This window comes from Dermacentor andersoni, chromosome 8 (assembly GCF_023375885.2).
Source record: "Dermacentor andersoni chromosome 8, qqDerAnde1_hic_scaffold, whole genome shotgun sequence".
Lineage (NCBI taxonomy): Eukaryota > Metazoa > Arthropoda > Arachnida > Ixodida > Ixodidae > Dermacentor > Dermacentor andersoni.
In genome coordinates this window covers 137,403,647-137,525,900 of record NC_092821.1, presented here as the reverse complement: position 1 = coordinate 137,525,900, position 122,254 = coordinate 137,403,647, and the positions used below count along the sequence as shown (strand labels likewise).

General features: G+C 47.1%; 2 protein-coding genes and 1 long non-coding RNA gene across 8 annotated transcripts; 1 reads left to right on the top strand and 2 right to left on the bottom strand.

The window, feature by feature from the left end:
• Positions 1-37,830: 37,830 nt before the first annotated feature.
• LOC126525803 (uncharacterized) lies at positions 37,831-40,990 on the bottom strand. Of its 3 annotated transcripts, none has more exons than XR_008611165.1 (5): positions 40,177-40,990; positions 39,812-40,040; positions 39,582-39,738; positions 38,866-39,025; positions 37,831-38,047 (listed from the first exon to the last, which is right to left on the bottom strand). It is a non-coding gene; the product is annotated as an uncharacterized lncRNA (long non-coding RNA). The 3 variants fall into 3 exon arrangements; XR_008611166.1 differs by having other exon boundaries at positions 38,866-39,084; positions 39,582-39,687; XR_007598335.3 differs by having other exon boundaries at positions 39,582-39,687.
• An 11,482-nt stretch (positions 40,991-52,472) lies between these two features.
• LOC126525784 (transmembrane protein 130) lies at positions 52,473-100,859 on the top strand. Of its 3 annotated transcripts, none has more exons than XM_050173695.2 (9): positions 52,473-52,780; positions 61,221-61,508; positions 64,966-65,120; positions 72,460-72,622; positions 76,956-77,040; positions 78,091-78,308; positions 90,316-90,437; positions 92,544-92,738; positions 94,399-100,859. In XM_050173695.2, exons 1-9 carry the CDS (start codon positions 52,672-52,674, stop codon positions 94,399-94,401), a joined length of 1,338 nt encoding a protein of 445 aa, XP_050029652.1. In that variant the 5' UTR covers positions 52,473-52,671; the 3' UTR covers positions 94,402-100,859. The 3 variants fall into 3 exon arrangements, with proteins under 3 accessions (XP_050029652.1, XP_050029651.1, XP_050029650.1); XM_050173694.2 differs by having other exon boundaries at positions 92,544-92,773; XM_050173693.2 differs by lacking the exons at positions 90,316-90,437; positions 92,544-92,738; positions 94,399-100,859 and adding an exon at positions 81,197-87,571.
• A 2,531-nt stretch (positions 100,860-103,390) lies between these two features.
• Positions 103,391-117,400, bottom strand: LOC126525781 (uncharacterized). Of its 2 annotated transcripts, none has more exons than XM_050173685.3 (10): positions 115,153-116,184; positions 113,802-114,119; positions 112,876-113,029; positions 112,252-112,341; positions 111,678-111,925; positions 110,757-110,835; positions 109,652-109,896; positions 107,548-107,775; positions 106,632-106,775; positions 103,391-103,773 (listed from the first exon to the last, which is right to left on the bottom strand). In XM_050173685.3, the coding sequence occupies exons 2-10, from the start codon at positions 114,027-114,029 to the stop codon at positions 103,420-103,422; spliced, it is 1,770 nt and encodes a 589-aa protein (XP_050029642.1). In that variant the 5' UTR covers positions 114,030-114,119; positions 115,153-116,184; the 3' UTR covers positions 103,391-103,419. The 2 variants fall into 2 exon arrangements, 1 of the variants encoding a protein (XP_050029642.1); XR_008611227.2 differs by having other exon boundaries at positions 103,685-103,773; positions 107,548-107,860; positions 115,153-117,400.
• Between the last annotated feature and the right edge of the window lie 4,854 nt (positions 117,401-122,254).

Genomic DNA, 122,254 nt, shown 5'->3' with positions numbered 1-122,254 from the left:
CGATGGCGTCGGCGCTTTGTAGCATGCCGATTTTATCGTGGCTTCGAGACACGCGATGACAGTGGAACTGTCTAGTACCGTTCTTCCTCCTTACAGCTGCTGCAAACACTTCCCAAAATGGTTCCTCAAGCGGACAACTGTTAAGCGTGTACCACCTCATACTAACATTTTCTGAGGCAGAGCCATGACAAAGACACATCGCTCCGTTATTTGCATAGACGTGCCGAGGTTTATTAGGGTCGTCGAGTGATAGTCGGAAACGCAGCGGCAGCACCGATAGCTCACCTGGACGGGCGAGCTGGCCGCGCGACATGCGATGGCGACGGCTCTGTAGTATGCCGATCTTCTTCCGGCTTCGAGACATGCGACGGTGATGGAGCTGTCTAGTACCGTTCTTCTTCCTTACAGCTGCAGCAAACACATCCGCAAAGTTTCCTCGAGCTGACCTCTGTAAAGCGTGCACCGCCGCATACTAACATTTGTCGAGGCAGAGCCATCTTTAATATACGTGCCGAGGTTTATTAGGGTCGTCGAGTGATAGCCGGAAACACAGTGGCAGCACCGATGCTTCAGCTGGACGGGCGAACTGGCCGCGCGACATGCGATAGCGACGGCTCTTTGTAGCATGCCGATCTTATCCTGGCTTCGAGACACGCGATGATGATGGAATTGTCTAGTACCGTTCTTCTTCCTTACAGCTGCTGCAAACACCACGCAAACAAGATTCCTCGAGCTGGCCTCTGTAAAGCGTGCACCACCGCATACTAACATTTGCCGAGGCAGAGCCATCTTTACTAGACGTGCCAAGGTTTATTAGGGTCGTCGAGTGACAGCCGGAAACACAGCGGCAGCACCGATAGCTCAGCTGGACGGGCGAACTGGCCGCGCGACATGTGATGGCGAGGGCTCTCTGTAGTATGCCGATCTTCCTGTGGCTTCGAGACACGCGACGGTGATGGAACTGTCTAGTACCGTTCTTCTTCCTTACAGCTGCTGCAAACACCTCCCCAAAAAGGTTCCTCGAGCGAACCTCTGTAAAGCGTGCACCACCGCATACTAACGTTTTCTGAGGCAGAGCCATGACGAGACACATCGCTCCGTTAGTTGCATAGACGTGCCGAGGTTTATTAGGGTCGTCAAGTGATAGCCAGAAACACAGCGGCAGCGCCGATAGCTCAGCTGGACGGGCGAACTGGCCGCGCGACATGCGATGGCGAGGGCTCTCTGTAGTATGCCGATCTTCCTGTGGCTTCGAGACACGCGACGGTGATGGAACTGTCTAGTACCGTTCTTCTTCCTTACAGCTGCTGCAAACATCTCCGCAAAGTTTCCTCGAGCTGACTTCTGTAAAGCGTGCACCGCCGCATACTAACATTTGTCGAGGGAGAGCCATCTTTACTAGACGCGCCGAGGTTTATTAGGGTCGTCGAGTGATAGCCGGAAACACAGCGGCAGCACCGATAGCTCACCTGGACGGGCGAGTTGGCCGCGCGACATGCGATGGCGAGGGCTCTCTGTAGTATGGCGATCTTGCGGTGGCTTCGTGACACGCTACGGTGATGGAACTGTCTAGTACTGTTCTTCTCCTTTACAGCTGCTGCAAACACCTCCGCAAGGTTTCCTCGAGCTGACCTCTGTAAAGCGTGCACCGCCGCATACTAACATTTGTCGAGGGAGAGCCATCTTTACTAGACGTGCCGAGGTTTGTTAGGGTCATCGAGTAATAGCCGGAAACACAGCGGCCGCACCGATAGCTCACCTGGACGGGCGAGCTGGCCGCGCGACATGCGATGGCGAGGGCTCTTTGTAGTATGCCGATCTTCTTCCGGCTTCGAGACACGCGACGGTGATGGAACTATCTAGTACCGTTCTTCTTTCTTATAGCTACTGCAAACACATCGCAAAGTTTCCTCGAGCTGACTTCTGTAAAGCGTGCACCGTCGCATACTAACATTTGTCGAGGCAGAGCCATCTTTACTAGACGTGCCGATGTTTATTAGGGTCGTCGAGTGATAGCCGGAAAGACATTGGCAGCACCGATAGCTCAGCTGGACGGGCGAACTGGCCGCACGACATGCGATGGCGACAGCTCTCTGTAGCATGCCGATCTACTTCTGGAATCGAGACACGCGATGACAATGGAACTGTCTAGTACCGTTCTTCCTCCTTACAGCTGCTGCAAACACCTCCGCAATGTTTCCTCGAGCTGACCTCTGTGAAGCGTGCACCACCGCATACTGACATTTGCCGAGGCAGAGCCATCTTTACTAGACGTGCCGAGGTTTATTAGGGTCGTCGAGTGATAGCCGGAAACAGAGCGGCAGCACCGATAGATCAACATGACGGGCTAACTGGCCGCGCGACATGCGATGGCGGCGGCGCTATGTAGCATGCCGATCTTCTTCTGGATTCGAGACGCGCGATGACAGTGCAACTGTCTAGTAGCGTTCTTCCTCCTTACAGCTGCTGGAGCCAGATCGCCTCCGCAAAGTTTCCTCGAGCTGACCTCTGTAAAGCGTGCACCGCCGCATACTACCTTTTGCCGAGGCAGAGCCATCTTTACTAGACGTGCCGAGGTTTATTAGGGTCGTCGAGTCATAGCCGGAAACACAGTGGCAGCACCGATAGATCAACTGGACGGGCGAACTGGCCGCACGACATTCGATGGCGACGGCTCTTTGTAGCATGCCTATTTACTTCTGGCTCCGAGACACGCGATGAAGATGGAATCGTCTAGTACCGTCCTCTTCCTTACAGCTGCTGCAAACACATCCGCAACGTTTCCTCGAGCTGACCTCTGTAAAGCGTGCACCGCCGCATACTAACATTTGTCGAGGCAGAGCCATCTTTACCAGACGTGCCGAAGTTTATTAGGGTTGTCGAGTGATAGCCGGAAACACAGCGGCAGCACCAATAGCTCAGCTGGACCGGCGAACTGGCCGCGCGACATGCGATGGCGGCGGCTCTTTGTAGCATGCCTATTTACTTCTGGCTCCGGGACACGCGATGAAGATGGAATCGTCTAGAGCCGTTCTTCTTCCTTACAGCTGCTGCAAACACCACGCAAACAAGTTTCCTCGAGCTGGCCTCTGTAAAGCGTGCACCACCGCATACTAACATTTGTCGAGGCAGAGCCATCTTTACCAGACGTGCCGAAGTTTATTAGGGTTGTCGAGTGACAGCCGGAAACACAGCGGCAGCACCAATAGCTCAGCTGGACGGGCGAACTGGCCGCACGACATGCGATGGCGACAGCTTTCTGTAGCATGCCGATCTTCTTCTGGAATCGAGACACGCGATGACAATGGAACTGTCTAGTACCGTTCTTCCTCCTTGCAGCTGCTGCAAACACCTCCGCAACGTTTCCTCGAGCAGACCTCTGTAAAGCGTGCACCACCGCATACTAACATTTGTCGAGGCAGAGCCATCTTTACCAGACGTGCCGAGGTTTATTAGCGTCGTGGAGTGACAGCCGGAAACACAGCAGCAGCACCGATAGCTCAGCTGGACGGTCGAACTGGCCGTGCGACATGCGATGGCGAGGGCTCTCTGTAGTATGCCGATCTTCTTGTGGCTTCGAGACATGCGATGGTGATGGAACTGTCTAGTACCGTTCTTCTTCCTTACAGCTGCAGCAAACACCTCCGCAAAGTTTCCTCGAGCTGACCTCTGTAAAGCGTGCACCACCGCATACTAACATTTGCCGAAGCAGAGCCATCTTTACTAGACGTGCTGAGGTTTATTAGGGTCGTCGAGTGATAGCCGGAAACACAGCGGCAGCACCGATAGGTCACCTGGACGGGCGAGCTGGCCGCGCGACATGTGATGGCGATGGCTCTCTGTAGTATGCCGATCTTCTTCCGGCTTCGAGACACGCGACGGTGATGGAACTGTCTAGTACCGTTCTTCTTCCTTACAGCAGCAGCAAACACATCCGCAAAGTTTCCTCGAGCTGACCTCTGTAAAGTGTGCACCGCCGCATACTAACATTTGTCGAGGGAGAGCCATCTTTACCAGACGTGCCGAGGTTTATTAGGGTCGTCGAGTGATAGCCGGAAACACAGCGGCAGCAACGATAGCTCAGCTGGACGGGCGAACTGGCCGCGCGACATGTGATGGCGAGGGCTCTCTGTAGTATGCCGATCTTCCTGTGGCTTCGAGACACGCGACGGTGATGGAACTGTCTAGTACCGTTCTTCTTCCTTACAGCTGCTGCAAACACCTCCCCAAAAAGGTTCCTCGAGCGAACCTCTGTAAAGCGTGCACCACCGCATACTAACGTTTTCTGAGGCAGAGCCATGACGAGACACATCGCTCCGTTAGTTGCATAGACGTGCCGAGGTTTATTAGGGTCGTCAAGTGATAGCCAGAAACACAGCGGCAGCGCCGATAGCTCAGCTGGACGGGCGAACTGGCCGCGCGACATGCGATGGCGAGGGCTCTCTGTAGTATGCCGATCTTCCTGTGGCTTCGAGACACGCGACGGTGATGGAACTGTCTAGTACCGTTCTTCTTCCTTACAGCTGCTGCAAACACCTCCGCAAAGTTTCCTCGAGCTGACTTCTGTAAAGCGTGCACCGCCGCATACTAACATTTGTCGAGGGAGAGCCATCTTTACTAGACGCGCCGAGGTTTATTAGGGTCGTCGAGTGATAGCCGGAAACACAGCGGCAGCACCGATAGCTCACCTGGACGGGCGAGTTGGCCGCGCGACATGCGATGGCGAGGGCTCTCTGTAGTATGGCGATCTTGCTGTGGCTTCGAGACACGCTACGGTGATGGAACTGTCTAGTACTGTTCTTCTCCTTTACAGCTGCTGCAAACACCTCCGCAAGGTTTCCTCGAGCTGACCTCTGTAAAGCGTGCGCCACCGCATACTAACATTTGCCGAAGCAGAGCCATGTTTACTAGACGTGACGAGGTTTATTAGGGTCGGCGAGTAATAGCCGGAAACACAGCGGGAGCACCGATAGCTCACCTGGACGGGCGAGCAGGCCGCGCGACATGCAATGGTGAGGGCTCTCTGTAGTATGCCGATCTTCTTCCGGCTTCGAGACATGCGATGGAGATGGAATCGTCTAGAGCCGTTCTTCTTCCTTACGGCTGCAGCAAACACATCCGCAGTTTCCTCGAACTGACCTCTGTAAAGCGTGCACCGCCGCATACTAACATTTGTCGAGGGAGAGCCATCTTTACTAGACGTGCCGAGGTTTGTTAGGGTCATCGAGTAATAGCCGGAAACACAGCGGCCGCACCGATAGCTCACCTGGACGGGCGAGCTGGCCGCGCGACATGCGATGGCGAGGGCTCTTTGTAGTATGCCGATCTTCTTCCGGCTTCGAGACACGCGACGGTGATGGAACTATCTAGTACCGTTCTTCTTTCTTATAGCTACTGCAAACACATCGCAAAGTTTCCTCGAGCTGACTTCTGTAAACCGTGCACCGTCGCATACTAACATTTGTCGAGGCAGAGCCATCTTTACTAGACGTGCCGATGTTTATTAGGGTCGTCGAGTGATAGCCGGAAAGACATTGGCAGCACCGATAGCTCAGCTGGACGGGCGAACTGGCCGCACGACATGCGATGGCGACAGCTCTCTGTAGCATGCCGATCTACTTCTGGAATCGAGACACGCGATGACAATGGAACTGTCTAGTACCGTTCTTCCTCCTTACAGCTGCTGCAAACACCTCCGCAATGTTTCCTCGAGCTGACCTCTGTGAAGCGTGCACCACCGCATACTGACATTTGCCGAGGCAGAGCCATCTTTACTAGACGTGCCGAGGTTTATTAGGGTCGTCGAGTGATAGCCGGAAACAGAGCGGCAGCACCGATAGATCAACTGGACGGGCTAACTGGCCGCGCGACATGCGATGGCGGCGGCGCTATGTAGCATGCCGATCTTCTTCTGGATTCGAGACGCGCGATGACAGTGCAACTGTCTAGTAGCGTTCTTCCTCCTTACAGCTGCTGGAGCCAGATCACCTCCGCAAAGTTTCCTCGAGCTGACCTCTGTAAAGCGTGCACCGCCGCATACTACCATTTGCCGAGGCAGAGCCATCTTTACTAGACGTGCCGAGGTTTATTAGGGTCGTCGAGTCATAGCCGGAAACACAGTGGCAGCACCGATAGATCAACTGGACGGGCGAACTGGCCGCACGACATTCGATGGCGACGGCGCTTTGTAGGATGTCGATCTTCTTCTTGATTCGAGACACGCAATGACAGTTGAACTGTCTGGTACCGTTCTTCCTCCTTATAGCTGGTGCAAACACCTCCCCTGAAAGGTTCCTCGAGCGAACGTCTGTAAAGCGTGCACAAGCGCATACTAACGTTTGCCGAGGCAGAGCCATCTTTACTAGACGCGCCGAGGTTTATTAGGTTCGTCGAGTGATAGCCAGAAACACAGCGACATCAATTGTAGCTCAGCTGGATGGGCGAACTGGCCGCACGACATGCGATGGCGACAGCTTTCTGTAGCATGCCGATCTTCTTCTGGAATCGAGACACGCGATGACAATGGAACTGTCTAGTACCGTTCTTCCTCCTTACAGCTGCTGCAAAAACCTCCGCAAGGTTTCCTCGAGTTGACCTCTGTAAAGCGTGCACCACCGCATACTAACGTTTGCCGAGGCAGAGCCATCTTTACTAGACGCGCCGAGGTTTATTAGGTTCGTCGAGTGATAGCCTGAAACACAGCGACATCAATTGTAGCTCAGCTGGATGGGCGAACTGGCCGCACGACATGCGATGGCGACAGCTCTCTGTAACATGCCGATCTTTTTTTGGAATCGAGACACGCGATCACAATGGAACTGTCTAGTACCGTTCTTCCTCCTTACAGCTGCTGCAAACACCTCCGCAATTTCCTCGAACTGACTTCTGTAAAGCGTGCACCGCCGCGTACTAACATTTGTCGAGGCAGAGCCGTCTTTACTAGACGTGCCGAGGTTTATTAGGTCGTCGAGTGGCAGCCGGAAACACAGCGGCAGCACCGATAGCTCAGCTGGACGGTCGAACTGGCCGTGCGACATGCGATGGCGAGGGCTCTCTGTAGTATGCCGATCTTCTTGTGGCTTCGAGACATGCGACGGTGATGGAACTGTCAAGTACCGTTCTTCTTCCTTACAGCTGCAGCAAACACATCCGCAAAGTTTCCTCGAGCTGACCTCTGTAAAGCGTGCACCGCCGCATACTAACATTTGTCGAGGCAGAGCCATCTTTACCAGACGTGCCGGGGTTTATTAGGGTCGTCGAGTGATAGCCGGAAACACAGCGGCAGCACCGATAGCTCAGCTGGACGGGCGAACTGGCCGCGCGACATGCGATGGCGACGGCTCTTTGTAGCATGCCGATCTTATCCTAGCTTCGAGACACGCGATGAAAGTGGAACTGTCTAGTACCGGTCTTCCTCCTTACAGCTGCTGGAGCCAGAACACTTCCGCAGTTTCCTCGAGCTGACCTCTGTAAAGCGTGCACCGCCGCATACTAACATTTGTCGAGGCAGAGCCATCTTTACCAGACGTGCCGAGGTTTATTAGGGTCGTCGAGTGATAGCCGGAAACACAGCGGCAGCACCGATAGCTCAGCTGGACGGGCGAACTGGCCGCGCGACATCCGATGGCGACGGCTCTTTGTAGCATGCCGATCTTATCCTAGCTTCGAGACACGCGATGACAGTGGAACTGTCTAGTACCGGTCTTCCTCCTTACAGCTGCTGGAGCCAGAACACTTCCGCAGTTTCCTCGAGCTGACCTCTGTAAAGCGTGCACCGCCGCATACTAACATTTGCCGAGGCAGAGCCATCTTTACTAGACGTGCCGAGGTTTATTATGGTTGTCGAGTGATAGCCGGAAACACAGCGGCAGCACCGATAGCTCAGCTGGACGGGCGAGCTGGCCGCGCGACATGCGATGACGACGGCTGTTTGTAGCATGCCGATCTTATCCTGGCTTCGAGACACGTGACGGTGATGGAACGGTCTAGTACCTTTCTTCTTCCTTACAGCTGCTGCAAACACCTCCGCAAAGTTTCCTCGAGCTGACCTCTGTAAAGCGTGCACCACTGCATACTAACATTTGTCGAGGCAGAGCCATCTTTACCAGACGTGCCGAGGTTTATTAGGGTCGTCGAGTGATAGCCGGAAACACAGCGGCAGCAACGATAGCTCAGCTGGACGGGCGAACTGGCCGCGCGACATGCGATGGCGTCGGCGCTTTGTAGCATGCCGATTTTATCGTGGCTTCGAGACACGCGATGACAGTGGAACTGTCTAGTACCGTTCTTCCTCCTTACAGCTGCTGCAAACACTTCCCAAAATGGTTCCTCAAGCGGACAACTGTTAAGCGTGTACCACCTCATACTAACATTTTCTGAGGCAGAGCCATGACAAAGACACATCGCTCCGTTATTTGCATAGACGTGCCGAGGTTTATTAGGGTCGTCGAGTGATAGTCGGAAACGCAGCGGCAGCACCGATAGCTCACCTGGACGGGCGAGCTGGCCGCGCGACATGCGATGGCGACGGCTCTGTAGTATGCCGATCTTCTTCCGGCTTCGAGACATGCGACGGTGATGGAACTATCTAGTACCGTTCTTCTTTCTTATAGCTACTGCAAACACATCGCAAAGTTTCCTCGAGCTGACTTCTGTAAACCGTGCACCGTCGCATACTAACATTTGTCGAGGCAGAGCCATCTTTACTAGACGTGCCGATGTTTATTAGGGTCGTCGAGTGATAGCCGGAAAGACATTGGCAGCACCGATAGCTCAGCTGGACGGGCGAACTGGCCGCACGACATGCGATGGCGACAGCTCTCTGTAGCATGCCGATCTACTTCTGGAATCGAGACACGCGATGACAATGGAACTGTCTAGTACCGTTCTTCCTCCTTACAGCTGCTGCAAACACCTCCGCAATGTTTCCTCGAGCTGACCTCTGTGAAGCGTGCACCACCGCATACTGACATTTGCCGAGGCAGAGCCATCTTTACTAGACGTGCCGAGGTTTATTAGGGTCGTCGAGTGATAGCCGGAAACAGAGCGGCAGCACCGATAGATCAACTGGACGGGCTAACTGGCCGCGCGACATGCGATGGCGGCGGCGCTATGTAGCATGCCGATCTTCTTCTGGATTCGAGACGCGCGATGACAGTGCAACTGTCTAGTAGCGTTCTTCCTCCTTACAGCTGCTGGAGCCAGATCACCTCCGCAAAGTTTCCTCGAGCTGACCTCTGTAAAGCGTGCACCGCCGCATACTACCATTTGCCGAGGCAGAGCCATCTTTAGTAGACGTGCCGAGGTTTATTAGGGTCGTCGAGTCATAGCCGGAAACACAGTGGCAGCACCGATAGATCAACTGGACGGGCGAACTGGCCGCACGAGATTCGATGGCGACGGCGCTTTGTAGGATGTCGATCTTCTTCTTGATTCGAGACACGCAATGACAGTTGAACTGTCTGGTACCGTTCTTCCTCCTTATAGCTGGTGCAAACACCTCCCCTGAAAGGTTCCTCGAGCGAACGTCTGTAAAGCGTGCACAAGCGCATACTAACGTTTGCCGAGGCAGAGCCATCTTTACTAGACGCGCCGAGGTTTATTAGGTTCGTCGAGTGATAGCCAGAAACACAGCGACATCAATTGTAGCTCAGCTGGATGGGCGAACTGGCCGCACGACATGCGATGGCGACAGCTTTCTGTAGCATGCCGATCTTCTTCTGGAATCGAGACACGCGATGACAATGGAACTGTCTAGTACCGTTCTTCCTCCTTACAGCTGCTGCAAAAACCTCCGCAAGGTTTCCTCGAGTTGACCTCTGTAAAGCGTGCACCACCGCATACTAACGTTTGCCGAGGCAGAGCCATCTTTACTAGACGCGCCGAGGTTTATTAGGTTCGTCGAGTGATAGCCTGAAACACAGCGACATCAATTGTAGCTCAGCTGGATGGGCGAACTGGCCGCACGACATGCGATGGCGACAGCTCTCTGTAACATGCCGATCTTTTTTTGGAATCGAGACACGCGATCACAATGGAACTGTCTAGTACCGTTCTTCCTCCTTACAGCTGCTGCAAACACCTCCGCAATTTCCTCGAACTGACTTCTGTAAAGCGTGCACCGCCGCATACTAACATTTGTCGAGGCAGAGCCATCTTTAATATACGTGCCGAGGTTTATTAGGGTCGTCGAGTGATAGCCGGAAACACAGTGGCAGCACCGATGCTTCAGCTGGACGGGCGAACTGGCCGCGCGACATGCGATAGCGACGGCTCTTTGTAGCATGCCGATCTTATCCTGGCTTCGAGACACGCGATGATGATGGAATTGTCTAGTACCGTTCTTCTTCCTTACAGCTGCTGCAAACACCACGCAAACAAGATTCCTCGAGCTGGCCTCTGTAAAGCGTGCACCACCGCATACTAACATTTGCCGAGGCAGAGCCATCTTTACTAGACGTGCCAAGGTTTATTAGGGTCGTCGAGTGACAGCCGGAAACACAGCGGCAGCACCGATAGCTCAGCTGGACGGGCGAACTGGCCGCGCGACATGTGATGGCGAGGGCTCTCTGTAGTATGCCGATCTTCCTGTGGCTTCGAGACACGCGACGGTGATGGAACTGTCTAGTACCGTTCTTCTTCCTTACAGCTGCTGCAAACACCTCCCCAAAAAGGTTCCTCGAGCGAACCTCTGTAAAGCGTGCACCACCGCATACTAACGTTTTCTGAGGCAGAGCCATGACGAGACACATCGCTCCGTTAGTTGCATAGACGTGCCGAGGTTTATTAGGGTCGTCAAGTGATAGCCAGAAACACAGCGGCAGCGCCGATAGCTCAGCTGGACGGGCGAACTGGCCGCGCGACATGCGATGGCGAGGGCTCTCTGTAGTATGCCGATCTTCCTGTGGCTTCGAGACAGGCGACGGTGATGGAACTGTCTAGTACCGTTCTTCTTCCTTACAGCTGCTGCAAACACCTCCGCAAAGTTTCCTCGAGCTGACTTTTGTAAAGCGTGCACCGCCGCATACTAACATTTGTCGAGGCAGAGCCATCTTTACCAGACGTGCCGAAGTTTATTAGGGCCGTCGAGTGATAGCCGGAAACACAGCGGCAGCACCAATAGCTCAGCTGGACGGGCGAACTGGCCGCGTGACATGCGATGGCAACGGCTCTTTGTAGCATGCCTATTTGCTTCTGGCTCCGAGACACGCGATGAAGATGGAATCGTCTAGTACCGTCTTCTTCCTTACAGCTGCTGCAAACACATCCGCAACGTTTCCTCGAGCTGACCTCTGTAAAGCGTGCACCGCCGCATACTAACATTTGTCGAGGCAGAGCCATCTTTACCAGACGTGCCGAAGTTTATTAGGGTTGTCGAGTGATAGCCGGAAACACAGCGGCAGCACCAATAGCTCAGCTGGACGGGCGAACTGGCCGCACGACATGCGATGGCGACAGCTTTCTGTAGCATGCCGATCTTCTTCTGGAATCGAGACACGCGATGACAATGGAACTGTCTAGTACCGTTCTTCCTCCTTGCAGCTGCTGCAAACACCTCCGCAAAGTTTCCTCGAGCAGACCTCTGTAAAGCGTGCACCACCGCATACTAACATTTGTCGAGGCAGAGCCATCTTTACCAGACGTGCCGAGGTTTATTAGCGTCGTCGAGTGACAGCCGGAAACACAGCAGCAGCACCGATAGCTCAGCTGGACGGTCGAACTGGCCGTGCGACATGCGATGGCGAGGGCTCTCTGTAGTATGCCGATCTTCTTGTGGCTTCGAGACATGCGAAGGTGATGGAACTGTCTAGTACCGTTCTTCTTCCTTACAGCTGCAGCAAACACCTCCGCAAAGTTTCCTCGAGCTGACCTCTGTAAAGCGTGCACCACCGCATACTAACATTTGCCGAAGCAGAGCCATCTTTACTAGGCGTGCTGAGGTTTATTAGGGTCGTCGAGTGATAGCCGGAAACACAGCGGCAGCACCGATAGGTCACCTGAACGGGCGAGCTGGCCGCGCGACATGTGATGGCGATGGCTCTCTGTAGTATGCCGATCTTCTTCCGGCTTCGAGACACGCGACGGTGATGGAACTGTCTAGTACCGTTCTTCTTCCTTACAGCAGCAGCAAACACATCCGCAAAGTTTCCTCGAGCTGACCTCTGTAAAGTGTGCACCGCCGCATACTAACATTTGTCGAGGGAGAGCCATCTTTACCAGACGTGCCGAGGTTTATTAGGGTCGTCGAGTGATAGCCGGAAACACAGCGGCAGCAACGATAGCTCAGCTGGACGGGCGAACTGGCCGCGCGACATGCGATGGCGTCGGCGCTTTGTAGCATGCCGATTTTATCGTGGCTTCGAGACACGCGATGACAGTGGAACTGTCTAGTACCGTTCTTCCTCCTTACAGCTGCTGCAAACACTTCCCAAAATGGTTCCTCAAGCGGACAACTGTTAAGCGTGTACCACCTCATACTAACATTTTCTGAGGCAGAGCCATGACAAAGACACATCGCTCCGTTATTTGCATAGACGTGCCGAGGTTTATTAGGGTCGTCGAGTGATAGTCGGAAACGCAGCGGCAGCACCGATAGCTCACCTGGACGGGCGAGCTGGCCGCGCGACATGCGATGGCGACGGCTCTGTAGTATGCCGATCTTCTTCCGGCTTCGAGACATGCGACGGTAATGGAGCTGTCTACTACCGTTCTTCTTCCTTACAGCTGCAGCAAACACATCCGCAAAGTTTCCTCGAGCTGACCTCTGTAAAGCGTGCACCGCCGCATACTAACATTTGTCGAGGCAGAGCCATCTTTAATATACGTGCCGAGGTTTATTAGGGTCGTCGAGTGATAGCCGGAAACACAGTGGGAGCACCGATGCTTCAGCTGGACGGGCGAACTGGCCGCGCGACATGCGATAGCGACGGCTCTTTGTAGCATGCCGATCTTATCCTGGCTTCGAGACACGCGATGATGATGGAATTGTCTTGTACCGTTCTTCTTCCTTACAGCTGCTGCAAACACCACGCAAACAAGATTCCTCGAGCTGGCCTCTGTAAAGCGTGCACCACCGCATACTAACATTTGCCGAGGCAGAGCCATCTTTACTAGACGTGCCAAGGTTTATTAGGGTCGTCGAGTGACAGCCGGAAACACAGCGGCAGCACCGATAGCTCAGCTGGACGGGTGAACTGGCCGCGCGACATGTGATGGCGAGGGCTCTCTGTAGTATGCCGATCTTCCTGTGGCTTCGAGACACGCGACGGTGATGGAACTGTCTAGTACCGTTCTTCTTCCTTACAGCTGCTGCAAACACCTCCCCAAAAAGGTTCCTCGAGCGAACCTCTGTAAAGCGTGCACCACCGCATACTAACGTTTTCTGAGGCAGAGCCATGACGAGACACATCGCTCCGTTAGTTGCATAGACGTGCCGAGGTTTATTAGGGTCGTCAAGTGATAGCCAGAAACACAGCGGCAGCGCCGATAGCTCAGCTGGACGGGCGAACTGGCCGCGCGACATGCGATGGCGAGGGCTCTCTGTAGTATGCCGATCTTCCTGTGGCTTCGAGACACGCGACGGTGATGGAACTGTCTAGTACCGTTCTTCTTCCTTACAGCTGCTGCAAACACCTCCGCAAAGTTTCCTCGAGCTGACTTCTGTAAAGCGTGCACCGCCGCATACTAACATTTGTCGAGGGAGAGCCATCTTTACTAGACGCGCCGAGGTTTATTAGGGTCGTCGAGTGATAGCCGGAAACACAGCGGCAGCACCGATAGCTCACCTGGACGGGCGAGTTGGCCGCGCGACATGCGATGGCGAGGGCTCTCTGTAGTATGGCGATCTTGCGGTGGCTTCGAGACACGCTACGGTGATGGAACTGTCTAGTACTATTCTTCTCCTTTACAGCTGCTGCAAACACCTCCGCAAGGTTTCCTCGAGCTGACCTCTGTAAAGCGTGCACCGCCGCATACTAACATTTGTCGAGGGAGAGCCATCTTTACTAGACGTGCCGAGGTTTGTTAGGGTCATCGAGTAATAGCCGGAAACACAGCGGCCGCACCGATAGCTCACCTGGACGGGCGAGCTGGCCGCGCGACATGCGATGGCGAGGGCTCTTTGTAGTATGCCGATCTTCTTCCGGCTTCGAGACACGCGACGGTGATGGAACTATCTAGTACCGTTCTTCTTTCTTATAGCTACTGCAAACACATCGCAAAGTTTCCTCGAGCTGACTTCTGTAAAGCGTGCACCGTCGCATACTAACATTTGTCGAGGCAGAGCCATCTTTACTAGACGTGCCGATGTTTATTAGGGTCGTCGAGTGATAGCCGGAAAGACATTGGCAGCACCGATAGCTCAGCTGGACGGGCGAACTGGCCGCACGACATGCGATGGCGACAGCTCTCTGTAGCATGCCGATCTACTTCTGGAATCGAGACACGCGATGACAATGGAACTGTCTAGTACCGTTCTTCCTCCTTACAGCTGCTGCAAACACCTCCGCAATGTTTCCTCGAGCTGACCTCTGTGAAGCGTGCACCACCGCATACTGACATTTGCCGAGGCAGAGCCATCTTTACTAGACGTGCCGAGGTTTATTAGGGTCGTCGAGTGATAGCCGGAAACAGAGCGGCAGCACCGATAGATCAACTGGACGGGCTAACTGGCCGCGCGACATGCGATGGCGGCGGCGCTATGTAGCATGCCGATCTTCTTCTGGATTCGAGACGCGCGATGACAGTGCAACTGTCTAGTAGCGTTCTTCCTCCTTACAGCTGCTGGAGCCAGATCGCCTCCGCAAAGTTTCCTCGAGCTGACCTCTGTAAAGCGTGCACCGCCGCATACTACCTTTTGCCGAGGCAGAGCCATCTTTACTAGACGTGCCGAGGTTTATTAGGGTCGTCGAGTCATAGCCGGAAACACAGTGGCAGCACCGATAGATCAACTGGACGGGCGAACTGGCCGCACGACATTCGATGGCGACGGCTCTTTGTAGCATGCCTATTTACTTCTGGCTCCGAGACACGCGATGAAGATGGAATCGTCTAGTACCGTCCTCTTCCTTACAGCTGCTGCAAACACATCCGCAACGTTTCCTCGAGCTGACCTCTGTAAAGCGTGCACCGCCGCATACTAACATTTGTCGAGGCAGAGCCATCTTTACCAGACATGCCGAAGTTTATTAGGGTTGTCGAGTGATAGCCGGAAACACAGCGGCAGCACCAATAGCTCAGCTGGACCGGCGAACTGGCCGCGCGACATGCGATGGCGGCGGCTCTTTGTAGCATGCCTATTTACTTCTGGCTCCGAGACACGCGATGAAGATGGAATCGTCTAGAGCCGTTCTTCTTCCTTACAGCTGCTGCAAACACCACGCAAACAAGTTTCCTCGAGCTGGCCTCTGTAAAGCGTGCACCACCGCATACTAACATTTGTCGAGGCAGAGCCATCTTTACCAGACGTGCCGAAGTTTATTAGGGTTGTCGAGTGACAGCCGGAAACACAGCGGCAGCACCAATAGCTCAGCTGGACGGGCGAGCTGGCCGCACGACATGCGATGGCGACAGCTTTCTGTAGCATGCCGATCTTCTTCTGGAATCGAGACACGCGATGACAATGGAACTGTCTAGTACCGTTCTTCCTCCTTGCAGCTGCTGCAAACACCTCCGCAAAGTTTCCTCGAGCAGACCTCTGTAAAGCGTGCACCACCGCATACTAACATTTGTCGAGGCAGAGCCATCTTTACCAGACGTGCCGAGGTTTATTAGCGTCGTCGAGTGACAGCCGGAAACACAGCAGCAGCACCGATAGCTCAGCTGGACGGTCGAACTGGCCGTGCGACATGCGATGGCGAGGGCTCTCTGTAGTATGCCGATCTTCTTGTGGCTTCGAGACATGCGACGGTGATGGAACTGTCTAGTACCGTTCTTCTTCCTTACAGCTGCAGCAAACACCTCCGCAAAGTTTCCTCGAGCTGACCTCTGTAAAGCGTGCACCACCGCATACTAACATTTGCCGAAGCAGAGCCATCTTTACTAGACGTGCTGAGGTTTATTAGGGTCGTCGAGTGATAGCCGGAAACACAGCGGCAGCACCGATAGGTCACCTGGACGGGCGAGCTGGCCGCGCGACATGTGATGGCGATGGCTCTCTGTAGTATGCCGATCTTCTTCCGGCTTCGAGACACGCGACGGTGATGGAACTGTCTAGTACCGTTCTTCTTCCTTACAGCAGCAGCAAACACATCCGCAAAGTTTCCTCGAGCTGACCTCTGTAAAGTGTGCACCGCCGCATACTAACATTTGTCGAGGGAGAGCCATCTTTACCAGACGTGCCGAGGTTTATTAGGGTCGTCGAGTGATAGCCGGAAACACAGCGGCAGCAACGATAGCTCAGCTGGACGGGCGAACTGGCCGCGCGACATGCGATGGCGTCGGCGCTTTGTAGCATGCCGATTTTATCGTGGCTTCGAGACACGCGATGACAGTGGAACTGTCTAGTACCGTTCTTCCTCCTTACAGCTGCTGCAAACACTTCCCAAAAAGGTTCCTCAAGCGGACAACTGTTAAGCGTGTACCACCTCATACTAACATTTTCTGAGGCAGAGCCATGACAAAGACACATCGCTCCGTTATTTGCATAGACGTGCCGAGGTTTATTAGGGTCGTCGAGTGATAGTCGGAAACGCAGCGGCAGCACCGATAGCTCACCTGGACGGGCGAGCTGGCCGCGCGACATGCGATGGCGACGGCTCTGTAGTATGCCGATCTTCTTCCGGCTTCGAGACATGCGACGGTGATGGAGCTGTCTAGTACCGTTCTTCTTCCTTACAGCTGCAGCAAACACATCCGCAAAGTTTCCTCGAGCTGACCTCTGTAAAGCGTGCACCGCCGCATACTAACATTTGTCGAGGCAGAGCCATCTTTAATATACGTGCCGAGGTTTATTAGGGTCGTCGAGTGATAGCCGGAAACACAGTGGCAGCACCGATGCTTCAGCTGGACGGGCGAACTGGCCGCGCGACATGCGATAGCGACGGCTCTTAGTAGCATGCCGATCTTATCCTGGCTTCGAGACACGCGATGATGATGGAATTGTCTAGTACCGTTCTTCTTCCTTACAGCTGCTGCAAACACCACGCAAACAAGATTCCTCGAGCTGGCCTCTGTAAAGCGTGCACCACCGCATACTAACATTTGCCGAGGCAGAGCCATCTTTACTAGACGTGCCAAGGTTTATTAGGGTCGTCGAGTGACAGCCGGAAACACAGCGGCAGCACCGATAGCTCAGCTGGACGGGCGAACTGGCCGCGCGACATGTGATGGCGAGGGCTCTCTGTAGTATGCCGATCTTCCTGTGGCTTCGAGACACGCGACGGTGATGGAACTGTCTAGTACCGTTCTTCTTCCTTACAGCTGCTGCAAACACCTCCCCAAAAAGGTTCCTCGAGCGAACCTCTGTAAAGCGTGCACCACCGCATACTAACGTTTTCTGAGGCAGAGCCATGACGAGACACATCGCTCCGTTAGTTGCATAGACGTGCCGAGGTTTATTAGGGTCGTCAAGTGATAGCCAGAAACACAGCGGCAGCGCCGATAGCTCAGCTGGACGGGCGAACTGGCCGCGCGACATGCGATGGCGAGGGCTCTCTGTAGTATGCCGATCTTCCTGTGGCTTCGAGACACGCGACGGTGATGGAACTGTCTAGTACCGTTCTTCTTCCTTACAGCTGCTGCAAACACCTCCGCAAAGTTTCCTCGAGCTGACTTCTGTAAAGCGTGCACCGCCGCATACTAACATTTGTCGAGGGAGAGCCATCTTTACTAGACGCGCCGAGGTTTATTAGGGTCGTCGAGTGATAGCCGGAAACACAGCGGCAGCACCGATAGCTCACCTGGACGGGCGAGTTGGCCGCGCGACATGCGATGGCGAGGGCTCTCTGTAGTATGGCGATCTTGCTGTGGCTTCGAGACACGCTACGGTGATGGAACTGTCTAGTACTGTTCTTCTCCTTTACAGCTGCTGCAAACACCTCCGCAAGGTTTCCTCGAGCTGACCTCTGTAAAGCGTGCGCCACCGCATACTAACATTTGCCGAAGCAGAGCCATCTTTACTAGACGTGACGAGGTTTATTAGGGTCGGCGAGTAATAGCCGGAAACACAGCGGGAGCACCGATAGCTCACCTGGACGGGCGAGCAGGCCGCGCGACATGCAATGGTGAGGGCTCTCTGTAGTATGCCGATCTTCTTCCGGCTTCGAGACATGCGATGGAGATGGAATCGTCTAGAGCCGTTCTTCTTCCTTACGGCTGCAGCAAACACATCCGCAGTTTCCTCGAACTGACCTCTGTAAAGCGTGCACCGCCGCATACTAACATTTGTCGAGGGAGAGCCATCTTTACTAGACGTGCCGAGGTTTGTTAGGGTCATCGAGTAATAGCCGGAAACACAGCGGCCGCACCGATAGCTCACCTGGACGGGCGAGCTGGCCGCGCGACATGCGATGGCGAGGGCTCTTTGTAGTATGCCGATCTTCTTCCGGCTTCGAGACACGCGACGGTGATGGAACTATCTAGTACCGTTCTTCTTTCTTATAGCTACTGCAAACACATCGCAAAGTTTCCTCGAGCTGACTTCTGTAAACCGTGCACCGTCGCATACTAACATTTGTCGAGGCAGAGCCATCTTTACTAGACGTGCCGATGTTTATTAGGGTCGTCGAGTGATAGCCGGAAAGACATTGGCAGCACCGATAGCTCAGCTGGACGGGCGAACTGGCCGTACGACATGCGATGGCGACAGCTCTCTGTAGCATGCCGATCTACTTCTGGAATCGAGACACGCGATGACAATGGAACTGTCTAGTACCGTTCTTCCTCCTTACAGCTGCTGCAAACACCTCCGCAATGTTTCCTCGAGCTGACCTCTGTGAAGCGTGCACCACCGCATACTGACATTTGCCGAGGCAGAGCCATCTTTACTAGACGTGCCGAGGTTTATTAGGGTCGTCGAGTGATAGCCGGAAACAGAGCGGCAGCACCGATAGATCAACTGGACGGGCTAACTGGCCGCGCGACATGCGATGGCGGCGGCGCTATGTAGCATGCCGATCTTCTTCTGGATTCGAGACGCGCGATGACAGTGCAACTGTCTAGTAGCGTTCTTCCTCCTTACAGCTGCTGGAGCCAGATCACCTCCGCAAAGTTTCCTCGAGCTGACCTCTGTAAAGCGTGCACCGCCGCATACTACCATTTGCCGAGGCAGAGCCATCTTTACTAGACGTGCCGAGGTTTATTAGGGTCGTCGAGTCATAGCCGGAAACACAGTGGCAGCACCGATAGATCAACTGGACGGGCGAACTGGCCGCACGACATTCGATGGCGACGGCGCTTTGTAGGATGTCGATCTTCTTCTTGATTCGAGACACGCAATGACAGTTGAACTGTCTGGTACCGTTCTTCCTCCTTATAGCTGGTGCAAACACTTCCCCTGAAAGGTTCCTCGAGCGAACGTCTGTAAAGCGTGCACAAGCGCATACTAACGTTTGCCGAGGCAGAGCCATCTTTACTAGACGCGCCGAGGTTTATTAGGTTCGTCGAGTGATAGCCAGAAACACAGCGACATCAATTGTAGCTCAGCTGGATGGGCGAACTGGCCGCACGACATGCGATGGCGACAGCTTTCTGTAGCATGCCGATCTTCTTCTGGAATCGAGACACGCGATGACAATGGAACTGTCTAGTACCGTTCTTCCTCCTTACAGCTGCTGCAAAAACCTCCGCAAGGTTTCCTCGAGTTGACCTCTGTAAAGCGTGCACCACCGCATACTAACGTTTGCCGAGGCAGAGCCATCTTTACTAGACGCGCCGAGGTTTATTAGGTTCGTCGAGTGATAGCCTGAAACACAGCGACATCAATTGTAGCTCAGCTGGATGGGCGAACTGGCCGCACGACATGCGATGGCGACAGCTCTCTGTAACATGCCGATCTTTTTTTGGAATCGAGACACGCGATCACAATGGAACTGTCTAGTACCGTTCTTCCTCCTTACAGCTGCTGCAAACACCTCCGCAATTTCCTCGAACTGACTTCTGTAAAGCGTGCACCGCCGCGTACTAACATTTGTCGAGGCAGAGCCGTCTTTACTAGACGTGCCGAGGTTTATTAGGTCGTCGAGTGGCAGCCGGAAACACAGCGGCAGCACCGATAGCTCAGCTGGACGGTCGAACTGGCCGTGCGACATGCGATGGCGAGGGCTCTCTGTAGTATGCCGATCTTCTTGTGGCTTCGAGACATGCGACGGTGATGGAACTGTCAAGTACCGTTCTTCTTCCTTACAGCTGCAGCAAACACATCCGCAAAATTTCCTCGAGCTGACCTCTGTAAAGCGTGCACCGCCGCATACTAACATTTGTCGAGGCAGAGCCATCTTTACCAGACGTGCCGGGGTTTATTAGGGTCGTCGAGTGATAGCCGGAAACACAGCGGCAGCACCGATAGCTCAGCTGGACGGGCGAACTGGCCGCGCGACATGCGATGGCGACGGCTCTTTGTAGCATGCCGATCTTATCCTAGCTTCGAGACACGCGATGAAAGTGGAACTGTCTAGTACCGGTCTTCCTCCTTACAGCTGCTGGAGCCAGAACACTTCCGCAGTTTCCTCGAGCTGACCTCTGTAAAGCGTGCACCGCCGCATACTAACATTTGTCGAGGCAGAGCCATCTTTACCAGACGTGCCGAGGTTTATTAGGGTCGTCGAGTGATAGCCGGAAACACAGCGGCAGCACCGATAGCTCAGCTGGACGGGCGAACTGGCCGCGCGACATCCGATGGCGACGGCTCTTTGTAGCATGCCGATCTTATCCTAGCTTCGAGACACGCGATGACAGTGGAACTGTCTAGTACCGGTCTTCCTCCTTACAGCTGCTGGAGCCAGAACACTTCCGCAGTTTCCTCGAGCTGACCTCTGTAAAGCGTGCACCGCCGCATACTAACATTTGCCGAGGCAGAGCCATCTTTACTAGACGTGCCGAGGTTTATTATGGTTGTCGAGTGATAGCCGGAAACACAGCGGCAGCACCGATAGCTCAGCAGGACGGGCGAGCTGGCCGCGCGACATGCGATGACGACGGCTGTTTGTAGCATGCCGATCTTATCCTGGCTTCGAGACACGTGACGGTGATGGAACGGTCTAGTACCTTTCTTCTTCCTTACAGCTGCTGCAAACACCTCCGCAAAGTTTCCTCGAGCTGACCTCTGTAAAGCGTGCACCACTGCATACTAACATTTGTCGAGGCAGAGCCATCTTTACCAGACGTGCCGAGGTTTATTAGGGTCGTCGAGTGATAGCCGGAAACAGAGCGGCAGCACCGATAGCTCAGCTGGACGGGCGAACTGGCCGCGCGACATGCGATGGCGACGGCTCTTTGTAGCATGCCGATCTTATCCTAGCTTCGAGACACGCCATGACAGTGGAACTGTCTAGTACCGGTCTTCCTCCTTACAGCTGCTGGAGCCAGAACACTTCCGCAGTTTCCTCGAGCTGAACTCTGTAAAGCGTGCACCGCCGCATACTAACGTTTGTCGAGGCAGAGCCATCTTTACAAGACGTGCCGAGGTTTATTAGGGTCGTCGAGTGATAGCCGGAAACACAGCGGCAGCACCGATAGCTCAGCTGGACGGGCGAACTGGCCGCGCGACATGCGATGGCGACGGCTCTTTGTAGCATGCCGATCTTATCCTAGCTTCGAGACACGCGATGACAGTGGAACTGTCTAGTACCGGTCTTCCTCCTTACAGCTGCTGGAGCCAGAACACTTCCGCAGTTTCCTCGAGCTGACCTCTGTAAAGCGTGCACCGCCGCATACTAACATTTGCCGAAGCAGAGCCATCTTTACTAGACGTGCCGAGGTTTATTAGGGTCGTCGAGTGATAGCCGGAAACACAGCGGCAGCACCGATAGCTCAGCAGGACGGGCGAGCTGGCCGCGCGACATGTGATAGCGACGGTCTTTGTAGCATGCCGATCTTATCCTGGCTTCGAGACAGCGATGATGATGGAACTGTCTAGTCCCGTTCTTCTTCCTTACAGCTGCTGCAAACACCTCCCCAAAAAGGTTCCTCGAGCGAACCTCTGTAAAGCGTGCACCATCGCATACTAACGTTTGCCGAGGCAGAGCCATCTTTACTAGACGTGCCGAGGTTTATTAGGTTCGTCGAGTGATAGCCGGAAACAGCGGCAGCACCGATAGCTCAGCTGGACGGGCGAACTGGCCGCCCGACATACGATTGCGAGGGCTCTCTGTAGTATGCCGATCTTCTTCTGGCTTCGAGACACGCGACGGTGATGGAACTGTCTAGTACCGTTCTTCTTCCTTACAGCTGCTGCAAACACCTCCCCAAAAAGGTTCCTCGAGCGGTTCTCTGTAATGCGTGCACCAACGCATACTAAGGTTTGCTGAGGCAGAGCCATGACGAGAAACAGCGCTTCGTTAGTTGCATACACGTGCCGAGGTTTATTAGGGTCGACAAGTGATAGCCAGAAACACAGTGGCATCAACGATAGCTCAGCTGGATGGGCGAACTGGCCGCACGACATGCGATGGCGACGGCTCTTTGTAGCTTGCCGATCTTCTCCTGGCTCCGAGACACGCGATGGTGATGGAACTGTCTAGCACTGTTCTTCCTTACAATATGAATGACATTTGTTGCACTTGAGAGGAGCTTAAATTCTAGTGACTCTAGTAACAGACTTTTGATCTAAGGCCTCGAATGTTTTTTACAAATTCCTGGAATCTAGTAAGTTACAAAACGGTTGTTGCACTAAGTTTAGAAATTCGTAACTGTGCACCAAAAACATTTATCGCGGTTTCGTGAACTCCATTGATTAGAACATCTAAAGGGAACAAAAGAGTTGCTATGCAAGTTTAGAACTTACGTAAAGTTGCTACAGTGTTCACGAGGGTTTAGCAAAACTACTGATCACGGTTTAGTGGCATATTCCAGAACGGTGAATGATACATGTATGTTATCTGCTTTAAATGCATTATAAGGTGTAGTTTACAGAATAGTGGTATCGCGTCTTATTGGGGACTTATAGTGTATACAACTTGACACGCGAGCGTTTGTTTTTAGTTTTGCAATTTTCAACATGTTTTAAAAACCATTTATAGCGTAAATTAAAAGTGCGCAGTTGTTGATGAGTGAAACGATTTGTTTCTTCTAGTGTGTTTAGATAGGAGCCCCCGATCTAAGCTTAAGGGGACCGACACCCAACTGATGTCGTGCCCGTTTTTTGTAGCGCAACGTAAACATACCCATTACAGTGGCGAATCCTACAGTTCTAACGCAGTGAACGCTTTCGAACAATTCTTTACCGAGAATTTTTATCTGTGGTCCCTTTCGTGTTCATAAAGTCGTAAGTTGGAAACATACCACAAACAGTGATAGGTGTGCACGATAGCGGTTGTACGCCGGCGTTGGTGGGAAATGGTGGGATATCGCAGTAGTGCGTTTTACGCAGTGCTGGCACCCATTTACGGCGCAAGAAGTCGATGGCACTTTATATCTCACAATAAGAGCCAAAGCCGCTTATTTGCGTGGACTTACTTTCTTTTAGCTCGCGACATGCATAGAATAAAGCGCAAATGCTTGTGTAAAAGAATAAATATGCTGTACTTAATAACAGTGGACGCAAAGTAATCTTATTTCCTTCATCTCTGGCGCCGTAGCTCCACCGGCAGTTCGTGCCACGTGCATCGTTCTTCACGACTTTCTGTGCCAATTTAACATTTCTACTTATATCGCAAACAGCATGCTCGATCCTTTCACTGTAAACCACGGTCTTTTCATTCCCATGAGCTCCTCACGAAGCTTTCTAGGCGGCAGTCGGTTCCTCTACGAGTGCACGTTTACCTTCTTTCTTTTCTTATGCCACAGAGAATCTTTGACAGAGTGCCGTCTAAAATGGTGCACAATCGCACCAGTTATATGGTCATCGGCGTAAGGTCCAGCAGCTGTGCTGGCCCTGTGTGTATGTTCGACAAGTACGTACAATGAATCGTGTGAGTAGCTGCTCTCAATTCCCCTGCGGCTTCTCTCGAAAAGCAACACTAGCACTTTTCAGTGTATTCGGAGGGCTATCAATTTGAAGCCTACGTCAGACATGAAATATATTGCTTCTTCTCGACGTTAGAAAACGCTCGCGCACTATGGCGTCGCGAAAATATCTTGTTTTGTTTAAATGAATCTTGTACCGACAGAAAGGGGTCATAGAAACACGCATTTCAGAAGGCCTCAATTTACAAGCATATAAGGATAACGGGCAATGAATCCGCAGAAAGAATGGTATAAATTAGTGGCTACCTTTATTTTAAATAGAGAAATTGGAAGAAAGAAAAAAGGGAACCGAATGTATACGAAAATGACTTGCCGCAGGTGGGAACCGAACACATAACCTCCACATTACGCGTGCGTTTCTCAGCATCGTAGGTCTCGGGACACAAGATTCATTCTGAAGCTCGGTTAACGTATATTAGCGCCACAGATGCCACTTAGTGGAACACACGAGATTCACGGCGTGCGTACGCATAGCCGCCGTCAAGCGTCGTTCAAAGGGTTTTACTTTACCACGGTTTGAGTTCGTTTCCCATACGCTGCCATATACAATAGCGTCACACTTAGCTTTGCCCGTCGCCGTACGTCTCTTGCGAACACTGCTTGCGATGGCAGCACGCGAACCTCGTGACTTTCTCGTACCTATGCACAGAAAGCAATTGGCAGTTAAACGCAATTACTTACGACTAGACCACCTATGCTGACGCGTTAATGCATGGCAATGACTTGAGAAGAGTATGTCACGCAGAAACATCTTCAAGCCATCACTCTACGTTGACGTGTCGCACGTACTGTTCAACGACTGGCAGGCAAGACCCTGCCACATTCTGCCGCAGACGATACTAGAGTTCCCGGGCACAGTCAACAGGAGCTACACAATGGAGCAACTGTCACTCGTAAGTGTTCGTCTGTTAACTTTGGCTCAGTCAACGATACTGCAGTGGTACCATGGTTCTGCGGTTCTTTAGGGTTAAGTATGTCCTGGTGTCCTTTTTCCTTCGTGTTTGTCTATGGCGCTGTTCCTAGATGTCATGAAATGTCGTCATGTCGTGTTTCCCTTGGCGCCATCGTCTCTGGCGGATACCTATTAGGCGGGACAATACTGACGCTTTTGAATGTTGAATTGCTATCATTAAAAAGCGATAGGCCTATCACGTACTTTGATGGAACGGTGGTAGCACAAATTAAAGATGAAAGGAATGCCGTTTTGCCGGCCAAGTGTTGTGGAATAGCGCGTAACTGGTGGTCCATCAAATAACCAAAATGTTTGCTAAATCTGTAAGAGAACGGCATGCAGGCGAAGGCGGCGGGAGTTTAGATGTAACTGTAAATAAATCAGGGAATCAGCAGGCATGTAGGTTTCCTTGATGCTGAATAGCGCTTAAGTGAAGATGTCGACAGCAAGGCCTTCGCCCAATCAGGGGTCTTGTAGTATGTTATTGAAGATGACTGCAATGGTCGTTCCATCTCTGTAAAAAAGAAAATACGCGCTGTCTACCTCCATCATAAGGCGGGCTGCTAAGGGAGCAAGGACGTATTCGCTGTGAGTGTCCATGGCGGACGCTAGGATTCCTCACAAACGTATAGGTCATCCTCATAACCCCACTCTTTCGAGAGCAGCCATGAGCATGAATGCGTCCTAGAACAAAGCTTCTAGCACGTGGGATGACGGGCTATAAAATTCAATAAAAAAATGCCCTCGTCTTCGAGTGTGCACGTTTTGATTGATATTTACACGCATGAATTCGTGGTTGATTTCCTTCATCACCTGACGTAACGCTCTGTACTCTTTACGGAGTCTAGATGGACGTGATGTACCACCTGGAATTATCAGTCAGAAACAACATCTCCCTACCAATGGCCGTGGATATTTCTCTCTCTCTCTCTCGCTCCCTAGTCAATACTTGTACAGAGCCACAGGTGTTCCGCCGCTGCGCAGCGTCGCGCCTCTCCGCCGCCGCCGTTTGGTATGACGTCACATCGCGTTCCTCGTCGTTGCGCTCGCCTCCGCTCGCTTCGCCAGCTGCGTCGCATGCCTGATAACATGCAGGAGTATTGAAAAGGAGAGCTCGCGTGCGCCGCTACCACAGTTGAGGCGGCGGTATGGACGGGGACAATTCTGATAAGCAGGAGGAGGCCTGGAATCGACATCGCAACGAGATGAAGAGGAAACGAATCGCACAAGAAACAGACGAACAGCGCGCCGAAAGACTGGCTAAACGCCGCAACATAGCTAGACAACCAGACTAACCTGGACTTGCAATCAAGATTAACCAAGGCTAACCATGGTATGCCTTAGCTTTCGCTACGTATATTCTGGCATAGCCGAGCTAAGCCACTGCCATCTTTTTTTGTTTTCGGTGCCCGTGTTGTCTACACAGCTATGTCATTACCATCTTCGACCAGACGAGTTTTCATCAAAGTACAAGTTTTATTGTCAAATTTTGTTAAGAGACAAGCGTATATGTTTTGGATGTTGTTAAGGAACCGTCTTAGAAGGTACAAGCCTTAGCCGGGCCATAGCGACATGTTCAACTGTAAGTTTATGCCACAGGACTAGCCAGGTGCATGCCCCACTAAAGTCTCCGCTAGTGTATATCTTTCACTGCCTGGTGTGACGTAGTGTTGCTGATATTGGTTTCGTGAAACACGGTACACTACCCACAAGGGGGATAATTGTTGTCTTTGTTGCTCTTGTTTGTCAGGGTCGTCGCCGTCAACAAGCTGAGTCAACGGTTACGATCGACGTTGTCATCTATAACGTCGAAAATGTGAGAGCGACAGAAAAAACAATTTAGTGGACGCTTAAGCTTCGCCTTTAAGAGTGGAACGCGATATCGTTCAAAGACCCCTGGCTGCCTCTCACGGTTCCCGACAACTGCAGCTTATGTAACCGTAATGATGTTTACTCGGAAGCCTTGGCGGCGAACGCCATGCAAAAAACCGAGCTGTCTGTTAGAAAGGCGACCACATGCGTGGGCCGATCCTGGGCACTGTGCCCAGCTGCGCCAAAAACATTACGTCATTTTCAGGTTTCTGTTATTGTTTCGCACATTTAATATTTCAGTCTGAGAAAAGTTAACATAAAAGCCATGCGCTTCCAGTGTTTTGTTTCATGATCGACGTTTCTTTGTGGGCTATCATACTCAAAATTCCGATAAATAACTTTGTCAAGAATGAACGGCAAGGTATGAGCAACTTTAGTTACAGAATGGTGTGGCAATATAACCCGCATATACCGCATGTCACATAGCAAGGCGTGGCATATACATATACCTAACTACATAGGGCAGTTCTCCTTCATGGGACGCCGACACCCACAGGCGACACCGTGCGCCGACACCGGATGCCGACGCCGGATTTTATGCGGCACGGGGCCCTTAACCTTATCGCGTTAAAGTGCAAATTCAAAAAGAAAGCAAGCAAGCATGATACACGTTAGCAGGGCAATGAATTGGTTTCAATAGTGTAGTCGCCACAGCCGTGACCTAGTTGTAGTAGAGCAGCCGCCTCGACTGCCGGAGGTCATGTATTCGATTGGAACTGCCGCCGGGCACCCACGGGTTCGTATGGCCACAAGCGTACTCCAGCCTGGCGTTCGGCTTCCTTCAGGGATCACGCGCCTAAGAGAGGAAGGAGCCTGCGCCCCGATTTCCCGTCGAAACTGTCGTGAGCCCCCAAAAAATTGATCCACCATCTAGACCCCGCGAAAGTGTATGGCCAGCGAAGCTGTTAGAAAACCACTCAAATGCCGTGCGTGCGCATATGAATTGTTTTATCGTTCTGCCTAGTCTTAGCCCGAAACCGTTGTTGAGCATTACAATTTTGCACTCTTCGACGCTCATCGTATTCACGCTGCTCTTCTGGAGTTATCTTAACATTGCGTGGTCTTTCCATAGCTGTTTTGCAATAACTGAATGAGTTCCTAGTCAGGCCTCCCTTTCATATGTGAAGTTTGGTGACGTCACTCACTGGCTCGTATGCTGCTATTGCGCCTTTCTCCTCGGAGCAGCTTATGCAACCATAATCTTTATCGAGAAGCACACGCGCGGAGAAGGAACGTGCCTCGCCTTGTTCGCAAGCGCCTTATCATCCATCATGCTGTTTTGACGCTTGTTTTGTGCTTTTCATTATTGAAATCAATACTGAGCTGTAGGTTGTATGCCTGATTCGAAAGGAGATATGCACTTTTTTTCCTTATTTTTTTGCTGACGGACACGAAAAATTCCGACAAGCTAGAGGCTAACAGCAACAAAATCCGAGGACACGTAAGCACGTTTTACGAGCTGTGAATACCAAAGCATGATGATGATGATCTAATGGCGTCCCCTTTTAAACGTGGCAGGGACAAATAGTCACCTAGCCTGCTTGATTTAATCAAGTATGCTATACGTGTTTTTTACCTAGCATTTTTGTATGCATCTTCTTAATGTTCCTTTCTTTTCCTTCAATATATATCTTGTACCGCCAGCTATGACTGTAAGAGATTCGGTCGTATCAATATCTCCCCTGCTTTCTTTACCACTGAATGTCTCTTGCTTGTCTCAACTGCTGAGCGATTGACGCTTCCGTGCACTTTAAACTCAAGCGCTTCTGGAAGGTGTGCGTTACTTACGGTTCTCACTGTATTAGGATGGGCTAAGTGGTCTCCGGATCTTTGCTGCAGCATACACATGCCTCATCTAGCTCCAAATATTTGGTTCGGCATGTTTTTATCCCTAGGCGACCGGCTCGAGCCTCAAATATCAAGGCTCTGCCCTTTGTGTTATCGTACAGATTTTCCCTTCTAATTTCTTTCTTTTCATTTTTGTACATCTCAATGGTCCTTTTTGTTTCCATTCTTTGCATCCAAATAAATGTCTCTGTTTGTGTCATTTTCTTTCTGGTGAATCCACGTTGTCTATTTATAGTTTAAATTACCCTCTACTTGGTCGCCAACTTTCTTGACCTCTTCCTCTATTCTGTGTCCGCTCTTTTCAAGTACAGATACATGCGGACTTTAGCTGCGCATTTATTTTCATCCATGTTTCTGAGTCTTTTGTCAGAAATAATTTTGCTCAGTGCTTCTCTGACTTAAAAACAGGCCCAACCGATGTCACCCTTCACTGCCTCATTGGTGGTTTTACCATGGGCTACCAAAGCCAACCGTCCTACCAATCTTTGATTAAGTTCCAACCCCACAAGATATCCCATTTCAAGCATAGTATGGCATTTTTGAACGTTAGCGCTGGTATCATTACTCCTTTCCAGGTTCCACGCACCACCTCATATTTATTGTGGCCCCAAGGTGTTCTGTGTTTCATTATAGCAGCATTCCACATCCCCTTTATTTTCAGATTCTCTTGGTGGGTGCGTGAGTGTCTTTCCTTCTTTTATATATACACCGAAGTATTTATATTGCTTGACTATGGGTACGGCTTGCTGACGAATCGACGCCACGTAATTATTCCTCTATTCATTAAACATCATAATTCCCGATTTCTCAGTGATAATCTCGTGGCCTAGTTTTGTAGCCGCGTTTCCGCAGATGTTTGCAATTGTCTGTAAATCACTTTTATTGTCCGCTAGTAGCACTGTGTCGGCCGCGTACGTCAGTCCAGGAAGCTTCTGTTGCACCATTTGTCCATTACGCTGTAGGATAAATCAAACCCTTATTCGCTGTTTCCAATTCGTCTTTCTATGTCTTTAACATAAAGCGCGAACAACAATGGAGACAGAGAACATCCTTGCTTCAGTACTTGGTGAATTCCCACCACTTCATTACCTTTTCGACCTTCCCGTACAACTTGTACTCGGTTGTCTCTATATATCTCCCTCAGCAGCTCCACGGAATCGTCCTTCATGCTTTCGTGTTTAAGAATATCCCATAACAATATCCTGTCTACGTTGTCATAGGTTCCCTTAATATCGAGAAATGCTATCGATAAAGGTCTATTCTGAGCTACTGAAATCTCTACATTGAGTTAGTACAAACATATTATCCTCTAAGCGCCTGCCTGGCTTGAACCCCATTCAGCAGTTCCCCCAGTGCATAATTTTTCTCCACCCGCTTCGACAGTTCAGCTTTCATTGCTTGCATTACCATTCTGTATATCGCCGACGTCACTGTAACTGGCCTGTACGAGCTCGCCTTATCCTTACCACCTTTGCCATTAATGTCCAACTGAACGCCGCTGAGCGGTCCTTCGAGTTATGAACTCCTCGCGGGCAAGCGAGCGCGTTGAGACGCTTGACGCGTTTTTATTTGGCCTTAGGCACTGTTGGAAAGCAGGCGACATCTTTCGCGGCCGAGGAACGCTCGGATAACACGGGCTTGCAAAAGCTAGAGCGACGTGGCGTCGCGCCGATGCCCTCTCCCCTCACGCTACACGTGGCGCGTAAACCCGGTAGCAGCTGTACCCTTTCACCCTCTCTCTTTTCCGTCGAGACCCGAGCCAGCAAGCGCGAGCCAGCGTCACAAGGCGTGCTTGTGACGTGACGTCGCAGCCAATGGGAAGTTGGGTGCCGTTTCGCTGTTACATACAACGCCGGCTTTTTCGCTCAATGGGCATTTTGACGCATTCGCATGAAAATTTAGCTGCCACATTGCAGAGAAAGTACTTCTCTGAGATGAACGCAAGAAAACAGGTTGCAAAAGACTGCACTGCAGCAACAGTTGAACGCATGCGAAGTTTTCCTGCGTGGATAGCACGCGTGCCGACAGCCTGTCGGGAACGTGGCGAATTTACAGTCTTACGTAACACTTATTTAACACGCGTAAGCTCAATACGCTTTTGAGGTAGGTGTATTGAGTGATATTAATAGAGAAATCACGTGATTCAATTTATTGAGCGATATTAACAGAGAAATCACGTGATTCAAATGAGGTACCATGAGGTACCATTAATAAACTGAGAGGTTTGTTGCAACCACGATTATCACTGTGGTTGAGAAATAAGCTACAGTTTGGTTTAAATTACCAGCCATAAGGACATTGAGACCAGCGTAGAGGATCAAGAAAGACGAAGTTTCTCAAGAAGTGGATACGAAATGATCAGCTGGGGTCGAATAAGGGATCTGTCTAGCTCCAAAGACAACCGTCATTCGAAACTGTTGATCAGTGTAGAGCACAGCATTCTTCGAAACCCACAGCTCCAATCAAATTGTGCTTTCTTTGTTTTTACTCTGCAGCACAGGGCTCTTACGTTCCAGGTTGGAGTGACAGAGGCGGTGCTGCAAAAGATAAACACATACAAATCGCGTATAAAATACGTTTTATAGACATTTTTGTTGGTATTAGTTGTGTAAGAGGCGACGCGGTGTGCCTTTGCTGGGAATTTGTTCGGTGAAGTTCACACCCACAAGCAAGGTAACAGCCGTGTAGTAGAAATGCTCAGGTCTTTCAGGAAAATGAAATTGCGCGCCCTTTTATAACGCCATAATACTTAACGTCAATGTCTGACACCCTCTCCCGTCCACTCGTCCCCCCCCCCCCCCCCGAAAAAATATTCTGCCTTTTCTTTTTTGAATCTTAGGAGTGGCGCGTTTTGTTTGCGAAGGCTAAAGTATTCTTCCTTTTTTTTAGCTGGTTGTGTTTCAATCGTCGGACTAGACTAGGGTGATTGGAGCAAGCTTCAAACGCGCCGCAAAAGAGTCGCCTCTCATCTCACTTTGACGCCTGTGCTAACACCCTTTTAGTTCGGGGTACCCAGAGCAGAATAAATGTGGCGCTTATGCGCCAAACATTACATTCTATGCATATCGACTAGAACGCTCGGTGAGTAGCAGTTGTGCTCACCATAGGCTTACCATATTTCTGAATTATTTTCGGAAATAAACACCGAGATTGAGTGCATTGACGTCCTAGTGGAAAGCTGGCGCCTGAACCATACACGTCTCGAATTCGTCAAACACAGAGAGACAACGTCTGCAGTCTGAACAGCGCACTTGTTGTTGGACCTAAATTATTGTACTTACCCACTACCGATAAATCGGGAACGCCAAATGAAGATAACTGAATATAAATTGTCAAATTACCATAACATAGTATTAAGTTTTACTTGCCAAAACCACGATCTGATTATGAGGCCCGCCGTAGTGAGGGGCTCCGGAATAATTTGGACCACATGGGGTTACCTGGGGTTCTAACGTGCTCCTCAATCTAAGTACACGTGTGTGTTTCGCATTTCGCCCCCATCGAAATGTAGCCGCCGTGGCCGGGACTTAAAGAAAAAGAAGTTTGGAAGGCATCAGATCACTTACTGTTAAAATATTTATAAATAAAGCGCATTTGCGTTCGCAAATTGAAGAGATGCGTAAAGTAACATTTTTTTTTTTTACATTAGCAGTCGCTCCTAGCGCCATCGTCCTTTTCGCGTGTTCCACGTGTCACTCGCAGTTCGTGGAGCGTTTAGCGCAGACATTCTTTTTGTTTTTCTCCTCCGCCACGCACTCACGCCGATCGAAGGCTTCGTGAAGATAATCGAGCATTCATTTCTGCCTCAACCAACAACACCTCTCGTCGACGCGAACACAGCCGAAGAGGGGTCCTCTAAACATGACCGGAAAGGGCGACACTCCACAGGCGACAGCGGCCGACGCCTTCACGAAGCTCCACAGATACCTAGAGCCGGTGCGCTGCCAGCCCACGCTAGGCGAGAACGACCTCATCGAGCCCAGCCCACGCCAGGCGGAGCTGGCAAGTCGCGTCTGCGTCCAAGACTGCGTCGTGGCGCTTGGTGCTCCGGAAATGCGAAGTCAGCTCTGCGTTACGTTCCTGCTGTCCCTGAAGCCGTCTCGCGCCGCCATCGTCGGCGAGAAGATTTGCGAGGACGGAGACTTTCTCGACTACCTGCGACTCTTCCTGCCTCTCCAAGTCCGCGTGGTGTCTTCCGCGACGGCCTGGTCCCGGGAGGACTTCCGAGACGCGTATCTCATCCTGGAACCGGACGTCCTCTGGACTCTGCTGAAAGACGGCGCCCTCCGGGCGTCCGACTTCGACGCCCTGGTTCTCAGAGACTTCGAGCACTACCTTGACGCGGGCCACGCCTACCGCAAGGTCCTGTCTCGTTTCCAGCAGCCCACGGAAGTCGCTTCGACGCGGCTTCTAGCGCTCGCTGACGGTCTGTGCGCCGGGAACCTCGAAGGTCTCGAATCGGACCTGCGGTGCCTGAGGACGCCACTGGGACTGACCTGTCGCCTCGGCACTCCCGCCGTGCCCTACGCCAAGGAGGTCGCGGTAGAACTGTGTCCCCTCGAGGTTGACTGGCGATCGGGCGACGACGACTGGAAATGGGCCATGGACGCCGTGTCCTACTCGGAGTGTCCCGAAGTCCGGAACGTCGGTAGGACCCTGGACGAGTGGGGCATCTCCGTGGCGTATGGCGAGGCCCTGAAGACTTACGCGGCCGCGCCAAGCAGCGAGTTGCGAGAATTTCTGCTGCTGAGCCGGATGGCGCTGACGCCCCTGAAGGGCTGCGCCGTCCTCAACTACGTCCAGGGCAGAACGCTAGCCCTGACGAACACGGCGACCTCGATGCGCGACCTGGATAAGTGGCTGCGCGAAGAGGGCTCCGTGACGGTCATCGAGGAGCCCGACGAGGTCGCCTTGGCATGGGTGGTGGTTCTGGTGGCGACGACGGCCGACATGCCGACGCTGAGGCGCTACTGCTGGGACGCCGTCGTCCTGTGCGACTTGCCCTTCGGCGTCTCGTGCGACGCGCTCTTCGCGAACGCGGACCGCAAGGTGGCACTCGCCACGGAACGCGAGTGGAAGCGCTGGACGGAGCTGCTCGACCTACACGACGAGCTGGATAAGCTACTGCTTCGCGTGAACGAGTGATCCGTGCTCCAATAGGAAAATATATTTAACGTTCGCAGTTTTTGAACCGTGCTGATGTTTTGAGTTATCTGTTATTCCTACAGTCGCTGGCACTTGTCACGTCCAGTGCCGAAGTCATAGCAACGAGGTTACAGCATGCTATTCTTTTTTTGTTCTGTAGCACAGTCTATTGGTGCTAATCTTCTTGCAAACCACACTCACAGAATTGTTCCTCTCAATGTGCAAGTAAAAAGGGGGTCCATATAGGTACCAATGATGCTGTCAGGGCACTGTTTTTTTGCATCCGCGATTTACGCCGCCATCTCAGGTGATGAGGTAATTTCCATTGTATCCGTAAGTATGCGGCAAACTCCGAGAAAACCTCTCCTGCCGTAAAATGGCTGATAGGGTCCATAGGCTGATAGCTATGCAATAAAATCTATTGCGCGTGCCTACACCATCTTTCATTTGTACATATAATCTGTAGCCAAATACTAACGGGACGCGTTCCCTTCAAAAGTACGTTACACTACAGACGCTCATCCACTATAACAAAAAGCACCACGTGAGAGAACTCTGTGCAGCCTGCATGCAGGAGCATGATGACGCTAATAGAGTTCAGATAAAGTTTGTATAAGACGAAAAATTCGCTTCAGTGATCATGCGTCGATGATTATCGTACCAAGGCTGGTGTGGCGCATGAGCTTCTCGGTTCTGCTGCTCCCCCCCTCGGAAGTGGAACGCTAATAAAACCGGCCGGCCGGTTTGGGGTTGTGTCAAACTCTGCAGCCAGTTCACCTACGTGTGGCGATGGGCCCAGAACGATTCAGCGAGGCCCGAATGTTGGGAGGTCTTCGCACGGCTAGCTTGCGGCGCATCAGAAGATAATTGCCAGCCTGGTTCACTGTATTTTCTTATCACTTTAGATGTGGCAATGTAGCCTTCGTTATGCAAGATGCTCTCTCAAAGTTCATTTTTCGTTACTCGGGGCTAGAGTAACGAATGGAAATGCAAGGAGAATATATAGCAACAAGCGCTTTACATGCACGGACACGCCATGTCAGGTGATGGAGCATAGAGTATATATACGGGCACCAGCACTGAAAGTACAGTCCAGCACCTGAGGTGGTCGCGCGTCACACATCACTGAACTGGTCCACAGAAGTGCTGTTATCTAGAAATATATAAAGCATCCATATTTGTCGATCACCCTGATTGCCAAAAGGACAATGCGGCCGCGACATCAATGTACGTCGAAAAATGTGGTGATGGTGTTTATATACTTCCGTAATCAATATAAATAATTACATGCACCTGACCGGTTCTTCGATAATCATAGTATTATAGACACATGCATAACAAAATTAATACTATCCGGGCGCCCCCACCTCCGAAGTGTGAATGACCCTGTACAGTTTTAAAAGACAGGATCCTCTTGGTGGCTAGCGACAACAGTTACACTAGTGACGTCGGAACGATATGCGACACTGCGAGTGCCTCCTCAAGAGACAGGAGAGCGATAACGATGATATAGTAAGGCGGTAATCGAAAGCGAGGAAAGCGGTTCAATTCGCTTCCGACGCGCCTTTCATTTTTAACTTCTTCACTCAAGTTACGTGGGACACCCTGTACATTCCTTTAAAAGGCGTCGTACTTAATGAACCCTTGAGTAGCCTTAGATCTTCCATGCATTGAACTTTCAGCATACTCTCTGCCTGAGCAACCGTACATTTCGGCGCAAATCTACACAGAGGTTCAATGATCTCATTGGGGCTACTGATGGCCTGCTTGCTCGATCGCTTTTCACGTCTTCCACAATGTCTGCGGACTCGCAACGTTCAGTGTTATTTCGTGTGCGCAGTACGGCTCGTTAAGACGAACTCGGTAAACCGAGTTCTTGGATATAACGAATAACATCTGAACGTATTTTTTTTCGTTTTCCATAGATTCAGCGAAAAAAAAAAAATCCGCTTGAGACGAACTGCTCTTCGGCAAACATTCGGAGTGACCGCGCCACCAATCTCGAAGGCTACGGTGCCTCGACGCACCTGCGCCCAGGGGCGCGCGCATCAAGGCACCTTGCTGGAGTCCTGCAGCGCACATCGCCCGTGGACAGAGGTGAAAACAAGAGGAGGAAACAAAAAGATGGTGATATTTCGCTTCGTGAACGTGGGTGACGCGCAAGCGTGTGGGTGCTATAGCGCATACGAAGCTGTCGGCACTCGGTGCGCCTAAACTGTCCGCATTGCAGATCGTATTCAAGATAGGGCTCTCACGGCCACGCCATACGCAGCATCCACTGGAGTAGAACGCACCCTTGTAAACATTCGCTTACTAACTCAATTAACAAGCATGGTGTCAGCGCGCTCAGGCAAACATGAACACATCACACTTAATGACAGCGGACGCTCGCTGTCAAAACGATGGCGTGAGAAATCGCGGCAGCAGCAGCGAGCGCTGCCTATCGCTTCAGTGCAAGCTGTGCAGCGAGAGCACAGCGCACGCAAAGCCACGAGCCATCGGCCCACTTAGACTGTCCTCAAAGCAGATCGCGCTCAAAGCCCGCGCGCGTGCGGTCGATGTACTACGCTCCTCTCCTTCCCCTCCCAGTGCCTTGCGCGACCGCAGACGGCGCGCTTCGCCAGACACCCCCCTTTCCTACTTTGCGCACGCGACATTGAGCCGTCGTCGTGGGCTCACCGTCGCACGCTTTCACTCGCGCACGCAGCGTACGGCACGCGAGGACGATGTCAGCACGAGACGAAACTGGTACGTCCGTATCGCAAACGTAACCTGCAGCAGCTGCCAGAGGAGGTCAACCCAGCGCGCCTCCGCCTACTTTCCTCCTCCGCGACGCTTCACCTCGTTTCTTCTTCCCCACTTCGCTCAGCGTCAGCTAGACTTTCGCCTAGGTTGCGTTGCTTTGCCGCGCGCTCAGCCAGCTCCTTCGTACATTCGCTAGCTCGGAGACCGCAACGATGACCTGTGAGGTGGCAGATGCCTGCTTTAACTGCCTAGTGAACTTTTTGCAGCAGCACGAAGGCACAGAAGGATTTTTAGGGTCATTTGGTGAGATCACATCGTTTGTGGCGGCTCGCCGATTTGCACAGAAGCGCCAAACGTCCATCACGGAGTGGATGAAAGCAAGCAAGAGTACCACTTGAAAACAGTTTTCTGTTAAGTTCAGCCAAATACACGCTTTTTATGTCATTTTCCCCCGTTTTATGTCTACTTCATTTAACGTTTTGGAGTGAGATATTTGGATGCACCTGGTCATATTGCCCATTATTCTCTGATAAGACGACCAAATTTTCATGGTCGCTTCGAGTTCGTCTTAAAGTTAGTCTGCTGTACTTTCAATTACTTCTACGTTAGAACAACCCTTCTTTCCAAAGACTGACAACCGTATGCCCAAGCAACAAAAAGACCGTGGCAAAAAGTCGGCCCGACGTCTCCGGCCGACTGCAAAACGGTTGGCCCGACCTCGGCAACCGAGGGCGGCCCAGCTTTGGGGATTGACATTGGCCTAACGTCGGCCGATCGTCGGCAATCGATGTAGGCCCGACCACTGTGGCCGACTTGGCCGACGGCGTCCCATGCGAGGGCCTACCAAGGCTTTAGGTACGTAGTCAGTCGGCCAGCCGTAGGGCCATTCTATTTGGCCAACGCAGCCGAGCGCATGCCACACGCGGGCCAGCCATGGCCCTGACGACAATAATGGTCGGCATTGCACCGGCCCGGTGCTGAAAGCCGACGTTGCTTTTGACGCCCCGAATAATCGTAGCTTTTGCATCATGCATTTACAACAGCATGCGCATCATGCATCATGCTTGTGTGGTGGCCGGCATAGAAGTACCACACGAAAGCGAACGCTTTTTTGTACTTTTCATGCCACATAAATGCCAGGCAAAAGATTCTGATACAGGTCTTTATTTCTTGTAATTGTATATGTACACCGACACGTTCACAAGTTTCAAACACTAGTTCATATTTGGTGGGCTTGAAGCAGGGTCACGGCGCCTTCTTTCATTCCGGCCTCCATCCCTGTCAGCTGCTCCAACCAACCAGCGTTTTGCGACTCCAGCCACTGATGCTATAGTGAAGCGTCAGGGAACGTGCTCCTCACAGATGCTGCAAGAAAGCGGCACATATAAGAAAGCTGCCCCCGCTTTATAGTTCAGTTGGTGAGTCGCATTCCATTTGAAGAAGTGAAACAATCAAAAAGATCATAAGTCAGATATTCACGAAACATTAAAGAAACGACAACAAAGCAATATTAGGGACGTGCAAATCAGTATCGAAGCTGTCAGGAAGAGTGGCTGGACGACACAAATCGTGTAAGTACCGGATAGTTAGTAATTTATATGTCGTTAGCAATAGGGGGAACTGAACACGGAACCATAGCAAAACACGCATACACAGTGGCTACTGTGTCTATAGGTAGCGCGGCTATTTACACCACGATAGGTCTTGTTGCTTCCCGTGAGCACTGTATGAAACAGCCGAGTTGAAACGCTGAGACAAAGAACGCGCCGGAGCCCGGAGCGCGCCAAGCGGCACAAGGAGGTGAATAGGTAAATGTCTGGAGAGGCAAGAGGGGAAGCTTATGGCATGATACATATATACTTGCTGACATGATGGCAACGATGATAGGTCTATGTTTTGCAGAAAACAGTTAGCATACATGGGTTAAAGCAGAAACAGCATATACAGCATATATTATATGGTGAAGCAAAACAAACTCCTCAAAAGCAGTGGCAAAATATGGACGCCGCAAGTAGAACTCACTTATTACGGCATTATTTTATTAAAGAAAATGCTAATACTGGACGCAGCAAGATGCAATAAGCAGCAGCTTGTTTGAATGAAGAAAAAAAAACTAAGCATGCAGTTGGTACCGATGTTCGCAACGTGCACTAGAAAGCTGATTGTTATGCCATATTTCTTACTTATATTCGTGATGGCCATGAGCTTCACGAAGGCGTGCTTCCTCCCCTGCGACCCTTTCCAGCTGAACTGCAGTGCAGCTTCATTTGTAAGTATGCCCTGCAGAATAGTGCTCACGACACGACCGGTGTCCGTTCCTCCGTATCTGGAAAAAAAGTTCACCTGCACGAACCAGCGCACGTAGAGTTAAACCAGACATCCAAATACGTGGTTATCGTGGTCTGTAAAAAATAATGGCCAGGATAAGAAACGCTCTCGTTTTAAATGTTTTACCCAATAAAACAAATATATCTAGAAACAACGTTCTATGACAGAATGGCATATGGCTGCGGTATTGTATGAATGACAAAATGAAAATCAACCAAATATTAAACATGAATACATAGTTTCTCTAAAAAGAAAACACAGCATGTCATTCACCATCTGTTCCATGCGGGAATCTGAAGCTAAATATTCCTCTAAGATACGCTTTAGAGCCGCCCAAGGAAACATGAGGACAGGAAGGATAGGTTTACCGACTTTGGTCGGAATATCAGTGAAAAAAAAAACCATCCAGGCAGCGCGATAAATGAATACAACACATAGTTGCACAAACAAAATAGCACGCAGACTGCCACGAGACAAATGTATAGGTATACATAACGTCGAGACCGCGGTGACAAAGTATTACACGTAAACTACGAAAATGCAACAAAAGAAAAATTGAGGAAGAACTTACATATGGGCTATCCGCAGGGTTTCACATACGTGTCTTCTTGTCTGATGTTCCTAGATCTACTCTAGTCCACATGCGGTGAAGCGCGCCACACACAATCCATTCTTACCTGCAATGCACCAGACGTATATCATACAGGTATTTACAGTTGTTTTTTCATCTGTGGGAAGGAACGAAAGCAACTTCTAATTAATTATGACTTTTCCGCAATAATAACCAGACAAGCGTCTTACCCAATTTCTTCCCGAATGGTGATAACAGTTCCGAGCGTAGCAGGTCATTCGCACACTGTGCTTCAATTTAAGCAGTGTCGTTCCAGTGTTTCCTAGAGAAAAATTAACGAGAATACAAGACGAAAAAATAATATTAGAAATATATACATGAAAGTACGTCTCACATTTCCCTGTCCCAACTCTCGAACGCTTGATCCGTTCTCATGTAAAGCCTCTTTTTTTTTTCTTCCTGTCAGAAAAAATAAGCCCGAAAGACAAGGAGTTTATCATACGTTGCAAAACCATTTACACAATACAAAGCGACCTTTGTTCACTTGAAAAAGACAGTCATGCATTACACAACGTGAAATTAAAATGCCACTTACGAGTACGCATATCTTGAACGGCGAGATACGGCGGCTCCACTGCATGTAAAGGGCTTGCGCTGTTCTTGTCCAAGTCACTTTTGTGTAGCTTGCGTTTATATGCGCCGTCCATGATAACAGAAATGCACCAACTAGTCTACCATGAGACGCGGAACGAGCTGGCATCCAGAGCTAGCATTTGGCGGCAACTCACGCACCCGCGCCATTTGGCGGGAACTCGCCTGCGCCCCTGCAAGCAAGCGGCGTTGGCCTGACGAAGAAAAAATAGACAGCAAGGAAAGTCCCGTTTCGCTTTCTCGCCCCGTCCTCGCTGGTGGGAGCTGATGCTGACAGAGAGAATCGCCCGTCCCTGCTTTCCAAGAACCTCTCCATTCCTTCTGGGAGAGGGAGAGGCGACAGCCCAAGACGACCTCGGTTCCCCACACTTTTCCTTTTTTTTCGTTTTTCAGGCGCTTCCTGTGAGCGCGTTGCCGTTTTCTTTTGGTGTGTGTGCTGTGCACGTGCGTGCGTGCGTGTGTGTAATGAAAATCTGCATTCTATATTTTGCAGGGATTGGTAGCGCTATACGAATATGTATATACCTTATGTGAACAATAATTTTGACCTCTTCAACGTGTCGAACAGTACTTTGGGTGCTATGTACGTTAGCATGTAGGTTCTGTTTTCTTGTTTGGGAGTATTGTACAAATATCGTATAATCTTGATTGGTTTCCTTTTGTACTTGCTCAGTATTGTATACCTGTTATTACCGGGTGCAATTGTCTTTGTTTTAAAAGTGTCGCTGTAAAGGCTCTGCCAAGCGAAAGGGGGCTGCGGCTTTTTCTGCGCCTCTGCTGTCTGCACCTTTAAAGGCAGAAATAAATAATTTGAATTTTAATAAGTATTTATCGTCAAAGCATCACGTCTATATGTGCACGAAGTTCGATAGGTGCATGCATGCATACACAGTCAATACGCTTTCCAGAGAGCTTTGCACGAAAATGGTAGATATGCTTCACAGGAGACGGCGCTTGAAAAAACACTCATGATATACCATGAATTTTTTAATTCTTAACTGCTTGATTGTTGAACATCATTAGTTAATTGAGCGAAAATTTGAAGAATTTGATCTAACTCTAGTTCTTCCCAATCAAATCCACGTCGACAGCAGAAATGCTCTATTTTATGATTTACATTGATTGGCATGCAGCCTTAATTATTCTTAGACGAATCGACAATAGCTAGAAAAATTGCAGATTTTGACATCTCTTCACAATTCGCCTTCGTATAATCGCTTCTTTCACCCTCCCCAGTGAAAACATTCAACTGAAATGTTTCCTAGAACTGTACAGTCCACGAGTCGCCTGCGCTTAGTTCGTTTGACGATTTTTTCTGTGCTGCGACAGGGCCGTTTACGATTAACGCGCCGTTCGCGAACAATTTTGCTTGACTCTTTCTGCAGTTCAGATGACTATTACGAGAACTGTCTAATGCAATATCCACTTGATTAAATTTTGTTCCCCGTTAAATAGTTATTTTCTCGATAGTTTAACTACAAAAGAAGAAAGCAATAATGAACGACACAATAGTGTTGCAAACATATCCGTTTTTGAAGTATTGAAATCTTGTGCTTTTTGGTAAAGCAAATGTAATACTTACGCGATATGTCTTCTTCTTGCGACTTGCACACTGGTCTCCACGTACTCTTGCTCTCATAATAGTGGTCGTTGCATGCGCACCCGCATAAATGGCGAAAATAAATTTGATTCTGATTTCATTATTCACTCTAATTACTAGAGTTCTATCAGTCCAGAACAAAACACAGAACCATCCTTTAGCCGGAAGGTGGTCTAACTGCCAGATGAACTGTCACTGACGTCTGTATGTGATGGTTGCTGTTTTTCCCCGTGTGATGAACCGCCGTCATCGCTTTTGTATAGCTGGTATATATTCCGTCATTATATATATTCGTCCTTCAACATTTGTTACGCAAAAGCAACAACAACAAAAAATTGCTGCCTCTCACTTCTTCAAAGGACTGCGCAGCCTGTCGGAACGCACTGGCGCGTGTGAACGCATGGCCTGAAGGTTCAATTTCAAAGTGTTGTTCAATTGCTGCCTGAACCACTCGTGAAGACCTTTCGTGCCCCGTTACTTTATTATGCTAGCTTTTCTTGTGACCGATGACAAGACATTAAATTTGGCGGCCTCTGCAAGACTAAGCTGCATCAACACAGCTTCTTAAATATACGAATTGGCTCAGCGGCTGTCGGACAGTGTGCATGGTCCCTTGTGGCACGTCACTAAAAAACCAATTAAACGCTTAGCGTATATGCACAAAATGATGCGACCACTAATATAACATGAGAGGGGACTTTCGGTCTCACAAAAAAAAACGATATATATATATATATATATATATATATATATATATATATATATATATATATATATATATATTACACGAAGTGCGCATGCGCACAAGCATGATGCATGATGCATGCGCATCATGCATCATGCTTGTGTGGTGGCCGGCATAGAAGTACCACACGAAAGCGAGCGCTTTTTTGTACTTTTCATGCCACATAAATGCCAGGCAAAAGATTCTGATACAGGTCTTTATTTCTTGTAATTGTATATGTACACCGACACGTTCATAAGTTTCAAACATTAGTTCATATTTGGTGGGCTTGAAGCAGGGTCACGGCGCCTTCTTGATACCTGATATTTTTTTCACTGGCCTCTTTCTATAAGAAGGACGAATATTCTAGGCGGCGAAAAAAGTATGAGACATATTTCATCATGTGGTAAATCTTTTATTCATAATATTCATTCCCAGAAAATATGATACAATGAAACGTTGATCCTTAAAAGCAAAACTTAAAGTTAAAGCGTTTTCAGATCACTGAGAAAGCGTAAGTCTTTATACGAGTTTGGTTTAAATGCGCAACGCAGTAAACAAATCCTTTAATGTAGTTTGCACCCATGATATTTCTTTGCTTGTTCTTGGCTTTAAGTTGGTTGCACTAAAATTGGCCATATGCCGCCGGATATGTTACATATTGCATACCATTAAGGCATATGCACATCACTAGTGCCTTTTCTAGGGATGTGTCATCGCTCATCTCAGCGTTTTCCTGCTGACGTCCGCATATGAGGAGCCTTGTTTCCCCCCAGACACTGCATGACCTTATAAGGTCGCGTAGCGCTATCTGAAAAAAAAAATCTTTATACGCAAAGTATAATACTTTAGAGATGAAAATATGTTTCCTTTAGGCTAAATGTGTTTAAACTAGTACCTCTTGCTTTTTCACTGCTTTAACATTGATTGCACTTCTGAGATTTCTCCTACTGACTGCTCTTAAATTGTTGCGGTCCGGAAGTTTTTAGAATTTGGGGATATGGGAAAAATGGTCAAATCACCGCATTAATGAGAGCATGCATTGCAAGCCTGCTTCTGAAGCGACGAATGAAGGCTCAGAAAATTTCAGTATTTTTGATAAGATCAGAAGGAACATTTTCAATTTTGTTCATTTTTATCAATCCTACTTCCAAACATTTATTTGCTTTCAAATGGGACCTGAAAAACAAAATAACGATGTGCAAAACGCAATTAGGTGAGTCACATAGCTGCAACTGATATTATTCCATTATACTCTTGATAAAAATAAAGTTTAAAAGTTCGAACACAAGTGGCAACGCTTTTGATAGAAGCTTTCATTATAGAAGCAAAAATGAGCTATAAAAACGCAGTTACGCTTTATTCTAAACCCAATGGAGATGGAAATTCTGACAAGAATGGCATTCTACGTGAACTTATCACACGTGAACTTTCACTGTGGACATAGACATGTTTGCAGCTGGAAATCAAGAGCTGCAACGGGCAGAGTACATTCGTGTTCATCGAACACAGTCACACTTCCTCTTTTTAAAGCTAAAAATGTAAAATATGCAGAGCTACACAAGATAGATATCCTAATGCAGAGTGCAATTGAGGTTACAAATTAAGTAGCGCGTGTGGTTGCAACCTCGCATGCAGCGCTTCGGAGATGCAGGTTACTGTCAGTCGACAAATAGCTCACAAAATTATGAATTTTCACATTATAGGCCGCAGTATACTATAAGCGGCATACGCGGCAACTACACGGCATACACGGCACACCACATCGACGCGTCACTAACAGAGTTCTAAACCATGAGAAGAAGCACAGTGCAAAATGCAGTGACAACTAACTCCAAGCTCGCCACCCTTGCCCGAGGCGAAATGGCAGCGGGCACAGAGAGAACGGTGAGTTGGCGAAGATAAATTAAAAACAATAGAAATGGTGTGAATTTGGTACTTCAGCGCAATTAGCTGAACAATTCAGAAAAATCCAACAGCCCGGTGTTAAAACTTGTTAAACAAGCACGATGATGACTGCTATCTATTTCGATCAACGCTACTGCTCGCTTTTCAATAAATTCACCATTACGGCAAATTTTGCACCACACATCATACAAGCACATACCGGAAATCATGACCAATTGGCAGTCAGCCGCTATTTAACAAAAGCGAACCATGAGTATTGTTCTTACCTGTATATTTAAATCGTCCATGAATAGCAGGTGAGGGACCGCTACATATATCCATTATCCATATGGCGCTGGAGCCGTCAGACCGCGGTGGATTCTCTCTCGTAAACTCTCGTAAACTCGGCACAGTGCACAATGTCTGCAGACACCACCGGCGTTGTACGCCATGAAGGTCTGTAGAAGTGAGCGTGGCGATACTATGGCGATACACACCAACTCTGACAATTAGACCGGAAGCTCTGCGCTGCAATGAACGAACGTCGCTCGTGGCAGTCCGCCGGAAAATCCACACGAAAAATGGCCGGGTGCAGTCTTCAAAACACCATGGTCTCCTTCAGCCCCCCCCCAAGAAAAGTTTCGCATTCACCGCAGGGCAGTGAGAAGACACACAGCGTTGTTTTCCCTCGCCCACGCTCCGCGCAGATCCCGTGATATAAAACGGATCCGCTATTCGGATTTTTTATATGGGTGATGGAAAGTTCCCACGCGAGCGCTCTGCGGGATGTTAAGTGTGTAATTTGCGTTTCTCACGCGTACGCGGCTCGCTCACGCTCGCACAAGACAGAACCATGGCAGGCAGTCTTGTCCTCATGCTTACACAAAGGAATGTCACGCTTATTTTCGGTCACGGGTGCCTGAAACGTCATCCGCGCCTCACTTACATGCGCGTCACGCTAAAACTCACAGTTTAGCGTGAGATTAAGCGTGGATTTTTTTTTAGTGTATACTGAGGTATTTGTGTTCTTTTACTCGAGGTATTTCCTGGCCCTGTATTGATACTGTCTGTTCACTGTTTTCATTGAGTACTGTTTACCATAAAAGCTGATTTCCTAACACTAAATTTCAAATGTTAAATTCTCACCTTCATGTGCACATATATTCTCCAGGCGTTGCATAACACTCCGCTTGTTAGCTAGCAACACAATGTCGTCCGCATAAAACGAACCTGGAAGCTACTGCTCTACTATTTTAACCGCCTGTTTGTATGAGAGATAAAACCCAAAATTGCTTCCCTCTAGCGCCCTTTTCATACTTACCATGTACATCACAAACAGCAGTCCCTAGTTGATATCAACTTGCTTCTCGCTCCTCATCCCTCCCCATTCAACGCAAACTGTATTTTCTAGGTAGGTCTCTGTCAAAAGCTATATAAAGTCGTTGCCTATGCCTTCCAGAATATCCCACAAAATTTTGTGGTCTACGTTGTCATACGCTCCGGTAATATCTAAAAAAGCCACATAAAACAGTCTCCTCTCTTTGGATATTTCAATACACTGAATAAGAACAAATAAGTTATCATCCAGACGCCTATTCTGAACCCGTTCTGAAGTTCTCCCATACCATTCTCTGCCCATGTTTGCACTTGTAATTTAATTACCTGTATTGCTAACATGTATATTGCCGATATAATGGTCAACGGTCTATATGGGTGAATTCAATTCTTTTCTCCGTTATCTTTATACATTAAATTCATTCTACTTTGTCTCCGGCTGTCTGGTATTCGCCTATCTTGTAAGCCTTTTTCTACTGCTTCCCACAGAGCTTCCTTACTTTTTGATCCTAGTTCGCTAATCAGCCTAACGGCAACCTCGCCTAACCCTATGGCTGTGCGCTTTAGAATTTTCTCTGGTTCTCGTTAACGCTCTTCTTCTTTAAAACTACTTCATCATTGCCTTGGAATGATTCGGTCGTTATTTTTCGGATGTAATTTAATGTCGCATCCCCTTCCATTTTTTTTATCTTAGTCTAGGACATGCTGTTGTGTTCCAGACTTTCTGCTTAATAAGTTTGTGTGTTTTCAAAATATTCTAGGCGCGGCCTTCTTTTTCTCACGTATTTCCGACAACCAACGTTCACTTTCACCTTTGAACTTTGCTTGAACCAGTATTATAACAATAGATTTTTTTTTCTTCCGGTATACTTCTAATTTTCTGTCTACTTCAACCTGTGGCAACTGCACTTTCTATGCCTGCTTATGTTCTCGTAATGCTTTCTGTCGTTCATCGATCGCTTCGGGTATCCCGCTGTTCCACCAGCTTTTTTGACTTCCTTTTTGTTTTCCAACAAACGTGTTGCTTCTCCTTCCTAATTCTCCTTCCTAATTTCTCTCGTCATTACATTTAGAAGCTCATTGTATTCCCACTTTTTGCTTGGCCATTTGCCGTGTTCTTTCTCGACTCCCGCGGCTATATTTGTTATTTGTTAAGCGTTCAAATTTGGACTGGCCGTTCTTCGCTCCGTGCTCTCCTTCACAACTACATATCCCATTTTCAAAATGGTGCGTTTATGGCCAGTCCTTGTGTTACTACAGTCTTACTCGCCAATGGCTCAACTTATCTCAACTGATCTGAACTTATCATAAATATCTTCCGTCATCAGACAGTAACCAATAGTCGATTGCCTATTTCCAACTTCCCATCTGATCTGACCATCAGATTTACGGACCGTAATTACGATAACGAGGTTACGTTGCTCACAAAGGTCCAGCAATAACTTCCTGTTGTTGTCGGTATAAACGTCTAGATCCTGTATGTGGGCATTCATGTCACCTAACAGGGTAATTTCGGCATTATTTCCGAAAACGCCTAATATCAGCACTTAGGCATTCCGCTAAGCCTTGGTTCTTCTCTCTGCAATGTTTTCTCGTTCATAAATACGTTAAGCCCAGCCAAGTTTTATTTCCACTCATTGTGCCTGAAAACCAAAGATGCCCTTGGCACTTTGAATATGCTTTTTCCCATTTGAACATTCCGGCCCCCCTCCCTTTCCTTTCGATTTAGTTCTGTTGCAACCTTCCCAAACATAATTCTCAATGACTGGTGCATCTTTTAAGTCTCTAAGGTGCGTTTTTTTATAACCGCATACACCCCGATTTGTTCTCTATTTAACTGCTCCTCAATTTAAAAGCGCTTTTCCTTTCTTCTGGCGCCCTGCATGTTTATGCAGCCTATTGCATGGCGAGCTCGCTTTTTTTTCCGCCTTTCTCTGTGGTACTAATCTGAGGTACCGCCACCTACCGGCCGTGGCCACTCAGACAGACCTCAAATGGCAGCTAGAAAAGGGCTTTGTCTTTCAGTTTCCGCGTAACAGAATTATGTTTTCCCGCATACTCGATTTGCAATCCGAAGTTATCATGTCTGAAGCTTGTGCTTAAGTTGTATTTTACGCATTTTCTGACAATTTACCCTCAAAGATTCATTTAGTTCCATAAGGCTCTTGCGCTTGGCGGGGGCCATGTATGCTGCACTTCCGTATACATGCGTGCCCGCGTTACGTACGTCGCTTGTGGTTAGTGGTGGTTGGTTTCTGAGTAACGTCGTCTAACGTCGGCAATCGTTTCGTTGTACATCCACTTTCACAGGGTGCAATGGAGGAGGGCTTTTTTTTTTTTTTTGCTAAGAATACTGCAGGGAACCTGCTGAGAAATATGCGCACAAAGCCACAAACTTGCGAAACCCGCGCACAGCGTAGGCAGAATGTAGCTGTGATACCTTACGTTCACACACTATCCCACAATTTGGAAAAGGTGGCTCAGCGTTACGAATGTTCGCTGCTCCCCATAAGCTGTAAAAGCTTTGTAGAATGACCGACCCGGAAGCAAGCCAGTAACGTGACTGCGGCATAAAGCACAGGCCGCCTTTTATTGAATACGCATAAGGGGTAGTCTATGAAATTCTTTTAAGGTGCGGAATAGTGTACATTGGCCATACTGGGAGATGTGTTAATGATAGGTTAAGGAAGCACGCAAACAATGTAAAAAAATCCGCGTGAAGGAAAAGATTTCGAAGGTTTTCTGGCAAGTCATTGTCTGACTTGCAGGGACTGTTCGCCCGACCTTGTAAACACTTTCGTTATTAAGAAGAGTAAAACTCGTGTTATACGGGAAATCGCAGAATCTGAACCGATTTCTAGAAGTGAACTTGAACTTTATTTCCATCATCGATGGAGGAGAGGAAAAAAAAGCTGTGTAAGCATGGGGATGTGTCAACATGGCATCCATCACGCTGTCAGACAAATAGTTGGCATATTTACGAATGCGCAGATGATTACACCGGGCTCGGACAGCATGTATATATTCGTGATTCATTCACAATAAATGTTTTTGGAAGTTCAGCACCCATCCTTGTCCTCTCGTCTCCATCCGTGTCTTCTTGCGCTACCGCCTTTTCAAATTCTTAGGATATATCACGCACTTTCCACTGTGTGTTTTGCGGGGCAAGGAGTAGTATACGCGCGCCGGCGCGTTTCGGCGGCAGGAAGCCCGCTCCTCTCCCCAGCCCCGCTGTAACATGATCGCCGCCTGCACGGCATGAATGGTCCCCGCCTGCTCTCGCGCGACGTGTTGGTGGGGGGAGTGAGGGGGCTGTGTTCGTCTTTACATTCAGGGTCGCGGAAACCAGGCGGTTCGCTTGCCGCCGAACTCACAACTTTCTTTACCAGTGATCCAAGAAGAAGCTGAAAAAGAAAGAAAAAAAAGTCCAGAACAAGTTTCGTCCCCTCAGGCTCCGGAGAAAAGCATTCCGTCCGCAAGCAGCAGCGCGAGTTCGAAAAGAAAGGAGACTTCACAGTCTCGAGCAGCGTCGCGCCGTCCGTCACGAATCACCCGAAGAAGATGGCACATGCTCAGTCTGAAGGATTAGACTGAATTGCGTGCAGCCAGTGGCACATAGCGAATGATAAATCATGAATCTGAACATAAAGCACTATTCCATTAAGAGGTCGGTGTGCTGTAGATATACATATGAGCCGAAATCATACGTGTTAGATTTTTTATGAAGGAACGTATTTTTTGTTGCACCGAAGAGAAACGCGCTTACTGCGAGGATACAGTTGTCTGTTATGTATGAGTGCCTAACAGAGCGCTTGCCAGCCCAACTGGAAAACCGGAAAGCGGCGTGCCGAGTGTCAAATCGGCAGCCCGCACCATGAGGGAAAACCTTGCATTGCTATTTGAAAATCGCCCACGCGGAAACTATGCGAGAAAACCTGGGCGAGCGCGAAGTGCTGCTGCAGAAGCGTGCAACAGAGAAAGTCTTGCTGGGACGCACTCGTAAAAAGGGATCCTCGAGCCTTTGGCAAACCATTTCTTGAAAGAAGAAACAAAAATTTAGAGAATGGGTAGTGGGACTCGGTGCCGTAGCAGATGAATTGCGCCGTCGTAGCAGCCAAATCATTTCTACTAAAAGGAAGAAAAGATTGGCTGAGAAGATTTCGAGATTGTGTTGCTGTAGGTGCAACACCGAAGTTATACTATTGATGCATTTACGTTTCACAGTCCCGTAGCAAAGCAGGAACAGAAAACCCCTGGCGCTCCCCATCATCTCCTGCAAAATGAAGACATCAGCACTTTTATTAGGGGAAGTTAATTCTTAGTATGTCGCATAACGTTTGCTTGGGCTATTTGGCTCATGGGAAACATCATGGCGTGAAAGACGAGGACACAGGGCTCATTCTGTTTCTAGTCCTCTTTTTTTCTTGCGCCACTGTTTTTTTGTTTCCAGCGGTTTCCACATAATATGCATTTTCCTAACCGTAGTTCTATTCTTGGTTCAATACAATTCGCGTTCGCCTTTTGGCAAATGCTCAGCGTGCGTTCAGTGTTATTACCTCGTCGCGCATGTTCTTCCGAAATTTTAAATTGTGAATTCATATCTGACCAATTCATTTTGAGTAAACAATATATCTGCGCCAGCTGTAGTAAATAGATGTTTAACTAGTTTTCTGACACTTTCCTTGCGTCAAATATCCAAAAGAGGAGGATACGAATAGTCTTGCCGTGATAAATGAAATATAAAAAATTCACTGTGGAGCAAGGCCTGCATTAGTTTTTCTGTTTGGGAATGAAAGCATCACCGCTCGGTACTGCCTGCTGAGCGGAATTCAAGGACTCCTAGCTCCACAGTCTGTAATAATTCGCATAAGTTAACTTCAGGCTGAGCATACGTATGTTCTGGTGCACTTGTCGTTCACACGAGTGAAAGCGCTATTAGTTGATGCATAAAGGAGCTTGAGGGAGGCAAAGAAAGATGCCAAGCATCGTAAAACGCGTCTCTTTTTAGTGGTGGCTGAATGCAGTGGGTGGGGAAGGCGCCTCTGTGTTGCAGCTCTTGGCGCGGAGGTGGAGAGTCCGGGTGGAAGAGGGGGGTGACGTTTGTGGAGAGGAGACGCTTGTGGGAGGGAGTAGGAGGAAAACTAGCAGTGCAGCGAACGTGGCAGCGCGCCGAGGGCAGCGCTAACAGAGCGATGCGATGTCTGGTCGCACTAACCGCTTCAGCGCTCCGCCCCAGAGATTCGTCGGCGATCTATGATGGCATCTCGGAGGCCATGCTTAGGGCGGTAGGTACAAGTTTAATTTAGTGACGTTTGCTTTGTTAAACCCCAAATATTTCTAGAAGTTTAGTGTTTAAATTACAGTAAAAAAGAATTAGCGAAAATTCATAATATATACCACAGCCCACGTGAAATTCCGCATGTTTACAGAATTAATCCTTGCAAGCATCCCGAGAATTTCCCTTAAAGAAGCATGGCAGGTTAATACACATATTTACGCGTACGACGAGTTTCATATTGCTTCAGAAAACGGTCCCACACACATATATCGCTGTTTCTGAACGCATTGCGCTATAATGCAGCTGTGTATATATGTAATAGTCACGAAAAGTATAAATTCTGTAAGCATAACAATGTATTACCTTCACCTATAACAAATTTCCCTAGTGAGAATTTTATAAGTATAGACCGACAGACAGGAATTGATATAAAAATTAAAGTATGCTACTCATCGGCCTCGGGCGTTGGTCCGACGCGTTGCCATCGTACCGAGCCGGCGACCAACTGGCGGGTCGGGAGTCAGTCTGACAGAGAGGTTGGCAAGACGCCCTCTGCCGACTGCCCGCCGGTAAAGGCGGCGGCCGTTGTCATACCGACCTCTCGCCAACCTTCGCTGGCCAATATAGTCGTTTGACGATCATTTCCCGACGATCGGCCAAGCAGCGGCAGTTGGCCAAGGTTGCTTGGGTGTTTGCTGAAATTTGACTGAACACTTATACACGTGATCTATATTCTCTGATTCCGTAGGTGCGTGCTGTCGCCTGCAGCGCCGGAAAAGAGAGCCCGTGCTGCCGACGCTGTCACCAGCTGCACTATGCTCCGATGTACTTCAATCCTCAGATCTGCACCAAGTACCCACGAGTGCTCGTCGTGCAACCCTACACATTCCGTGGGCGGTGGCATAGCGGCCGCTGTTCCCACATGGCCGCGCACCCTGACTTAGCAAATCAATGGCACGAATCTCGTCAACGGCCCGTACAAGGTACTTCCCGAATGTGAATCGCCGCACATCGGTGCGATTCGCCGAATTCGTAAGTTCCTCCGGCGGACCCGGAGTGGGTCAGTTCATATTGTCAGGGACCCGGGTTTGGATCCACGGGCTGGTCTGGCCACTGGCGGGCGGCGTACGGTGCTCTGGTATGCAGGCAGGCTTCCGTGTGCCGGTGCCATACCGGCATACCGGTGTGACAGGTCGTGGGTGTGACTACCGGTGCTCAAGTAGTTCAAGCAGGTCCCCCAAACAACCCACGCGCTAGCGATGCCAGCGCCGTGTCCATTTTTCTGCGCATATCTCAGAGGCCTCACTCACTTAGTGGCTCAACTTACAGCCGTCAGGATTGCTGACAACGCAACAAAGGGAATCTCGGAAGCCATGTACGAAGTATCTAGCCGTACCCAACCGCAACGCACGCGCAGTCTGGTAACAGTGGGCGCACGCACGCAGAGGTGGACACGGACACGAATGACTGCTGCGGGCACGAAAGTGCGAAGATTTGTGGAAACATGCTACCGCGGCGTAGTTTAACAACGACAAAGTGCCCATGTTAGCCAAAGGGAGCTGGGCGAGCTACGCGGTAAACTTGGAACGCGTGCAGATTGGCCTGTCTCCGTAAAATGAGCGACTCCGGAGCGTCAGTGCGGCCGTCGTTGGAGCGACGGCGGCGGCTACTGTTGTCAACCGCGACGTTTCTGTGGGTGTTGTCAGCGGCTACGGAAGCACTTGGTAAGCCAACTGCGCCTGCTTCTTTAATTACATCTCCCGCAGTGGCCGGATACGCTCCGACGTCACCATGGCTCGGACGCGCCGCGATCCCGTTCTTTCCGCAGCGTGTATGCCGTCAGAGGAGTCAACAACCCACGTAAACAGGGCGCTCCTGGTTGTTTCTGAATTGTTTCCCCTCTGCGTTGCGCTGTACATTTCACCTTTGTCATGTTCACGTCTTCGGCTTTCATCTCGTTCGCATTTAGCTGTAAGCTCGACGGACAAGCGAGCGTCCGCGTGTTTTCTCGCCCACCCTAAACTACTTGCTTTGTTTATGACGCTCGTGCCTCTGTGGTAACAAGCTCCGAGCTGGAGAGGAACCAGATGTTGTGTAGCACGATTGTGCTGTGTGATTCGGGCACGTAAGTACGAGCGACGCACTGCCCCCCCCCCCCCCCCCCCCCGCTTTTTTTGTTTTGTTTCGTAGTCCACGCACGCCGCCGCTTTTATATTAGAAGTGTCTCGAGCTCTTTTCAGGCTGAGCGGTTGTCTCAGCGCAGTGAATGCATGCGGTTCGGAATGCAGCTTGCTTTCGAGCTTGCAATGGGTCTCTGTGATATGACAACGGCATCGGGCGCACACTTTGTAAGCAGCAGAGAGCATACCTGCACGCGCCTTGCGTGACAGCTGACAAGATGCGCACTAGGAGGCGTTGGACTGGTTGAGTCAGGAGAAAGGCGCACCGTCCTCTGATACGGTTGTCTGGCTTAGAATATTGCTGATAACGAATTGGAGCGTGCGAGGTGAACGGATATAACACGAGGGAGTCCAGATGAATGCCGCGTCGTCTCCTGTGAGTCTCAGCAGCGTTTAGAAATGCAACTGTGCAGCGAAATTCGAGTAGCGGACCAACTGCCAGATTACTTCGTGCCCTCGTAACACATCAGCCCCTGTTCATTCTCTGTGAATTTCAGCCCGTTGTCGTCTCCTCTACTTCAAGTTGCAAATTTCACTTCAATCATCTTAAGCTACCCTGTTGGTCTAGCTGTCACGCCATTTCAGCTGCTGCGGCAACATTGGTTTGAGAATATGCCCGCATACAGGGCTAGCCTGCGTGAGCCCTATCATGTCATATTTGAAAATATCTGTGCGACGCGGGCAGAAAAGCTTGCTATTTATAAAGCTGCTATGAGTAGTATGGCACATAAAATGGACCACATCATTAGCAGGGCCTTATACTACTGACTGTTCTTACTCTTATCTGTTTGTTGACTTGTGGAGCTGAGATAACTTGGCTAACACAAAAGACTGATAAAACAAAGCTTGCTTTTTGGAAACTGGGTGCTCAATACATGCAACTTTATCATTATCTTTATCAGCTTGTCATAGCTTCTGCCAACTAGCTTGTGTGCTCTGCAAACTAGGTATCTGCTTGGCTCATGTTATGATGACAGATGCGAAAGGTTGTGGTAAGCACTGGCATTACAAGAACCAACATAGTTATCTGTTTAGTTTGTGTGGCGGATACCTGCAACAATCAAAACAAAGACAATGAAGCAGGACGGGCAAATGAGGCAGTGCACCTTTAGAAAATAAAGTGACCTATAATCAACAAAATTTTTAGTGTGGTGTGCATATTGGTAGCAATTAGAAATTTTTGCTGCGTTCGCAGCAGTGTTTTGGCAGTTTGCCACCTTTACTGTTCATGCCAACTCGGAAATGTGTGTGCAGTAGTAATCGTAAGGTTTTGGACAGTAGTGTCTAGCCCCGTGATGCAAAGTGGGTAGCTACTTCACGCTAGTCATCAATGTTGCAAACACTACTTCTTATGCAAGGTATTTGTTAGCACATCTGTTTATTTCACTGCTTCAGTGTCATTTGTAGGCAATGAGGAGCCTGACCATGGGAAGTTTTACACCCGAAATGTTGTCAGTCAGTCCTTCATTCTTGTTAATTTCACATTATCATCCTTTCAGAAATAAAAAATATTTCCTGACTTCTGCACGAAACTCCCAGACAAACCTCTGGACCAAAACTCCAAGGCGGTCATTGTCAGAACCAACTTGGGACATTTTCTCATTGGCCATGACAGCTGTAGTAGATGGATAAGCTCACATCAGTATGCAGAAAAATAGACAGCATTTTGATGCTTAGGAAAGTATATTGTGTAAGGGCTACATATCTGAACTTGAAACATCTGGCAGTTGTTCAGTGGCAGATGAATTAGCCACTTGAAGTGTTTCAATTTCTAAGTAGTCAATTATACTGAGAAAGAGACCAGGGACTTGATGATGCAAATTCTCTGCCTGCGATTTGATCGTCCGTTGTGTCCCATGGCTGATCCATTTGACAACAGCAACCCAAGTGATGTGTGAGCCAAATAGTGAAATTATAAAGGAATTCACGTGTCCTTCTCTCTGATGCGGAACAGATCAAATGGCATGGATAGAGTATGTGAATTTGTTTGCAATGTGCGAATATGTGTCACCTTAGTGGACAGAGTGTGATTGTGTAAGTGTGATACTAACTATTGCCTTAGTTCATCTGCAGAGAATGTATTCAGCTCTGGGAAATCACTCTAGGTGTTCCTCTCGTCATGAAACCTTTTTCATACTAAACCTGTCTGCACCACATTACTGTACTAAAATCTAGGCCGGCCTCGATTCTAAGCTGAACCCACACTTCAGAAGGATAGAAAAAGAAAATAAACTTTTCTTCGAATGCGAGCCCACTAAAAAAATATAAACGTCAACAGCCACAGTAAGCAAGCGTCATTTATAATCAACATCCAGCGCCAGCTATGCACTACGGAGACAGAAGTGGCAGACGTGCGACGCTGTTTAGGGAGGGGCCTCTCCTACGTTCTTGACTTCTCACGGACTACAGTTCATTTCAAGAAGCAACGTATATTACGAAGGCTTCTCCAGAACTATGCTGGTTTTATGCTAGGATCATGGTTGCAGTGGCGGGGCGATGAGGAAATTTCGGGCCGTGCGACAGAGATGTGAGCCGAATCCCCCCTGTAGGCCTGGTAGCACCCACTCGAATCAATGGCTTTCCTTCCACTGTGGCAGCTCGTCTCCTATTTTTGCCATTGTCCTTTTCGTTTAATTCTCCTTGCAAAGTGCCCATCCGTTACTTCACCAAAGCCAAGTGCTTAGTCATACCTGCCGTGCTGGCGCAATGGCTGTGGCATTACGCTGTAGGACAGGACATCAAGCGTTCAATTTCCAACAACGGTGGCCTCATTCTGATAGTGTGCGTAATGCGAAAATGATCATGTGCTGCTTTGGATACACATTAAAGGGAGAGTGAACGAAAATATTAAGTCGAGTTAGATAAAAAAAATTAGGCTTCTTTCAAACAAATTTGTCATTTGTAGCGAGAACAAAGGTTTTTGCAAGCGAAAAAGAGGACAATCAATGTGGCGCCGCCCACTTTGGACTATGGCACCACCTCTCGTGTGACATCAGTAGTAGTAGTGGTTTAATGTGGGGAAATGACTCTTATTTCTGCAGCCCAATAGAGAGCACAGTGTCAGGGGAAGGGGAAGTGAGAAATAAAGATGAGAGGAAGGGAAGCACTGGCTATTCACAAAGAGCGGCAGAGAGAGAGAGAGGGGACGTAGCAATTGATTCGTAGCGCATTGCCCCACAATAGGCTTCTGCTGCGATAAGCGTTTTGTAGAGCCTGCGCCTCCAGACCTTTGCGTTTAAGGGCATTTACGTGGCATTTGTGCTACTGATATTTGTACTTTTCCGCAAATAAATTAATTCAAATTGTATCTCTCATGTCAGTAGCACACTTCACTAGGCATTGTCATCATTTTAGCTCATGTATTTTGCTCACTTTACAGCAAGGTTTTAGATCTCTGTACAGCCGCACTACATCTATGAATTCACCATTCGGCATTGATCGCATAATCGACTGCATTAGACCATTTATTTGTGCTCTTTGGCCATCATTGGCCATTGTGTCATAAAATCCTACATATCATCATCATCATCACGTAGCAATTACGCCAACCTGTCCATTTTGGTGCGGGCAATTTAAATAGAGGAGCCGCAGCAGCTCCCGCTGCGGCTCCTCTATTTAAATTTGGTAGCAGTTTCTTGCGCATCAAAGTTTTATGTTGGCTCACAGAAAACAGTGATAGGTTACTAGATTAATAATATATCCATCTAACATGACTGGATATCTTACTCTAGTGTCTCCCTCGTGGGCAACATTAATACGCCTCCATAAGGGGTGCCTTCACCGCGGTGCCCCTCATAACCGGATGTGGAGTTTATGGATGTTACACAGCCTATAGATCAAATTTTGCTTAGTGATCTGCAACCGATACTGTTCAGAATTTTCTTAAAATAATGTGAAAATGTTATGTGCATCTGAGTGACATAAATCAGGGAAAAATAAAAAAAAAAGTTCTCGCTGGAATTTCTGGCTATGAAATAAACGTTTTTCTCATGAACTGCCAATAAGCTCGAATGTGTTATACACAGTATATGGTTCGTCATATTTTTTAACTCACAGTCATAATGGTGTGAAATATGGCCGCAGATTATATGGATACCATTCTTTTGTGGAAACCCCAAAGCAGGTTATTGCATTAGCCAGCAGCCTCCAAAAATAGAACGAGGAGGTTTAACCTAGGTACGATGCAATACAGGGACATTTGTGAAATTTCAGGAAGAGCCAAGAGCCATATATTTCTGCCACATGAAGTCGACAAATTATGTATTTAGCATTGCTGACACTTGCATCTCTGAAAAAAAAAAGAATATATGTATGTGTGAGTGTGTGTGTGTGTATATATATATATACACACACACACACACACACACACACACACACACCTTATTTTTGATGTCGGATATTTTTTGTAAAACACAGTGATCCCTACAGGAATCGTAGGACCAGAAAGCGCTAATCACCAGATCCGGTTATTTTTCCCTGCTTTGGAGTGTATGACTTGATTGCAAATTTGCCTTCAGCACAGATAATATGGCTTCACCTCCACCTAGCTTCCATGAATGCTTGGCAGATAGAACTAGAAGTTTCTCCTGTCTCAAAGGAATCTGAAACTTTTGTGTTCCGTAGGCTGAAGGCGACAGCTGTTTGTGCAGACGCCTGCCGTTGCCTCCGCATGGCATTCTCTTCTTTTGCCTTTGTGCAAGGCACTACTCTGCTTCATGGCAGCCTTGGCATAGAATGCTGGAAATAATTTGTCGAGAAAAAAAAAAAAAAACATGTATATTGCTGCAGCACAAGTAGCAAAGAAAAAAAAAATGGGAAGGGACTACGTGCCGTCTTTTCCCATTGTCTTGTGATGACAGGGACAGAGAGAGCATGGATGACGTGTACAGTGAGTAACGGCAACTTGCGAAGAGTTAGGGCTCTTTTTGGTGGCTTCATTTTACACTTTGTTTGCTTAGCTGTTGCCACACACAGTCATTCATGCCTTGTTTAAGTATGCTCCAAGTATGTGATGCTTCTGTTATTGTACTGTGTGGAAGCATCAAGACACTAGTAGTGCTCAAGCTGCTAAGAAATCTCCTTGTTTGATAAAAAGAACAGGACTTGGATGATGCAAATTATCTATGCACAGTGTTATTTCGTATCATTTGTCACGCTGTATGGCTGATCCCTGTAATGACGGCAGCACAAGCAAGATGTGAGTTGATGACACAGATAATATTGTAATCCTAAAGCAATTGTTGTTATACCAACCTAGTGCACGTTTAAGAAGAGCACACTAAATTGGAAAAATTGGTTGCTATTCAAATAAATATGTGTGAGGTGTAACAGTAGTTCGTAATTAGTGGTGCTTAGTGGAGCAGTGTGATCTTGTAAATGTAATAGTAATTATTGCTTCTATTCATCTGGAAAGGATGTATTCACCTCCATACAATCACTCTAGCCATTCCCATAATCTTATTCATTTTCTGCAGGCTTAGCTTATGCAGGCTTAGCTATTGCCTCACTCAGTTATTCATGTTTTCTTAGTATGGAGGAAGTGTGTGTGTGATGCTGCTGTGTGGAATCATTGTGAAATGTATCACTGCCAATGACCTCTTGATTTGTGGTTTAACCACATAATTGTTTGTTTCAGGCAGTGGTCGCAAGATGAAAACTGGCATAGCTTTGAGTGCAAGGCTCATTTGTTGCTAACAAAAAGCAATATTGTGAGTCATTTGGTTGCAGAGAATGTTACCAATCATTCTTGGTAACATTCATTGCATCAAGAAGACATCACATTTGACAAATAATTCAAAGTGTTCATCTGTGTCAGTGTTAATCAGCTTCTTGTATCAGGAGGTCCTAAAAACTTACCTACTTGTAACCATACCTGACATACCTACTTGTAACAAATCTTTTAATTCTGATCATGTAAGAGGAGATAATCTATGACAAAGAAATATGGGGGTAGGGCTACGAGTATGGCCTGGGGCATTTTGATTTGCTGTCGATCCTGATGGGGATTGAATTCCTCGAACATGATTGGCTTCCTTGCGCAAGTGGCAAAAGGGAGTCAATCTCAGTTGTAAAATTTCATCTCGATCAAGCTCGATTGCAATGAAAAGTGCTTCGTGTGACTGGAGTATTAGTAAACACTTTTTGTGTGTACATGTGTGTGTGAGCATGAATTCTGTGTGTGAGTGATATCTTTATTGTGTTTCCAGAAAAAATAGATATATGGACCACTGTTAATGGGCTTGCCTACTAAGTGTTTGGCGACTAATTGCAACCGAATTATGACACGTACGCATGCAGACTATTTTTAACATAAACATGTTTGCTCAATGCGTCCTAGCAGCCATCTTTTCTTAGAGCACAGCACTTAGACACCTGTTCCTGCATTTTGGGTCGGTAGAGCCCTTGGCGTCCTACCTCGGTGTAACCGAGCGAACAAGCACAGTGAAGGATGAAAGAGTGAACGCTGAGCCCAGCAAGGGATGAAAGACACTGATAGCAAAGAGCTGCGAGGAGGAAAGCTGGAGGAGGAGGGTATGGTGAAAGTGCGAGAAGAAAAGCGTATTGCCGTGCAAGACGGACTGTGCGGCAATGACCGCTTTGAGATGGCACCAGAGTAGCGCGCCGTTGTCCATCCACCGATGGCATGTGGCGAAAGCGTCCGTCGATACCGTAAAGCGTTACATGAACGAAGATCTGCCTGCGGCGGCTGCTGTGAATCACGCCCACGCGTCATCCGTGCACTGTCTCTTGCAATCTCCCAATTAGTGAGGCAGTCGCACCACATTGCACTCCATTTGTAACGTGCCGCATGAAACAGATTGCCCGCGCCAGCCAATATGTCGCGAAATGAAAACACGTATAGAGCTGCACTCAAGTTTAGCATTAGGGAGTATCTATTTATTCAACATACCTTAGAGGGCCCAGATGGGCATTGAGTAAGGGGGACAAGAAGCAGCATAAATAGTAAAGGAACAAGTACCAATAACAGCATATCTTAATTGTCAGTGAATTTTTCGCTCAGCAAAGTACAAGTGTTTCAATTATGTTGGCTTTATTGCCATCTTGGTGATACCTATAAGAGGACCAGTACCGTACATTTATTATGAAAGACTTAACAATATTCGGTCATTTTTTGTGACCATTAGAGGTAAACTCCTGCTGTTTGCCATTGTCCTGTGCTGTGCATTGTAGGCCACTTTACATGCTTCAATTTCTGTTGTAATGCAAGTTGATTACCTTTAATGACAGTGTTGGAGTAACTTACGACTCTCAAACGATGACTACAATCAGTGCAAAACAAGAAGTGAAGTGACAGCATCGATTTTGTGCTTTATATTTCACAGCACTGCCTGTATTGCTTGGCAGGTACTATGGCAGCATCCAAAAGAGAGGCTTTATTTGTTTGCATGATGATTTCTTTTCTCCTTTGTGCACTGAATAAAGCGTATGCATTTAAAGGATGCAGCCGTGGTATAACTGTTTTGCCTTAAGGGCAAATAAAGCAGTTTATAAGCTTCCGCTATGTGCATTACAGAAATTCGACAGACAAAATGTCAAGAGCACTAAGTGCAAATCATGTACTCGGTCTCTGCAAGAAAGACAGAAAAGTGCTTGCTATTATAAAGAGTCGTTGTTGTAATTCATGTATACGTGCTGTCACCACAATGGCGTACAGTGGGTCACTGGCAAAAGGTAAGCTGTTAGGAATTAAATTTCGAGCATAAAATGCACATAACTGTCGCATTACAAGCTCTAGCCAAGTTCTGACTGCATTGTGTTGTTACTTCTCACTGACCTTGCCAGTTTTGTCAGATAACAGAGCAAATTTCACACCACATCGGGAATTTAGTCCCAAAACTCCTGACTTGGAGATCGATGTGGTACCTACTATGTTGTGCGAGCTCATCAAAGCCTCTGTGCATTTCAAGCCCCCACACATTGGTGCATTGTTGCGATAGATCTCGGTACTCTGTTTTCATTGCAGATGTGAATGTCACAAACGACGGGCCCGCCATCCTGGACTCGACGATTACCTTCCGGGCACAGTTGGTCGGTGGCGAGTTCCCCACGCTCTACTATGTCTTCCGCCACAACGTGCCGTCGGCAGCGGAGCCAGAGATTATCACCAATGGAACAGAGGCCGTGCTGCCGATGACATTCCTCGCCTACAGACACCCACCGGGAGAGTACATGATGACTGTATCTGTGCTGAAGGAGTACTTCTTCACGAAGCACAAGATTGCCGAGGGGTCCTGCAAGTTCCTGCTTACCCGTGAGTATAACTGCAAGGTGTTTGTCTTCTGTGCATTGTGCTGCTGCTGCCTGATGTTATCGCTGTTGAGTTTCGCAAAAGGCTGTGTTCTTTAGCTATGCATGTAACACATGACTGGAGTAACCATCAGGCTGGATTATTAGTGGGAAAAAAGAGAACCAAGAGGCCCAGTTTCTGTTAGTCAATCAATATCAATCAATATATTTAGATAATATCAAGCAAAAAGATTATGAAGCCAAGAAAAATATGAGGAATATTATTTGTAGTTTTAATTGAAGTGCAGAAATGATAAGCAAAAGGAAAACGAAACTGGACATAAAAACAACTTGCTGTTGGTGGGAGCCAAATCCACAACCTCCACATTACGTGGAGGTTATGGGTTTTGAAATCTAGTAGTGATGATTTTTTTTATTCTATTCCTTTTTGCACTTGGTCAGTAGTCAGAGCGATGTCCCACCCGTGTTATCAGTGGGATCAGCCAGTCATGATCGGTAGATGATAAGAGTTGCATAGAATTGAGCAGAAAGCATATAGGCATTGTCCGTATTTCTTTTTTAACTTTGCTGTTTAAGAAATTGCAAACGTCTTGTCTCAGTAAAGATTGCCACACTCTCTTCTAGTCTTACGTAATATACCTACCTGATGAACAAGATTATCAATATTGTGTGATATCATCTTGCATATGCTTGATCTTACAGGGCCCCTCACCAGGCCCCATAGCAAAAGTTATATGGCAAAAGTTGTTACGTGTTCTCTAGGGAGTATTCTGCCACAAAAAATTTTCAAATCTGCTCATTACTAGCCCAGATAGAAATATTTCAGTGCCGTGAACCCATGATTTCAGGAGGTCAGCTCCACCACGTAGAGACACTCTCTCCACTCGCCCCGTCTAGCCTCCACAAGCGAAATTCCGTCCTTGCGTTCTCCCATACCAGACCTCAAGGATTGCGTGATGCATACGTCACGGGCACTCGCCTTCATTTTTTTTCCTCACTTTTTTTTTTTTTTTTTTTGGTGCTGTGCATTTTTGATAACGGTGTTGTGCATGAGCTGTTATAATTGTCTGGTTTCGCGCAGTGCATGATTTTCCATGCTGTGCACAAGGACACATGTATAATTCAGTGCTACACGAATACTGAGGCAGAACAAGTACAGTGAAACCTCGTTAAACCGTAGTTGGCCGGAGCTCGGAAAAAGTACGTACTAAACGGTAGTACTGTTTAACCGAAATAGCATGAGATCGCCCACTTACCTGTAGAAAACGGAACTCAGAGAGAGTGCGATGAAAGGAGAAAAAAACATGCAGTATTTATTCACTTCGCGCGACATAAGTGTTATTTTCGTTTGATGCCGCGGCGGCCTAGCACGACCACAGCAGCCTCAAACTTACTCAAGCTGCGTGCCAGCTTCTCAGCCAGCCCCCCTCCTCTCGGCAAACACTCGCACGGCAGATTCCTCGTTGGCGTTACGTATTCTCCGTGTACGCGCGCACTAGTGCTGCATAAGTGCCGGGGCGCCTTTTTCATTGCCGGGTGCCGGAGTTCGGAAAACTTTTGGTTTGGAATAGTTACGTTATCGCGCCCCTGTTCTCATTGCGACGATTGCATTCACGAGGCTGACGTAACGCGCAGCTTCTGCCACTGTCGGGCCTGAATCGCCCGTGCTGTCGCTTTCCGTGTCGTCCTCATCACTGTCGCTAGTCGACACTTCGGCAACAACAGAGGCAACGATGGCGAAAAGTCGAACCTCGTAGCCGACATCTCTTTGCGGTCGCAGCAGCGCTGCCGAGCAACTTCGCATTCCAAATGCCACACACTGTAGTCAACAGCAGATCCATGTCCCGGGCCAGCGCCGACTTCATGTCACGTTCGATAGCACAGACGATGTCTAATTTTTCTTCTATGCTGAGCACCCGGAGTCTTTTTTATCCGAGCTTCGGCATGACGCGAGTCCTCGCTTGCGCGACGCCATGACGCTCTCTCGCTCTCTGGAACGGCGTCGAAATGATGTTGATGTTGATGCGGCTTCACGTGCAAACGCACAGGGCGCTTGGAGGCCGTTGTACCGATCTCTGAGGCTTGTTGTTCTGCCGGACCGCCCGGTGGAGACGACGCACCGCCGTGTTTGCGCGACGAAAAGTGGAAACGCTACGTTTTAACCGATGCGTACGCAATAAGCTGGTACGGTTTATGCGGATACGAAATACATTATGTTCAATGGCCGCTGAGTCGGGGAATTGACTTTACTACTTTTAAACCGAAACTACTGTTTAAGCGGGTACGGTTTAACGAGGTTTTACTGTAGATCGCAGAGCATGATCACGCACTGGAACATGGTAGAAAATGGCATAGTTTCGGTACCTGCGCACATGATTGCACGACCGTGGGAACAAGCAGACGAAGCGGAAGTACATCTCTCTTGCTTCGATGTCAAAAATAAAACAAAAAACACGCAGACATTCTGTTTGCATGTTTTATTATTTCTCTAAACTTCAATTCGTCAATTCGAGCAACAGATCACACAAATAACAGATGTTGCTTTGAATAATTCTCGGTCACGTGTCACCACGAGCGATGTCACACTGCAGACCCGAGTACATGGGTGCAGGGACACCAGTATGTCACCGTCTGGCTTGGAGCGTGGTCGCAGCGAGTGAAAGGGAAAACTGCATTCAGATTGAAATTTCAGACCTTTCTGTGGCGTGTTGCAATGTAATTCTTTGCAAACATGATTGTTAGCGCGCATTGTATGCTCTGCGCTTGCAGCTCAAGATGGCCAGACCTGGTGAGGGGCCTTTTAAGTACTTATGTGCTTATAATTGATTGTAGTGATACTTAATGACTTTTATTATTATGTATTCTTTTGGATAATGTGCCTCTGTTTGTATAACTTCTATACCACAGTATGTTACTCCATCTGTCAGCCTCCTTCATGATTTTGGACGTACTTACATTGCTATATGTTGTATACATCTGTATTGTATTACATGGCTTTTGCACAGTATGTTTAATGGTCTTGGTTGGAAACTTTCTTGAGACTCATTAGTACTTTAATTACTGTTCATAGTTATGTTTTCATTGCTGCTGCATACACTTCCGGACTTTTTACAGTATTGCAGGTGTTCTGCATAGATTTGGAGATGTTGAGGGTAATCTGAGTTGAGCCAGAAGAATTGCTGAAGCTTGCTAATTTGTTTTTGTTTTACGTTACAGTGTTTGTTTACCGCAGAGAAGTGTTAAGCATTCACAGCTACAGTTGAGCTTGGATATGTTGAATTTTGTTGTAATGTTGTTGAATGTTGTTTGGAAGAGCTCGTGAAATAGTTAGGCATACTTTGTTTGCTGTGCGGACGTGTTACCTAATTTAAACATCTGTGCATCTTCTATAGTTTCCTGGGATCGGGACGTGTGACTGTGGGCAGGTCCAACCCTTGGGTCATTTAATCCTTCTGTCGTAGGGGACATCGTGGGCAAAATTGTGGCCTCCCAAGACGGCCACGTCCTGCCAGACGACCAGACCATAGTGTCCACGAACCGAACGACAAACTTCACGTTCGAGCTGCACGATCCCAGTGGCTATTTCATCAACTCGTCCAACAGCTTGTCCTGGAAGGTGAGAGCCCTTGTAGGGCCGAAATAGGCCGATACCCTTTGGTGACTCAAGCCCTTGCAGTTGCTGAGTAGTAGTGGTTTTCTACTGCAAAGCTGAAGGTCATGGGTTTGGTTCACAACTGTGGCAGCCACATTCAAGTGGGGCCAGAATGCAAAAGCACTTGTGCAGTTAAATGGACCCTAAAGAGAAACAATAAATCAGTTTAGGCTAGTGAAGAAATGCTTGAAAACTCTGTTTTTGTTAATTCTGCGATAATAGATTGTTACAAAAGAAAATGAAGGTTAAAGTTCACCTTTCCTAATTTCGTGTTGGAACCCCTGTCACATCACGGATTTTCAAAGTATTTTGTTCTATTTGGGCATCGTTGGCTTAGTAATAGTTAGTGAAACTTGCCGAGTTCAATTTTTATCACTTTTGGAACACAATGTAACCCATTTTTATCGATAATAAATTAACTGGGCCCTAACAGGAACTGTCAAAATCATTGAAGCCACAGCAAGCTGGTGCGTGAACTTTGAAGTCGCGGTGCCACTTGACTTTAGTGTTTTTGCATCTTGTCTGGCTTACCAAGTCTCTTGTCATGGTGAGAGTGTTTTTTTTCGGTATTGAAACGAGCAATTTAGTATACAGGTGATATAATTTTTTTTCTTTAGTTGCCCTTTAAACTTAGGCGCATGTTAAAAAACCTCAGGTGGTCACAATCTACCTGAAGTCAGTTGAGTGTTTGTGTAAATCTATCGCTTACTCGATCTGGGTGCTACTGACGTACTCCCACGAGCCGATATAAAGATTTTTGTATAACCTTTGGAAATTGTGTGGTTGTCATGGAGATAAGTACGAAAGGAAATGTGCCACTCATGCCACCCTGTGCAAGAAAACACAACCACGCGTGGCTATCTTGTACACTGTAGCACAGCAAAGGAATGAGACACTGTAAACTTAACCACAAGGTCAGGGATAGCCTCAGGGCTTGGCACATCATAGGTGCCAAAATCTGAAGTAGTGGCATCTACATGAGCATCCAAAATCAAATTTGAACTGCACACCACGGTGACGTTCAATAGCCAGAGCACTGTGGGCATGCCCTGTCATGCCGTAGCCTTCGCAGTGCAGGGCACTGAAGAAAAAGCGGGAGCGCCGCGAAGGGGTTCAAAGGCGATCTTTGATTGCCAATAACTCCGCTTCTACTGAACACAGTGAAGTAATTTTTGCTGCAAAGTGTTTCTGGAATAGTCTATTTTAACTTCAAATGCATTTCCCGACTTCAATAAAAAGTGTGTCAGGGCCCTTTTAAAAGTGCAATGCCTTTTGGACATTCTGAAAAAAGAAAAATGACTGTTATCCTCGTCCCACTCGTACAATGCTACTCGCACTGTTGTGCATTACCATGTCAAGAAGGTATACTTAAGGGGCCTTTCACCACGTCTGGACATGTTGAGCTTACAACAGCAGTGCATACAATGTGTGTGAACGATTGTGTCTTCTAAGTATTACATACCTGTGTGCCGCGGAAAGAGCTTCAATTTCAAACCAAACGGCTTTTGCGCTTCTCCTCGTGGGTTTCGCACTCCCAGCCGGAGAGTCGACGTCAGTCATGCAAGTGCACCTAAGTACATGGCAGTGCTGTGACGTCACTTGCAGATACATGTGATTTTGAGAATTGCTCAAGGCAACATCAATTATTTGTTTAATCTGTTGTTTCTATAGACCAAGTAAAGCTTAGAGAAATATTAAGACATACAAACCAAGTCTGTGCGTGTTTTGTTTTATTTCGTGTTGTAGCTAGAAATATGTACTTTTATTTCATCTGCTTGTTCCCACGTCATGCAGTCGCATGCGCAGAGAACAAAGCTATGTCATTTTCTACCGTGTTTCTTGATCAAGCTCTTTCATCCTCTCATGCCTGCCTCGATGCTTGTAATTGTGGCTATGACTTATACCGCTAATCAGGCATTCTCGTGCAAAGCATGCAAAATCATCCGCAGCGCAAAATGAGACAAACGCAACCGATCGCGCGTGAGACCGTCGTCAGAAGTGCGCCACTCAGCAGAAAGACACGAGAGAGAGAGAGAGAGAGAGAGAAAGAAGGCAGGACCCATGACATATGTCATGCGGTCCTCCGGCTCTGTTATGCGAGAATGCAGGGAAAGAATTTCGCTTCCATAGGCTAGACAGGGCAAGTGGAAAGACTGCTTACATTGGTGGTGATGCTTGCCTGCTGCAATCAGGGAGGGTGGCGATATGAGCTTGTTGGTCGGTCATCATTGATAGTTATCTGTATAGCGCAAGAAACAAGGACACAAGAAGATACTGAAGACGAAGCCAAGCGCTTGTTTTTGTCTTCAGTTTCTTCTTGTGTCCTTGTTTTGTTGCGCTATACAGATACCTTGCAATTACGGGTTTTCAGCACTTCAAATATTTCTGTCTCTGCTGTTAATGAACTAATTTGAAAGATGATTGCAATATAATGCTCCTTAGAGGGCACATAACAATTTTCAGTGTATGACCAAAATTTGCTATGTGGCCTGGTGAGGGGCTCTTTACAGGCTCATTAATGCACGACTTCATTTGTATGAAGGCAGTGCCACCTTTTAACGCTCTTCAACTGGAAATAAGAAAGAAATTACTCACTGATGCAAGGAAAGGTTAGAAGAAGCGCACAAAATACAATTTCAGGTGGTACATTAATGTATCCAAACAAAATAACTTGCTCTGCTCGAGTTTATGGTTACATAACGGTACGCAGATTGGTTGACCTATTTCACCATCAAGGCACACCACATTACTCTTTAGAGTGCAGCTCGTAGGCGCCCGTCCCTGCATTGAGCGTCAGCATGCCTCCGCGTTGTCCCTTGTATCTGAGCGAACGAGCACAGTGAAAGATGAAAGCGAACGTGAAGTGCAGCGGGAGATGAACGCCAAGTGCACGAGGAGGAAAGTGGAGAAGGAGACTACAGATGTCATCTGCGCTTCCGAGGGTGGGCCAGGGTGGCGTGAGGTGGGGAGGGCTATTATGCACGTCCATAGCGTCAGCTGCTAAGTTCAGTCCATGGTACCAGTGTGTGTGACGGGGATTACTGCTCCTTCAAGAGAAGTAGGCTAGCGGCCATGAGTAAGGTTGCTTGTGACGCTCCCTTGGGCGTTGCCAGCGCCGACACAGGTGGCACGATTTCACCGCGACGAAGGGCTTCTCTCGTCGTTGGTGATGTGAGAAGAAAAGCGTAATGCTGTGCAAGGCGGGCTGTGCGGCAACGATGGCTGCGATATGGCACCAGAGTAGCGCACGTCATCTGTATGGAAACAAAGCGCGCTTACTCACAGCATTATATTCCTAATATAAATTGTGGACCTATATAATTATGATGCAAGATATTGACACACAAAATGAAAACACATAGTATAGAGCTGCGCTCCAGTTTCGCATTAGGGAGTATTGTAATCATCGGTGAATTTCTTGTACCACTTTCAGAACAAGATCAAGAATAGATTCCCTTGCTTATGAGATGCAAGCATGCTTGTTTCCATCAAAGGGGCTCAGAATGATCTCATTCCTACCAAACACAATTCAATGACATGTTCCGAGCAGGGACACTCTTCTCTAAGTTATCTAAGGTGCATGTCCCTGCTTCTGCTCTCCTATTTATCTTACATTTTTTCTTATGTTTGTGTGCTCATTGCAAGGAGAACGAAAAATTAGCACCCTTCCATGCTGCTTTATATGCGACAAGTAAGCTGATAGCCACATACGTGTGATAGTTTAAAATCAGGCATTCCTTAGTAAAAGTTGTGAATGATAGTAATACGGTAAAACCTCGTTAATACAACCCCCCCCCCCACCTAATTTGAAAAATCTGATAATGGGGACTCCTGCTCTGGTACCGGCAGACGTATGCAGTATTTAATGTCATCAAACTCTTGTTCATTTGGACTTATGCCTGCACATTGGTTAATTTGGTCAAACATTCGAGCGTGGCGAGCTGGGAGCACTGCAAATGCGCATTGTAAAAGAACAAAAGCGGCGCGATGGTCAAACCGAAACCAAGTGGCAGAGTCCGCATCGCTGTTCTGGCGATGCTGTCATGCTGCGCATGAGACCGCATTGGACCTTTACATCTGCATAGTCACCATCCGTGATTGTGCCGATCGCGACTATGGTTTCGTCCATACCGGTTGTGGCAAGCAATAGTTTCGTTTTGACTGAGAGCGCATTGGGCAGGGCACCTACAGGATTGCACAGTCACCATGCATCCGTGATTGCATCAGTAGCGACCATGGTTTCGTTCGCAGCAGCTACGGCGAGCAATAGTTTCGTTTGGACTCGGTCCAATGCATAGGCAATACCGCAGCCCGCAGGCTGGCATCAAATCCGTCGGCTACATAGTGAAGGACGGACTATCTGTTGCCGGCCAGCTCACTGGCAGACAAATAATGGGGTTGTGCGCATGGTAGCAAAAAGCATGTCCCGGATGAAAAAACGGGTTTACTGCTTTTGTGCAAAGTACGAACAGGATTTCCTAATTCATTTGATATATAAAACAGTGTTGATGTACTAAGCATTTATTTATTGTTCTTTTGGTACCCTTGATAATTTGACATTCAGTTGATTCAAACATTTTCTCTCGGTCCCGTGAAATTCAAATTAGCAAGGTTTTACTGTACCACTGTAAACACTGTATGACTCTATTAATTGGCAAGACTCGTAGTAAACCACCTTGTACGTCAAGCAGAATGTCAGTTTGCGTGGACTTGGCCACCAGAACAGCTAGCTAAAGTGCAGTTATTGAAGCAAATCTCAACATCTTTATTGGGTCATTCTGATTCACAGTGCGTTTTGATGCCACATGATTGAAAGAGAGAGGTGATATACAGTGGAACCCCGTTCATACGTTTTTCACCAGACCGAGGAAAAAAAATGTAACAGCCGGGAAAACGCAACAGTGAGGAAAGCTCCGAAAATGAATGAAAAAAGTGCAGCTTCAACTATAGACAATTTATTTCCACAGAGTGCGCTTAGAACTTAAAAAAGTCTAGAATGGTGGCTTGCCGTTTCTTTCGCTCGCTAGAAATCACCACACGTTTCTCAATAGCCTGGAAGGCCGCATTGCTGTCAGCGTCGCTGTGAGGTGCAACGTACCTGCGGAGGAGGTCCAGAGCCGCGAAGGCTTCTCCAAAGCTAGGATTTGGCAACTCCCCAGCATCATGCGGCTCGTGCTCCTCATTTGTCACCGCGCCACGGCAATGGCAACGGACGAAGGAATATCCGCTGGGAATTTTACCCTCTTTGGCATAATCATGCTAACGTGCTAACGATTGTTTAGTAGTATTGCTGTGGAGCACACGCGTCCGAGCAGCCCGGTTGCGCGCAGCGCGGCGTGGTTTCGCGAGAAATGTAAATAAGAGTGGAGAGCTGGCCCGATAGGCGGAGCAATGCCATGAGCAACGCCAACTTCCGGCTTCCCTTTAGCTATAGCTTCACAAAGAGTGACGTCAGGGCCTCTCCTGAGTTTCCTTCCTCCGTGAGTCGACCCGTCCAACAACGATGCGGTGACCGTAATCACAGTGATGATAGTGAGAGCATTTTTCACGAATGGCAACCTAGTGGCGGCCTCTCGAACTGGCGTGCGGCTTCTTGCAGCCAGTTCCATAGCCAAGCCCGGCCAAGCCTGGTCAAAACTCGTCAAAAGCCAAAATAGCGGTTGGAGCGCTTTGCCTACTTTAGCCGAGGCGGGTTCGGGTTGCGACGCATCATGCGGGAACGTTTTCACAGCTACTACGTAACAGCGGGGTTCCTTATACATTGGATCCTATGGAAGCTATGCCGGGACCGGATGAAAACGACGTAGCAGCCGGGAAAACGCAGCAGTGAGGAACGTAACAGCGGGGTTCTACTGTAATCCAAACTTTGTTCACTAATGAAGTGATGCCCTGAAAAGTGTTGCCTCTGCATCCAGGGTGGCTGAGGAAGACATTCATGGAATACTACATTTGAAACACGGCTCACATGTACGGAAACGTTTTGTTGCCACAGCCGTTAGCCATAGAAGAACACGCTAGAAATTTGACGAGTGTAGAGAGGTGGTTCTTTTCCTGAAAACTTTGCTGGCTTTGCATTTGATGTTTGGTTTTAGTGAAAGGTCATGCACAGTATTGGCCTTCTTGTGCATATCTGTTGATGTTCTGAGTAACAGTATTTAATTTTGCACAGTTCTAGGGCGCTATAACGTAAAACTATTCCAAACTTTTCTATTCCAATTCTGCTATCAGCCCTCCACGATTGGTCAAAAACTATTTTCGACCACCCCCACTTCACCTGTCTGTCACGCGACGTCACGAAAGCCGCAATACCTCCCCATCTGATATGATGTGTACACACTGATTATGCATGATTTGACAGAAAAAAGAAAAACAGTTATTTCTGATTCGACCCCTTTTCGCCATTAGCCCTCGGCTATTGGTACAATGTTTTCGGGCTGCACCCACTTCACCTGCCTGTCACGCGACGTCACAAAACCGCAAGAACTCACCGCGTCAAAGTGAGGTGTACGCGATAAAGATGCATTAATATGCCGAACAACACTGAATTTTCTTTGGAATAGCCGCAGGCTGCCCCGTTCTGAAAGGAATAGAAGATGGCTGCCGCCAATCGCTCAGACGCTGGCTACTCGCACCTGCCAGAGAGCATGGGTGTATTTGCATATAATAAAACTTCCTGCGTGGCCGTGTAACGTTTTCGAGCACTTTCGGCACGCCTACCCCCTCATTCTGCCAACTGTTCTTTGCTGAGGGTCCGTTTTAGCGTCATTCTTGAGCTTCCGTTGCATGCCGCCGCGATTTTCGACCAGCCACCGCAAGCTAAGTAAGGGAAAGCCGACCAGTCGTAGACGCCGGCACCACCCTCTTGATCCGGTTATCGACTTTCAGTGCAGTGGCTCGGCCCCATCGAATCCCTCTCCACTTGAGCGTTCTCCTTGCCTCTTGTCAGCCAATTAGATACGACATGCCGCTCAGTGTAGGCAATGTTATTCGTTTTTCAAATAAACAAAAGTGACCTCCTATGAACGAGGAGAGCGTTTGATAGGTCTGTTCAGACAATCCTGCGGGTGACCGCCCAGTGCTTGCGTTGGTGGTTGTGCAAATTTGACGTCAGGAGATTGGAATAGAAACATATTGGAATAGTTTTATGTTATAGGGCCCCTAGTTTTAGATTTGAAAAAGAAAAGGGAAAAAAAAAAGTTCAGTGGTGTCAACAAGTTGTAGCATAAGTTGTCTCCACGGCTTCCTAGCTTGACACATCTGCGTGTTGTTGCCTGTTTCACGGAGTTCTCATCCTTTGTTCCAGCTGGACTACGGCCTGTCTCATTATGCTGAGTACTACACCATAAACTTCACCGACACGAGCGTTCACACCGTGAACCTTATCGTGGTGGCCCTTGTAACCAGGCCAAATGCTACGTCTCCGCAGGTCAAGCTCGGTTCCTTCTCACGCAACATTGCTCCCAAAGGTGGGCCTTTGCCGTGCACCTTTGTGCCAGAGCCTTGGCTTTTGTGCATCAGAAGGTTTTAAAATAAACATGAATGGAATCTCTTAGATTACGTAGACTGCAAGGAGCAAAAATAAAATGAAATAGGTATCATTATTCAAGGCACTTACCAGCATCTTTAAAATTCAATAACCTTTAAATAGCACACTCACTGGCATTTCTTAAATTCGATAGCAGTATACAGGAGACTCGGTAGCCTTTGTTGTTAATTAACAGAGAAGTTAAGGGCTGCAATGATTCTCCCCAAGTGGACACTTCAAAACTTCTCGCCAAAATACCTACCCGGTCTGAAGAAGCTTGTGATCCAGTTTGAATTGGGGAGGTGCAGACGTAAGCTTGCGGAAGCTCCAAAAACTGACAATGCATTTCTTGGGCCGTTCGGGCCTTGGTGCGTGTTGGCATCTCGGGATGTGCGATTCACCACTTCAGCTAGAATTGAGTCTGCCACATTTTTTAGTAACGTTCGATTGTATGTTTCCCCGCTTAGTACAGTGAAACCTCGTTAAACTGCAGTTGGCCGGAGCTCGAAAAAAGTACGTACTAAATGGTAGTACTGCTTAACCGAAATAGCATGAGATTGCCCACTTACCTGTCAAAAACGGAACTCGGAGAGAGTGCGATGAAAGGGGAAAAGACGTGCAGTATTTATTAACTTCGCATGACAAAAGTGTTAGTATTTTCGTTTGATGCCGCGGCAGCCTAGCGGCGACGACAGCAGCCTCAAACTTACTCAAGATGCGAGTCAGCTTTTCAGTCAGCCCCCTCTTCTCGGCAAACGCTCGCATGGCAGATTCCTCGTTGGTGTTGCAAGTCGTGGGATGCCTTTGTCATTGCGGGGTGCTGTTCTCATCGCGACGATTGCATTCATGAGGCTGACGTGACACGCAGCTTCTGCCACTGTTGGGCCTGAATGGCCCCAGGCTGTTGCTTTTCGTGTCGTCCTCATCACTGTCACTGGTCGACACTTCGCCAAAAACAGAGGCAATGATGGCAAAAAGTTGAATCTCGTAGCCGACATCTCTTCGCAGTCGTAGCACTGCTGCCGAGCAACTTCTTTGCATTCTAAATGCAAATACCGTAGTCAACAGCAAATCCCTGTCGCGTGTCAGCGCCGACTCTTACTTGTCACGTTCGATAGCACTAGCGATGGCTAATTTTTCTTCTATGCTTAGCACTCGGCGTCTTTTTTATCTGAGGTTCGGCATGATGCAAGCTTGCACGATGTCACAACGCTCTCTGGCACGGCTCCAAAATGATGTTGATGTTGATGTGGCTTCACGTGCAAGCACACAGGACGCTTGGAGGTTCTGATCTCTGAGGCTTCTTGTTCTGCCGGTCCACCCAATGGAGACGACGTGCCGCCATGTTTGTGCGACGAAAAGTGGAAACACTACGTGTTAACCGATATGTATGCGATAAGTTGGTATGGTTTATGTGGATACAAAACACATTATGTTCAATGGCCGCTGAGTCGGTGATTTGACTTGACTACTTTGAAAACGAAACTACTGTTTAAGCGGGTATGGCTTAACGAGGTTTAACTATGTATTTTCGCAAATTATTTTTCTTCCACAATGTATAAATGAGGTTTTGCTGTATGTTGTTACACCTAGTAAAGCTGGTAGTCGTGTGTTACCTTGTTATCGCTATCAATGCTTTGCCTTTCGAGTGCAACTTCTACATTTTTACTTGTAGAACAAATACTAGGAACAATGCATTACACACCTATCGAAATTCTGGACACCATAACAGATTTTTGTCGATTTCTTGAGCATTACTCGCATGTGCAATGTCCTAAATTTACAACAAACATGGCGGCCGTGAATACGGTCGAACACGACTATATTGAACCAATTTACATTGAATTATTCTGTATATCGAACAATTTCTGAACACAATATAGTTACAATAATGTATGTATAGCAAAAATTACGCTTACATCAAACAAAAATGGCAGCGACTTCTGATATACCGAATGTCAAGCAATGCAAAAGTGCCCCCAGAATTTGGCTTCCCCTCGCAGTGGCAGAGAAACCCGGCAGCACTTCTCCATCCACCCGCTCTCCCTACTGTGACTGTGCCGCATCGGGCGAGTTAGCGACACCTCCCTTCAAGAAATGATCCCGACCCACCTGCAGCGTCACTCAGACAGCTAATCAGAGGCTCTTGTGCCATCGTGATGCAAGATGATGCAAGTCTGAGCTGCCTCACTGCTTTTCTCGTTCATTGTGTTTGCGCCTTGTGGGCATTCTCCCGCAGTGTTGCTGTGATGGCTAGCATGAAGCGGCAGAATTTGCCTTTCGCCATGAAGCTTAAATCGTAAAATGTGTTGAATGCGGTAAGAAGTCGGATGTCGCCGCAGTGTCAAGATTTCAAAGAACACTCTCAGCATGTTCTTGAAGTATAAAGAGGAGATTAGGGCTAAAGTGGACAAACGACCAAGTGCCCGTGGTGCCCGATGTGTATGCACAGCCGTGTATAAGATGTCGAGGCAGCCATGTACGAGTCATTCATCCGAAATTGCTTCAGACGCGCCGGCTTCTGCGTGCCCGGTGAGGACTAAATATTCTGATGAGTGCGACGAAGCCGTCCCTGGTGTTGCCGAAGTTTGGAGCGAGCTGTCAGAGTTTCCGGAAGCCGTTGACAAATCGACAGTCGATGAGTTTGTGAGTGCGGATGATGGTGTCACGACCTCGGGAGAGCCCGAAAACGACTACTACATTTCCGACATCGTACTGAGCACAAGTGAAAGTGGGCACAATAAGGAATGCTGTGACGATCGTTTGCCCACTTCCTCCAAGGTGATTGGTGCGCTCTGACTAGTCCGGCGCTTCTGCGCAAGTGTGGAAGGTTGTGGCCTCAGCTGCTCCGACTCTTTAGACAATGTGGAGAAATGCGTCCAGAAATGCAGGCAGCGAAATTGCCCATGCCGAAGAAAATAAAGGATATTTCATGTGAAACTAAGCTAGTTTCATCAATAATGTGATTTAATAAATGGTATGTGGTTTTATGATGTCTTATTCTTTAGCAGGCTTATATCAAATAATCAAACCTTGTTAAACCGTACCCGCTTAAACAGTAGTTTCGTTTTAAAGGTAGTCAAGTCAAATCCCCGACTCAATGGCCATTGAACATAATGTGTTTTGTATCCGCAAAAACCATACCAGCTTATTGCGTATGTATCGGATAACACGTAGTGTTTCCACTTTTCGTTGCGCAAACACGGCGGTGCGTCGTCTCCATCGGGTGGCCTGGCAGAACAACAAACCTCAGAGATCAGCACAATGGCCTCCAAGCGCCCAGTGTGTTTGTACGTGAAGCCACATCAACATCAAGATCATTTCGGTACCGTGCCAGAGAGCGTTGTGGCGTCACGCAAGCGAGAACTCGCGTCATGCCGAAACATGGATAAAAAAGACGCCGGGTGCTTAGCATAGAAGAAAAATTAGACATCGTTCGTGCTATCGAACATGACGCGAAAAGTTGGCGCAGGCATGCGACATGGGTCTACTGTTGACTACGGTGTGTGGCATTTGGAATGCAAAGAAGTTGCTCGGCAGAGCTGCTGCGACCACGAAGAGATGTCGGCTACAAGGTCTGACTTTTCGCCATCATTGCCCCTGTTGTTGCCGAAGTGTCGCTTAGCGACAGTGATAAGGATGACACAGAAAGCGCCAGTACAGGCGATTCAGGCCCGACAGTGGCAGAAGCTGTGCATCATGTCAGCCTCATGAATGCAATCGTCGCGACGAGAACAGCACCCCGCAATGAAGAAGTGCCCCGTGACTTCTGCAACGCTACCGCGCCTGTGCACCGAGAATGTGCAACGCCAACGAGGAATCTGCCATGCGAGTGTTTGCCGAGAAGAGGGGGCTGGCTGAAAAGCTGGCTCACAGCTTCAGCAAGTTTGACGCCGCTGTCGTCGCTGCTAGGCCACCGCGGCAACAAACGGAAATAACACCTTTGTCGCGCGAAGTAAATAAATACTGCATGTTTTTTCCCCTTTCATCGCACTCTCTCTGTGTTCCGTTTTTGACTGGCAAATGGGCGAGCTCCGGCCAACTATGGTTTAACGAGGTTTCACTGTATTCTTATAATTAATATTGGATATAATGAAGCTACTTTTGTGTCGAATGTGACTTGCTCATATTGAGGTTTGAATGTACTGTTCTCTATTTGGCGATCTTTAAGTTTCTTGTGCTCAAGAAAGCATTAAGTATCTGACTTGTAAACACTGTGGAAACTGATAATGAGAAGGCAAACGATTCTTTTCTATTCCCATTCTGCCTGCCAGACCCCATAACAGGTGTCAGCGTCCAAGGGAACGTCTGGCTTCGCCGTGGTGATGTCGTCTCGCTCCAGGTGTCGTGCAACGGCAGGTATGTGAGCAAAGCTTGTCTACATGCTCTGTGGTTTAGCTTTTAAAAGCCAAGGTTTTCTTTGCAAACCTCGCTGGGTTTCGTGACCGTAGGTGCTGCGGCCTGGCTGTTTGTTCTCTTGTCGAATAGGCCACCCAATCATGGCGGCCAAAGCGCGCCTCTGCATTTCTTGCACCACCGCCAGATGGTGCTCGCATTTGTGGCAGCGGCAGCTGTGTGGCTGAAAGAAAAAAAGCAAACACAAAGCTTGCTTTCACACATCCGCAGCAGCAGCTGCAGCGTTGCGTTAGCTCTCTACATGCCTGAGTAAAGCCTTCTTTGTCACTTTGTGCGGACATTAAGTATGCGCAAACTTGTGTTTCGACTCTCAGTTCACTCACACAAAGCACCGCTGCATATAGATTCAAATTCGTAAGATCTGCTACATTTTTTCTTGCGTCGCTTCGGAACAGGCTTGTTCTGTTTGCATTTGAAATTGTTCCATTTCTCACGGCCATGAACATCTGAGCCAGTCACAAAAGATGGGCTCACAAATGCCATGCTGCCGTTGGGTGGATTAGCGGACGTTACAAGAATCCTTTGCGAAGAAAGGTTGAGGAGGCTGCTACCAAGCTCGTTATTTTAACCTTTTTGCTGTGTCTTTTCACTCATCTTAAGGTCTATGGTTTGCAGTAACGAAGTCGTTAAATAAAACTTAGACTTGCTAGCTATGATGGTACTTACCTCCACATTACTTCGATGGCATTGGAACAAAGCATGTTCAATGGTTTCTTTGCTGTGCAGAAGTTATTCTCTTCAGTGGGAATAACCCTTATAACTGCCTTGAGGGTGATGGTGTTTATTGGCATCCCCGTTGAAAGGGGACGAAGACAAACAGTCACCTAGCCTGCTTTATTTAATCAGGTTTTACTACATCTTTCACTATCTGGCCTTTTACCTATACGATCTAGACTTCAACTTTTCTATTTGAAAGCTCTATCACTGTATTGTACCGTTTTCTGCACTTCAGTGACTCCGCCTAACTTCAAAGCCTGGAATTTTTCTTGACAGCGCCCCCTACAACTACTGTTGGAAGTACCTGCCGGGCAATGCGACCAGCAACTCGACCGCAAACCTCACCTGCGACGAGCCGATTTCTACCAACCAGTGCCAGTTCCCGCTGGTGCACTACTTCCCGCAGGACGGCTCGCACTTTATCGCCATCCTCGTGAGCAACATCGTCCAGCAGAAGCCGTACATCAAGAACATTGAGGTGCACATCTACGACGGTGAGCACATGGGCTTATGCGATTGCAGTTTGTCTCGTTTATCTTTTATTCATTCCACTTTGCGAAGGACTAAAAGCGAAAGCAAGCCTCAGTGTTGCTAAACCTCAACGTGGTTTTGTGCTACTGTCCTACACACCATCAAAGAAGAAAAGCACTGGTGTGGTTTCAGTACAGTTATGATAGTTCTGAATGGCATCGCTAGTAGGGATTGCTTATAGATGTCCATAGTGAAGCTTCTGTAACCCTGTCGAGCACAACTTGGTGAATGCAGACTTGCCATTTCAAGGCCAGTCGCCAGCATGGTGCTCAGAACTTTGTAAAACCAATCGTCCCTGTCACAACAAAACATGGAACAGGACCTTCTTGTCAGGCTCAGGTGAGTACTACAATTCCAAGAGCCTTACCAAGAGCCTCCAGACCGAGTATTGAGTTGTAGAATGGGCAACAAACCAATATCGTAGTGTATTTACGATGCAGGTAATGAAGTGCTGAGCTGTTTGCATTGGAAAACTGCATCTGTCATTGGCATACTTAGGAGTCCCTGCAATAAGAAGCATTCTTGAAAATTGGTAGCACATTGTAAATCGCAATGAACTGCTGTAGCTACGTGAAAGAAAGTTATAGGGAGGGGGTGGAGAGCAAGTTGCTATTAATTGTGATGTATGATTTCTCCTTTGCAATAGAACTTTATGTTCAATAATTTTGTCATTCAACACAGACATCTGCCATTGCAAAAAGAAAAGCGCAATGAATTTTGCTGTTGCAAGTGTATAGCCATTGTCTCAGCTGAGATCACAGTGGTTTCAGCTTCAACCTGCTTCGGTGCCGCATTTTCTCTGCCGGGAACGTAGGGAACTAGGAACTAGGGATTTGCGAATATTCAAGATTACTAATAATAGTGGAATATAACCCCTGGTATTTGATTCGTATTCATATGGATAGTTTACTGTATTTGAAATTCTCAAACATTCATTTCTGTTTGGAACCAGGGAATACAATGCTTATTGGAGACTGGAGGAAAAGAGGTCAATGCTAGTAAGGCCCTTACTGAGCGATTATGCTGCAAGAAAGCAGAGGTTGTGGTGAGGGTCTAGTTCCTGAGAGAATGCACGAGGCAGAAAACTTTTGCTAATTAGAGTCCAGTCATGCAGTAAGAATGCCTTGCTTTTAAGCACCTATATACCAATTTGTTGTCTTTGTTGCTGCAAACCATTTTATCGTTTAACCAGTTTGTACATGTTTGCATCCCATTAAGCAGCGTGCGCTGCTGTAGTGTTGTACTTGTCTCCTTGAATGAATGCAACAATGTTATGTGCCTTTGATAACGTGTTCTCCCTATGTTGCGTCTGGTAACTAATAACAGATAACTGAAGGCACCTGTTCCACATTTACAAGCTTCTCTGGCGACTGGGCATCCAGTTGCTAATGGCATTACATCCAGTTATGAAATAATGTTAAGGTGAATTTCTTGCCAAATGGACACCACACAAACATTGTTTCATTTTGTGTAGGAATGAAAAAAAAAATATTTCATGTTTGATTCAATGTTTGAAGGTAATTTTTCTTGAATATTTGCATTCAATTAGGAAATTTCACTGTGTGAACACCCCTGCTAGAAAGTTATCACATACCATTTCAGCTTCAAGTGTGTGTGTGCACATACGCATGTGCAGTCATGTGAATGTAGGAAGTCACGTCTGATTACTGTGAAATAGGCGTGACATGGATTGCATGCGGTAAGTGATGTTCGAAGGGCATTTGTTCCTTCGTGTAACTTTTTGTATGCTTAGGTCAGCACCTGACCCAATATTAAATTTGTGAACTCCTGCTCCCTTGTGGCTTCTTAAGCTTGCTTGAAACCCGAATGTTTGTACATGCTTTTATTAACAGCACAGTTTCATGACATCCTAATGAACACACCTTGTAGTGGCTGGCCTTACTGAATCGTAGAACTCGTAGCACTTCTGACTACGGGCTTTTGATTTTGACCTTGCAGCTATGCATGCCTGCTTGTTGAATCATTCTTCATTGGTTCTGCTTTGCTCAGTTTGGTGGCTGGCGAATTTCGTTTCTCTGGTTCTGTTATGGTTTGGCTGAAGCAGTTTTGGCTTTGCTCGGTACTATTGATTTCACCCCTTTGTGTGCTTTGTAGCTGTTGCTTTCCATACTTGGCAATGGCGTTTCAGTGTTCGTAGTGCTTGGTGTTGGTGCTTGCATTCTCTGCATTGAAATAGTTCATTTCACATTAGTGTACCGTCACTCTGGGCAATGTCTTACTGGAAAAATATTGGGTAAGTCCTTCTATCTTGTCAGCCTCCTGGATTATCCAAAATAGCGCCATCATCTCTTTGAGCTTTATTTTATTGACTCAACAGCTAGTTTAACTAGCCATGCAATAGGCTTCATTTTGCCATTATCTTTTTGCCTGAATCTGGCTTCTCGGTCAGCTTGAACGTGAGAGAAGTACCAAGCCGCCTCTGCTTTTTCATTGCGCTTGTTTGTTGTCAGTCTGCTGCATCTGCTGAGCTGCATGGGTAAGTTTCAATCCACTCTCATTGCCTACTTTGAAACTGGCTTCTGTCTTGGCTTGATAATGACAGAATCTGGGAGCATGCTTGCATCCCTCTGCGTCGTCTGCTGCCTCCTTCTGTCTGCTGTGAACATTGTTGCTTGTCACATGTAGTGGCCAGTATTGGTGATGGTTCCTTACAACGCTTCCTCACGCCTTATTCATGTCAACTTGCCTCTCGTTTTTTGCTATCCATGCTACTTTCTCACCGTCTGTCTGCTCTCCATTGTGGAGTCACAGCAGTGGAAGTGCCTGCAGATAGATCCTTCGGTTGGCTGGACCCCGTCCGCCTCTCGCCTTTTCTCTCGCACTGTCGCAGTCCCTCGGAGCAGCCTGCTGTCCACCATCATCCTGCCAATCGTGTGCTCACTCCTGGCGTTCGTCATCCTGGTCACGGGCTTAGCGTATCACATCCACACACGCAACCGGCTCCATGTCGAGGTCGCCGACTTTGACTTTCAGCGGCCCAACTTGGAACTCACAGAGAAAACCTTCTGGGAGCATCTGCTCGGCGCGTGGAGGGACGCATTCCCATCCTGGAGCAAGCAGCCCCACGACGTCGACAGCACCGGCGAGGGAGACGGTCTGACGGCATCCGAGAATGACCACCGCTACCGTGACGACACGAAGTCGCCCGAAAGCCCGCTGCCGAGAAGTCCCAGCAACGGAATGGACCCTGTGGCACCATCTGCTTCCACCGAAAAGAGTGTTGTGGACAATTCTGATTGGACGGCGAGCAGAGCCGAGAGATAATGAGTGCGGCGGTGCTTAGCTGCAGAAGACAAGAGCAGTGCGTTGAGATGGTTGTGTCAGTTTTGCCGCTGTCTCTTAGGGCAGCAGGTTTTGCTGTGAATGGATGAATGGTCAGTGTGTTTATGGACATTGGCAGACAGTTTTAGGGACTTGTTTTTATGCATTGGTCGCAAGAGGAAAGGGACAGCTTCAGGCTGTCGGTGCTGGTGACCAGCCATTAAGTTATGGTTTGCTGGAAGTATTGAATGCCTTAAGGAAGCGAAAGTGTAGAAGCACAGCTGTCCGTTATCGACAGTTGCTATATCTGTTGTGCCTGTCGTGGTTTGCTGTGCCGTTCCAAGACCTCCGATGCCTTGAGTGCGGGGATGCGATGCAGTAGGTATCGAGATTAACCAAATTCAACGTGGATCTGATAGAGACCCATGTCGTCTATCACAAACCTCGCTCTTGCTGGGTTGGAATCCAGAAGCTCTCTTCGTTTCACATACCTGATCTCGGTGTACCATTGGCAACTCTTTGGCAGTAGACAAATAATCATCATAGAAGTTATATCAGTTTCAAAGCACTGTGAGTAGAAGCTGAGTTAAACTTGTTTTGGGCGTAGAATGTGTCTGCAGTTTGTTAAGCCTTGCGCGGAATATGACATCTTGTGGTGCGTTGTCATGGGCAGATTACAGTGCAGTGAAGACAATTAACATTTCCTGATTGCAAACAGTAGTTTCATGGCGTTTTGTTTCTTTTCTGGGAGCAAGGAGTAATTATGTGTATTATCCGAAGCACCCTTTAAAGGAACGAATTTCAAGCAACACTTCAGTTATATGTAAGCCTCATTTTTGGAGAACGCTTTTAGCGCCCTTTACCCAAAAAGCAAATACATTATAAACAGTTGCCACTCAAGCCTTTTCACCTCAGCTAACCTTACATACTGCAAAAATGATTGGTTCTAGCTTCAGTCTTATCGTTGTGCCAACAGTATAGCATGGCGTTGTTGAACAAGTGCAAGTTTCTTGGCACTCTGCTGTTCGTGTGTTATTACCAAATTTATGATCCCGGGCACTGGAGGTTGCAGCAAATGGGATCGCATGCAATCAGGCCCTTGTAATGCAGTAAGTGACGATTCTTGCACATGCTTACTAAAGTGTTGTGTAATCTGTGTACCGTAGGGCACAGTTGACATCCTCTAAGATGGCTACAATGGTATAACGGTATAGAAGGTGCATAACGGAGCACGCTTCTTACTGTGGAGGATGATTGGATGCATTGGTGATTCCAGGAGAACTCGTTGCTTTCATTTGTACTATAGCGACGCATCAGGTAAGGCAGTGTTACATGCAAGTGCCGTGGAATCTCTGGTCTTCTGTTCTGACTAGCATGCTGGTAGTACCTTCTGGAGGCAGCTTGGGCAGTGATTTGGGAGGGAGAGAAAAGTCCTGAAATTATGCTAGACATCACAACTGAGTGTTGTGATGCTCCGCGCCATTTGAACTTGTCACAGCGTATCAACACCAACATGTATATTTGGTGACATGGCAGCGTTTCACAGCTGGGTGCTGCGCTCTCCTTCATATTTACCACACTCCATTTTGGCTCATGCATTCTGGTGATGGTGCACATTCATGTGATAGCCCAACCTGGTGACAGTACGTTCTGTTCTTGCCTAATTTTGCGCATGCTATCATGGCAGGTGCTGTGGCACTTAACCTGATTTAGGAGAAACCACTGTGTTGGGAAACTGTGTAAGACTCTAGTGCAGGAAAAGTAAACTGGTACTTGCAGGGTGTTGTATTTCACATCGACGTGCACAATGTGAAGTTGCTGCAAGACTTGGTGCGTTGACATTCCTGTGATCATTAGCGAAGATGGCTAGTTCCATTATTAAGTTCTTTGGCTAGCAGCACATGTACCTGGGTGAGGAATGAGCAGACCTGCTAAAAGTGAAGAACACTGCTTATACAAAAACCTTGATTGTGTTTTCAAGCTGGCTTGTCAAGCTTTTGTCATCAACATAACCTTGGGAAACGTAGTTCACTGCTCCATGTGAACCTGTCTATACTAGCTCAAGCATTTGATGGCTGCAAGCAACAAGCTGCTGAAAGGCTGCAATACAGAAATATGATTGATACGAGATTGGCATTTACGTAATTCGTGTAGTGCAAAATTTCTTTTGTGCTCAAAGAGCTCTCTGTGCTAAGCATATTGCTTGAAACATGATAAATGAAAGTGAAGATGGCATCATGTGGCTTCAAAGCATCACCACTTGTTCTACTTGCCACTGTCTAGAAACACCTTCCCTCACGTGCAGTGTATGGTTGTGAAAGGTTTCAGGTTGTCGTCTTGATTTTCATGGTTCCAGAACACTGATGTCTGACAGCACGAACTCAGACAAAGGAGAGATGGGTACAACCTTGTCCAGAGTGCAGTTGTACCCTTTTCTTCAATGACAGCACAGTTATTGCTAGGCATGCACATGATCAGACCAGACTTATAATAGAAGCAGGGGCAATCGAAGAGAAAAATGCAGGAAGCAAACCTTCAATAGACTTGCCAACCAAGGAGCTATCATATTTGGCATGCGCAAGAAAAGCTGCACCCGCTCCTTGACAATGACTGGAGTCGGGCGTTTGTGTTTTTTCATCTATATGGGCAGAGGTCAGTATGAAATCGCTTGCGCACTTATGTTTGCAGTTGTCAGAAATTGAAATCAGTTGGAAGTCAGCGCTTGTCTTCGTTTGTTGCCTCTTTCACCCTCCTTTGTCTGAGTTCACGCTGTCAAACATCATGGGTCAGCACTAACTAGCCAGGTTGCATACCTTACTCCACAACCTTGCCTGGTTTGAAGAAGGTTGCCCAGCATGGCATGCAGGTTCAGTTGCGTGGTTGATAATAGGAACCTGTAGGGTAATATAATGAACGGCACGTCTCTGCATCGTCATTTGCAGTTTTGAGCATTGTACACTGATTTACTCTATCTGTGGTCATTGCTCCGTGTTAAACAAGCAAACCGTTTGCCAGTGTAGCAGCTGAGCTCAGGCTCATGGAAATTTTGGCAGTAAATAATGACACCCATGTGCTGCTAATAACCGTCTTATGAGGGGTGCATCGGAAAACGATGTTCTTCTTTGATCAATAGTCATCACTTTGAACAGAACATGTCAGAAAATGTCTTATCCTCTTCTTTAATCAGTAATATTGCAGTTTATGGAATACTGGAAACAGGAGACACAGATGTCCATGATTATGATGATCGTTACTGGCATACTCTTTAAATTCAGGTGCTGACAAACAGGCGCCTAGCAAATGAGAGCTACTTAGGTATTACCACATCGAAAGCTATCATTCTAGCTTTCTCTGCTCTACCTTGCAATGTTGCCCATGTCTCCGAAGGCAGCACTGGTGGCGCCGTCTTGTTACGCTGATGTGAACTGGGGCACACTGAACTACAATGGCAACAATCATATTCCACCTATCTGCTGGCGCAGAGGTGTTGGCAGGAACAAGCATTGACGTATGGCGGATTTATTTTTCTTTCTTCCCCTTCTGCAAAAATAGTGATGCAACACAGCGGTGTCTCTAATGCGTTGTGGTTGGAGAAAGCATCACAAGATGGAACTACCAATGATGCTGTTGCTATCGGCGTCTCTTGTGTTCAAGCGTTACTGTATTGAATTTATGGGAGAAAGCATCACAAGATGGAACTACCAATGATGCTGCTGCTATCGACGTCTTTTGTGTTCAAGCGTTACTGTATTGAATTTATGGGAAGAAAGCATCACAAGATGGAACTACCAATGATGCTGCTGCTATCGATGTCTTTTGTGTTCAAGCGTTACTGTATTAAATTTATGGGAAGAAAGCATCACAAGATGGAACTACCAATGATGCTGCTGCTATCGATGTCTCTTATGTTCGAGCGTTACTGTATTGAATTTATGGGAAGAAAGCATCACAAGATGGAACTACCAATGATGCTGCTGCTATCGACGTCTCTTGTGTTCGAGCGTTACTGTATTGAATTTATGGGAAGAAAGCATCACAAGATGGAACTACCAATGATGCTGCTGCTATCGATGTCTCTTATGTTCGAGCGTTACTGTATTGAATTTATGGGAAGAAAGCATCACAAGATGGAACTACCAATGATGCTGCTGCTATCGACGTCTCTTGTGTTCGAGCGTTACTGCATTGAATTTATGGATAGGTTAATACTTTTCAATGTTCTACTGTGTAAGAGCATTGAAGCTCACCTTGCCAGAAAATGGGAAGCTTCATTCACTCTGCATAGCCGTAGAGCTGATGTGATGTGTGGTTTTGTAACGTAGTGGTTAACCCAAATGCTCTTGCAGATTTCCTCGTTATTCCCAGTAGGTTGAATGCTTGTCAATTTGAGAGCAGTGTTTAACTGCATTGATTACTCCATTTGCACCGTGTTTTATCATGACAAAATCTTGGGGGCCTTCTGGAAGATTTTATACCCCTGACACACGGGCAAAACTAAAGTCCTTTCCAGTAAACCCCTTTTGCTACTCTGAAGGACCCTTTGCAGAAAGGAGTTGCGCAGATGACACACGGCACCGCACTGAACTTCTTTAGGTAGTTCCTCAGATGAACGCCGCAAGAAAAATAGCACTGGCTGTTAAAGCCACAAGAGAGAAAACATTCTTAAAAAGCTGCGTATTTAATTACGCTTAGCTACTGTAGAAGCTAAAAATATATATATATATATATTTTTTGTTGATGGCTAATAATGCTTATAGTCGTTTATTTTATTTGCGTTTTTGCGTTGTTAGCAGCCATTTAACTTGGTCCAGCAACTATGTGCAGCCGGTGTTTTGCTGTGCGTGCTGTTTATTCTGGTGATGCCCACGTTTCTGTCATCCTTTTTCACGTCTTTGTCGTCCCTTCCTTTGTGCGCGCAGGCGTAACGCATTTTATTCAATATGTTATTCCAGCAACTGTGGTTTCTTCTGGGTATTTCCTGCGGCCACCGATTGTGCAGTCTCCATCTCGCGACGTGAACACACCACATGCGCGCAGCAAACGACGACGACACTGCCGGAATTCAACATGGCGGCACTAGCGACGTTATGCGAGCGTTTGAGAGTATAGCTAGAGGAAATCTTCACTATTCGACAAATTGTATTACCGCTAACAATTAAAACATTTTCTCAAGGTAAAAAAAAATACCTATGGGCACCGTAGTTGTGTGGCAGGTTTCCTTCTATTGACGAGTTGTGCACGCTGTGTGCGAGAGTAACTCCTTTTCCGCTCGAAAAGTAGTTGCGCGATCTCCTTTCCCGAAAAGGAACTTTGCTGTAAAGGAGATACTCCTTTGTCGTGTGTCACTGCACTTGAACGCCTTTCCGGTAGATGTCCCTTTACCTAAAGGACTTTAGAGTGCCCGTGTGTCAGGAGTATTACTTAGATTGAGTTAACCCTAAAGTGCTTTCCTTTAATGGACACATGCCTCAGCCTAAAGCCCTATACTTTGATCTTACTAAGAGAGGCCTGCTACTTGTTGGGCTGAGCTGAACTTTGAGAGCTGTTTTAGACATTCTGTGTGACCATTGTGAGTTGTGTGATGTTCCTATGCCATTGCAAGGAAGTGATTTTTAGTAACGAGTGAAGCGATCAGCTTAACTGCTGAATGAGACTGCAGTAGGGTACAGTGCATGCGAATATTTTGATGCAGTCCTATGCAGGAGGTGCTCTTAGGAACACTTGTGATACATCTTGACGACAAAGTGTACTGTGTGAGTGCGCCTACATTTCGAATATATATATTTCTTTCTTTGGTTCCCATTGTCCTTTTGAATATTTGCATAACCTCCCAGCATTGCTCACGGGGCCTTTGTTGTTCCTTATTATTTAAGTGGCCTAGTCTTACTGGAGAGCAGTTTTGCCTTCTCAGCCAATAAAACATACCAAGGTGATGAGCAAGTGATTCCACTGTCTTTGTTCTGTACTGAATGTTGCAGAGGTGCAGTAAATGTTGACCTTCATAGTCCCCCTACTATACTCTGTGACAGCCTAAACATTCAGCGTAAGCTCCGGCTACATAATCACACCCTGAACTGCATGCCTCCGCACTCCACTGCAAGGTGCCTGAGGGATGCTGATGCTGATAGTGAAAGAAGCTCTCTTCCTTGTGATCTCACGGAAGTGAGCAAACATAATTTATAATTGTCTAGCGCATCTATACAAATTCTCTCTGAGTTGGCCAGTGTTGCGTTTACCGCTGCACTCTTAGGTGGTCTCAGTCATGGAACAATTGCGCCAAGAGAAATTCTTTGCGCCAGCTTGCTCCAAAACAGAATTGTTGCTTAAAATTGTGCCACCTCAAGCATAAGAATTAATGTCTTCTTCCGTTGATACTGCCCGAGTAGTAAAACAAAGCCAAATCTAAAACACATCATCATTATCATCATCATTCTCCTGGAGGTTAATGGAGGGGTCATTGCCGCGGATTTAGCTGATGCCATCGGTACCCCCTTTGGTGCTCTCGCCCTTTTTTTGTCTCTCTCTCCGGGGGATGTTCCAATGCACTACCGCTGTATTGTCGTGCCATTTGTGCTGCATTTTGGTAATCCTCATACCTGCATGGCACACGCAACTTGTTGAAGAAGGATTTTGCCTCGAAAAAAACCTTGGATAACGTCTGGTCACACATTGTTTAGAGTACCGTATTTATTCGATTCTAACGTGCCCTGGATTGTAACATGCACCCATTTTCTGGGAACAGAAAAAGGAAAAAAAGAAAAAGCCCTCAATTGTAATGCCCACCTGTTTGCCATGAGCTACCTCTACAATACCGCGCCTCATTGCTTCATACAGAAGTACGACTTTCTCTCATTTGGAAAATCAAAGATTTACTCCCAATACACTAAAGTTGCGATAAATAAAAAAGAAAGGCAAAGCATCGGTTGCGATCACAAATTAGTAGACAGCTATACGAAAAGTAAGGATAGTAGATTTATCGGCCATATAAACGTTTAAACATTTGCTTACTAACTAAATTAACAAGCACGGTGTCACGCGCACGCAAGCAAACATGAACACGTTTCACTTAATGACCGCGGAAACTCTTTATCAAAATGCTGGAGTGAGGAAGTGTGGTAGCAGAAGCGAGTGAATTTACCGTTGTGCGGCCTCTTGCTTCAGCGCGATCTAAGCGACGAGTACACAGCGCGGTGTTCCTAGATGCATAGGCTCTTGTCTCCATCGCAGATTGCTTTCGAGATAGGGGCTGCGTGGCCACACTGTACGCAGCAGTCGCCGGAGTAGAACGCCTCTCCTGTTTGCGCCATTCCCACAAATTTCCGGAACTCCACATGTCTGTGATTCGGCCCGATTTCCATCCGTCTCCCTACATGTAATCGCTTTGCTTTTAATTGCGGCATCGTGATGTCTTCGCAGTCGACACTTCCATGCTGATAGAGCGAACGCAGAAAACAGGAAGACGGTTGGTGGACTAACCTAAGCACACATACTACAGCACACGGAGTAAGCTACGGCAGCTATGCTCGAAATATGTACGAGGTGGCCATATTGAAATGCCTATGGTGATATGGTAATGCAGATTCAGGGTCGTATTCGATTCTAACGCGCATTCAATTTTTAGGCCCATTTTGTTGGGAAAAAAGTGTGCATTAGATTAGAGTAAATACGGTAGTTGTCGCTTTAAAAACATCTTGTAATACTTGTCATCAACTGCTGACATAATTTGCTTATTATTAGGAATCTACCTTGCAACCCTGTACAATAGGAAGAGGGGGGGGGTGAATGAAACTACACTTACTTGGTTTTCATGGTGTTCAGACAGTGCAGGGAAGCAGTAAGGCAGACAGAAATGTGTACTAGCCTGCAAGGAATTGTTTAGGCAAACTTGGGCCCTTTAAACCGAGATACAACTCGGCAGTAACGACAGCAACAAGTGCAGTGAGTGGGTGTTTAATTGAACGGGAGGCTCTTGCATCTTACTGCTTTTTACACATGCATTGTTGACTCTTCTAGATGCACTCACGATGACTACACCAATTCCTGAACGTGCCACAAACATCAGTCTGTGCTTTGACATTCAGATTTGACTGGCTTGTCTTTCTAGAAAAAAATTGCAATGATTGGTGGGTGTGAGTTGCATACTATTGGGCGCACAACTGGTGTGACAGCGTAAGTCTGATTGCAGTGACATCATTGATAGGGGTTAAATGCCGCATATCGGAGCCGAAACAGCGTTTAAGAATGGGGCAAAGCAAGAACTTGACGACAAAGTGCTGATCTTCAACAGACATATATCACATGTTGGGCACGGAATATAAGTATACTCGAAAATGGGAAAGGAAATGTGGACAAGGTGATCGCATGTGATCTCATATGAAGAACCGATTACCTAGCTGTGCACGTGGGCTGACATGTAAAGATATTACTTATTTATCAAAATGATTTATTGGAGATGCTAACACATGCTGTACCTTTTTGTTCTGCTATCCTCTGTGCTTTATAGATTGAGATAGCTTTCTGACAGCAGCGACTGCACGAAACAGAAAGACCTGTGACACGGTGTTGGGCTGAGTTCCAGTCATTACGGGGGCTTTGTCTACAACATCGTAGCTTTTAAGGCATCCGACTTCTGAGCCATCTTGTGAACATAGTCGTCGTGACGTGACCTTCCGCACTCATGCGACGCAGTGTCCCAGCAGCAGCAGCTGTCTACCATCGTGGTGCCCATCGTGTGCTCTGTGTTTGCCCTGGTCATCGTGGCCTTGGGCATTGCCTACCACATGCACACTAGGAACCAGCTGCGCATCGAGGTGGGTGTGCAGGATTTTTCTGGCATTGTAAATGGCACAGCACCGCCTTAGGAGTAGCTTTGGCTATGGCTTAGAAGGACAGAAAGCCGAGTATACTAACTAGTCTGGTAGTGATTCACATGGAAAGATGGGCATGCATTCACAAAAGACAACTGTTTATGCACGACACTCCCCCTTTGGGCAAGATATTCGGAGGCTGACTTAAGCACATGCTACAGCTATTACTGATATGCAAATAACCTCAGTCACAGGGTGCACTTCTTTGTCCTTATGTCTGGGCAGAACTACACTGTCTGCAAATTTTGGAGTACACTTGCAGTTGTGACAGTGTAATGGAATGTCAAACGGTGTTTCATTGCTCAACGAATGTTTATGCCAAGTCACCCCGGGTTTATGCCATGCCATGTCCATTTCACACTGATTCCAAGGCTTCATGCATTGTGCTCATGTGGTGTGTGAGCCTTTGTACATCCTCATGGGAGCAACAAATGTTTCAAGAATGAAAGGTCTGAGAAAGAACTGCAATTTTCCACGAACCATCTGGCCAAGCTAAAGTAGGGAGCACATTGCAGTAGAGCGCATCGGAGTTTACAGTTTTGTGAAAAGACTGGGTGCTTTGTCATCGTGGCCCACAAGCTTTTGTTCCTAACGTTACAGATGCATGAAATCTGAGTAGCTTTTCTGTAAAAACCAGCTATTGAAAAAAAAGAGGCAGAATGCCAAGAGTTTGCTAAACAATGCTTTCCAAGAATCCTGTATTGATTTGGCATAGTTTGTTGTTTTAGTATATCTACGTTCATCTTGCATACGTTCTTGTAGTCATGTGGAAATTATTATATGGCTGGGCCTAGCAAACCATTTGTCACCAGGAAAATGAGTAGCAGCAATTTGTAATAAATCAGTCTACCTCAGTGAATGTTTGCGGATACGATAGATGATGCTTGCATCTACTTCGACACATGGAGGCATGTTATTGTGCACCTGTGGGGTAGGTCTTATTAGGTGTAGGTCTGGCAGTATAAGAAGCTGACTGGGCTGTGTGCGTATATTGACATGGTTATTTGTTTATCTTTCTTGGTTGACCGCTTTTCACCGGCTAACAAGTGCTAAACGTCATTGCTCAGCGCGGGACGTGCCTCCATGTATCGGAAGTTTCTTTAATTATAACTTTATTTCTATCCGTTGTCTATGGTCACCGAAGCTTGTCTAATCTGATTGTATGCGCAACACGAATTGTGTAGTGTAGTACTTTCTGGAAGACACGTAGGCACCAGCGATTACTCTGGAACCTTTGAATACTCGTGTATAAAAGCCGACGCGCTTGATCCGCAGATCAGATTTTCGATGATCACCGACTGTGTTCGCTGCTATTGTTGTACCTCGAGTGTAGCCTGTTTTTCGTGGGCGCAGGTTTGTTCAGTAAAGAGTTCTCTTTGTCATTCACACTTTTTTCTGCTGTGTCCTTGACCGTCGCTACTACGTGACAGCATATATAGTTTGCTTTGTTATGCTTGTAGGCATTTGACGCTATAAGTGAACCAATGTAATGAATATAGTAGTCCTAGTTGTAGCATTCATTAAGTAGATGGTTTGTTTATAAAAGGAATATGAAAAGCAACAGCTTGCTTCATGCCAGTCACTCAAACTGTGTATATATTAAGCTACTACCTGAACAGCAGATAGTAGGATGAGGAGTAGATGAGAGATACAGTGTTAAGAGTGATAAATTCAGTAGACGTAGAAGTGAAATTGGATAGAAAGGAAGCAAGACTATAAATTATTCACAAAACTGTGACTATGTAAATGTTCAACTTAGTTCACATGTATAGAATACAATTTGCATGTGTTTGGGGAAATAAAAGTATGCTTGAAATATGGGATATCAAGCAGTCTTGTCATTGGTGCGAGTTTGGCAAGTGGACAACACTGGGACCAAATATTCAGCCTCCCAGTTGTGATTTCATCTGCTAATGAAAACCTGTTTTCTGCCATTGGGCAGCTGCAAAGCCACTTCCGAAAGAGTGATTAGTGACAACATTTAGTCTTCCCTTAGAAATCTTGATGCACCATCTTTGCCACTCCGATCTTTCTGTTGTCCACATCTAGGTTGCCGACTTTGATTTCAACGAACCGCGTACGGATGACCTGGTGGAGAAGACATTTGCCGACCGCCTACGCAGTGCCCTCTTGCAAGCCCTACTGGGTGCCACCGACGACGACGCGGAGGCCGAGTCTAACATGTCGCCAACAGCTTCCAGCATTCGCCACCCTGTCGCTGCCAGCCGAGAGGAACTGCATCTGGTCAGGAGATCTTACGGCACTATCGCGTGACTCAGGTACAGGCGTGCAGGTGAATGCTGGGTTAGACAGCTTGTCCAACCATTGAGAGAGAGATTCCAGATGATTGACAGAACCAGGCAGCCTTCCATTTAATGGAGATTAAGGGTGGCTGGGCACCATTTCGGGGTTGAAACTTGTATGAAAGGAACTGTGAGAAGAAAGAGAGGAGGATACCTCAGTCCAATGCCAACATTTGAACAGGTGGACTTTGTCAAGGCAACAGAGAGAGCGAGAGTGCCTGGGAAGGTTGTGTAATGTGGATGTATGTCAGGAGGGGATGTTCAAGGTTTTAGTGGAACAGTGGCGTGAGGAACGCTTCCTGGAGGTGAGGCTGTTAGTTGAACTGCTAAGCAGTGGGGAGTTCTTGTACCTGTAGTTCCTGTTTTCACTTCCTCTCTTTCCTAGCGTCCAACCCATACAAAACAGTCGAGCTTCATTGAACTCCACCAAGAATGGCAATTACTAGCCCAGACAGAAACAAGTTGCCTGGTCAGAACATTGGTGCTGAGTTAAGGCATTTTTTTTTTCTCATTTTTCTAAACTCCGGCGTGCACCCTCTCTTGTCTTTGTACCGGTTTCCACGTTATCCCCAGAGCCCTTCCTGCCACCTTCTTTCTTGCCACCACTTCCTATCACAAGCCTTCTTCTTTTTCATGTGTTTTTAGCATTCAGTGCAGCACTGAGGGAAACTGGTTGCCTGGTTCGTGCACACTGGTGCACAAACCAGGCACCAGTGTGCGCTAATTGGTGCACACTGTACACCTGACACATCTATTAACCAGTGCCTCCCCAGAGCACTGACAATATATTGCACAATTGGCTGTAGCGGGGACACAAAATGCTACTTGCACCCAAGTTACTGTGCTGATTTGACGTAGTCGCCAGACCATCGGCAAGATGACCATCTGCTGAACCTCCCCCTTCACTCTGTAGAACTGTGCGTCTTGTCTCATAATTAAGGGATCCTTAAACAGGCTTGGTCTGCATGCCAAGAGCAGAGAAGGATTCATGCGGGTGCCATGCATTTAAAGCCAACACAAGCTCAATACACTTGCTGGATCCACACTGTTATTTACACGAAGTGGATCACACGATTTTTGTGCTAGCATAGAACGAGCCCAGAATGCTCCTGCAGGAAGCATGTACTGTTGTTCTCGGAAGTGCGAAATGAACTCATGCAAAGTGATCACCAAACTGCAGCTTATTCTTAGTTCAGAAAGTGCTGGCAAATCAAACAGACTTACAACAGTATTTCTTTGTGCTTTCAAATACACACACATGCACACCTTGCTCTTGGCACTTATCCTCACACCTACACCTGCCTAGCTTCCACGGGCCTCGTGGAGGAGAACATATTGCCACGTGCTACTAGAAGACAATGGTGTTGACACGTGGATTTAGTGGGATATGCCGATAAGCGGCCACTGCTGATCTGATTACGATGATGTGTCTGGCTTGATGTTGGCTAGCTTCCATGTTGACCAGTGCCTGCTACCCTTGTAAATACACCCTGTAAATATCTTCGCTACTGTGCTTTCACGTAACATTTATTTGCAGATGTAGGAATATATTTGAAGTCCAACGTCATTGTGACACTTTATTTTCTTGCTGTACTGTGCAGTGAACCAACAATCCACGACAGTTGCACTTGTACGAGGCCCTGGGGCGGAGTCGCCTCAGACCTACGACAGAACCATAGCGCCGATGCCAACCAACGACTCCAGAGGTTTCGGAGCAGCTGTCAGAGGAAGGAGAGGAGACAGGATCCAGGCCTGTTCTAGGGTCCTGGAGCATGCGGTCCATGCAGTTTGCATGGAGGTTATCTGGGGGAAATGCAGGAAAGCTTATGTCACAGATGAGCATGGTGACCGTCACCCTCTGCTCAACTGGTTCCTGATGATGAGGGGTGTACTAGTCTAGCAGCCACTGCACCAGTACGATACGTACACTGAAACAAAAAGTGATATTTGGAAAGAAAAGAAACAATCAGTGTTATAACTCATCCCTTTCAAAAATCTACCTGAGCTTTGCACATTTCAACCAGACACTATAAATTAAGAAGGATATTAAAAAAAATTTAATTAAATGCATTTGTACAATTACTTGAAGTGTATGTTTTGGAATCAAATTTACTGGTTCATTTTGGAGCACATTCGAACAGCTAGTACCTGTTCCTTTAATGGTTCGGCACGGATGCATACTGTCAGATGAGATTAACTTATAGATAAAATTTAATGTCCAAAATTAATACAGAGTCTATTAGAGACACCATAGTAGAGGTTATAAAGATTAATTTTAACCCCCTTTTGTTCTTTAACATGCATTCAAGACTTGGTACACGAGCGTTTTGGTATTTTGCCCTGTGGGAATGCAGCTGCTGCGGCTGAAAATCAAACTATTGAACTCTGCTAAACAGCAGAATGCCGTATCCATTGAGCCACTACATCAACTTGCCAAGGCGGCAACAAAACAGAAATGAAATTGTGTTTTTGGTGCTGTATGATTTCACATTGTACTTACATCCATTGAAGGTCAGAACAGTCATTCCGACATAATTACGACGAAGAGACTTGTGCGCTAGTTACTAACTAGACTGGCCAGCGTTGCAATCCGTCGCGTAAATACTACATTGTGTACTGATTTCAATGTAATCAGTGCTTCATTTAAATAACAAAATGAATGCCCACTGTATGAAATTGACAACTCCTGCTAGCACGGTGAAACAGTTGTTGTGCCCCATGGCAAGTGCTTTCTTCTTTTAGACGCACTTCTTTTAAACCAGCCAGCACTGCAGTCGCCGCTTGAAGTGCCTTGGAATATCTAAAATACACTCTTATCATGAAAAGCCAACAAACAAATACACCAAGGAAAGCATAGGGGAAATTACTTGTACTTATTAACTGAATTAAGCAAATGATAAATTATTGGCAATGAAAGTGGATGAAAAAACGACTTTCCGCAGGTGGGGAACGATGCTATGTTTTCCTTGGTGTCTTTTTTTTTTGTTGGCTTCTCATGCTATGATTAATGAAAATCGGGACCCTCGGCCAACCTCTTTTCTTTTCGTAAAATACACTCGTGAAATATATCACATTTTATTTGTTATTATTGACGCCATAGCTTTTGCTGACAGTAACTTTTTGGTCATCGCAGGCAATTGTGATTCATCAACAACAGCTCCTCGGGGTCTCCTATCGAACCTCGATATAACCACCACGGATATAACGAATTATTGGATATAGTGAAGCAAATGAAAAGAATCATTGCTGTTACGGTGTAACAGATGTATGTTTGTAAGGAATATTGGATATAACGAAGCCATTTTTCTGTCGGATGCGAATTCATTATAACGAGGTGCGACTTTACTTGCTACAGGCTGTTTGAGTGCGACGTGCAAACGCTCGTTTCGCAGCCTTTTCTTGTGTATTGTGAGCAGCCTCATTTAGAGGTTGTGTGCCTTTTGAAGCTCTGTCAGGACTGTTGTGCTGTTTGTCCCAAAATGTTATTCCCAGAGGGCCGCATTTGTGATCAGAGCATACGCTGATGCGTATGCACTGCAAGAGTAATGGAGGCCTATGTGTCAGGGAAACCTTCTTGGTCTCAAGAAACCCCACTTCCCTAGGGAAAAAAAGTGTTAAGACTGCTGTAGTCTTGCCTACCTGTAGCTTGTAGTCTTGCCTACCACAGCTGAAGTAAGGAGTATGTATAAGTACATTCCATATTGTAAAATACAAACTATATTAAGCATTCGCAATCAGTTAAACATTTCCACTCCAGGGAAGAGTCTAAATGTGTATGCTAATGTATGCAAATGTGAGGGATGAATCTACTTTTGTTTGAGTAGAAAGTCTATGTGGAACTCTGTGATGCTGTTGACGAAAGTCAAGTTGGTTGCTGTTTCCAAGGGGTTTCAGTGTTTTTTTATTCATTTATTTTTTTCTTCGCACTGTGAATGGACTGGCTGCTTGTAAAAGGAAGCAGCATGTTCATTGCTGCATCATTAAGTGCTGGACCCATGGCAACTGGTAACATTGCAGCAGGGGATAAAGGTGTCTAGGGAGGGGTGGGGCTGTCCATGCATGTATGTTGTTGGTGTTTATGGAACACCATAATATCACCATAACAGATAATGGGGAACCCAAACTGCAAACTTCTATGCCAGTGTCCCCTGCTGCAGCTGGTTACGTTGCAGCAGTGGATAAAAGACATTGAAATGGGGGGTTGTGCATGTATTTTGTGCATTTACATTGTTGGTGTTCTTGGACATAACTTAATCAGAAACTTACTGATTAATGTAGAACCGAGCTTGCAACATTGATATTTTTTTTTGGGTGGGGGGGGGCATTTCTTGCTGCAACTGGTAATGTAGCAGGATATGAGAGGAATTGGAGGAGGGGCAGGTTCAACCATTGGTTTTGGTGCTCATTAGAAATGTCATTATTTCATCCTAGAGGTTCTTGGGTACTGTGGAACTCAGTTCCAGGTGACTGCAATCCATAGCTGGTGTGGATAGATTGTCATTGTTTTTCTTGTGCTACTCCACTTTGGCAGACAGGCCAAGCTCACTAGTCTGAACCTGTGATCAAAGTAAGCCAGTTTGTTGGACAGCCATTGTATGTGCTTTGTTTGCATTAGAATTTCCGGGAATTTGCATGTGGTTGTTTGTCCACAATGCTGGTATCATTTCTGTTGAAGGATGTTCGTTCCAAACTTGTATCAAGTTTGTCAGCTCACTTCCTGATTAATGTGTGCCTTTCACTTGCAGTCGGTGGCCTTGAAATGACCTCTAGTGTGCAGGATGGCATGTCTCATATTATTGACATTCGAAAAGCCCTTGTATCGTGGCTGCCAAGGGTTATGTGCATAATAGTGGCAGGCAGCTGATGGTTGGCCGAATATGAGCTCTCCTGTAGAGGTTAGTTTGTACAGATACATTGTTAAGACATCACACACAAGTATATGTGTGATGACTAATTATGAATACTTCTTTTTGGACGAGTTGGTTCATATTGAAACATATGGGTAACAGTGCAAATAGACGACCACAAAAGGGAGACACGTACACACAAGCGCTTGATTAGGAGACTTGATTGTTGCATTTGTGATTGTTGCATGTTTTTGGCATGTAGGTGTTACGGTGTTGGCTGTCTACTTGCAGGTAAAGCTGTTTTAAATAGGGTGTTCAAATAGCGAAACTTGTAACCAAATTAAACGACCTTTGAATATTGAATGCAGGTTATTTTCATTTATAAATAAAGTGAAACATAAAGGTTGTGTGAAGTCGATTGGGGTGAAAAAAAAGGCCTTTTTACATCATTTTACAACTGTAAAGTTGCTCAAAACTGGCCATGTAGTCAAGTAAGGAAAAATTGAGAAACAACTGAATGGCAGTCACACCTGGATGAAACACAGGAACAGCCAGTCACCAAGCACGTCTAGAGGGTTGCGATTGTTTCAAGGGCGAAGTGAAATACGATAGCGCTTTGCATTGTTTTAAAGCAATACAAGAATGGCGACATTGTGAAAATTATGAGTTTCTGTGCCTAAATTGAGGAACAGTTTTCTAAGGTGCTTAAAGACAAGACGTCCTTATCAATTGACTAGAAATAATTCAGGAGAAGTCAGCTGCATCATGTGTTTCCTCTGCAACCGGTGCCTTTGTGCTGCAACAGTAGTTGCCTTGCGATAGGATAATTTGGAATGTTCCACACTTGCATCTATGTTTATGTTCATCCCTGTAGTCTTCAATAACAGTTGGTATTCCTTATATTTGGACATGAGTGAAATGTTCTATAACTCCAGGTAGTGAAACCTCGAATCTAATACAAATCGAATAGCAAAAACTATTAAATTCATATTTGAAATTTGGAATATTTTTGCACCCCTAATTTTAAATATGCGGAGTTTGCTGAGGGAATTAAATTCTTAAGCTTTCTTTAGAGGCAAAAAATAGTGGAACAGAAAATTGAGTTTGAAAGTAATGCACTGTTTAAGCTTGTCTCATCACATTGATTACAATGACCTATAGTTTGACATCATGTCCCTTAAAGTGTACAGTGTCTTCACGCTTAGCGAAGTTAAAACAATGCATCTGTAGGATCTCTAAAATTGGGCCCAGTGACTCTTGAGGTTCACTCATGTGAGTGTGGCCTTATTAAACAAAAATGAGCTCCTAATAGATAGAATATTACAGGACAAATTATCTCATTCCATCGCTTTACGTAATAGCTGCAGACCAAATTTTACTGTCAGTTGATATGCAGTGCCTAGAAGAGTGTGCCTTGCCCAATTTCTTTCTTTTTCAGGCTCAAGTGTAGACTAGCTGGTATGTATCCATGTTTTCAAAAAGCAGCACAAAAGACGCTGACAAAGAATAAGACGACGTCGTCGTATTCTGGCTCTTTGTGTGCATATTCTGCACGGCTTCTTAAAACATGGACAGTTTTTTCTCTCTCCTACACATAGCTATCTGAGTGTGGCTCTTTTACATGCTGTTGCAGCACCCTTTCTACTGTGTTTCAAGTTTAAGGTTTTAACATATACGGTGTACCTGTGAACCTATAGAAGTGTAGTTGTTATTGCTTTGTGTATATTTTATGCGCCCGGAGCATTCAGTCATACGTAATTTAATATGTGGAACCAGCACAAATACAGTCTTCCCAAAGACACCTGATGCTATGTGACACCTTTTTGCGTCTGTTTCAGTTTCGTGAGAATATAATTGTTATATTGCCTGTGTGCTCTTCCTTGTTTTGTTGGCTGTTTTGCTGGTAGATTCTTTTAAAAACAGCATCTAGCTGGCACAGCACGCAGGACTTATTTGCAGGTAATGGAGATTATGGGAAAACATACTCATTCAAATATGAGGGCTGCAGAGGACAATCCTGAATCTTTGCGTGCTGCAGAAATTTTCTCACAGACCCTGACAACGTTTATGTCCAAGTGAAATCTGGAGTGCAACCTTTCAGGTCGTGTAAGCGCTATGTTATACTCAAGGAATGTGGTATTATGCATTTATTTTATTTCAATATGATAGATATTAAAGTTTACACTCCTGTTTTACTTGATGAATTTTATATATATATATGGCTTTTCATTGTCTTTTAGAAGATGCAGTCTTTTGCCGGGATCATTCACATATCGCAGGACACTGTATACTTGAAATGTAGTATACATTTGTAATATTTTTGTTTATGCATTGCTCTATACATACAATGCAAGTTTTAATGTTTTAGCACTGTTTCAAATTCCTGTAATAGTTATGTGTTTATTGGCTATATTGCAATGCTAAAGAGAGCATGTGAATTACAAAGTAGCGTTTGTGTTTATTTTTTCGTTATTATTCTTATTATTCTTTCTTTTTTTTTGCTATAAGAAATTCATTTTGTTGCTGAGGTTCAGGCATATATTTTCCAAAAATTGCCATGTATTCCTTGCTCTTTAGCAATAGATACATTGCCAAGGACGCCCCACCCCAGCTGCTCAGTTTTGTCTGTGCTTGCTGTACTTTGTAATAAGTTAAGCTAGTAGCCAAAGTGTGGGCATTTTCTAAATCTGGCCACTCCTGCTGCGAGTGTGTGAAGCATGTCACTCGCAGATTTAACTCGCTTCACACTGGTCTTGCCAACACCTTCAGCAACGTTTGTCAACCATTTTCAAGGATACCACATCCGGTGTGGTGCACTTACTGGTTCATGTGATGTTTTATATATCCGGAGCACTTCGTTTTGTCCTGCCTGTGAGGCACCACAGTGCCAGGTGTAGTTTACGCTCAGCTCATGGCAAACCATAGCTTACATGTTCCTACTACTGTACAACTTGTGTCTCCTGTTGGAAGCGATGGTTTCGTTTCCACTTGTGTAAACATGTCGTGACAGAGGGTAAGAATATCTTGAATGGAACCTCTGTGTTATACGTCAAATTTTGGTTTCTGAAAACCGTATGACTCCTGTGGGGTTGACTTATAGTGCAGACATCTTTAAGAGCATAGCATTGACTTTTTACCAACCAACCTGTTGCTTTTGTGAGATGTGAATAAATGTTTGGCTACTTCTCTATAAAACAGTTGGGATGAGGCCTTGATCTACTTGGAAGTACTATTAAATATCCTCAGGAAGAATGATGTTTGAACATCTTAGACCTCCTGCTGTACGTGACATGCAGAGATAGGTTTGGCTAAGTTGCCTATCATTTCCATAGAAGGCTGGCATTAAAAAAAAATGTTCAGTGAAACCTGTATTAGTAAATTGTGCTTCTGGAATAGTAAGGCAGCGACTGATACCTTGACTGGTAAGTCATAAAAGTCTGTATAATGAAAGGCAGATAGCGATGCTGCCCTGACATTGAGTTTGTACATATTTTATTTGAGCTTTGAACAGGAGATGAGGGACGGTGCACTGCTCGAGTCGCACTGTAGCGGTTCCATAGCAGCAAAAGAAAAAAATACTAGGTGAGAGCATCACAGAACGATCGTGAAGTTTAGTCATTAAAAATATATAGGAAAGGCTCATGGTAAATAGGCCCGGACCACGCAAGTGGTAATTTCTCATTTCAGAGTGCACAAAGTATGGGAGAGAGTAGAGCAGGTGGCCTGCAGGGTCGCTAGTGACCTTGTTATCCTTAAAGGACCAGCGACCGTGGAGAGCCTATTTCCCAAGAGTCAACGCGCAAATATGCCCCGGATTTAGGAAGGAGAGGTGGCGTCGGAGGAGGTCGGCTTGCGGTGGCAAGCTGCCCGACGTTCATGCTTCCTCCCTGTTTTAGTCCTTCCTCCAACCTGTCCAGACGTTGATGCTACTGCCATATTGTCAAATTCGCCATCTTGTGATCTCTGGTTGGCTCGCAAGCAAGCTACCCCATTTGATTGGCTCAATGCACCAACATGGCGGAATTAGAAGTCGTGGTCGCGGTGATGTCCGGTTTCTTTAGCGCTGTTCCAAAACATATAACACCAACTATACTCACGGAATACTTTCTGTGGCTGTGAAGGGAAAGCTACTGGCGTGTGGCTGTTGCACATGTGTTATCGCACCAAGTAGTCCGGCAGTACTGACAAAGCTTTCGTTGCTCTGAACAGACGCTAAATCGACGCAGCTTCCGCATGCGCCGGTTTCACACTTGCAGAGACGCATAAGGGAAAAGCTGCAAAATAAGTAAACTTTTACACTCAATGGTGTGTTCTGTCTTATTTAACTGTTGCTAATAAGGTGCTTGTTTTCTCTTCCCCAGCCTTACCTAACGTGGATTCAAACGTCGGACTCCTTTCAGAAATGCTCTCACATGTGCGTGCTTTGCCTTCGTAGTTTTCCCTTTATAGCCACAGAAAGTTGTTCGCGAGTATAGCGCATCTGGCCGCATCAATGTCGTCATGGAATTCGACAGCGTGTACTCGGCTATCGAAGCCGGCTTATCAAGTTACAAGAACTTGCGTCCAAATTACCCACCTCTGTGGTGATAACTTGGAAGTCGATGACATCACACCAACGTGATTGAGCTGGTGGTCACAGCGCAAAATTCAAGAAACCTGGAAGCTTTTTCGACAGCTTAAGGCGACATTGTGGACTTCATGGTCCATTGTGCTCTGGTGAACTTTTGTTTATCAACGGAGAACCACATCGGATTCTAAAAGAATCCAAGACGGAACCCAGGAAGTTTCCAGAACTTTCTGTGTCAGACGTGGTAAAAATATGAGAAAATAAGTATGTCTGCGGTTGAAATGAAGTTTCCATATCCATCACCATGACTGTAGTCGCGCAAACACTCACTTATGCGAGTGTTTGCAAACATGCTTATGCATTCCCTGGCCTCATTGTCGGTTGGCTTCGTGTGGTTGCGACTAACAAAAAAAAAATTCTACACAGTTTAGGTGAAGCATCGATTGCGTAGCAAATTAGTAGACAGCTTATGCGAAGTGAGGATAGTAGCTTTATGGGCCCTATTAACCTGTAAACTTTCTCTTACTAACTACATTATCAAGCGTGATGTGCGCAAGCAAGCATGAACACATCTCACTCGATGACTGCGGAAACTCGCTGTTAAGACGTGAGGAAGTGCGGCAGCAGCAGCGAGCGAATTGACCGTGCTGCTTCTCGCTTCAACGCAAACTAACAGCGAAAACGGCGCACATGAAGCTATCGGCACTCGGCGCACTCTGCCCCCATTGCAGATCTTTCAAGATAGGGCCCATGCGGCCACACCATGCGCTCCAGCAGCCGCTGGAGTAGACCGCCAGACCCCTCCTACCCCTCCCCCCAGTGCCTTGCGTGCTGCCCAAATTCCTCCCTTGCGCACACGACATTGAGCCGCCATCGTCGGCTCACTCTCGCACACTTTCTCGCATACGGCGCGCGACGATGATATCGCCTTTGGACTTGATACGGAACATGACGGCGACGGCGGAAATGCGCCTGGAGTGTCCGCACCATTGCTATAGCAATAAAATCTAGAGCCTTGGTTCCTCTTGTAGTTTATTCTTACCCATTATTAAAATCCGTCATGCCTCGCCAACGTAGCGGCCTGGAATTCCAGTAACCACCATTGAAAGCATTGCAAAAATGTGACCCCAAAGTGTGTAAATCTTCCGTGGCCCCTTCAAGCGAGAAATAGCTTCAGCAGCATGTACATCATGGTCTTTAATAGCGGCTTATAAGTAGCGGCATTCGTTGGGAATACTCTTGCTGGAGGCCTGACCGCAGGGGGTGTCGATGAAGCGTTTTCGCGTCCTGTACACGACCATACATCTCTGGTCAGCCGGACTGATGGCTGGACCGTGGTCACCGCCCATGGCACAGCTCAGCGCGCAATGCATGACGAAAAAAAGCTGCTTGCTGGAGAGCCGCACGCCCGGCAGCGCCCTCGTCTGGCCGCTCACGGTAGCCTTGGAGTGCCGAGCTCTCTGGAACACCAGGTAGGCTATCCTGGAGCCTAGGACGTCGTGAAGGCGCACCCTGTTGTTGATGTCACTTTCGTTGAGCCTGCTTTGTCGCCAAGTGCCACTCTGCACAGCAGAAGAAGAATAAGTGTATTTAAAGAAGAAGTATACCAGAGGTTAAATGAACCAACTTGCGGTATGTGCATACTGCCACACCGTTTCAGTGAGTGCTATGATCGTCGTCCCCGTCTTGGTTAACAGCTGAAAATGAAAGTCCAAGTCTATATAAGAATGCTGGTCAGCAGCTATTTACACTCTGTTTAGAATCGGGGTGTTGGGCCTGACCAGTTGCTATATACCTGCAAGGAGGTTGTCGTGAGACGTACCTTACATTTCCGTGATTGGAAAGTTCATGATGTAAAGCGAAACGGCACAACTGACAAGACGCGCGAGGTCGCGTGTTCCATTCTCGGCCGCTTAAGGTGCATTCCTCGAAACACAAAATACTTTTTGTCTTAAATTTAGACACGTGTTGTCAAAAGAGTGACTGCATTCGAGATTTATCTGGAGTCCACCACTATGACCTCTCGCTTAGCCTAAGTTTGCTTTGGACATCCAGTGATGCAAATCATGAGTGAAGGAAAAACATTAGGAGGGTGCACGACGTTGGGCAGCTAGCCCCGGCAAGACAACTTCTGATGTAGCTTCTACCTCCGTTCGTGGCATAGCTGCACGTTGGCTGTCGGGAAGTATAGGCCACCTAAGGTACGTATTTGTTTCAGGGTAGCTCGGTCTCGCTGCAATTAGGCGTCGTAATCTGCTCTACTCTTGCCCGTAGTCTCCGTGCGCTCGGCGACTGGATGTTACTGCATGTCTATCACGTGGTCAGGGCCAATTTCACATGAACCTTTCATTTTACACTTTTAATGATTGCGCTTCAAGTATGTTATGCGACGCCTCCCGCCTAGTCTTCCTTCCTTCATCCATGCGTGTTGTAGATGAATTTGATGTTCTTGGGGTGGTACTGATTATGCTTTATTTTTCTGAATCCTCGAGCAATCCTGCTTTTCAGCGCATGAAGGCCAGAATTATTTGAGCGCAGTGCATAATGAATGCGAATTGTTGCGCTTGTGACGCTAAGCGTTGTTGAAGAGGATCAGTTTGCAAAATCGCAACACCGTTTGACGGCACACGGAACCAAGAGTTTTGGCAAATCTCAGGCTGGCTGAATCGCCATTAAAATCCATCGATGGCTACCTTTTCAATGTAGCCACATGTTGCTCCACCCCCTTGCAGCCAGTGTCGTCTGCCATGTTCTTAAATGACTTCGGTTCGCGGGTGGCTGTTTCTACATTGAGAAATAGCGGGGGGGGGGGGGGAAGTGGCGGAACTCACTTCACCATGACATAGGTAATGCGTTCGCATTAAATCAATATGGCGACACAACGTGTTGTCACCGTCCAAACGAATTATGTATGAGGCGTGTACTGCAGCGGGGCTCCTCTTTCGCGCTACCCTAAGGACACTCGATGCCACGAGGCATCGCTTCCGCGAAGACTGCACGTGGCCGCCGAGATGCACGGCGCACAAGTGCGTGTGAACGCTGTGACGCGTCATATGGCAACCGTGCTCATCTCGCGCTTCTTTCTGGACGCGCTGCACCATCTGGAAGCACTGCTGAGATGTCCGCGCGTGGCTTCTGCGACAATAAGTGCGGCGAGCGGGTGGCTACGAACGATGATAATTGTTCCCTCGCTTGCCGCACCCTCGGTGGCCTGTAGCGAATGATCCAAGTTGGCGAGTGGTTCATTGAAAGCGGCACATACATAGTGCATTTGTGGCGCAGCCTGACAATGCGTTCTGTTGCTGTCTTGGGGGAAGGGGGGCTATTCTGCCAATGTCCACCTAGTGGACATGTCCATGTCGTTTGCTGCTGAAGTTCTGATTGGCTTGGCTGGGGCACGCGTCAGAAGGAGACAGGCGCTCCCAGCTAATCAGCACCTGAGCGGCAGACGAAATGGACATGTCCACTAGGTGGACACTTGCAGAATAGCCTCCCTGCAGGAACCCTTGTGACCTGGGTTCGATTCAGCGGAGCATTAGAGAAATTTAAGAGATCTTTTGCATCATTGTAGAGTGGCACATCCCCAGTGACCCAAGTTGGCATCAAATAGGTTCAATGAAGACCAACACAGACCGAGTGGCACAAAGCCAGTGCTCCAAGTTGGCGTGAAAGAGTTCCTTCGAACAGCGGGGCCTACCCAGTCCCGCACCTACAGTGACTCTCGTTGGCGTGAAAGAGGTTCGTTGAAGAGCGCCATGTATGAACACATTGGCACCTACTCGGGAACCCTGTTACGTCAGCGCAGCAGTCCTATGCGTTAACCACTCGACCACTGTCCACCCAGTGAGCCAAGTGACGCGAAAACCGTTAGATGCCAACACAGATACATAGAATAGATACGTATATACATAGCCCCCAGAAAGTGCGAGAACCATCGTAATCATCCTAAGAATGCCAGCGCATTAAACAGGAAAAGAGCCACGGGAAGAAGCCCTACTTGGTGCTGCTACAACCGAGGATCAGTTTTTGTGCTAGCAGTGGTCGGCGAAGTTCGTGTCCGATCCGATCTCGGGGCATCATTTTCGGCGATATCTCTTTGCAACACCTTCTTAGCTTGACCGTGCACTTTGTCATCAACGGCGTCAAATCGCGTTAGGACGGACATGGCGGACGGAAATAGCTTCCAGTCGAAAATCTAGAGCTGACGAGTGTTATGCGTCAGTGGGACTTTAACGGTTTTCTCTACTTGACTTTTTAAATATAATCGTGCACAGCGGCTTTAAACCGCGTCACCTCCGGCAGGTAGTATAGTGGCATATGGTTTCCTAATTTTGGGGGGAACCTCTGTGACTTGGCACTACTGGGCGCACGTGGAATCGTTTACTAGAATACTTCATGTGTGCGTGTGCGTTAGGCTTACCTTATTGTACCCGGCGTAGAGGCAATACATGCTGCTGCCGTTCGCGTGGTCACCTTCATCCCAGAATCGCCGCAACCGCTCGTCGATAGCTGGATCGGCGCGCCGCCGTTCGATGAGCTCGTGCGCCATGGCTTGCGCGATGACCTGGATCGCGTATAGGACCCGCGTGCGTGAACGTTAAGAGGAAGCTTTAGCTTGGGTGCTCCTATATAAATACATGTAAAAGGAGAGTTCGTATTCTCGGCAACCACCGCACGAAATTTGGCGAAGTTTGTTGAATTTAAAAGAAAAATGTAAAATCTAGTGTCTGTTGGTTCCAAATTTTTTATTTAGGTCATCAATTTTTATTGAAAATTGGGAAGAATCGAAAACTTTCAGAACACGAAACTATCAAGTTTACAACTCTGTTACTCAGCAATGAAAAATGGAACCACAATTCTGTGAATTGCACCTGATAGTACATCTAAAGCGGACAAAATTGATATGTTAGATATGAATATAAAAACAATTTTGTAATAGATGAATAGAGCTTTCGCGGAACCCTTGTAAACAATGTAACAAATCCACGTAAGATATAAAGTGACATATTGAATTTCTACGCTTTCAATGATCTAATGGGATCGGTTTACAGAACCGCGATATCTGTTCTTGATGCAGAGTTATTAATTTGTAAACTTCGCGCTAACATTTTTTTCCAATCTTGCGAATTCTTGAAAATCTTTTTAACAAAATTCAGGCTCTAAATCGAAATTACGCTTCCTACAGTCACTGGAATTTAAATTTATCTCTCAAATGCAACAAGTTTTATTAAACTTGGTCCAGTGGCTATCTCAGAAAAAATGTTTTTGCGTTTTACATGTATCTGAATAAGCCGCGTTGGAGTTTGGCCCGAGCTGAAGCTTCCTGTTAACTATACCTGTCCGAGTGCGGCGATGTTGTACGCCGGCGGGGCCCCGGCGTCGTAGTAAGGAGGCCGGAAAAAGGCCGCCGGCGAGTCCACGTTGACCACCGACGCCATGGCGGGGAGCAGTGCCTGAGCCAGCGGTGGCAGGGCGTGCCACGCTCGAAGACGTCGCAGCCAGAGCTGTGGGAAGCTGCGGGCCGTCACGGCGTCCCCTCGCTGCTCTGGCGTCCCAGCAGTGCTCTGCGGAACGCCAGGTGGGGTGGTCGATGTTCACGTGTGTCGAGCCAGAAGTTAAAGTGCACATAGTTGTGGGGGCGTAGACCAACTAGTAAAAAAAAAAAAAAAATCAACCCCGCCTTATCTTGAAACGGGAAGTAAGCTTTCACCGGAAGTTAGCGCGGGATCCATAGAAAAACTGTGCGAGTTTTGAAGCCAAGCCTTCTTTCAATACCGGTAAATTTTAAATGGGACAGGTATTTCTTGCGCGTCCTACCGTCACTTTCGAATCCATACGTCATGAGTAACCGTTGCTCAGAAGTGCATTCCATGTTCTATCTCATACAGCTCGTGATTGTACACGTTATTTTCCTAAACTTCGTCGTCTTTCTGGCTTCAAACGGGCCTCCGCAAATCGATCGTTTTCAATAAAACATGGCGGAATAAATGCAAGAATCATCATTGATTATGCATGCGCGTAAATGCTTATTGCTTTCACGCCTTTAAAAAAATGTTTTCTTACAAATTAATTAAACAAACATGAAGCGTAATGTATAATTCCACAAGATCGACATGAGCGGCACACAAGGAGATGAGCTAAATCCACGTAGTACCCATCACGCCCATAATATAGGTGAACTATCGGAACGCCAGAGTTTCTTCCATGGAACACGCAATGATCCACGACAGGTATTCACGTAAAAAAAAGGTATTTTGTGTTCACTGCAGGGTGAAGGCCTCTCCCAGCGACCTCCGAGTACCCTGTCTTGTGCTAGCTGATTCAAACCTTGCGCCTGCGAATTTCTTAATTTTATCACCCCACCTAATTCTCTGCATCCTTGACTGTGCTTCCCTGCCCTTGGCACGCATTCCGCAACTCTAGTGGTTCACCGGTTACCTGCCCTACGCATTACATTGCCTGCCCAGCTCTATTTTCTTCTCTATCAATGTCAACCAGAACATCGGCCAGCCCCGTTTGCTCTCTAATCCATGCCGCTGTCTGTCTCTTAACGTTACGCCTAACTATTTTCGTTTTATCGCACTTCGTGCAGTCCTTAAATTGTTCTCGAGCTTTTTCGTTAACCTCCAAGTTTTTGCCCAATATGTAAGCATCGGTAGAATGCAATGTTGCACAATGATTGTACATATTCTTTTCAACGACAGTGGTAAGTTTACACTCAGGATTTCATAATACCTGCCGCATGCACTCCAACCAATTTTTATTCTGTAAATTTCCCTCTCACGATCAGGGTCCCCTGCGAATAATTGACCTAGATAAACCTACTCCTGCACATACTTTAGAGGCTCATTGGCGATCATGAATTTTTGTTCCCTTGCCAGGCTATAGAACATTATCTTTGCATATAATCTGCATATAATTTTCAACCCCACTCTTACACGTTCTCTGTTAGGGTTGGTTGTTAAATTTGTTGCAATTGTTGCAAATTTGATGATATTCGTCATTGATCCTTACTTCTAAGCCTTCCGAGACTAATAACACACACACACACACACAAACACACACACACACACACACACACACACACGCACGCACGCACGCACGCACGCACGCACACACACACACACACACACACACACACACACACACACACACACACACACACACACACACACACACACACACACACACACACGCACGCACGCACGCACGCACGCACGCACGCACGCACGCACGCACGCACGCACGCACGCACGCACGCACGCACGCACACACACACACACACACACACACACACACACACACACACACACACGCACGCACGCACGCACGCACGCACGCACGCACGCACGCACGCACACACACACACACACACACACACGTGCACACACACACAGACATGTTGTATGTATGTATATATAGATGTGACAAAGTCCGAACCGTCCTGGCAACCCCGAGCGCTGCGAAGAGGTGTTCGGGATCAGAGCCCTCTGCCGCCGACTTCGGGAACAAAGCGACTTGTGGCTTTGCGGGGGCCGTTGAACCTTGCGGCGACGAGGCTCTTGTGGTTGCCATGACGTCGCCGAACTTTGCTCCGTCCCTGAAGATGAAGGCCGTTGCGTCCTGGAACTCGGCCATGAATCGCGTCACATCCGAGATGGTCTCAGCGGACACGACGTTCTGGCCTGCACCGTCAAGACGTGCGCGCCTTCCATAAGCCCGAGGCGTCGCTGTGATGAACGAGCTTCCAGCGGTTCTTGATGTGTTGTGAAAACAGCGGCACATGGTACACACGGACAAAAAAAAAAAAGCAAATACAGCGCATGTACGTGCTCTCGCCCTTTCCCCTTCCTCATTTGGCTCCTGGGTGCCGTATTATGTAAACGATTCTTTCTGCTTCATTTTATTAATTTCCTTTCGCCCGTTGCAGCAAGTGGCCGATGCGCTCTTAATCTCGTTCGAAAATAGGTTCCACCAACGAAATGGAACACATTTGTAAAGAAGTTCCATGTAGTGGAGCAGCCGATAACGTAAGCGTAGCGTGCATGCTAGCCAATGACGACGGGGGAAAAGAAAAGGTAATGGATATAATCTTTACACAATACGGCCCCAGGTTAATCGTCAGTAAATCTTGAACTTTTTTTTTGCCTGCGCTAAGAAACAACGCTGTCGCCGACAAGTATGAGAAAAACTCTGGTACGAGTGCTTCTTGTGGCGTAGAAAGCTTTTTAGAAGCTGCTCTATATATCTGAAGAACATTCCTCATGAACAACATCGAGGTTGGCTACCCTGCGCTCAGGGAATGGAGAAGGGAGAGAAAAAGAGAGAAGCGGGTAGAGAGACGTATACGGACGTCTGTAGAGAGTTATAGGTGCTCGTACAAACCAGACGATCTTAGAAAGCACAAAAGTGCCTTCTGTTCACTCGGAAGACGATCATCTAGTTTCCTGCGCCTATAGACTCCGTGCCTGAGTCTGCATGGAAGGCGTCTGTAGACACATATGGACGGAGCCTATAGATTTGGAGCATTTTGCATAAAGCTCACCTTCAAGCATGTCGAGGGCCCTGTACGGCACACCACTCACTTTTTCTACCATGCGCTGGCACTTATCCTCTGGTGTCGGCTATATAAGAAAAGGAGACACAAAGCAAGACTTGTTAATATCATTCACGTAAGACAACGTTGAGGAAATGGTCAACGAAAAGATGAGAAAGCGGAAGTACTGTAACTATGGCGGAGCACGAGCGTAAAGTCAATTGCGCATCCCCTCTGTTCTGTCGGGCGTCTCATCCAATGGCAGCAGCAGTAGGTTATGAAACGTCTATGAGACGGCTCTCAGAGTCTTTTTATACCCCTTCTGTGGCGGTGCGTTAGCTTGGGTTCAGAGCCACTATACTTCTCCAGATATCCGAAATTGTTTTAAGAAAATAGGCCCGTCCGTTTTAGAAATCTCGGTAAAACCTCTAGCAGACGTCTATATAGGGCTAACGTGAGTGCTAAAACATCCTGACCATCTTGAGGTGATACCTTACAGCCGTTAAGTATAGATGTAGGTGTGTTCAGTAAACAAGCGTATACGGTTTGAAGAAACTTCAGCAATGACTGGCCATCATGACATAACAGTTCTTGTGCTGGATTATCAAAGTTATACTCTCCGCGGTGGCGTCCTACACTTCCAATATATATTTCGCCAAACCCGCCTAAACATGAACGTCACTGCTCCTTGCGTGCTGCGCCACTCATCTTGAATATCATACCGAGGTGCAGCCATCATTTTATTTTATCAATGACCTGAGTTCTCTTCCTAGCCCGTAGAGGGCAGTACTGAACTGTTCCTGCTTCTTATGGTATTACTTTAAATAGGTAATTTTTTTACACTTCTAAATAAAGGAATATTTAGAGTTTTTTTATTGCTGACAATATACCGAATTACGGAGATATCTTCAACCACTGGGTGCCACTAACCACGGCCACATTGTCCTCCGGGAGTTCCTCGTTCGCGCGTGTCCTGTTGAGAGCCGCCAGGACATCCGCCTTGGGTCCGACCAGGTAGCGAAGGACGTGCCAGGCCAGCACCAGCCGCTTGCTCAGCCTGTCGCCAGGCTGCGACAAGTACGCCACCATGGCCAGTGCTTGTTCGTCCGCGGTGACGTGCTCGTAGGAAGCGTGCTGCTTCGAGCCTCCGAACAGGGACAGCAGCTCTTTCCAGCGGTCTGCGAGCACAGTGGCGAGCGAGCCAGATCGAGAGATCATTCTCGTAAATAATAACTAAATCCCGCAGGACTACTTTCTGCTTGGCCCACGTTCAAGTGTCACCACTTGCTTGCGTCATTCGCACTGTGAGGAAGTTAAAAGGCCTACGAGGGCAGAGTTCAACCCATTTGGCAGCCCTATTCTGGAACTGTCGAAGTTGTTGTCCAGTGCATGGCGACGTCAACCAGAGGTAGCTATATAGTTATGGCAAACAACACAGAGCGCACTCGCCATCGTCTATGCTCTGTCCCCCCAAAAATCTGGTCTGAAAGCGTTAAGAACTAACCGGATGTGACGCCGGTGCTGTCGGACAGGCTTGCGATGCTCATTTTGACCGGCTCAGTGGATTTCTCCGTGTCGTTCACAAACTCTGAAACTGAACGCCGCAAAAGACACGAATGGGTGCTTGCGCTCAATTATCGAATCCATTCCAAGATGCGCAATTCTTTATCAATGACTGCAAACGCTTTAAAGTTTAACCTGATAACTTGCAGCTAGACAATATATTGCAACATTTACCTCCAATGCGTCATTGTGACGTCACAAATTTCAAAGCATTGTATCGTATTTCAGTAGTTTTAGCTCAGAAAGTGTTCTCAAAGTTTTGTGCCTTGAGTCTGTGGTTCCTTTAGAATATAGTGAAAGAGTCCTTCCATACCGGCAGGTAATTAACTATATCCAAATAGACCCTACAGAACTTTGTGACGTCACGTCTAGCTGCCTAGCGCTGGAGCTTCAGGACGACCTCACCACACGTCTTGAACAAGAACACTCGAGTTTAAACTAAGGAATAAAGCGAAACACCTAAGAATTAGAACAGGCCATTTTCTCAGTAGTCAGCACACCCGAAGTGCGGAGCACACCTCTCGAAATAGTACGCGTGTTGGCTTTGCATGTAGTGGAAACTCACTTTCATCATCGGAATCCATGAGCTGCTCTGTTATGGTATTATTGTTCACGAGAGCGTATTGGTGGAGGAAAGACCGGTAGAACTCTTCGATATCATCTTCTCCCATTGCTCTTGAAGCGGCGATGAATTCATTCACTTCTGGGTTTAGCGTGATCTGCAGAGCAAAAAATAAATGCGGTATCTCTACCACTCTATCTGTCTAGTTGCAACAAAATGCGTCACAATTAGGTCTTGCTTAGTGGCAATGAATCTGCAGATTATGCTGTACCAGAGTCGAGAAACGCATTCTGGAATACTTGGGACCTCCCGCACCCTTGCCCACAAACGTTTGTGAAAGTGGAACCAAGGGTGCGATCTTGTGCGCGTTCCAAAATCGAACGTAGGCGGGTCCATTCTTTACGTCACGAAATAGGCAGCCTGTTCCGTTGCGTTCATCCGTTAGCAGAGGACACGGAATGATTGAGAGCAGCAAGACGCCACGGCTCACGTCACAATTGATGTCATGGCGTTCGTCACGGTTCAAATTGACCAATCGTGTGCGGCTCGGTAGAACGGACTGCCTCCGTTCTATTTCGGAACGCGTACAAGATTGCACCCCACATCAGCAAAGGCGTCAACGCTCCGTAGATGCACTACAATATCAGTGATCTTAAATGCTTTTCTGCATATGAGACTTGCAAGTTTACTGAGCGTATGCATTGGTCGTGAGGCAACCTACGCCCCAGAATCACAAGAACTGACATTCGTCACACAAATGGAACAAAATTCATTCAAATAAGTCCAGCACTTGTCTCATAAAAAGTAATTCCTGGGTTTTACAAGTATTTGCTTGATACGTGATGGTAAAGAGCTCGTAGAGCAACTAAAACGTCGAGACAAGTGACGGACTAAGAGACTGCTTCGTTTGCTTTCGTGTCACCACTCACATCGACAACAAATGGCGCCGAGGGGTCCCCGATGACGTCGTACTTGCGGGAGAAGGCCACCGGTGCGTCGACACCGTACTCGAGCGAGAGCTCCACCATGCGCTGCAAGGGGTCCTCCGACGGGTCGTCCGCCATGTGACGTAGGTCGAGGTTGAAGCGAGACAGGAAAGAGAGAACGTCCAGCACGCCCTCGTTCGGACTCCGCGAGTATTCTGCGCAGGACTTCATGAGTTCGTCGCCATCCGCCCCGACGGGCCCGTAGTTCTCCTGTTCGTTGGCTGAGTCGTTTTGTCTGGTTCCTTCCGTGACCGCCGAGCGCTTCCACGTGATGTGACGTGGGAGTACATTTTCCGGCCAAGATAGAGAGATGAAAAAAAAAAAGAAACGTTGCTTAAAGAAGTCAGCAAGAGGAGTGCCCAGTTTCTTATTTTACTAGTGCGGAGAGCCACATAAAAAGGCAAGAAATTGGGCGAAGCACTGCACGACAGTGTGGTCTAACAATCAAGACTGAGTTGCTCTCAATGGATGCTGGTTGACGGCTTGCGTTGAAAGAGCTGCTGATGCCAGTTACTGTTGGAGAATTTTTGTCCTACATTAATGTTTTACGGAATGCCGGAAGACTTCGCGAAGGCAGCAGCAGTACTGGTAGCGCCATATTGTGGCGTTGCGGGCACCACAAAGCTTTAGGAACGCTTTCTTTTTTGCGCTGCGCGCCACTGTTTTCGCCTATAGAAAGACGGTGAGAAAGAGAGAGAGAGAGTGAGACAGAGAGTGAGAGAGAGAGAGAAAAGATCCACTAAGCTCCGTTGACGTCGATACCAACGGCTCAGTTTGCACCAGCAAGTAGGTGAAACGTGGTCGCTGTAATATATGGTTCTGTGTACTCTAGTTCACTCCAATATCTCGAAATAATGGTGCCATCAGCTTCGCCGCGCACGACTTTGTCAATGGGGTTCTGCGTTCTGATACTCCGGAATATGTAATACCTTTACGGACAGGTTAAAATTATATATATCTTCTGCGAAGGAGATGTGCCGGCGTACTTCTCCTTTGTTCTGTCCTTTGTATGCCCCTCTTTGTTGCTGTTCGCGCGTGGCCTCCAAGATTGTTCGCAGTTGCGACCTCGGAGACCATATGCGTACAAGCGAAGCCAGAGGCGAGAAGAGGGAGCGCATCACTCTTTTCGTCTCTAGAGTTACTGTGCATTTGGTAGCATATACACCAACTGTACTCGTTTCGTTCTTTCTTTTGTCTACATCCGTTTGCGCTGCATGCGCTTGCATTGGACCATACAACTAGCCCAACAGAATGTGGCAGTTCCCCCAGCTTGGAGGAAGAAACGCCACCTTACCTCAGCAGAGTCCGAATGGAAGCTGGGAAACGTAACCGAAGAGTCACAAACGAAAGTGTTCCGCTTCTTGCAAGGGTCCGCCTGGCTGACCACCGTTTCGACAAACCAGTCCCTCAGTTGGCGGCACAGGGAGGTGTTGCATTCGGCAGCTGGGCCACTTTCCGTGGAAACCCCTCGAGGCGCTTCGAAGCCTCCGTCGTCGTCTTCCTCCAGCTTCGCTTGTCCATCCGCTGTCGTTGGCCACTCTGCTGTCGTCACTTCTTCTGTCGGTGACGTCACCCGGCGAACGGCTGCCCGCGCCCTCTGTTTCACTGCAGTGGACTCCTCCTGGGCCGCTCGGCCCCTCGGAGCATTGGGGCATACTGTCTGCGGCTGCGTTGGGGGAGAGGGTAATCGCTCGGCTACTATTTCGGTTTAAGCTTCTTTTGAGCGCGTGAAAAGACACGAAACGAAGAACGGTGAAGGTCAGTCAGGTTAGCGAATTGTCTTTTGACGAGGTGCAGGTTAGGGCTGGTTGGTTAGAAATGATTACATTGACCGCGTTAATGTAGAAGCTGAACAACAAAAAAAGGGACGAAAACAGGGCGACGATTTTGAATTGTCGCATTCTTTGCGGAACAACTTTTATAGGAAAAAATACAGGAAATATTAAAAAAAAAACATTATATCAGCGGTGTGAACGAAATCTACGTGAACAGTGCACGCACGCACGCATACAAGCGTGCGCACACACAACACATATGGAGCTCCTGCGATCAATTAACAAAAAAAAATTCCATTCCTTGTCAGAGCAGTGGAAGGTGAAAAATTTGTGCAGATTAAATGCCGTTGTCATCATTATGTTATAAATCATGCGATAGCAATTGGCCTAGACCTACACATCACCTATATAACAGGCAGTCGGCACTGTTGAACGCTCTGCGAGCAAGAAAGGCTTTCTTAAAAAAATCAATCAATCAATCAATCAATCAATCAATCAATCAATCAATCAATCAATCAATCAATCAATCAATCAATCAATCAATCAATCAATCAATCAATCAATCAATCAATCAATCAATCAATCAATCAATCAATCAATCAATCAATCAATTTTATTGGTAAGTATATTGATACAGAAACAGTTGTACACACGAAGGAGTAAAAAATGCAGATGGTACCTCTACGATGAATTGCAGATCAAGAAATTGAGCGACGCTAACGATGCGTACGTGAAATAATTACTGAGCAGATGAAAGAGGAAATAAGTACACTGATGTCATACATGAGCATATAAAAAGAACAAGTTCGAAAAAATGAAAGACGGCGGTATCAAGTATACAAAAGAAAACCGACACAAACTACCAAGAAATGTATAACATATCACGATGAACTGAGATGACTTATTTCGTAGACTTCCATTAGACAAGAGATGTTGGCAAGTCCAATTCCTTAACTGTATTGTGCACTATAGATTTCCAATGTGGCTGCTGGCATAGAGTTCATATTTTTCGCGAATGCCGTAATTACACATATTTTGGAAGAGCAGCGATGTCGTGGCTTAGTTAAGAGCGCATGGTCACAAAACCAATGCCTTTCGAGTCTTTAATGGCAGATCAAGTCGATGATTATTCATCGAAAAAGCGATTTGTACGAAACAGGCTTACAAAATGACAGTAAGAAATAAATGTGTATATATTTTTTCTACTTTACAAAGCAGTGCGATACTCGCCTGTTCTGGTTTCTGAGTCGGACTTGGCTCGTGGCGTCCAAAGGGGCCACGCATACGTGATCCCTTGAATGACTTGGGTTTTCCCATCTGTCGGCAAAAAAAAAGAAAAGAAAAAAAAGAAATAAACTGGGTATCACGGCGCCGGCTAACTAGTTTAGGAGCAAAGGTAGAAGTACGCTATTACCGAATCTGGTAATAACGAACAAGGTTATGCGCTCAAAATAGCTCGGTATATCAGGTAATTCGATGCACCGAAACTCGCCTACAAATAACATTTCTCACGCGTTCCTTATATACGATTCTGTTATCTTCACTGGATCGCAGGAACGCCCACAGCGTTCCTGCAAAGACTAACGCGCAGACGAGGGCTGAATTTAGTGATCCTTAGTTACCACCAATACCTGAACTTTCACGATAATTTATGCGTTCAGTATTTGCCACGTCATATCCTAAGTTATCTTTGTAATGCCCTTCGTCGAAGAAATAGAAGACACTCTATACAAAGGTATTTGAGAGGTTGAAAGCGTCGAGTCCTCGTCACCCTACCATTCTTTTGTTCCATCCGCTGACGAGCATTATAACCATGACGAAGCAAGCAATGAAGATGAAGGAGACGAAGACTTCCTTCCAGTGAGACCGCACCTTGGACTGATACTGCCGCCTCCGCTGCTGGTCGGCCATGCTAAACGTGCGATGTGGTCGTGTCGATAGCCCCCGAACAAAAAAAATAACACAAATGTATGCAGTGCGCAAAAATTATGTACAATGTTATCTACAAGACATAAGAACTGTCAATGAATAGAGAGCGTAGAAGTATAGTAGGCATCTTTATTTATTTATTTATTTATGAATGCTGTGGTTTTGAACGCAATACTACTGCAGGTGGGTATACATATTTGTACAGCAACATGTTTACACAGCAATGAAATACTTTCAGGCAAAGGCTTCAGCAACACGTATAAATAGCAGAAACTAGTTCACCAACGTCATGACGTGCAAGACCGTAAGATAATATAACTTCAGTACAGGATTTACAAGCAGCGAATATGGCTTAGCACGCACACAAAAATAAGATCACTCATTATTGAATATGCGCCTCAAGCACTAATAATAAATTCTGAGTTACTACACTGTCGGCAAGGTTGTTCCAGTCAGCTGTGGTTCTTAGAAAATAGAAATGTTTGTAGGAATATGTAGCGATAGGAAAATCTTTTAGACAATTATTCCCGGTAAGACTTTATTTTGCTCGCTCTTATACATATAATACAATGCCAATAAGTGTATCATATTTCACCACTTCTGGCATTATTTTACAATCTGAAATCGTCAACATTGTAGACCACCTGTAGAAACTCACAGTTTGCGCTATGTAGGCATTAAATATCTCAGCTCCTTGGAACTGTTTAAACAAGTGAAAGCATTACCCCAGTTGCAACCTTCTGCGTAGTTACCCAGCTACGTTATGAATTCATTGCCAGAGAGTTAAGCTGTACGCTTTCAGCTGAGATGAATCTGCAAATCAAGAGCCTCATTGCAGTTTAGATAAGTTACTTCGCTGAATGATTTAAAACAAGCAATATACACGCTACTCTGAACCAGGTGTGGGCGATATATTCAATGCATCTTCCGCATTTAAAAGAAATAGCTGTCAGACAATAAAGCCAATATAACCCCCACATTTTCCTTAACATTCGTATATAAAACGGATATACCTGCATAAGCGAGGATTCTGCAAGATATTGTCATATCGCAGCCATAATTGCTGGCAGGGCACTAGCGATTTATTGCTTTCAATGGCAGAGCGTTGAGTATGCATCCTTTGTCAAAATAAACGGTGTCCAATTTGAGCCTTGTGCTACTTATTTATTTTTTATTTTAATACCTTCAGGACCCATAGGGTGTCACAGAAGGGAGTGGTAACAATAAACAGAAAGAGAAAACACAAGGCAAATATTAGGGAACATATTCAAGAACATCTTTAAGGTCACTGGGGTCCGTAATAGATACAATGGAGGTGGGCTTGTGGTTCGAATCATTACAAGTATGAGAAACGAAAGAATGAAAGTGTCGGTTAGTGTGGCAAGGAGGAACAAACACTTTATAATGGTTGTCAATACGAGTTGATATGAAAGGAGGGTGGGAAAGTAATTCTTGATTGTAATAATAATAATAATAATAATAATAATAATAATAATAAAGTTATCGTCAGGAGCTGCCCAGTCCTGGTTGTATCATGCAGTGCCGGTGAAATTCGTGGCTGTGGGAAGCTCTGAATGCCGACTTCAAGAATTCGCTTCCGCGAATTCCAGTAGTGCGGATTTACGTAACACGATGCGCGTGATGACTTCATTTCTTTCGACAAAGGGTGTACGTAACTATGTCGCATAAGGCGTGCGTAAACTATGTACATTTGGCAGTGTGTATTACCTGATTGAAGCCTCTGACGGTGAACGGGACCTGCAAATGAAATGACAGTGATAATAGCTATATTGTTTTTAATAATGAGCTGTGAATCACAGGTTTTGTATTTCGGAACTGTGTATTAGCGGTTCGTGAGAACTAAACCAGTACAGTAACCACGTTTCAGCTCTTTTCCTTTAAATATAGAGCAATGCCACAATATAAACCACTGCGCATGGAGGACGCCTTTGTTTATTTCATTATCACAACTAAATCAGCAGGCAATACAATCAGTGCGATGGTGGCAGTAATCCTTGAAGGAACGATTTATGGAGCACAATTACACAATTAACGAATTAGTGAAGCACCTACGTTGCTAGCCCGTCTAGAGTCGGCATGGTCATCGGAAGTTACACTGCAATGCTTTCGCGTTTATGATTCCTCTCTATGTCTTGCACTGCTGAAAAGACTTCTTGGAAGGCTAGTGAATAATCAGTCCACAAAGTAAATGCTCACAACAGCAAAAAAACTGCTAAACTTCGCTGCTTAGGCTTTTGGAATAATCACTTTCTACTGGTGTCAAATTCAAAGCCGACATCCACAAATGAGTTCTTACGCTTAAACTGCTTGACAGAGCAGATGTCAGGCACTCTAATGGTGGAGATATTATTGCAGAAGGCAAGCGGTGAATTGCACGCAGCACTTGCGAATAAAAGAAAAGTCTTGTGGATTTGGCCCCACACTCACTTTTCAATCAATTGGCATCATTGCAAAAGTATAGCTGATCTGACCACCTTAAACGGTGAAAAGCTTTGTCGTTCCCCAAGAATAGCATTGTGTTTAATTTCGAATGTTAGGAAAGTTTCTGGTTTAAACGCTGGTTCTAAAACATTATTGCTTACCAATGAACAGCAGAATAAGATACAGCCTTTCTGCAATGCAGTTCGCAATGCTACTTGCGGCAGAGGTAATTTTTTTACATGGTGGTTGCGTGTGCAACCGAGTGCCGTTTATGAAGTTGTTTGTGTCAGCCTCCAAGGTCTCAATCCATCTAGGAAATTGCTGCGGGTAGGCGTGGCAGCCTTTCGCATCTGGCGGCAACGAAACGATGAAGCGCACTCTTACCTTACCAACACCACGGATGGCGAGCGAGACCTAAAAAAGCCAGGCATGTTCCCTGGAGACGTTCTTTTCAAATGTCCGTACACGCAACTGTAGACAGCAGGGCGCGCGGAAGAGGTGGCCCAACAATGGCTTGGAACAAAGGTGAACTGATGATGATGAATAGTATGGTCGTACCCGTTGCAACACAGATGATGCCAACTGATGATGATCACTATGGTCAACTACGCCACGTACTCACTTCAGGAGGTAAACTAGGAATCGGGAGACAGTCCTTAGGTTTGTCGTTATTGAAATCATGTTGTTTTTCTGGAGAATTTATGTTGTTTTCATTGAACCTTTCTCTGAGAAACAGGCGAGCACCGTGAATGAGTCTTGCAAAGGAGGGAAACTGACGACCGGAGAGAAAGTTACAGAAAAACGAAGCACTAGAACATAGAGGAAAGATAAAAAAGAATGAATGCGCGATTTAAAAGTTCCAGTATCAGGCTAAATTGTCAAACAGATATCGAGGAATAACACATAACTGACTTGTATTCATGCTGAGAACGCGTATGTTCTAAATCGCTCACCATTTCTTGGTCAACCTTAACACATGCAACCATGCAGTTGACCTCAAGGTTTTGTCAGAAACGTATTGCGCAAGTGGAAGAAAAGGGCGCCGCACATAAAAACGCGGGTCGACCACATAAGTGCAGTCTACCAACTAATCGATTTGCAGATTGCGCATTTCTTGTTTTCTTGCGTGGTGCTGATTCGTTTCATTCATGCGGTAATTTCATAGGATAATCTTGAGCCAACTAGTGTCCTCCAGAAGTCATGCTCAGGTTGAAGGCACGTTGTGTTGGATAGCCAAGCTTAGAATGAGCACCTAGACAAAATGTCACAGTAACGTAGGTAAAGTTTAGCAGGGAAGTTTAGCAGGGGACGCCGACAGTGGGTGTCGGAACATGCGAGTGAAGCAAGCTCACAGAAGGCAGACCGATTTACACTGAGTGCTCTTGCTTGTAGTACGAAATGGTCGGCATAGACTTTAAAGAAATCTGAAGCCGCGAGCCATACTCTATTACAAAGCATGCTACTTCGTAATATTGGCATAAAGGATAAAAACAGGGATAGGAAAGTCCTCGGAAGGAGCAATTAGACAAAAAAATAAAGACATACGTAATCAAGGATAAAGTGGTGTCAGAAATGCTGCAAGCACTCGCTCAAATTTTTTTGTACGTCCAGAGCTCGCACGTCGCTGAAAGTGTGCACAGAAGACAGGGCTGCCACAAGCGCTCGTTCAGAAGTTTATTTCGATTCACAAGTTCCGTATATGCCACTGTTATCAAGACGTGACCTCCAAATTTACGGCGCTATCTCCGACAAGAGAGCAGGGGCAGCATTGTTATACTGTGCAGTGCGATGCTTGCCACTGTCTAAAAGTCGTCAAGTAGAACTTTTTCGCACAGTTCACGAGACTACAGGAGGATGACCCCGTCGCCGTTATGTCTAGTTCGCGGTCGGTAAAGTAAATCCCATAGTCCGTGGGAGCGTTGCTTATGTTTAGTAAACTTACTCTTTGTGCTATCACCTAGTGGAAGAAGACGACGAAGAACGTTTCAAAATACGACAGCCGCACGTAATTCTGTCATCCCATCCCGACGAAAAAAAAGTATCCAACCCGAGCGACTCGTATGCATCAACTACAGTGACAAGCTGTACTATGCAGTTCTCACCCGCTTCGAAAGTCTGGTTTACCACTTCAGGGAAAGCATTTCAGGGAAAATATTCTGGGCGTTTCATTCGCTATACCCGAGCTTCGCTATTTCCGAGTTGAGCACTTTGTTACACGCGACGCGTTTTCCGGTGTGTTGCGCTACCGAC

Excerpts from the sequence above, each read along its gene's own strand:
- LOC126525784 (XM_050173693.2), top strand. The coding sequence starts at position 52,672 with ATGAGCGACTCCGGAGCGTCAGTGCGGCCGTCGTTGGAGCGACGGCGG. Across the intron at positions 52,781-61,220 it reads AGCGGCTACGGAAGCACTTG|ATGTGAATGTCACAAACGAC; the intron begins GTAAGCCAACTG and ends TTTTCATTGCAG. Across the intron at positions 72,623-76,955 it reads ACGCAACATTGCTCCCAAAG|ACCCCATAACAGGTGTCAGC; the intron begins GTGGGCCTTTGC and ends TCTGCCTGCCAG.
- LOC126525781 (XM_050173685.3), bottom strand. The coding sequence starts at position 114,029 with ATGAAGTCCTGCGCAGAATACTCGCGGAGTCCGAACGAGGGCGTGCTG. Across the intron at positions 112,342-112,875 it reads CATGGATTCCGATGATGAAA|TTTCAGAGTTTGTGAACGAC; the intron begins GTGAGTTTCCAC and ends TGCGGCGTTCAG. Across the intron at positions 111,926-112,251 it reads CAGCACCGGCGTCACATCCG|ACCGCTGGAAAGAGCTGCTG; the intron begins GTTAGTTCTTAA and ends CTGTGCTCGCAG.